The 144179-nt window shown below is 38.7% G+C and overlaps 4 protein-coding genes and 1 pseudogene across 12 annotated transcripts; 4 read left to right on the forward strand and 1 right to left on the reverse strand.

Annotated features, from left to right (window-relative positions):
* Positions 1-338: 338 nt before the first annotated feature.
* Positions 339-107062, forward strand: BHLHB9 (basic helix-loop-helix family member b9). Of its 9 annotated transcripts, XM_049107295.1 has the most exons (6): positions 91497-91652; positions 91730-91887; positions 94723-94878; positions 103017-103117; positions 103519-103593; positions 104340-107062. In XM_049107295.1, exon 6 carries the CDS (start codon positions 104629-104631, stop codon positions 106279-106281), a length of 1653 nt encoding a protein of 550 aa, XP_048963252.1. In that variant the 5' UTR covers positions 91497-91652; positions 91730-91887; positions 94723-94878; positions 103017-103117; positions 103519-103593; positions 104340-104628; the 3' UTR covers positions 106282-107062. The 9 variants fall into 9 exon arrangements, with proteins under 9 accessions (XP_048963253.1, XP_048963254.1, XP_048963255.1 ...); XM_049107296.1 differs by lacking the exons at positions 91497-91652; positions 91730-91887; positions 94723-94878 and adding exons at positions 339-518; positions 596-753; XM_049107297.1 differs by lacking the exons at positions 91497-91652; positions 94723-94878 and adding an exon at positions 339-518.
* LOC112649393 (translationally-controlled tumor protein-like) lies at positions 54455-56089 on the forward strand (annotated as a pseudogene).
* LOC112649390 (uncharacterized) lies at positions 82944-86338 on the forward strand. The gene is made up of 5 exons (XM_035712108.2): positions 82944-83054; positions 84307-84489; positions 84760-84846; positions 85406-85473; positions 86201-86338. Exons 1-5 carry the CDS (start codon positions 82944-82946, stop codon positions 86328-86330), a joined length of 579 nt encoding a protein of 192 aa, XP_035568001.2. The 3' UTR covers positions 86331-86338.
* GPRASP2 (G protein-coupled receptor associated sorting protein 2) lies at positions 86516-89445 on the forward strand. Its single transcript, XM_049107294.1, has one exon. It carries the CDS (start codon positions 86524-86526, stop codon positions 89098-89100), a length of 2577 nt encoding a protein of 858 aa, XP_048963251.1. The 5' UTR covers positions 86516-86523; the 3' UTR covers positions 89101-89445.
* On the reverse strand, positions 102089-104419 carry LOC112649126 (histone H2B type 2-K1-like). The gene is made up of 3 exons (XM_025431152.2): positions 104389-104419; positions 103899-103978; positions 102089-102433 (listed from the first exon to the last, which is right to left on the reverse strand). Exons 1-3 carry the CDS (start codon positions 104417-104419, stop codon positions 102089-102091), a joined length of 456 nt encoding a protein of 151 aa, XP_025286937.1.
* Positions 107063-144179: the final 37117 nt, after the last annotated feature.

Genomic DNA, 144179 nt, shown 5'->3' on the forward strand with positions numbered 1-144179 from the left:
TGGTAGTGGACATTGGAGTTTGAATGTTTTGCTTATCAATACTTTTCAAGACATTCTGCGTGTGTGTGTGTGTGTGTGTGTGTGTGTGTGTGTGTGTGCCTGTGTGTGTGTGTTAATGTGTCGCCCGAGTATCATACAGAATAATAAAAATCCTTTCGTCTCCAATCTCCTCACCGAGTATTCCTCACCATCCCTGTGCTCCTAACAGAGCAAGGCCCAGGTCTAGCATTAGGGCTGGCAGCTCTGGCTCCAAATCCAGTCTGCCTTCAGCTCTCTATCTTCACCAGGGACCGGAGCTTCAGATTCTTCGAGCAAGCATCTCAACCTCAGGGTCAGAAGAGTCCGCCATTCGTGCTGCAGGGCTGTGGCAGACAAGCTGACTGACCGCGCGGTCACGTGAGGCTGGTGGTGGGTCACGTGACCACGCTCTCACTTGGGCAAGCACAGGGGTGTGCAGCGCGGACAAGGCAGGAAGGACATACACTTGACGAGTGACAGACTACAATTTGAGAGGAGCGGTAGGATGTTGTGGTGGGTGGGTGGGTGTCCCTGGGTGTCCCTCCATGCTGCACTAACTTGGAAACGAATTTCTCAGGCGACCAGAATTACAGCGTTTGTTGGTAGAGGGCACAGCCCGTCAGCCTATTGCCAGCGTCTTAGCCGGGTTCAGTCTTTCGCCCAGGAGCTCAAGAGGCAGGAAGTCATCTTGTGCGAGGCGGACGTGGAGAGAAGCAGCGGTTGCTGTTGGAGGAGGTGGGTGCGAGGCCGGGGAAATGGCATCCGTGGCAGGTGGTGGCTGAGACTATTAGGTGTGGGGGCCGGAAGTGCCTGGGACCCTCCTGCTCTCTGCTGTCTCCTGCCCTCTGAACACCCCTCCCCCACACCTAGCCTCCCTGCCCAGCTCTGTGTGACTCTTTCTATTGTGGGTGAGGGAGGTGGACACACGGAGGGAGGTGGCTACAGAGGAGCCCAGAGAGAGGAAATGGTGAAGTGACAATTTCTGAACCCTAGTGGCATTTTCTCTGAAAAAGCAGGGATGGGAACTGATGGAATCTGTGGCCTACATTACCACTCTCATCCTCTCACTTATTTGGCACGCACTGTTTGCTGTATATCTTTCAAGTGCTGGGGATGGCCAAGCTCAATGTTGGGGGTGAGTTAGGGTTGAGGGATGAGAGGGAAACAAGACTAACTTTTACTTCAAGGCTCCAGCTGCCTGGAGATGCAAGAGAGGAATTAACCTCAATCCAGTTGCTGTAGGGGAAGTGAGAGATAACACACTTAAAAGGTAGGAACCTAGATGCTTTGGTCCCTTCACATAGGATTTCTCAATTGGTAGAACAACAAGCTTTTCAACTCCAAAGAGGAACCCTGGATCTCATCCCAGGCAGCAGCATTCTGTGCATCTTCCCTAGATAAGAGGTTCTGAAAGGACCTAGTCCCATTATACTCCAGACAGTTTCCTCCCATATAAGGATACATGGGTCACGGTTCTATCTGTTCCCTCTCATTTCAGTCCTGAGCTTTAAGGGAAGGTTTTCTTTGGAACCATCTACAGAAACCGATTTATGGATGGTCTCACAACTTAACTTCTGCAGACCTTAGGTCTTTTCCTTGTTTTTTTGTTTTCTGGCCAAAGCTTTAGACTTGGTGATTTATAGCTATCCTTTGTGGCACTGCCTTATATGTGATGATCCCTTTTGGTCAGAGCCCAGCACTGTGAAACAGCCACAGGATACCAAAGTGTTTTTCAGGAAAATATAGTTAGGAAAAATAAATTTTACTAATCCCATTAATCTATTTATTTGCACATTTTACAGACTTGAAACCAATTGGTACATAGATACCTTTCTCATTTTTTACAGCTGAATAACACTCCCTTGTGTCAGTACCATAATTTGTTTAATCACTCTATATGTGGACATTTGTTCCAATATTTTTCTATTGTAATTAATGATAGAAGGCTAACCTTATGCAAATGCATTTTCATATGGCTAGAGGTCTGTCTTCAGGGTAGATTCCTAGAAGTGGGGATGTAGATCAAATGACCAGCAATGTATAAGAGTGCCTGTTTTGCTACAACCTTGTCAAGCAACTTCTTAGTATCCCCTTGATATTCGTAGAATATCTAGTGATGTTACCTCTTTCATTCCTAATGTTAGTAGTTGGGTCTTCCCTTTTGTTTTCTTTGTGGCTAATAAATTATAGTTAATATAGTACCAGAATATATTACCACCAAGGGCCAACTTTCACAAGCCAATATTTCAAAGGCTAGTAAATTCAGGTCTGTTATGTTAACTCTACACATTTGGTGAATGATGTTAGAATAATTACCTAGTCATTTGAGAAAACAAAGTTAAACCCCAATACACATGAGCAAGTTCCAGGAAAATTAAGTATCTTAAATATTCTTAAATGCATGGAAAGAAAAAGAGAAACACTCATTTATCTAGAATGAATTTGGGCTTGTGTTAAGTAGAGGGAAATAGAGATGGATCCTTTTCACATAATATGAGTATCATTTATTAAATAATTTGCCCCTACCCCAATAATTTCTAATGTCTTCTTTGTAGTGTGTAGAATTGGTTTCATACATGTTTCTGAGGTAAATGTTCTCTGGTGTTAGAATATACAGGATTGCTTATTGCAGTTTATAATAAGCATAGTGGATTATCTGAAATGTTATATCCACAGTTCACATCTGAAATGTTATATCCACAGTTCAGACTCTTCAGTTAATTTTATCATTTTATCTTATCTTTAACATAATAGAATTATATTGCTTGGGGTTGAGAAGTACCAAAATTCTCATATAACTCTTTGAAACTCTTGGAATTTCAAACAGAAAGTATTGGCCAAAGCAAAGAATATGTTTCTGTGTTGCCAAAGCTCGTTGTCTTTCATGAAGACTTTCATGATGGTCCTCATTACCTAGATGACTTTTTTAAGGAATCCACAATATCTGGACCTCAACCATACCAGCTCAGAAGCCGAATTTCCTTGTACAAGAAATTAGCATCCATTTATAGAGGATGAGCTCATAATTAACAAAATCACAAGGCTTATATAGAATCCAGAGTATCAGTTTACTAATTTGTACAGGGAAATAGCAACATCAAAGGAAAGGAAATAATATTATCCATTGGATTCTCTCGCTGTATGTACACCTATAGGAAATTAAAATAAAAATCAGGTCAATTAAATTGAATGTAAAAGTAAATACTTTTCATATAAATTTAAGTGTGTAAAAGTTTGTTATAAAGTTGAAAGATTACTTTTAATTTAAATTTTTCAAAAATTTTCCACCTTTATTGAGATATAATTGACAAAAATCATTGTACAAGTTTAAGGTGTACAATGTGATTATTCAATATACATATATGTTGTGAAATGATTCTTCTTTGTTCTTCTATCAAATGGGTTAGGTAACATCACTTCCTATAGTTATCTTTGTGTGTGTATGTGTTTGTGTATATGCAGTAAGAATATTTAAGATCTATGAACTTAGCAAATTTCAGTTTATAATATGGTATGGTTAACTACAGCCATCAGGCTGTACATTAGATACCTGGGACTAACTCATCATATAACTGCCAAGTTTCTACCCTCTGAACTATATCTCCCCATTTTCCCCACCTACCTGGCAACCACCTATTTTCTGTTTCTATGAGTTTGACTTAATAGATTCCACATATAAGTGAGAACATATAGTATTTGTCTTTCTCTGACATATTTCACTGAGCATAATGCCCTGAAGGTCCATCCATGTTGTCTCAAATGGCAGGATTTCCTTCTTTCTCATGGCTGAATAATATCCCATTTTATATGTATTACATTTTCTTTATTCATTTATCTGTCAGTGCATAATTAGGTAGTTTCCATGTCTTGGCTATTGTGAACAATACAACAAAGGAACATGGGGGTGCAAATATCTTTTTGAGATAGCGATCTCATTTCCTTAGAATATTTTACCAGAAGTTGGGTTGTTGGGTCGTATGGCAGTTCTATTTTTAATTTTTTGAAAAGCCTCCAACACAATTTTCCGTAGTGGCTATTGCAATTTACATTCCTACCAGCAGTGCAGAAGAGTTCCCTTTTCTTCACATTCTTCTCAACACTTGTTACCTTTTGCTTTTTGATAATAGCCATTCTAACAGGTGTGAGAGATCTCATTGTAGTTTTGATTTGCATTTCCCTGATGATTAGTGATGTTGAGCATCTTTTCAAGGACTTATTAGCCATTTGTTTGTTTATCTTCTGAGGGAAACAGTCTATTCAGGTCCTTTGCCCATTTTAAAATCAGATGATGATGAGGATGATGACTATTCGGTTTTATGATTTCCTTATATATTTTTTATATATAATTCCATTGGAATTTGATAGGGATTACATTTTTTAAAGATTCTATTTACTTATTAGAGATACAGAGAGAGAGAGAGAGAGAGAAAGAGAGACAGGCACAGACACAGGCAGAGGGAGAAGCAGGCTCCATGCAGGGAGCCTGATGTGGGACTCAATCCCGGGTCTCCAAGATTTACACCCTGGGCCGAAGGCGGCGCTATACCGCTGAGCCACTCAGGTTGCCTAATAGGGATTGCATTTAATCTACAGATCACTTTGGGTAGTATTGACATTTTAACATACTAATTATTCTGATCAATGAACACAGAACATTTTTCTATTTGTTTCTTCAATTTCTCTTGTCAATATCTTCCAGTTTTCAATGTACAGATCTTTCACCTCCTTAAATTTATCCCTAAATATTTTATTGTTATTGATGCTATTGTAATTTGGGATTGTTTTCTGTATTTATTTTCAGATACTTTGTTGGTAGTGTATAGAAACACACTGATTTTTCAGTGTTGATTGTATATCCTGAAACTTTACTGAATTTGTTCCAGCAGTTTTTGGTTGAGTCTTCAGGATATTTTTATTTTTATTTTTTCTAAGGAGGTTCCATGGTGGGGCCTGAACTCAAAACCCTGAGATCAATACCTGAGCTGTGATCAAGAGTTGGATGTTTAACTAACTGGGCCACCCAGGCATCCCAGTATTTTTTAAATATAACGTTACTTTATGTGCAAGCACAGATAATTGTACTTATTCTTTTATAATTTAGATGCATTTTCTTTCTTTTTTAATTGACACATAGTATTAACATTTAGTTTCAGGTATACAACATAATGATTCAACATCTCTATACGTTATGCTATTCTCATAAGTACAGCTACCATTTGTCAACATACAATCCTAATACAATACCATTGACCGTATTACCCATCCTGTACATTTTATTCTTCTGACTTATTCATTCCATAACTGGAAACCTGTACCTTGCATTCCCCTTTGCCCATTTTTCCCCTCTGGCAACCATCAGTTTGTATTTATGGGTTTGTTTCTGCGTTTTGTTTGTTAATTCATACATTTTTAGGTTCCATATATAAGCGAAGTCATATGGTATTAGTCTTTCTCTAACTTATATACTTAGCAAAATACCCTGTAGGTCCATCAATGTTGTTGCCAATGTCAAGATCTCATTTTTTATGGCTGAGCAGTATTCCATAGTATGTGTATCTGTATGTGTATGTGTATATATATTAATATATATACACATATATATAATATATAATTAATATATTAATATATATATTACATTTTCTTTATCCATTCATCTATTGATGGATACTTGGGTTGCTTCCATATCTTGGCTATTGTAAATAATGCTGCAATAAACATAGGGGTGCATATGTCTTTTCAAGTTAGTGTTTTTATTTTCTTTGGGGGAAATGCCCAGTAGTGGAATACTAGATCGTATGGTAATTCTATTTTTATTTTATTTTTTTTAAGATTTATTTATTTATTTATTTATTTATTTATTTATTCATGAGAGACACAGAGAAAGAGACAGAGACACAGGCAGAGGGAGAAGCAGGCTTCTTGCAAGGAGCCTGATGCAGGATTTGATCCCAGGACCCTGGGATCACGCCCTGAGCCGAAGGCAGATGCTCAACTCCTGAGCCACCCAGGCGTCCCAGCAATTCTATTTTTAATTTCTTGAGGAACTGTTTTCCACAGTGGTTGCACCAATTTATATCCCACCAACTACGAACAAGAGTTCCTTTTTCTTCACATCCTCACCAGCATTTGTTATTTCTTACCTTTTTGAGTCTCATCATTTTGGCAGGTGTAAAGTGATAGCTCATTGTAGTTTTGATTTGCTTTTCTCTCATGATTAGTGATGATAAGCATCTTTTCATGTGTCTGTTTGGCATATGCATGTCTTCTTTGGAAAAATTTGTATTCAAGTCCTCTGCTCATATTTTAGTTGGTATTTTGGTGTTAAAAATTTTTTAAATTTGGATTTGTTAAGGCTTGTTTGTTGTGTAAGTTCTTTATATATTTTGGATATTAACACCTTATTGGTTATAACATTTGCAAATATCTTCTCCCATTCAGTAGGTTGTGTTTTTGTTTTGTTAATGATTTCCTTCACTGTGCAAAAGCTTTTTATTTTGGTAGTCCCAATAGTTTATTTTTACTTTTTTTTTCCTTGTTTGAGGAGGCATTCTTGAAAAATGCTGGTAAAGTCAATATCAAAGAAATTACTGCCTCTGTTTTCTTTTAGGAGTTTTATGTTTTCAATCTCACATTTAGGTATTTATTTTGAGTTTATTTTTGTAAATGGTATAAGAAAGCCCAGTTTCTTTCTCTCTCTCTCTCTCTTTTTTTTTTTTTTTTGCATGTACCTTCTCAGTTTTCCTCGTTTATTAAGGAGTCTTGCCTTTTTTTTTGTTGTTATCGATTAATTGACCATATAAACATTAGTTTATTTCTGGGCTATTGTGTTCCATTGATTTGTGTGTCTATTTTTGTACCAGTACCGTACTATTTTGATTACTACAGGTTTGTAGTATATCTTGAAATCTGTGATTGTAATACCTCCAGTTTTGTTCCTCATTCTTAAGATTGCTTTGGCTCTTTGGAGCCTTAAGTAGTTCCATACAAATTTTAGTATTATTTGTTCTAGTTCTGTGAAAATGCAATTGGTATTTTGATAGGGATTGCATTGCATCTGTACATTGCTTTGGTAATATAGATATTTAAAGAATATTAATTCTTCCAATCCATGAGCATGAAATAGTTTTCCATTTGTTTGTGTCATCTTTAATTTCTTTCATCAGTATTTTATTGTTTACAGCATACAGCTCTTTCATCTTCCTGGTTATGCTTATTCCTAGGGGTTTTTTTTGGTGCAATTGTAGACAGAATTATTTTCTTAATTTCTCTTTCTGCTACTTTGTTATTAGTGTCTTAAAATGCTTTAGAATTTTCTATGTATAGTATCGTCATCTGCAAATAGTGACAGTTTTACTTCTTCACCAATTTAGAGACCTTTTATTTATTTTTCTTCTCTGCTCGCTGTGGCTAGTATTTTCAGTACTATGTTGAATTATAGTGGTGAGGGTGCACATCCTTGTCTTGTTACCTGGTATTAGAGGAAAAGGCTTCAGTTTTTCACTACTAAGTATGATGTTAGCTGTGGATCTGGAATATGTGGCCTTTATTATGTTGAGGTATGTTCCTTCCCTCTAAAATGAAGGTTTTTTATCATGAATGGATTTGAATTTTGTGAAATGCTTGTTCTGCATCCATTGGGATGATCATATGATTTTAATCCTTTTTAAATATGATGTATCACATTGATTTCTAAATTTTGACCGAACCTTGCATCCCCAGAATAAATCGCACTTGGTTGTGGTGAATGAGCCTTTTTTTTTTTTTTTTTTTTTAGAGAGAGCATGAACAGGGTACAGGTGTGGTAGGGAGAGAGAGAGAGAATTCCAAGCATGATCCATGCCCAGCAAAAAGCCTGATGTGGGGCCCGATCTCAAAACCCTGAGTTCATGACCTGAGCCAAAATCAAGAATAGGATGCTTAACTAACTGAGCCACTCAGGTGCCCCAGTGAATGATCCTTTTAGTATAATGGTAAATGTAGTTTCCTAATATTTTATTGAAGATTTTTTATGAATGGCTTTTATTTCTTTTTCTTGCCTATTTTCTCTGGTTGGGACTTGCAGTGTTTTGTTTTGTTTTGTTTTGTTTTTTTGAATAAGACTAGTGAAAGTGGGCACCTTTGTCTTGTTCCTGATTCTAGAGGAAAAGCTTTCAGTTTTTCACAATTTTGTATGATGTTAGCTATGTATGAGCTATTTATATATGGCCTTTACCCAGTTTCTTGAGAGTTTATCATGAAAAGCTGTTGAATTTTTTCAAATCATTTTTTTCTTCATCTACTGAGAAATTATATGGTTTTATCCTTCATTCTGTTAAGGTGGTGTATCTCATTATTGATTTGCATATGGTGAACCATCTTTTCACCTCAGGGTTAAGTCCCACTTGATCATGGTGTATGATTTTTTAAATATACTGTTGAATTCAATTTGCTAGTATTTTGTTAAGAATATTTGCATGTATATTCAACAGGGATATTGACCTGTAATTTTATTTTCTTGTAGTGTCCTTCTCTGGCTTTGGTATGAAAGTGTTGCTAGCCTCATAAAATGAGCTTGGGAGTGTTCCCTTCCCCAAGTTTTTGAGGGGTGGCATTAATTCTTCCTTAAACATTTGGTAAATTCACCAGTGAATTCATCTGGTACTGGGCTCTCCTTTGTTGAGAGGTGTTTGATTACTAATTCAGTCTCCTTAGGCATTGTTGGCCTGTTCAGATGTTCTATTTCTTCATGATTCGATCTTGATAAGTTGTACGTTTGTAGGAATTATGCATTTCTCTAAGTCATCGAATTTGTTGGCTTATATTATTCATAGTAATCTATTACAGTCCTTTATATTTCCATGGTATAACTTATAATGTCTCTTTTTTTTTTTTACTTATGCTGTTATGTATTGAGTCCTTTCTCTTTTTTTTCTTGGTTAGTCTAGCCAAAGGTTTGTCAGTTTTGTTCATCCTTCAAAAGAACCCAATTCTTAGTTTTGTTGATATTTTCTGTTGTTTTCCTTTTCTTCATTTCATATAGTGCTTTTGTTTTTTAAAGATTTTATTTATTCATGAGAGACACAGAGAGAGAGAGGCAGAGACATAGGCAGAGGGAGAAGTAGGCTCTGTGTGGGGAGCCTGATGTGAGTCTTGATCCCAGGACCCCGGGACGACCTGAGCCAAAGGCAGATGCTCAACCACTGAACAGCCAAGGTGCCCCTGTTCATTTCATATGTTTTTGCTTAATTTTTTATTATTTACTTCTTTCAGCTAATTTTGGCCTTAGTTTGTTCTTATTTTAGTTCTGTGAGATAGGTTATTTGAGATCTTTTTTTCTTAAAATAGGCATTTATAGCTATAAACACTACTCTTAGAAATACTTTTGTTGCATCCCATAAGTTTTCATATGTTGTGCTTCTGTTTTTATTGATGTCAAAGTTTTTTAAATTTCTTTTTTTATTTCTTCTTTGAATCTTGGTTATTTGGGAGTGTGTTTAATGTCCACGTTTGTGAATTTTCCAATTATCCTTTTGTTATTGATTTCTAGTTTCATGCCATTGTTGTAGAAAAATATTATTGATATAATTTCAACCATTTGGATTTGTTAAGGCTTGTTTTGTAATCTAACATATGATATATTCTGGAGAATGTTCCATGTCCACTTGTAAAGAATATGTACTTTACTGCTATTGAATAGAATGTTCTGTATCTGTCTGTTATACACATTTTGCTTTACAGTGCTGCTCAGATCTGCTTTTTGCTTATTGACTTTCTGTTTGGATGATGATATATCCATAATTAAGAGTGGGGTAATAATGTCATCTATTATTATTGTGTTGCTTCTCTTTTGAGTTCTGTTAGCATTTACTTTATATATTTAGATGTTCCAAGATTAGATGCACATTTACAGCCGTCACATCTTCTTTTTTAATTGACTACTCTATCATCATATAATAATTATGTTTGTCTCTTGTGTCCACTTTTAATTTAAAGCTTATTTTTGTCTTGTACAGGTATCATCTGCTGTACCAAAGTTGGAGTTATGTCATTTCACTTGTACAAAAGATCTACATTAGTAAAGTAATAAATTTTTTTACAAAAGTGAAATTCCTCCTCAGATTTCTATTAGTGAAAACAGGTTATAATGTTCTTTCATAAAAGCAAAATGGCTAGCACAAAATAGACACATAGATCAGTGGAACAGACTAGAAAACACAGAAATAAACCTATAATTATATACTCAATCTTTGACAAAGGAGGAAAGAAAACACGATAGGAAAACAACAGTCTCTTTAAATGAAGAGACTGGGAAAAAGGAATGAATGAAAGGAATGAAATTGGACCACTTTCTTACATTATAAACAAAAATAAACCCATGGATGAAAAACCTAAATGTGAGACAGGAAACCAGTACAATTCTGGAATAGAGCTCAGGCAATAATTTCTCTGACATTGGCTGTAGCAACATTTTTCTAGCTATGTTTCCTGAGGCAAGGGAAATAAAAGTAAAAATAAATTATTGGGACTACATCAAAATAAAAAGCCTCTGTACAGTGAAGGAACCAATCAATAAAACTAAAAGAACAACCTACTGAATAAGAGAAGATATTGGCAAATAACATATTCAGTAGAGTTAGTATCCAAAATATATAATGAATTTATACAACTTAATACCTTAAAAAACAAAAAATCCAATTTAAAAAAGAGGCAGAAAACATGAACAGACATTTTTGCAAAGAAGATATCCAGATGCCCAACAGACACATGAAAAAATGCTCAACATCACTCATCATCAGAGAAATGCAAATCAAAACTACAGTGAGATAACACCTTAAACCAGTTAGAATGGCTATAATTAAAAACATAAGAAACAACAGGTTTTGGCAAGGATGTGGAGAAAAAAGAAACCCTGTTGCACTGTTGGTGGGTATGCACACTGGTGCAGCCACTGTGGAAAACAGTATGGAAGTTACCGAAAAAGTTAAAAAAAGAACTTCCCTCTAATCCAGTAATTGCACTACTGGGTAATTATCCCAAACATAGAGAAACACTAATTCAAAGTGATAAATGCACCCCTATTTTTATTTTATTTGAAGATTTTATTTATTCCAGAGAGAGAGAGAGCAGGGGAGGAGCAGAGGGAGAAGGACAAGCAGACTCCAACCTGAGCATGAAGCCAGATGTGGGGCTCCATCTCAGGACCCTGAGATCATGACCTGAGCTGAAACCAAGAGTCAGACACTTAACCAACTGAACCATGCAATCACCCCACACCCCTGTGTTTTATAGCAGCATTATTTACAATAGCCAAAGTATGGAAGTAGCCCAATTCATCAGTATATATATACATCATTCCATTGTGTGTGTGTGTGTGTGTGTGTGTGTGTGTGTGTGTGTGTGTGTGCCAAACCTTAGAGCCACCCAGGCGTCCCAGGTGATGGGGATTAAAGAGTACTTATGATGATGGCATTGAGTAATGTATAGAATTGTTGAATCATCATATTGTATACCTGAAACAATATAGCACTGTATGTTAACTACAGGAATTAAAATAGAAAATTATAACAAAGCAAAGTGGGGGGTGCCTGGAGGGCAGTTTGTTAGGCATCTGCCTTTGGCTCAGGTCATGATCCTGGGGTCTGGGATTGAGCCTCACATTAGGCTCCCTGCTTATCAGGGAGTCTGCTTCTCTTTCTCCCTCTGCCCCCCCTCCAACTTGTGCTTTTTCTTTCTTTCAAATAAATAGTCTTTTAAAAAAAGCAAAGTAGCATAATAATGCAAACTTTTAGAAAACAGGAGATTCTCTTTGCTTTATGCCATTTCAGCTTACAAAAGGTTTCATAGGAACTCTACTTTCATACCCAGGGGAAACCTATACATATATAGCACCCCTGTTCTTTTTGTTTACCATTTGATTGGAATATCTTTCCATCTACTTCAATGTATGTATGTTCTCAAAGCTAAAATGAGTTGCTCATAGGTGGCATATCATTGCATCCTATTGTTTTAATCCATTCATCCACTGTATGTCTTTTGATTGAAAAATTCAATCTATTTATGTTTTTAATATTTATTTATTCATGAGAGACACATGGAGAGAGGCAAAGACATAGGAAGAGGGAGAAGCAGGCTCCCTGCTAGGAGCCCGAGGCGGGACTTGATCCCAGACTGGGGATCACGCCCTGAGCCAAAGGCAGACACTCTACCGCTGAGCCAGCCAGGCGTCCCCAATCCATTTATGTTTAAAATAATATTGCTAAGAACTGATATTTGCCATTTTGTTAATTGTTTTTCTGTCTTGTTTAGCTCATGTTGTCTTATATGTAAATTTGACTTTGACTTTTAATTAGAGTCAAAAGTGTTTTACACACCACTATCACATTAGAGAATCTGACTTTGACTCCATATCTGCCTTTAACAATGGATTTTACTCATTCATATATTTTATATTATTTTTTTATTTATTTTTATTTTGCTTATTTTTTTGAGTAAGCTAGATGCCTATAAGGGGCTTGAACTGATGACCCCAAGATCAAGAGTTGCATGCTCTACCAAGTGAGCCAGCCAGACACTCCACTTTTTATATTGTTGATGTCTTGTCTTTTCTGCTTGATGAAACCCCTTTAGCATTTCTTGTAAGGCTGATCTAGTGCTAACAAATCCCCTCATACTTTATTTGTTTGGGGAAGTTTTTATCTCTCCTTCGTAACTGAAGGACAGATTTGCTGGGTATAGTATCTTGTTTGAATTTTTTCACCTCCAACATTTTGAATATTTCTTCCTATTTTGTCTTGGCCTGCAAGGTTTTTGTGGCAAAATCCAAATAGCTTTATGGATCTATTGTATGCAATGAATTGCTTTTCTCTTCCTGCTTTCAAAATTCTTTGTCTTTAACTTTTAATTATAAGTTTAATTATAATGTGTCTTGGTGTACCCCTTTTCATGTTCATCCTAGTTAACTTGAGGCCTCATGAATCTGGATGTCCATTTCTCTCCCCAAGTTTGGGAAGTTTTCAGGCATTTTTTAAAATAAACTTTATGTCCCTTTCTCTTTCTTCTCCCATAATCCCAGGTATATTGTTTCATTTTAAGGTGTTCCTTATGTCCTATATGCTTATTTCACTCTTTTTCATTCTTTTTTATTTTTGCTCCTCTGACTGGATAATTTCAAATGGCAAGTCTTAGAGTTCATTAATTCTTATACTCCGTCAAGTCTATTGTTGAAACTCTGTATTGAATCTTCAATTCAAGGGATCCCTGGGTGGCGCAGCGGTTTGGCGCCTGCCTTTGGCCCAGGGCATGATCCTGGAGACCGGGGATCGAGTCCCACGTCGGGCTCCCTGCATGGAGCCTGCTTCTCCCTCTGCATGTGTCTCTGCCTCTCTCTCTCTCTCTTTCTCTGTGACTATCATGAATAAATAAATAAAATCTTTAAAAAAATAAAAAATAAAAAATAAATGAATCTTCAATTCAGTCATTGTATTCTTCAGCTATAGGATTTCTGTTTGATTTTTTAATGGTTCTATTTCTTTGTTGAATTTCTAATTTTTTCGTATATTGTTTTCCTAATATTGTTTAGTTGTCCATTTGTGTTTTCCTGTAGTTCACTGAACTTCTTTAAGAGAATTATTCTGAATTGTCAGTTACTAGATCTCCATTTCTTTGGGGTCAGTTATTGGTGCTGTCATGTTTACCTCATTCTTCGTGATTCTTTCATCCTTGTGTAATTGAGGAAACAGTCTCCTCTTCTAGCCTTTACAGATTCAATTTAGCAGGGGAATATGTTTGTCAGTCCAGTTTGGGGTTCTGGCTATATCATGTGTAGTGTTCATGAGCAGACAGGGCTTGCTATCATGGTCTCTAGTTAGACACGTTCATTTCCCATGCTCTGAAGTTGGTGGAGTGCTGCCCAGTGGCTGTGCTCCGTGGTCAGTTGATCCTGCTTACTAGGCTCCATGTTCACACAGAGCTGCTGTTGGAGCTCCCTGGTTTGGCAGGCCTGGTGGCTAGGTTCCATGGTCAGGTGGGCCCAGATCCTGGGCTTTAGGCTTCATGATTATAGCAGGTTTCAGGTTGTGTTCTACAGTCAGGAAGAGCTGCAGGCTCTTTCTTGCAATTGGCTAGAGCCATTGGGTAGGCTTTCCAATTGGGCAGGCTGCTGGCTATATTCTGCTGTTGGGTTAGATTGCTGCCCAGAACCCCTAGTCTGTTGTGGCCACTAGCTGTACTCTATAGTTGAATGAAACTGTAGGATACACCTTGAGGTTGGGTGAGGTTTCTTTCTGTTCTCCCTAGTCAAGTGGGGCCACAGTCTGTATTTTGTGATTGGGCAGAATTAGTGGTTAGACGACTTATTTGGGTGAGACAGCAGGCTGTGTTGACCAACTGGGTAGTGCTGTAGGTTGAACATCATGGCTGAGTAGGGTTGCTACCTAGGCATCATGGGTGAAGCTGCAAGCTGTGTTTCACAGTTAGGTGGTGCTGCTTAGATAGGCTGTCTGCAGAGGTACTGCTATAGGCTGAGCAATGAGGCTGCCCAGGGTGGTTATTCAGGCTCCCTGATCAGGGTGGGGAGGCAGAGGCTATTTTCTACAGTTGAGCAGAGTTACTTGCTTGGATTCTTGCCCAAGCAGGGCTGAAGAAAGTGGACCACAGTTGCCCAGGACATCTGGCCAGTCTTTCTGACTGGGCAGAGCTGGAGGCTATACCTAACAATTTACCAAGGAAATTGCCTTGGCTTTCAGCTTAGGTGAGGCTGTAGACTGTGTTCCATGGTTGTATGGAATCATAGTTTGGGCTCTTTCGTCAAGAGGGTCCAGATGCTATGCTATGTTATTTGTTTGTTTAATCTGCATGCATTTTACTTGCAGTTAGACAAGGATGTTGGCTTAGCTTCTTGTGTATTTGGGATCATGGGCTGTGCTCTGAGGTTGCCTGGAATTGCTGTTTGTTCTCCTAGCTCAGGAGAGGCTGGAGGCTATACTCCACATTTGGACAGGGCTGCTGACCTGTTTCCCTGCCTGAATGTGCCATAAGATGGGCTCTACAGTTGCCTGTGGTCTTTAGCCAGGCTTCCTAGTTGTTCATCTATTCTGTTTCTTAAATTCCACATATGGGAACACCTGGGTGGCTCAGCAGCTTAGTGTCTGCTTTCGACCCAGGGCATGATCCTGGAGTCTCAGGATCAAGTCCCACATGAGGATCCCTTCATGGAGCCTGCTTCTCCCTCTGCCTATGTCTCTGCCCCCATCTCTCTCTCTCATGAATAAATAAGTAAAATCTTTTTTAAAAAATTCCACATATGAGTGAAATCATATGGTATTTGTCTTTCACAAATACCAGTGACTTATTTCACTTGGCATAATACATTCTAGTTCCTTCCATGTCATTGCAAATGGCAAGATTTCATTCTTTTTATGGCTAAGTAATATTCCATTGTGTATATGCACATCTTTATCAATTCATCTGTTGATGGACACCTGGGCTCTCCATATTTTGGCTACTGTGGACATTGCTGCTTTAAACATCAGGGTGCATTTGCCCCTTTGAATCACTGTTTGTATCCTTTGGGTCAATACTTAGTAGTGCAATTGCTGGGTCATAGGGTAGTTCCGTTTTTAACTTTTTGAGAAAACGCCATACTGTTTTCTAGAATGACGACACCAGTTTACATTCCCATGAACAGTATTAAGAGCATTCTCCTTTACCCACATCCTTGCCAACAACTGTTGTTCCTGTTTTGTTCATTTTAGCCATTCTGACTGTTATAAGGTGCTATCTCGTTGTTTGGATTTGTATTTCTCTGATGATATGTGATGTTGAGCACCTTTTCATGTGTCTGTTAGCCATTTGTATGTCTTCTTTGGAAAAATGTCTATTCATGTCTTCTACCCAATGTTTAACTGGATTATTTGTTTTTTGAGTATTGAGATTTATAAATTCTTTATATATTTTAGACTAACACTTGATTAGATATGTGATTTGCAAATATCTTCTCCCATTCCAAAGGTTGCCTTTTAGTTTTGCTGATTGTTTCCTTCTCTGTGCAGAAGCTTCTTATCCTGAAGTCCCAATAGTTTGTTTTTGCTTTTGTTTCCCTTGCCTTAGGACACTAATAATAATAATAAGCAGTTGCTATGTCCAGTGTTAAAGAGGTTGCTGTCTGTGTTTTCTGCTAGGATTTTTATGGTTTCCTTCCTCACATTTAGGTCTTTCATCTATTTCAGATTTATTTTTGTGTATGGTATAAGAAAGTGGTCCAGTCACATTATTTGCATGTTGCTATCCAGTTTTCCCAACACCATTTGTTGAAGAGATTCTTTTTTTCCATTGGATATTGTCCCTGCTTTGTTGAAGATTAGTTGACATTAAGTAACATTAGTTGACATAGGTAACATTTTGAATGACAGAATAGCATAAAGTATCCTAGACATATTGTGACAATGTCTTAATTATTTAAAGAAAATAAACTCAAGTTTCCATCCAAAGCACACACCTAGAAAAATCAGGCAGGTTAACTTTTTAAAAACACTTTCCCCTTTGTTAAAAAAGGAAACCATGATCTGTATACAAAAAGTTATATACCATGACCAATGGGATTTTTCTCAGATATTTAAGACTGGTTTAGTATTAAAAAATCAGTTAATGTAGTCCATCATATCAACAGGCTAAAAAAGAAACACCACATGATCATACCAATAGATAAAAAACATCAGGTAAAAAATAATAATACTCATTTTTGATAAAAGAAAAAACTTTCAAACTAAGAAGAAAGAACTTCTCAACTTGATAAAGAAAATCTACAAAAAGCCCACAGCTAGCATCATACATAGTGGCAAGAAACTGGAACCTTTCCCACAAAGATCAGGAACAAGGCAAAGATGTCTCCTCTCACTATTACTTTTCAGCACTGTATTAGAAATCCTTGTAATACAGTGATACAGGATAAGAAAGTAAATGGGATATGAATTTAGAACAAAAAGTAATAATAAAATGGTCTTTGTTCGGAAGTGACATCATTACCTATGTAGAAAATCTGAAAAGGTTCACACACACACACACACACACACACACACACACACACACACCTCTGGAATTGATTATAGCAAAGTTGCAGGATACAAAGTTAATTTAAAAAGCCCATTGCTTTCTATTTCCCTGATGGCCAGTGATACAGAGCATTTTCCCATGTGCTTGTTGGGCATGTCTATGTCTTCCTCTGTGAGATTTCTGTTCATGTCTTTTTGCCCATTTCAAGATTGGATTCTTGAGTTTAATAAGTTCTTTATAGATCTTGGAAACTAGCGCTTTATCTGATATGTCATTTGCAAATATCTTCTCCCATTCTGTAGGTTGTCTTTTAGTTTTGTTGACTGTTTCTTTTGCTGTGCAAAAGCTTCTTATCTTGATAAGTCCCAGTAGGTCATTTTTGCTTTTGTTTCTCTTGCCTTCATGGATGTATCTTGCAAGAAGTTACTGTGGCCAAGTTCAAAAAGGGTGTTGCCTGTGTTATCCTCTAGGATTTTGATGGAGGAATCTTGTGTCACATTAAGATCTTTCATCCATTTTGAGTTTATCTTTGTGTATGGTGTAAGAGAATGGTCCAGTTTATTTCTTCTGCATGTGGATGTCCAATTTTCCCAGCACCATTTATTGAAGAGACTGTCTTTTTTCCAGTGGATAGTCTTTCCTCCTTTGTCGAATATTAGTTGACCATAAAGTTGAGGGTCCACTTCTGGATTCTCTATTCTGTTCCATTGATCTATGTGCCTGTTTTTGTTCCAGAACCACACTGTCTTAATGACCACAGCTTTGTAGTACGACCTGAAATCTGCCACAATGAGATACCACCTCACACCAGTGAGAATGGGGAAAATTAATAAGGCAGGAAACAACAAATGTTGGAGAGGATGTGGAGAAAGGGGAACCCTCTTGCACTGTTGGTGGGAATGTGAACTGGTGAAGCCACTCTGGAAAACTGTGTGGAGGTTCCTCAAAGAGTTAAAAATAGATCTGCCCTACGACCCAGCAATTGCCCTGCTGGGGATTTACCCCAAAGATACAGATGCAATGAAACGCCGGGACACCTGCACCCCGATGTTTCTAGCAGCAATGTCCACAATAGCCAAACTGTGGAAGGAGCCTCGGTGTCCATCGAAAGATGAATGAATAAAGAAGATGTGGTCTACATATACAATGGAATATTACTCAGCCATTAGAAATGACAAATACCCACCATTTGCTTCGACGTGGATGGAACTGGAGGGTATTATGCTGAGTGAAATAAGTCAATCGGAGAAGGACAAACATTATATGGTCTCATTCTTTGGGGGAATATAAAAAATAGTGAAAGGGAATAAAGGGGAAAGGAGAAAAAAATAAGTGGGAAATATCAGAAAAGGAGACAGAACATGAGAGACTCCTAACTCTGGGAAACGATCTAGGGGTGGTGGAAGGAGAGGTGGGCAGGGGGTGGGGGTGATGGGTGATGGGCACTGATGGGCACTGAGGGGGCACTTGATGGGATGAGTACTGGGTGTCCAGTTTGGGGTTCTGGCTAAAAAGACAGATGTCTCCAAACCATTTCTATTACATATGTATACCTGCGAGGTTTTTATATTGCTCCATGATATACCCAATCACTTTCATGTTAAAAAGGGAATTGAGGGGGGCACTTGATGGGATGAGCACTGGGTGTTATGCTATATGTTGGCAAATTGAACTCCAATAGAAAAATAAAGAAAAAAGGGAATGAAGCTCACAGAATTACTTTCTCAAATGGAAAAGAAAATCCTAGGTGGGTGAGCTAAAGTTATCCATCTTGTAGAAAAACAGAATTATTTCATTTTCTCAATTTGCAATAAATCCATATCCAAGTGTATATTCTGTGTAAGGCACTGAGAGGTAAGGTTTCATAGAAGGAAAGTCTCTGTCACTACTTATTCTCCACTAGGCCCTGCTTTGGCTCCTAATCTGCCTTCTTGCCTCCACTCCTTAAGCCTACTTTCCATTCTCATTTACAACTGATATGTTAAAACTGAAAACTGACCCCTGTTACCCTTGATGGCTGGCTCTCCATGGGGTATAGGATAAAAGCCAAGATACTCCCTGTGACCTCAGGCCTGGTACAGTTTTCCCTGCTCATCTCTCAGCCCCATCCCACTGGCTTAAATTGAGTTGTTATCTTATTGTTGAATTTTTAGATTTGTATATTTTGGATATCAGTCCTTTATCAGATGTCTTTTGAAAATATTTTCAACCAGTTTTTGGCTCATCTCATTCTCTTGACAGTATCTTTCAGAGAGCAGATTTTTTAAGTTTAACAAAGTCCAGCTTATCAATTATTTCTTTCATAGACTGCCTGTTGTATCTGAAAAGTCATCACCAAACCTATGGTCATCTAGATTTTCTCTTATGTCAGCTTCTAGGAGTTTTATAGTTCTGCATTTTGCATTTAGCTCTGTGATGCATTTTGAGTTTTTTTGTGAAGGATATAATGTCTGTACCTAAATTCAGTTTTTTGCAGATGGATGCCAGTTATTTCAGCACCATTTATTGAGGAGACTAACGTCTCTATTTTATTGCCTTTATTCCTTAGTCAAAGCTCAGTTCGCTATTTTTTTTAGGAGGGAGAGGGGAGGGTCAGAGAGAGAATCACAAATGGCTCCATGACCAGTGTGGAACCTAATGTGGGGCTCGATCTCAGAACACTGAGATCATGTCCTGAGCTGACATCAAGAGTTGGATGCCCAACCGACTAAGCCACCTTGGTGCCCCAAATATCAGTTCACTATTTTTATATGGATCTATTTCTAGGCTCTCTATCTTGTTCCATTGACCTATTCGTCATTCTTTCACCAAGATCACACTATCTGGGTTACTGTAGCTTTAAATAAGTCTTAAGATCAAATAGTGAAAATCCTCCTTCATTGTTCTCCTTCAAAATGGTGTTGGGTGTTCTATGTCTTTTTCCTTTCTATATAAACTTTAGAATCAGTGTTTACAACTTACCTTGTTGAGGGATCCCTGGGTGGCGCAGTGGTTTGGCGCCTGCCTTTGGCCCAGGGCATGATCCTGGAGACCCGGGATCGAATCCCACATCGGGCTCCCGGTGCATGGAGCCTGCTTCTCCCTCTGCCTGTGTCTCTGCCTCTCTCTCTCTGTGACTATCATAAATAAATAAAAATTAAAAAAAAAAAAAATTAAAAAAAAAAGTAAAAAAGAATGTTTTAAAAAAAAAAAAAAAAAAAAAAAAAAAAAAAAACTTACCTTGTTGGGATTTTGATTGGGATTGCATTGAATCTACAGATAAAATTTGGAAGAACTAACGTTTTGACAATATTAAGTTTTCCTATCCATGAAGATGGAACATCATTTATTTAGCTCTTCTTTGAATTCTTCCAACAGTTTTATAATTTTCCTCATATGGACCTTATACATAATTGTTAGATTTTACACAAGTATTTCACTTTAGGGGGGAAAGTATAAATGGTATTGTGTTTTGTATTTCAAATTCCACTTGCTCATCATTGGTATACAAGAAGCAATGGGCTTTTATTTTTTTTTTATTTTTTATTGGTGTTCAATTTGCCAACATATAGCATAACACCCAGTGCTCATCCCATCAAGTGTCCCCCTCAATTCCCTTTTTAACATGAAAGTGATTGGGTATATCATGGAGCAATATAAAAACCTCGCAGGTATACATATGTAATAGAAATGGTTTGGAGGGATCCCTGGGTGGCGCAGCGGTTTGGTGCCTGCCTTTGGCCCAGGGCGCGATCCTGGAGACCCGGGATCGAATCCCATGTCAGGCTCCCGGTGTATGGAGCCTGCTTCTCCCTCTGCCTGTGTCTCTGCCTCTCTCTCTCTGTGTGTGTGACTATCATAAATAAATGAAAAAAAAAAGAATTGGTTTGGAGACATAAAATTTTTTCTTAATAAAAAAAAATGGGCCAAGGACCTTAGGAGTCACCTCACCAAAAATATATTTACACAGCAAATAAGCAAAAGATACAAATGCTCAACATTATATATCCTAAGGGAAATGCAATTTAAAACAACTATGAAAAAAAGATAAATAAAACAACTGTGAGATTCCACTGCCTACCTTCTAGAAATGGCCACAATTAAGAACACTGACAAAACCAAATGCTGGCAACGATATGAAGCAACAGGAACTCTCATTCATTATTAGGGGGGATGCATAATGGTACAGGCACTTTGAAAGGCAGTTTGGCAGTTTCTTACAAAAATAAACAAAATACTCTTACTTTTTTTGCTACAATATTTTTTAGTTTTCAGAATACATACACATCTTGCACTCCTTAAATTAATTTCTAAAGGTTTTATTGTTTTAGTTGCTATTATAAATGAAAATACTGTCTTAATTTATTTTTCAGATTGTTCATTGTAGGTGTGTAGAAACAAGACTGTTCTTTTTGTGTTAATCTTATGCACTCTAACTTGACTGAAATGGTTTATTGCTTCTAGTAGCTTTCTTGTAGGTACTTTGGACTTAAGAGTAGAATAATTCATCAGCAAATTGAGATATTTTACTTCTTCCTTTCCAATCTGTATGCTTATTCCTTTTTCTTGCTTAATTGCTCTAAGTAGAAGATCCAGTACAACAGTAAATTTAAGTGGTGAAAGTGAACAATCGTTTATTTTTGTTGTTTTGTTTTTGATCTTAGGGGGAAAACTATCAGTTTTATTCTTAAGTATGATATTAGCTGTGGGTTGTTTGTAAATGCCTTTATCATGTTGAGGAAGTTCTCTTCAGTTCTTGGTTTACTGAGTGTATATATCATGGCAGTGTATTGGATTTTCTCAAATTATTTTTTTCTTTTTTTTTTTCTTTTTAAATTTTTATTTATTTATGATAGTCACACAGAGAGAGAGAGAGAGAGGCAGAGACACAGGCAGAGGGAGAAGCAGGCTCCATGCACCGGGAGCCCGACGTGGGACTCGATCCCGGGTCTCCAGGATCGCGCCCTGGGCCAAAGGCAGGCGATAAACCGCTGCACCACCCAGGGATCCCAAATTATTTTTTTTTTCTATTCATAAGATCATGTGATATTTTTCCTTAATTCTCTTACTGTGATGCATTCCATTTATTCATTTTATTTTTAAGGTATAATTGGCATATAAAATGTACATATTGAATGTCCACAACTTGACAATTTTGAGATTATTTATACAGCTATGAAACCATAACCAGTATCTATGCCATAAATATGTCTATCATCTCCCAAAGTTTCTTCCAGCCCTTTTTATTTGTTATTATTATTGCCTGTGATAAGAATACTTGAAGTAATATCTACCCTCTTAGCAAAATTTTAAGTATATAATATTGTATTGTTCACTATAGGAACTATGCTGTTCAGTAGATCTCTAGAGCTTATTCATCTTGTATAGCTGAAACTTTGTACCCTGTGATTACTACCTCTCCATTTCCCCCTCCACTTAGCTTCTGGAAACCACCATTCCACACTCTGCTTCTAAGAGTTTGACTGTTTTAGATTTCTCATATAAGTGGCATCATATAGTATTTATCCTTCTGTATCTGGCTAATTTCACTTAGTTCCAGGTTCATACTGTTACAAACAACAGGATTTCTTTTTTAAAGGCCAAATAATATTCTATTGTATGTATATAAAACATTTTCTTTATACATTCTTTCACCAGTGGACATCTAGGTTGGTTCCATGACTTGGCTACTATGAATGAAACTGCAATAATAATGGCAGTACAGTATTTCTTTGAGACCCTGATTTCAATTCTTTTGGACATGTACCTAGATTGTTGGATCTTATAACAGATCTGTTTCTAATTTTTTTGAGGAACCTCCACACTTTTCCTTACTGGGGGTGCATCAATTTATGTTACCATCAACAGTGTCCACTGGCTCCCTTTTCTCCACATCTTTGCCAACATTGATCTTTTGTTTTTAATAATAGCTATCCTAGCAGGTGCAAGGTGATATCTCTTTATAATTTTGGTTTTCATTTACACAGTGATTAGTGATGTAGCGCACCTTTCATGTACCTGTTGGCCATTTCTATGTCTCCTTGGATAAAAGTCTATTCAAATCCTTCACCCAATTTTTAATCGGATTATTTGTGGGGTATGTATGTATGTATTTATTTATTTATTTATTTATTTATTTATTTATTTATTTTACTCTTGTGTTGTAGGAGTTCCTTAATTTGGCTCTTAACCACTATCAGATGTATCATTTGTAAATATATTCTTCCATTCTATAGGCTGCTTTTACAATTGTTTGATTTTTCTTTCTTAGCTGTACAGTAGCTTTCTGGTTTGATATAATCCCACTTATTTTTGTTTCCCTCTTTCTTATGTATTTTTGGTTTTGGTGCCTATGCTCTTGGATTCATATCCAAGAAATCATTGCTAAGGCTATTGCCAAGAAGCGTCTTCTGTTTTCTTCTAGGGATTCTATTTTATTTTATTTTTATTTTAATATTCAGCCCAAAATGAGGTATTATTTTTATTTTTTAATTTTTTTATTTTTTATTTATTTATTTTTTTTTTTTTATTGGTGTTCAATTTACTAACATACAGAATAACCCCCAGTGCCCGTCACCCATTCTTCTAGGGATTTTAGTTTCAAGTCCTATGTTTAAGTCTAATGCATTTTGAATTGATTTTAATGTTTGGTGTGAGATAAGTGTCCAATTTAATTTTATTGCATGTGGATATCCAGCTTTCCCAGAACCATTTATTGAAGAGACTGTCCTTTCCCCACTGTGCAAATACAACGATAATCATGGTGAAGATCAATTGACCATAAATGTGTGTGTTTATTCTAGGCTGTCTTTTCTGTTCCATTGGTCTACATGTCTGTATTTATGCCAGCATCATGCTGTTTTGATTACTGTCGCTTTGTAATATATTTTGAAGTCAAGAAGTATACCTCTATTTCCTGCTTGCTCAAAATTACTTTGTTGTGATGAGCACTGTGAATCACTAAATTCTACTCCTGAAACTGATATTACACTTTATGTTAACTAACTGGAATTTAAATTAAAACTTTTTTTAAAAAAGAAAGAAAATTGCTGTGGCTGTTTGGAGTCCTTTGTAGTTCCATATACATTTTAAGATTGTTCTCTTTATTTTTGTAAAAATAATGCCATTGTTTTTCTTAATGGAAATTGCATTGAATTCTTTGAATATTCTGGACATTTTAACAATATTAATTGCCCAATCCATGAACATGGAATGTCTTTCCACTTATTTGTGTCTGTGTTAAGTATTTTATAGTTTTCCATGTACAATTATTTCACTTCCTTGGGCATGTTTATTCCTTGGGCATGTTTTAATTTTTGATGCTATTGTAAATGAGATTGGTTTCTTAATTTCCTTCTCATATAGTTCATCTTTAGTGTAGAGAAATGTAATCAATTTTATGAGAAATGTATATTGATTTTGTATCCTGCAATATTGCTGGATTTATTAGTTTTAAAGGGTTTTTTTTTCTTCTTTCGTACTTTATTTTGCATATTTAACATTAAAAAAAATTTCTATTGGAGTTCAATTTGCCAACATATAGCATAACACCCAGTGCTCATCCAACCAAGTGCCCCCCTCAGTGTCCATCACCCAGTTACCCCAACCCCCCACCTACCTCCCTTTCCACTACCCCTTGTTCATTTCCCAGAGTTAGGTTTCTCTCATGTTTTGTCACCCTCACTGATATTTTCACTCATTTTCTGTCTTTTCCCTTTATTCCCTTTCACTAGTTTTTATATTCCCTAAATGAATGAGATCATATAATGTTTGTCCTTCTCCGATTGACTTATTTCACTCAACATATAATACCCTCCACTTCCGTCCATGTCAAAGCAAATGGTGGGTATTTGTCATTTCTAATGGCTGAGTAATATTCTATTGTATAGATATACCACATCTTCTTTATTCATTCATCTTTCAATGGACACCGAGGCTCCTTCCACAGTTTGGCTATTGTGGACATTGCTGCTATAAACATCAGGGTGCAGGTGTTTCAGTGTTTCACTGCATCTGTATCTTTGGAGTAAATCCCCAGGAGTGCAATTGCTGAGTTGTAGGGCAGATCTATTTTTAACTCTTTGAGGAATCTCCACACAGTTTTCCAGAGTGGCTGCACCAGTTCACATTCCCACCAACAGTGCAAGAGGGTTCCTTCCCCTTTCTCCACATCCTCTCCAACATTTGTTGTTTCCTGCCTTGTTAATTTTCCTCATTCTCACTGGTGTGAGGTGGTATCTCATTGTGGTTTTGATTTGTATTTCCCTGATGGCCAGTGATGCGGAGCATTTTCTCATGTGCTTGTTGGCCATGTCTAGGTCTTCCTCTGTGAAATTTCTGTTCATGTCTTTTGCCCATTTCATGATTGGATTATTCCTTTGCTGTTGAGTTTAATAAGTTCTTTGTAAATCTTGGATACTACCCTTTATCTGATAGGTCATTTGCAAATATCTTCTCTCATTCTGTAAGTTGTCTTTTAGTTTTGTTGATGGTTTCTTTTGCTGTGCAGAAGCTTTTTATCTTGATGAAGTCCCAATAATTCATTTTTGCTTTTGTTTCTCTTGCCTTCATGGATGTATCTTGCAAGAAGTTGCTGTGGCCAAATTCAAATAGGGTGTTGCCTGGGTTCTCCTCTAGGATTTTGATGGAATCTTGTCTCACCTTTAGATCTTTCATCCATTTTGAGTTGATCTTTCTGTATGGTGTAAGAGAATGGTCTAGTTTCATTCTTCTGTATGTGGATGTCCAATTTTTCCCAGCAAAGTTTTTTTTTTTTTGAGGTGATCGGGTTTTTTACATGTATGAGCATATTATCCGAAAAGAAAGATAATTTTATGTCTTTTTTTCCAAATTGAATAACTTTTATTTCTGTTTCTTCTGTAATTGCCCTGGCTAGGACATCCAGTATTATTCTGAATAGGAGTAGTGAGAGTGGGCACTCTCATCTTGTTTCTGATCTTAGAGGAAAAAACTTTCAATGTTAGACTATTAGGTATGATGTCAGCTGTGGGCTTATTGTGTATTCCCTTTATTGTGATGTAGTAAGCTCCTTCTACAGCTAAGTAATTTTTTTTTCTATCATGATACTAAATTTTCTCAAATGTTTTTTGCCTCTACTAAGATTATCATGTGATTTTTACCTTCATTCTGTTAATTTAGTATATAATATTAATTAATTTGTGAATACACTAAACATTCTTGCATCTTTGAGATAAATCTCATTTGGTCAGGGTATATGATCCATTTAACGTGCTGTTGAGGGGTGTCTGGGTGGCTCAATGGTGGAGCATCTGCCTTGGGCTCAAGTTGTGATCCTGGGGTCCTTGGATTGAGTCCTGCATCAGGCTCCTTGCAGGGAGCCTGCTTCTCCCTCTGCCTATGTCTCTGCCTCTCTCTGTGTCTTAAATAAATAAATAAACATACAAATAAACAAATAAATAAAATATTTTTAAAAATACTGTGCTGTTGAATTGCTTGCTAATATTTTGTAAGAATTTTTGCATCCATGTTCATCAGGAATATTAGCCTGTAGTTTTCATATCTTACAGTGTCTGTGTGGTTTTGGTATCATGGTGATTCTGGATTCTGGCCTCACAAAATAAATTGAGAAGTGTTCTCCTTTCTTATATTTTGTAACCACTTAAGAAAAAATTATGTTAATTATTCTTTAAATGTTTGGTAGAATTCACCTCTGAAACCATCTTCTGTTGGGTATTTAATTTTTGGAAGTTTTTTTGATTAGTGATTCAGTCTCTTTAATTTCGTTCTGTTGATGCTTCTTGATTCAATCTTGGTAGTTGTATGTTTCTAGTAATTTACCTGTTTATTCTATGTTGTCCCATTTGTTGGGATGTAATTATTCAAAACAGTCCCTTATGATCTTTTTTATTTCCATGGCATTGGTTTTCATGTCTCCTCTTATATTTATGATTGTACTTATTTGAGTATTATCTTTTTACTAAGTAAGAGTTTGTTGATTATGTTTTTTTTTTCAAAAATCCAACTTTATTTTTGTCAATTTTTCCTGATGTCCTGTTCTTTATTTTTCTTTTTCTGCTCTAATTTTTTATTTCCTTTCTTCAACTAACTTTGGGATTAATTTATTCTTTTTCTAGTTTCCAGAAGTTTATTGTTAGCTTGTTTGAGATCCTTCCTTTTATTCACTGAGGCCTGTATCACCATAAACTTTTCCTCTTTGTATCATATACATTTGTTTCTTTGTTGTTGCTGCATCCCATAACTTTTGGTATGTTGCATTTCAGTTTGCACTTGCCTCAAAATATTTTCTCAGTTTTCTTTTGGTTTCTTCTTTAACCCAATGGTTGTTCAACAGTGTGTTGTTTAATTTACATGTATTTTGTAATATTTTTTTACTAATTTTCCTTTTGTTTTTGATGCCTACTTTCATTCCAGTGTGGTTAGAAAAGAATCTCAGAATGATTTCATTCTTCTTAAGCTATTTAACACTTTTTCATTGACTTCACTTGTGATTTTTTTCTGGATTACATTGCATATATAATTGAGAATGTGTATTCTGCTGCTCTTAGGTGGAATGTTCTGTATATGTCTGTAACGCTCATAGAATCCATAATGTTCTTGACATCATCTGTTTCCTTACAAACTATCACTCTGGATGATCTAACCATTATGGTAAGTGTGGTGTCAAAGTCTCCTAAAATTGTGTTGCTGTTTCTCCCTTCAGATCTGTAAATGGTTGCTTTATGTATTTATGGTGTTCTGATTTTGTGTGCATATAATATATATATATATTTCTTATATATATATTTCTTATATATATGTATCTCACTATTCTATTTTCCCTATTGATTCATCCTTTTATCATTATTTAATGATCTTTGACTCTTGTGACTTTTTTTACTTAAATTCTATTCTGTCAACCTCTTTTGGTTGCCATTTGCAGATAATATTTATTTAATCCTTTACTTTCAATCTATGTGTGCTCTTAAATCTAAAGTGTGAACCTTCTAGAAAGTATGTAGTGTGGTCTTGTTTATCCATTCAGAAGCTCTCCATCTTATGATTGGTGAGCATACTCCATTTATATTTAAGCCAATTATTATTTTTTTACTTTTTATTATAATTTCAGTATACTTAACATACAATGTTCTCTTAGTTTCAGGTGTATAATATAGTGATTCAACAATTCTGTATAATACTCAGTGCCCATCATTATAAGTATATTCTTTAATCCCCATCACCTATTCACTCATCCCCCCACCTACCTACCCTCCAGTTTGTTCCGCCAGTTTGTTCGCTATACTTAAGAGTTTCTTTCTTGACAAATACCATATTATTGCTTTGTCTATCTCTTTTTTCCTTGCTTGTTTGTTTCTTAAATTCCACATATATAAGTTAAATCATATAGTATTTTCTTTCTCTGACTTATTTTGCTTAGGATTTTACACTCTAGTTCATCCATGTTGTTACAAATGGGGACATTTCATTCTTTTTTATGGCTGAGTAATATTACATTGTATATTTGTGCCACATCTTCTTTATCCACTCATCTGTTGATGAACATCCATGCTGCTTCTATAATTTGGTTATTGTAAATAATGCTGCAATAAACATAGAGCTGCATATATCACCTTGAATGAGTGTTTCTGTATTTTGGAGATAATTACTTTGTACAGTGATTAATGGATCATAGGGTAGTTCTATTTTTAACTTTTTGAGGAACCTCCATCCTGTTTTCCAGAGTGGCTGTGCCAGTTTGCATTCCCACAAACAATGCACAGGGGTTCCTTTTTCTTCACATCTTTGCCAAAACTGGTTGTTTCTTCTGTTTTTTTTTTTTTTATTTTAGCCATTATGAATGGTGTGAAGTAATATCCCATTGTTTTGATTTGCATCTCCCTGATGATCAGTGATGTTCAGCATCCTTTCATGTGACTGGTGGCTATCTGGATATCTTCTTTGGAGAAATGTCTATTCATGTTTTCTGCCCATTTTTAATCAGTTTATTATGGAGGGGGTGTTCAGTTGTATAAGTATGTACATGTATTTTGGCTGTAAAAGCCATATATCTTTTGCAAATATTTTCTCCCATTCAGTAGGGTGCCTTTTAGTTTTGTTTCCTTTGCTGTGCTGAAGCTTTTTATTTTGATGTAGTCCTAATAGTTTCTTTTTGCTTCTGTTTCCCCTACCTCAAGAGACCTATCTAGAAAAAAGTTGTTACGGGCAATGTCAGAGATAAGCACAAATCAAAAACAGTAGTAGAAATGAAAAGAATAAAGAGAAAGAAATCCAAATATATTAGTAAAGAAAGCCAGCAAACTGAGAAAGCAGAAAAGGATGAGAAGAAAAACTAAAGACAACCACAAAACAAGTAATAAAATGCCAATATATATATATATACACACTATATATATATATATATATATATATATATACACACTATATATATATATATATATATATATATATATATATATCGATCAATAATTATTCTGAATGGAAATGGACTAAATGCTTCATGCTGCCCATGGGTGTTGAAGTCTTCAGGGAGCAAAACAGCATGACATAACGGAATCCAGAGCCACTTACACTGAGGCCAACCTCCTGGCAAGGGAGGCACGTTTGTAATAGGGTAAGTGCACCTTAGAATTGGTGCAACAGTTCCCTCCCCCAGAAGACTAACATGAATGACTGACTGGCTTGAACCAAGTTTACAGATCGTAGAGGGCTGCAAAGCATCAGCTCTTGGGGTAAACAGTATATAGCATTTGTTGTTCTTTTTTTTTCTTTAGTCTCTCAGTATTATTTTTTCAGGTATTTTCTTAGTTTTTCAATTCTTTCTTTTTTGACTTTAATTTTTATGTATACATTTTTTTACATTTTGTTTCCTTTCATTGTATTTTATTTTTTATATATAGAGATAGATATATTTAAATTTTGTTTTTTTGGGATACCTGGATGGCTCAGCAGTTGAGCATCTGCCTTCGGTTCAGGGTGTAATCCTGTTCCGAGGATCGAGTCCCGCCTCTGGCTTCCTACAAGGAGGCTGCTTCTCCCTCTGCCAATAAAATCTTTAAAAACTTTCTTATTTTGGGATCTAATTTATTTTTATTAAGATTTTATTTATTGGAGAGAGAGAATGGGCAGGGAGGAGGGGCAGATGGGAGAGGGAAAGAGAGAGAAGCAGACTCCCTGGTGAGCAGGTAGCCCAACTTGGAACTCTGTCCCAGGACCCAGAGACCATGACCTGAGCTGAAGGCAGACACTTAACTGACTGAGCCACCCAGCTACCCTGAGATCTAATTTCTTTTAAGAATCAGAACAAGGATTCTGATCTAGTTTTTGTTTTGTATTGTTTCTTGTTTTTCTTACTTTGTTTCATTTTTGTCTTGTTTTGTTCTGGGTTTTTTTTTTCTGTTGTTGATGTTGCTATTGTGTTTTTCCTTTTTATTTGTTCTGTTATTTTCTGGACAAAATCACCCCAAAGGAAGAAAGGGGGTAGTACTCACTGCCAGGGATTTAATTAATATGGATATAAGTTAGATGTCTGAACTAGAATTTAAAAAAATTATAAAGAAACTAGCGTGGCTTGAAAAGAGCATAGAAGACACTAGAGAAGCTCTTACTGTACCAATAAAAGAATGAAAATCTAATCAGGCTGAAATAAAAAATACTATTACCAAGATGTAGCCCCAAACGAAGGCTTTAAACACGAGGATGAATGAAGCTAAAGAGTGAATCAGTGATACAGAAGATAAAATTATGGAAAATAAGGAAGCTAAAAAGAAGAGAGATAGAAAACTATTGGATCAAAAAGGGAGACTTAGAGAAATCAGTGATTCATAAAGCAAAATTATGTCCAGATAATAGGGGTCCCAGAAGATGAGGAGTAGAAGAGAGGGGCAGAAGATTTACTTAAATAAGTTATACCTGAGAACTTCCTAATCTGGGGAAGGAAACAGGTATTCAAGTCTAGGAGGCACAGAGAACCTCCTGCAAAATCAATAAAAATTGGTCAATACCTCAACACATAACAGGGAAGCTTGCAAATTTCAAAGATAAAGTCCTGAAAGCAGCTTGGGACAAGAGGTCCTTAAACTACGAGGGTAGTAAAAACATAGGCTGGCAAGAGACCTGTCCACAGAGATCTGGCAGGCCAGAAAGAACTAGCATGATATATTCAAAATGCTGAGAGGGAAAAATATGCAGCTCTCCACCATGTAGGGATAGAGGGAACATACGTCAATATCATAAAAGACATATATGAAAGACCCACAGCGAATACCCTCAATGGGGAAAAACTTAGAGCTGAGGAACACGACAGGGATGCCCATTCTCACTATTGTTCAACATAGTCCTTGAAGTCCTAGCTTCAGCAATCAGACAACAAAAAGAAAACTGACAAAGAAGAAATCAAACTTTCTTCACAGAAGAAAGAGGGATGCCTGGGTGGCTCAATGGTTGAGCACCTGCCTTTGGCCCAGGGCGTGATCCTGGAGTCCCAGGATTGAGTCCCACATAGGGTTCCCTTCGTGGAGCCTGCTTCTCTCTCTGCTTATCTCTCTGCCTTCCTCTCTACCTCCCTCTCTCTCTGTGTGTGTTTCTCATGAATAAACAAATAAAGTCTTTAAAAAAAAAAGAAGACCCAAAGCCTCCACCAAAAAAACTGCTAGAGCTGATAGAGGAATTCAGGATAGGAAGTCACAGGATATAAAATCAATGCACAGAGGTCGGTTGTATTTCTATACACCAACAAGGCAGAAGAAAGAAATCAAGGAATTGATCACATCTACAATTGCACCAAAAACCATAAGACACCTAGGAATAAACCTAACCAAAGGATCTGTACTCTGGAAACTACAGAACACTTATGAACAAATCTGAGGAAGACACAAAGAAATGGGAAAACATTCCATGCTCATAGATTGAAAGAACAAATATTGTGAAAATGTCTATGCTACCCAAAGCAGTCTACACATTCAGTGCAATCTCTGTCAAAATACCATCAACTTTTTTCACATAGCCAGAACAAATAATCCTAAAATTTGTATGGAACCAGAAAATACCCCAAATAGGCAAAGGAAAACCAAAGTGGTGGCATCACAATTCTGGACATCAAGCTGTATTCCAAAGCTGTAAAAATCAAGACAGTGTGGTATTGGCACAAAAACAGACACAAAGATCAATAGAACAGAATAGAGAACCCAGAAATGGACCTTCAACTCTATGTTCAACTGATCTTTGACAAAGCAGGAAAGAATATCCAATGGAAAAAGACAATCTCTTCAACAAATGGTGTTGGGAAAATAGACAGCCACATACAGAAGAATGAAACTGAACCACTTTCTTATACATAAACTGAAAATAGATGAAAGACCTAAATGTGAGACAAGAATCCATCAAAATCCTAGAGGAGAACACAGGCAGCAACCTTGGTGACCTCAGCCACAGCAACTTCTTGCTGAAGATGTTTCCAAAGGCAAGGAAACAAAAGGAAAAATAAACTATTGGGACTTAATCAAGATAGAAAACCTTTGCATAACAAAGGAAACAGTCAACAAAACTAAAAGTCAACCTACAGAATGGGAGAACATATTTGCAAATGTCTTATCAGACAAAGAGCTAGTATCCAAAATCTATAAAGAACTTATCAAACTCAACATGCAAAAAGCAAAGAATCCAGTCAAGAAATGGATAGAAGACATGAACAGACATTTCTCCAAAGAGAAATGGCCAGTAGACACATGAAAAAATGCTCAACACAACAATGAGATACTACTCCACACTGGTCAGAATGGCTAAAATTAACAGGTCAAGAAACAAAAGATGTTGGTGAGGATGTGGAGAAAGGGGAACCCCTTTGCACTATTGGTGGGAATGCAAACTGGTGTAGCCACTCTGGAAAACAGTATGGAGGTTCCTCAAAAAGTTAAAAATAGAGTTACCCTATAACCCAACAGTTGTACTACTAGGTATTGACCCAAAGAATACATACACAGTGATTCAAAGGGGCACACACACCCCAATGTTTATAGCAGCAATGCCCACAATAGCCAAACCATAGAAAGAGCCAAGATGTCCATTTACAGATGAATAGATAAATAATATGTGTGTGTGTGTGTGTGTGTGTCCACAATGAAATACTACTCAGCCATCCAAAAGAATGAAATCTTGCCATTTGCAACGATGTGGGTGGAGGTTATGATGCTAAGCAAAATGAGTCAGTCAGAGAAAGTCAAATACCATATGATTTCACTCAGATGTGGAATTTAAGAAACAAAACAGATGAACACAGGGGAAGGGAAGGAAAAATAAAATAAGATGAAAACAGAGAGGGAGGCAAATCATAAGAGACACTTAAGTCTTGGAAACTAATTGAGGTTGCTGGAGGGCAAGTCATAGGTTGGAAGGGGCAACTGGTTGATAGGAATTGGGGAGGGCACTTGAAGTAATGGGTGCTGGGTGTTGTATGCAACTGATGAATTACTAAATTCTACCCCTGCAACTAATAATACACTGTATGTTAACTAAATTGTATTTAAATAAATATTTTTTAAAAAGTGAACATGTTACAATTCCATATTTCAAGTTATGTCACATACCTCTGGTAATCAAAGCAGTATGGTATTACAGTAGAAATCACACACAGATCAATGGAGCAGAATAGAGAGCCTATAAAGTAAACATACATTTATATTGTCAATTAATCTTTGACCAAGGAGGCAAGAATATGCAATCAGAAAAAGACAGTCACTTCATCAAATGGTGTTGGGAAAACTGGACAACTATATGCAAAAGAATGAACTGGAGCACTTTCTTACAGCATATGCAAAAATAAACTCAAAATAGATTAAGGTCCTAAATGTGAGAACTGAAGTCATAAAAAAATTCTAGAGGAGAGCACAGATAGTAATTTCTCCAGTGCTGTCCATAGCAACATTTTTCCATGTGTGTCTCCTGTGGCCAGAAAAACAAAAGCAAAAGTCAACTATTGGGAATACATCAAAATAAAAATCTTCTGCATGGCAAAGGAAACAGTCAACAAAACTAGACAACCTACTGAATGGGAGAATATATTTGGAAATGATATCTCCAATAAGTGCTTAGCATCCCATATATATAAAAATTTACACAACTCAACACCAAATAAAACCAAATAGTCCAATTAAAAATTGGCAGAAGACCTGAATAGACATTTCTCCAAAGAAGACATACAGATAGCTAACAGTCACATGAAAAGGTGCTCATCATAACTCATCATCAGGAAAATCCAAATCAAAACCACAGTGAGACATCCCCTGAGAACTGTCAAAATGGCTAAAATAAAAAACACAAGAAATAACCAGTGTTTGGCAATCCTGTAGATATAACAGCCCCTTCATACATGGTTGGTGGGGATGCAAACTTGGTGTAGCCAGTGTAGAAAACAGCATGGAGGTTCCTCAATAAATAGAAATAAACTTACCTTATGATCTAGTAATTCCAATCTGATATTTACCCAAAGAATACAAAAACACTAATTTGAAAAGATATGTGCACCATTATGTTTATTGCAGCATTATTTACAATAGCCAAAGTATGGAAGCAACCCATGAGTTTATTCATAGATAAACTGATAAAGAAGAAATGGTATCTATACATTGGATTATTACTCAGCCATAGAAAAGAATTAAATCTTGACATTTGCAGCAACATGGATGGGCCCTTGAGAGTATGATGCTAAGCAAAATAAGCCAGTCAAAGAAAGGCAAATGCCATATGATTTCACTCATATGTGGAATTTAAGACACAAAATAAATGTCCTAAGAAAGAGAAATTCCAAAAAAAACAGTTTTAACTATAGACAACAAACTGATAGTCACAGGATATTAGGTTGGTGGGGGGGATAGGTGAGATATGTGAATGAGGTTAAGAGTATGTTCATCTTGATAAGCACTGAGTAATATATAGAATTTTTGATCACTATATTATACAACTGAAACTAGTACAACACTTTGCTACTTATAATGGTATGAAAATTAAAATAAATAAAGTGACTCTCTTGTAGACAGCATATAGTTGGATCATGGCTTCATTTTTAAATCCATTTTTCCATTCTCTGCCTTTTGATTGAAGAGTTTAATCCATTTATATTGAAAGTAATTATTAATGATGAATGACTTCTACTAATTTGCTATTTTTTTCTATATGTCATATCTTTTTTGTTCTTTACTTCCTCCATTATTCCTTTCTTTTACACTTGATTTTTTTCCTAGGGTAGCATTTTGATTCTACTCTCATTTTCTATATTTTTTAGTTATTTTCTTATTGTTGACTTGAGGATTGCAGCTAATATCCTAAATTTATAAAAATCTAGTTTGAATTAATACCTTCTTACTTTCAATAATATAGAAACTTTCTATTCCTGTGACTTTAATCCCCCATCTTATTGTTACAAATTCTTTGTATACGTGTGTGCCCATTAACACAATTTTATAATTATTGTTTTATGTATTAATATTTTAAATCAAAACAAGAATTATAAGCCAATAATATGGTAATACTGGCTTTTTCATGTTTGCCTATGTACTTAACCTTTACCCTTATTCCTTATTTCTTTACCCTTATTCCTTATTCCTTTAGCATTTCCTGTAGGGCAAATCTACTAAAAGCAGAAGATTTTTGTTTTTATTTATCTGTGAATTTATTTGGGAATATATTAATGCCTTTTTAATCTTTGAGGTATATTTTTGCCACATATATAATTCTTGTTTGACAGTTTGGTCTTTCAGCAATTTAAATATGCCATCCAAATGCCTTCTGGCTTTTTCATGTTTCTCATGAGAAATTGACTTTTTCCCACTGAGATTCCCTCATATGTCATAGGTTGCTACTCTCCTGATACTTCCAAGATTCTCCTTGGCTTTAGTTTTTGACAGTTTGATTACAATATGGATAGTGTGGATATCTTTAGTTTTTCATACTTGGAATTCATTGAGCTACTTTTAAATGTATAGATTTATGTCATATATCAAAATTTGGGAATTTTTTAACCATTATTTCTTCAAACATCATTACTGCTTCTTTTTCTCTTTTCCTCCTGTGACTCTCATTTGTATGTTGGTGTGCTTGATGTTTCTCCAGAGGGATCTTAGGTTGTGTTCATTTTTCTCCAGTCTTTTTACTTTCTGTTCCTCCACTGAATACTATCAACTGAACTATTTTTATTTTTAAGTTTGCTGACTTTTTTCTTCTAACTTCTCAAATCTGCTCTTGAACCCTTCTAATGAATTTTTCATTCCAAGTACTGTTTTATATCTACAGAAATTTTGTTTCTTTTTTATAGTTTCTATCTCTTTACTGATATTTCTATTTCTTGAGACATTGTTCTCCAGGTTTTGATTGCCTTTTTTTCATGCTTTCCTTTAACTTTTTCCACATATTTAGGATATTTACTTTAAAGTCTTTGTTTATTAAGTCCAATATTTGGGCTTACTCAGGGACTGTAAGTGACTACTTATTTATTTATTTATTATTTCCTTACTTATTTGTCACTACTTCAGTTTTTTTCTTCTGAATGAGCCACCCGGGCTGCCCATAGGCTTTTTAATCTGTATATTGCTTGTCCCACATGGTTGCAGCCGTATGTTTATGTATAAATGATTTCAACAAGTGCTGCCTGATAAACCACTTCTTTAAGAAAATTCCAAGGCAGGCAAAAAAAAAAAAGTCAAGTCCTCAGACGTCTCTGGAAATCTTCAGAGAGGTGAAATTAAAAAACACGTTTCTTGGATAATAAGATCTGTGTTGCCCCTCTGGATCAAGCAAGGTAAACCAGGAACACAGGCAGCCATCCTCATGGCTACCTATGAGCTAGGTAGTGTAGGATGGTAGGTGGTAAGTTAAAAGGCTACAACATTTAATTCCTCATTAAATGTTCCCTTGGTTATTATAAGATTTTTTTGTATATAATTTTATTGGAGTTCGATATGCCAACATATAGCATAACACCCAGTGTATTGTAAGATTTTTTTTTTACCACAGTTTTCTAAAACATTTGATTTTGATAGTTTTTGCCACCTTAATTTCTTCCTTTGGTTAAAAATAGGGTTTTGGAATTTCTTACTCTACCATTTTCAATGACATCACAACTATGAGAATTTTTAATCAAGCCAATTCACACACAATTTAGAAGTTTCATGTCACTCTATTTGGGTGAAATGAATATCATGTAGACAATTTTGAGTTTCCAACAAAGTTGTGAACCTAGGTACATTGCTCAAATATATAAATCCCTGAAGGACATCTACCTTTTCCTTAGGTCTTAAAGAATTACAATAGATGTATTTTCAAGGAAAAGTTATACTTCACAGTTAAAAATCACATGAGAAAAGACACATGAGAAAACTCTCAAGACCTAGTGCTCTAAGAATCAAAATTCTCAGGAATTTCATATTTTGTAATTTTCAATCATGGAGAATTAAATATATCTAATAGGTTTCTAGAAAAAAGAAATGAAATTATTAAGTGCCAACAAAAATTCTAAATAAATTAGAAAAATAAATACAAATTGAAATTCTGCAAAGGACAATGTATACTAATTGAAATTGATATTTTATAGCATATTCACATGAGAAAATACATTAAGTGGAATTGATTACAATTTTTTGCAGTTAGAAATAAGAGACAATATTTCATATAGAAGGGAAACAAGGAATTATAGAGGCAACATTTAAAGAAATAATGAATGAGAGTATTTCAGAATTGATGAAAAACAGAAGCCACATCTTCAAAAACCCCAGTGAATCTAAAGCCCCTTAAGGAAAAGATATACACATCTAAACCCATCATAGTAAAATTGTACACATCATACTCATATACACGAAATTAAGATGACCTTAATAAAAGCTAAAGAATATAAATTGCCTTCAAACGAGAACATCAATGGAAACCAGAACACAATGGAATTAAACCCTCACTGTAAAAGAGACAACTCTGTCAATGTAGAATGCAACCCCCAAAAATGAGAGGGGAAAAAAAAGTTACAGAAATATAGCTTTTGGATCTTATTTTTATGGTATAGGAAATATAGGGCATAAAACAAGTTAAACAATATCATGCATATTCAGTCAAATTAGGAATGTAGGACATTATTCAAAAGAATAATCACAATTTCTTCAAAAAGCTAGTGTCATAGGAAAAAAGTGAAGAGAATAAACTATTATAGATTAAATGAGATTCAGGAAATAATGACAACTAATGCAGAGCATGATTCTTGATTGGAACCTGTTTTGTAAAACTGCTATAAAACCACATTTTGGAACAATTGGGAAATTATTAATGTAGAGTAAATCAGATACAGGGAATTATAGCTAATCCTACTGCTAGGGAAACTGGTAGTTTAGTTATATAGGAGAATGTTCTTATAAAGATGCATCGTAAATTATTTAGGCTTACATGTTATAACTTATTTTTAAAAGTTTAGGTCAAAAAATGTATAAAAGAAAAAGATAAATATGTATGTATTGAATCCAGGTAGGTATATTAGCCTGCCTAATTCCAACAACACAGAAGCATATGTCCCTTGTGTTCTCTTTCTTTTTCCATCCCTACAGAAAATAGTACAGGTCTTGATTTTTAGGTTAACAATGTATCTAGGCTATCTTTGCATGCTTTTTCTTTTAATATATAATGCTTGTCTTTCCATTTATTTTTTTTTTATTTTTTTTGTCTTTCCATTTAAAGTACAAATTTAATCTCTTTCTCTTTTTAAAGATTTCCTACTCTTCCATTTGTTCCTGAGTGAAGACCATTGTGCTCCTGTCCCATTTTTACTACTACAAACTAGCTACAGAAATCAACTTTCTCTATACAATTTGCACTTGAGAAGGGAGTATGTATATCTACATGAAAAGTCCTAGACCTAAAACTTTTTAAAAAGATCTTATTTATTTATTAATGAGAGACACACAGAGAGTGGCAGAGATACAGGCAGAGAGAGAAGCAGGCTCCATGCAGGGAGCCCGATGTGGGACTCGATCCCAGGACTCCAGGATCACGCCCTGTGGAGAAGGCAAGGGCTCAACCGCTGAGCACCCAGGCGTCCCTAGACCTAAAACTTTTACCAAAAAAACTTGAACATTGTATATTTTACTATTTATTTCAAAAAAATCTTGCAAATATTGTAATGTATATTTCTGCCAACAGTGTATTGCAGTGTCTAGTTTCCTACACCTTTGCAAACACTGTCTATTCTTTATATTTTGTTTATAGTTTTACAGGAAAAAGATAATTGTTTCAATTATAAGTAATTTTAAGGGTCACATAGCATTCTATCCTATGACTGTGACATCACTGAACCAGTTCATGTAGTTGACGATTTAGGATGATTTTCACTTTTCCCTCTTACAAAATATACATCAATGAATACTGTGATAGGCTGAAAATTGCCTCTCAAAAGATACCAATGTTTTAACTCCTGGAACCTGTGAATGTTACCATACGTGGCAAAAAAGGTTCTTCAGAAATTATCCTGCATTGGTAGAGGGCTCTAAATGTAATAATAAATATCTTTTTAAGAGAGCTGCAGAAGGATATTCACACAGAAGAGAAGACACACGTGGAAGAGAAGGCAATGTGACCACAGAGGCAGAGGTTGGGGTAATGAAGCCACAAGTCAAGGAATGCTAGCAGCCACTAGATGCTGGAACAGGAAAGAAAGGGATTGTTCCTGAGAACTTCTGGAGGGAGCATGTCACTACCAACATCTTGATTTTGGCCTACTAATACTGGTTTTGCATTTCTGCTCCCCAAAACCATGAGAATAAATTTTGGTTATCAGCCACCCAATCTATGGCAATTTTTTACATTACCAATAGGAAGTGAACACTAACATTCTTTTAGTTATTTCATTTATTAAAGTATATGTTTCATGTGTATCATTTGACTCATTCAGCCAAACAATAAGTTTCCCCTTGTCTCCGCTCCCCCGCAATTTATGATTATAATAACAGGACCTACAGGACTGTATGTATATGTGTGTATGCACCGAGTGTATGTGTAAGTGCACATGCATACTGCACATCTGGTGATGTCTATCGAATTTTTTTCCCCTTGGAACTTTATTATTGTCCTACCCCTATCGTTTCTAAATTCCATCCATCTCATAACAGATGAGTTAGGCTGGTGATTAAAAGGATGACAATTTTAATTAATTTTTTGGAAACATCCCTTACTATTGCATTAGGATGCACTTTTATAAGTAGAAATGCTGACTCAAATAGAATGACCAAATTTAATTCAATTTCACAGGTGGCACTCAGAAAATTGTACCAATTTACAGTGCACAAATTAGAATTAAATATAAAATCATCAAGAAATGAGAAATAGGGATCCCTGGGTGGCGCAGTGGTTTGGCGCCTGCCTTTGGCCCAGGGCGCGATCCTGGAGGCCCGGGATCGGGTCCCACGTCGGGCTCCCGGTGCGTGGAGCCTGCTTCTCCCTCTGCCTGTGTCTCTGCCTCTCTCTCTCTCTTTCTGTGACTATCATAAATGGATGAAAATTAAAAAAAAATTATAAAAAAAAAAAGAAATGAGAAATGTAATCATACTGACATTTCACAAAGAATAAGCTCTAATTGCTGTCAAGGACCATCCTTCAAGCTTTAGCCATAGTTGACTTACAAGTGATCAGTAATAGACAAGAATTCATGCATAAGTGCCTCCCAAAGTAGTTTTGTAGTCATTCATGACAAGATCACAAAGCTTGGATTTAGCCAACTTTGATATTTATCTCAGGACCAGGAGAGGGAAGGCACAAATCTAAAGGAATATGTGAGAATATGTAAAGCAAAATGATTAAAGAATATGAAGATTTGTAACAAGAAATAAAGTTTGACCAACTAAAATATTAAAAGAATCTTTAAATTCATATGTAAAAAAATACTGGTTTTCATCTATGACATTGGTGAGGCTTTTCATCTTAAATGTTGGATACATAAAATTAGAAGAATTGAGTAAATAAGCATACCAATAATTTGCTGTAAGGACTGTACTATGGTATGATTTTAACACAGAAATAATTTTATAATATCAGTAAATAGAGGAGGTCCATATTTTTGGGTCCAGCACTTTCACTTGTAGAAATACATAATTAGGAAATAAAGTAGACAAGTGAGATAAAAATGTGTGTATGATGATGATGATCATGGCTTAAAACAGTAGTCTCTGTTTCATATAGAAAAAAAAAGTGACAGTTTAGCACTAATAAATGCTACTGGCAGCATCTAAACCACAAATAATGGTGAGCTATGAGAGATTCTAAAGGGAATGCAGATGCCAATGAGAAGAGACAGTGCGTCCACTTAAAAAGACTTACTCAAATATTAGATGTCAACTGATTCACTCATCTCTGGATAATTTTATAAATATCACAAGAATTGCCTCATATTCTCCAGACCTAGAAGGCATTAGACCAGGAAGGGAAAGGGCTAGGTTCTCCTGTGGGCTCCTATGTTTGGAATCTGAAAGAAAAGGCAAAAGCAGTTAACAGGAAAAAGTATTCAGTGTGTGGCCATCTAGCCAGCTGAGGGCAAGACTTCCATGCATGAAATGCTGCTATTTGAGGGACAAAGGCCAGTAATCCTCATCTTCTGTCAAGTAGTAACTGATTAGCACCATGCTAGGCACTAGGGTAAAAGTAATAAAATGAACAGACACAATTTTAGAGGGATCATGAAATCTGGAAGGAACCATGCAGTCCACTAGTGTCTTATATTGTTTCATTCCTCCTCTAGTATAGCACTACCTCAATCAGACCTTACATTCAAAATACAAAATTGAATTTAAACTGTGTAAGTACTTATCATGAAACTACAATAATTAGATAATTTGGTGATGAGGTAAAAATAGAACTATAGAACAGATTAGAAATCAGAAACTGACCAAAATGGTGACTTTATATATAATAAAGATGGCAATGACAGGTCTCCATGTAAAAGATGGGATATTCTAAAATTATATTTGGGGAGTAGTATCAGGGAAGATGGTAGAGTAGAAAGTGCCATGAAACCATCTCTTCACTTAGGAAATTTTACTGGTAAAAACTGTCTGAAGTGACTAGATTGAAATTATGGGTTCTATATGAACTTTTGCAGTGTTTAGGGGAAAGTTTAGCTAATAAACTATGAATAATAGTGAATTTCACCCTTCAGTGTGGTAGCAGCTACTAAATCTCCAATCTCCAGGCCCATGGCAGGCAGCTGTGGAACACCAACCTGCATTTGAAACATGATTTTCTGGAGCCAGGGTGGACAGTAAATACATTGTCTTCTAAGAATTGGGGTTTGTATTCTGATTTTTGATTGTTTAAGATCACTGGCACAGAGGCTGGTCATTGTTTCACACCTACCAGCCAAGGTGGCTTCTTAGGTAAACAGAGGAGATGCACCCAGGGTGTTTGTGGGAAGGGGCATTCAAAAACAACCGCATACCCAAAAAAACAACAACAACAACAAAAAAACACATATAAAGGATAATTTAGAAAGCCACTGTGCATGCACAAGAAAAGACAGTCTCAGAAAAGCCCTGAGAAGTTAAACTTCCACCTCAGGCTGATTTCCAGCAAAGAGGCTCCCTACAACAATAACATAAAAAACAGAATCCTGGATATGGAAAAGGGAATCTGATTTCCAAAGTTATCACATTATAAGATTCAAATGCTCAGTTTTCAAAGGCATACAAAGAAACACAAGAGTGTGGCTTCTTCAAAGGAACAAAATAAACTTACAGGAAACTTACCTAAAGAAGCACAGGTATCACACATAACAAAGACTTTAAAACAATTGTCTTATAGATGCTCAAAAATCTAACAGAAGACATGGACAAAGAAAGGAATAATCAATGAGCAAAGTGAGGATATCAATGAAGAGAAATAATAAAAAGGAACGAGGAAGAAATTTTGGAATTGAAAGTTAACTGAAACGAAAATATACTTGAGAGGCTCAAAGGCATATTTGAGCAAGCAGTAAAAAGAATCAGTTAATCTGAAGTAAGGGCAATGGAAATTATTGAGTCTGATAAATAGGAAGAAAAAATGAAGGAAAGTGAACAGAGCCTAAGACATCTGTGGAACACCATCAAGCTGACCAATAAACCAACATATACAATTCTAGGAACTCCAGAAGAAGAGATAGAAAGAAGCAGAGATGTGTGTTTTGAGTATTGAGTTTTATAACTTCTTTATATATTTTGGATACTGTTTATCAGATATGTCATTTGCAAATATCTTCTCCCATTCAGAAGGTAAACTTAGTTTTATTGTTTCCTTCACTGCTAAGTGAAATAAGTCAGTCAGAGAAAGATAACTACCATATGATTTTAATCAGTTGTGGAATATTAGAAACAAAACAGATGAATATGGGAGAGAGGCAAACCAGAAAACAGACTCTTAACTATAGAGAACAAACTGAGGGTTACTAGAGGGTGGTGGGGGGAATGGGTTGAATGGATGATGGATATCAAGGAGGGTACTTGTGATGAGCATTGGGTGCCGTATGTAAGTGATGATTTACTAAATTCTACACCTGAAACTAATGTTACACTGTATGTTAACTGACTGGAACTTAAATAAAAACTTGAAAGAAAAAACAAGAAGCAGAAATTATCCAAAAAAAAGTAATGGCTTTAAACTTTACAGATTTGATTAAAGACACATGTGCAAATCTAAGAGGTTCAATGAACTCCATGTTGGAAAAACAAACTAAGACACATTATAATCACACTACTGAAGGACAAAAACAAAGAGAACCTTGAAAGCAGCAAAAGAAAAGTGACTTGTCACATACAAGGGATCATCCTTAAGATTATTAGCACCAGATACCTTGGAGACAAAAATGTAGTGAGTTTATATATTCAAAATGCTGAAGGAAAAATTTATACCAAGAATTCTTTATCAGGTAAATACTATTTTTTTAAATGGAGAGTAATTAAAACATTCTCAGATAAACAGAAGTTGAAGGAGTTCATTTCCACTAGATATATCCTCCAAGATATGCTGAAGGGAGCAGATTAAAATGAAAGGGACACTAGACAATAACTTGAAGCTATATGAAGAAATATAGACCTACAGTAAAGATAAATATAGGGCAATTATAAAAGCTAGTATCATTTTAGTTGGGATTGTAACTCCACATTTTAAAATACTATTTAAAACACAAGTAAGAAAAAAAATAAAATAAAATAAAAACACAAGTAAGAAAAAGCAATCATTAAGCTATACTTTTGGGTCCACAATGTATAAAGATGTAATCTGTGATAACAATAACAGAAAAAAAGGGTAATGGAGCTGTAGAGAGGAAAGTTTTGTAGGCTACTGGAGTTCAGTTGGGATGAATTCAAATTAGATTACTATGCCTATAGAATGTTAAATGTATTCCTCCTGGTAACCACAAAAAAAAATCTATAAAATATATCCAAAAGAAAATTAGAAGGCAATTAAATATTTTATTACAAAAATCAATTAAATACCCAAAAAAGGTCGTAATGGAGGAAATGAAGGGTGTAAAAGTTATAAGACTTATAATAATATAATGGCAGAAGTAAGCCTGTTCTTATCAATAATTACTTTAAATGTAAATGAATTAAACACTCCAATCAAAATATATTTTCAGAAGAGATTAAAAGAACATGATTCATCTACATGTTCTCCATAAAAGACTCACTTTACCTCCAAAGACAGATTGAAAATGAAAAAATTGAAAAAGATATTCCATACAAATAGTAACCAATAGAATGCTTTGTTGGCTATACTGATACCAGAAACAATAGACATAGATTTTAGAAGATTATAAAAGTCAGAGGCATTCTGTATTAATAAAGGATCAATACATGAAGAAGATATAACAAATATAAATATTTACATACCTAATAGACACTTAATGAAGCAAAAATTGACAGAATTGTAGGGGAGAAATAGTTCTACAGTAATAGTTAAAGCCTTCAATACATCATTTTCCATAATATGTGGATAAAGTAGGCAGAAGATAAGTAAGGAAATAAAAAATTTGAACAACATAATAAACCAACTAGATCTATTCAACATTTACAGAACATCTATTCAACAAAAGCAGAATACCCATTATTCTCAAGTGCACATAGGACATTCTTCAAGACTCTGTTAGGCCATAAAACAAGTCTTGATCTATTTAAAAAGAAAAATATACAAAATACCTTCTTCAACGACATGGCATTAACTCAGAAATCAATAAGAGAAGGAAAACTGGAAAATTAACAAATTGTGAAAACTAAACAAGATCAAACAATAAATATGTCAAAAATTAAATTACAAGGAAAATTAGAAAATACTTAAAGATGAATGAAAACAAAAACACAACATCCTAAGATAGATGCAGCAAAACAAGTGCTAAGAGAAATTTATAGCTGCTAATGCATACATTAAAAAATATAGAAGTCTATGGACAGCAACATGCAAAAAATAAAACTGGACCACTTCCTTACACCATACACAAAAATAAATTCAAAGTGGATTAAAGACCTAAATTGGAGACCTGAAACCATAAAAATCCTAGGGGAGAACACAAGCAGTAACCTCTTTGACATCTGTCGGAGCAACTTCTTTCTGGTTATGTCTCCAGAGGCAAAAGAAACAAAAGCAAAAATACACTATTGGGACTTCATCAAAATAAAAAGCTGCACAGGAAAGAAAACAGTCAACAAAACTAAAAGGCAACCTCCTGAATAGGATAAAATATTTGGAATTGACATATCTTATAAAGGGTATCAAAAATATATAAAGAACTTATACAACTCAACACCCCCAAAATTAATAACCCAATGAAAAAATAGAAGACATGAATACACATTTTTCCGAAGAAGACATCCAGATGGCTAAGAGACACATGCAAATATGCTTAACACCACTCATCATCAGGGAAATACTAATCAAACCTACAATGAGATATCACCTCACACCTGTCAGAATGGCTAACATCAACAATACAAGAAACAACAGGTGTTGGTGAGGCTGGGAGCCTTCCTGCACTCCTCGTGGGAGTGCATACTGGTGCTGTCACTCCGGAAAAGGGTATGTAGGTTCCCCAGAAAGTTAAAAACAGAACAAACCTAAGATTGAACAATTGCCCTACTAGGTATTTGCCCCAAAAATATAAAAATACTAATTCAAAGGGATACATGCATCCCGATGTTTATAACAGCATTTTCTACAATAGCTACATTATGAAAGAGCCCAAATGTCCTTTGACTGATGCATGGATAAAGAAACGATACACACACTCACTCACACACACACACACACACACACACACACACACACACACTGGAATATCATTCAGCCATAAAAAGATTGAAATCTTGCCATTTGCAAGGACGTGGATGGAGCTAGAGTGTATTATGCTAAGTGAAATAAGTCAGAGAAAGACAAATACCATATAATTCTGCTCATATGTGGGATTTAGGAAACAAATGAAATGAGCAAAGGGGGAAAATATCCAAACCGAAGAAACACTCGTAGCTATAGAGAACAAACTTATGGTTACCAGAGGGGCAGTGGGTAGGTGAATGGGTTAAATGGGTGATGGGGATTCAAGAGAGCACTTGTGATGAATACCCAGTGTTGTATGTAAGTGTTGAATCACTATGCTGTATACCTGAAACTAATATTACACTGTATGCTAACTGGAATTAAAATAAAAACTTTTTAAAAAGAAGTAAAATCTGTTTGCAGATGACTTGATCTTTTTTTTTTTTTTTTTTTTTTATTTTTATTTTTTTTTTTTTTATTGGTGTTCAATTTACTAACATACAGAATAACACCCAGTGCCCGTCACCCATTCACTCCCACCCCCCGCCCTCCTCCCCTTCTACCACCCCTAGTTCGTTTCCCAGAGTTAGCAGTCTTTATGTTCTGTCTCCCTTTCTGATATTTCCCACACATTTCTTCTCCCTTCCCTTATTTTCCCTTTCACTATTATTTATATTCCCCAAATGAATGAGAACATATAATGTTTGTCCTTCTCCGACTGACTTACTTCACTCAGCATAATACCCTCCAGTTCCATCCACGTTGAAGCAAATGGTGGGTATTTGTCATTTCTAATAGCTGAGTAATATTCCATTGTATACATAAACCACATCTTCTTTATCCATTCATCTTTCGTTGGACACCGAGGCTCCTTCCACAGTTTGGCTATCGTGGCCATTGCTGTTAGAAACATCGGGGTGCAGGTGTCCCGGCGTTTCATTGCATTTGTATCTTTGGGGTAAATCCCCAACAGTGCAATTGCTGGGTCGTAGGGCAGGTCTATTTTTAACTGTTTGAGGAACCTCCACACAGTTTTCCAGAGTGGCTGCACCAGTTCACATTCCCACCAACAGTGTAAGAGGGTTCCCTTTTCTCCACATCCTCTCCAACATTTGTTGTTTCCTGCCTTGTTAATTTTTCCCATTCTCACTGGTGTGAGGTGGTATCTCATTGTGGTTTTGATTTGTATTTCCCTGATGGCAAGTGATGCAGAGCATTTTCTCATGTGCATGTTGGCCATGTCTATGTCTTCTTCTGTGAGATTTCTGTTCATCTCTTTTGCCCATTTCATGATTGGATTGTTTGTTTCTTTGGTGTTGAGTTTAAGAAGTTCTTTATAGATCTTGGAAACTAGCCCTTTATCTGATATGTCATTTGCAAATATCTTCTCCCATTCTGTAGGTTGTCTTTGAGTTTTGTTGACTGTATCCTTTGCTGTGCAAAAGCTTCTTATCTTGATGAAGTCCCAATAGTTCATTTTTGCTTTTGTTTCTTTTGCCTTCGTGGATGTATCTTGCAAGAAGTTACTATGGCCGAGTTCAAAAAGGGTGTTGCCTGTGTTCTTCTCTAGGATTTTGATGGAATCTTGTCTCACATTTAGATCTTTCATCCATTTTGAGTTTATCTTTGTGTATGGTGAAAGAGAGTGGTCTAGTTTCATTCTTCTGCATGTGGATGTCCAATTTTCCCAGCACCATTTATTGAAGAGACTGTCTTTCTTCCAATGGATAGTCTTTCCTCCTTTATCGAATATTAGTTGCCCATAAAGTTCAGGGTCCACTTCTGGATTCTCTGTTCTGTTCCACTGATCTATGTGTCTGTTTTTGTGCCAGTACCACACTGTCTTGATGACCACAGCTTTGTAGTACAACCTGAAATCTGGCATTGTGATGCCCCCAGCTATGGTTTTCTTTTTTAAAATTCCCCTGGCTATTCGGGGTCTTTTCTGATTCCACACAAATCTTAAAATAATTTGTTCTAACTCTCTGAAGAAAGTCCATGGTATTTTGATAGGGATTGCATTAAACGTGTATATTGCCCTGGGTAACATTGACATTTTCACAATATTAATTCTGCCAATCCATGAGCATGGAATATTTTTCCATCTCTTTGTGTCTTCCTCAATTTCTTTCAGAAGTGTTCTATAGTTTTGAGGGTATAGATCCTTTACATCTTTGGTGAGGTTTATTCCTAGGTATCTTATGCTTTTGGGTGCAATTGTAAATGGGATTGACTCCTTAATTTCTCTTTCTTCAGTCTCATTGTTAGTGTATAGAAATGCCACTGACTTCTGGGCATTGATTTTGTATCCTGCCACGCTACCGAATTGCTGTATGAGTTCTAGCAATCTTGGGGTGGAGACTTTTGGGTTTTCTATGTAGAGTATCATGTCATCGGCGAAGAGGGAGAGTTTGACTTCTTCTTTGCCAATTTGAATGCCTTTAATGTCTTTTTGTTGTCTGATTGCTGAGGCTAGGACTTCCAGTACTATGTTGAATAGCAGTGGTGAGAGTGGACATCCCTGTCTTGTTCCTGATCTTAGGGGAAAGGCTCCCAGTGCTTCCCCATTGAGAATGATATTTGCTGTGGGCTTTTCATAGATGGCTTTTAAGATGTCGAGGAATGTTCCCTCTATCCCTACACTCTGAAGAGTTTTGATCAGGAATGGATGCTGTATTTTGTCGAATGCTTTCTCTGCATCCAATGAGAGGATCATATGGTTCTTGGTTTTTCTCTTGCTGATATGATGAATCACATTGATTGTTTTACGGGTGTTGAACCAGCCTTGTGTCCCAGGGATAAATCCTACTTGGTCATGGTGAATAATTTTCTTAATGTACTGTTGGATCCTATTGGCCAGTATCTTGTTGAGAATTTTTGCATCCATGTTCATCAGGGATATTGGTCTGTAATTCTCCTTTTTGGCGGGGTCTTTGTCTGGCTTTGGAATTAAGGTGATGCTGGCTTCATAGAACGAATTTGGAAGTACTCCATCTCTTTCTATCTTTCCAAACAGCTTTAGGAGAATAGGTATGATTTCTTCTTTAAATGTTTGATAAAATTCTCCTGGGAAGCCATCTGGCCCTGGACTCTTGTGTCTTGGGAGGTTTTTGATGACTGCTTCAATTTCCTCCCTGGTTATTGGCCTGTTCAGGTTTTCTATTTCTTCCTGTTCCAGTTTTGGTAGTTTGTGGCTTTCCAGGAATGCGTCCATTTCTTCTAGATTGCCTAATTTATTGGCGTATAGCTGTTCATAATAGGTTTTTAAAATCGTTTGTATTTCCTTGGTGTTGGTAGTGATCTCTCCTTTCTCATTCATGATTTTATTAATTTGAGTCTTCTCTCTCTTCTTTTTAATAAGGCTGGCTAATGGTTTATCTATCTTATTAATTCTTTCAAAGAACCAACTCCTGGTTCTGTTGATCTGTTCCACAGTTCTTCTGGTCTCGATTTCGTTGAGTTCTGCTCGAATCTTTATTAGCTCCCTTCTTCTCTTGGGTGTAGGATCTATTTGCTGTTTTTTCTCTAGCTCCTTTATGTGTAAGGTTAGCTTTTGTATTTGAGTTCTTTCCAGTTTTTGAATGGATGCTTGTATTGCGATGTATTTCCCCCTTAGGACTGCTTTTGCTGCATCCCAAAGATTTTGAACGGTTGTATCTTCATTCTCATTAGTTTCCATGAATCTTTTTAATTCTTCCTTAATTTCCTGGTTGACCCTTTTATCTTTTAGCAGGATGGTCCTTAACCTCCATGTGTTTGAGGTCCTTCCAAACTTCTTGTTGTGATTTAGTTCTAATTTCAAGGCATTATGGTCCGAGAATATGCAGGGGACAATCCCAATCTTTTGGTATCGGTTCAGACCCGATTTGTGACCCAATATGTGGTCTATTCTGGAGAAAGTTCCATGTGCGCTTGAGAAGAATGTGTATTCAGTTGAGTTTGGATGTAAAGTTCTGTAGATATCTGTGAAATCCATCTGGTCCAGTGTATCATTTAAAGCTCTCGTTTCTTTGGAGATGTTTTGCTTAGAAGACCTATCGAGTATAGAAAGAGCTAGATTGAAGTCACCAAGTATAAGTGTATTATTATCTAAGTATTTCTTCACTTTGGTTAATAATTGATTTATATATTTGGCAGCTCCCACATTTGGAGCATATATATTGAGGATTGTTAAGTCCTCTTGTTGAATAGATCCTTTAAGTATGATATAGTGTCCCTCTTCATCTCTCACTACAGTCTTTGGGGTAAATTTTAGTTTATCTGATATAAGGATGGCTACCCCTGCTTTCTTTTGAGGACCATTCGAATGGTAAATGGTTCTCCAACCTTTTATTTTCAGGCTGTAGGTGTCCTTCTGTCTAAAATGAGTCTCTTGTAGACAGCAAATAGATGGGTCCTGCTTTTTTATCCAGTCTGAAACCCTGCGCCTTTTGATGGGGTCATTAAGCCCGTTCACATTCAGAGTTACTATTGAGAGATATGAGTTTAGTGTCATCATGATATCTATTCAGTCTTTGTTTTTGTGGACTGTTCCACTGAACTTCTTCTTAAAGGGGAATTTTAAGAGGCCCCCTTAAAATTTCTTGCAGAGCTGGTTTGGAGGTCACATATTCTTTTAGTTGCTGCCTGTCTTGGAAGCTCTTTATCTCTCCTTCCATTTTGAATGAGAGCCTTGCTGGATAAAGTATTCTTGGTTGCATGTTCTTTTCATTTAGGACCCTGAATATATCCTGCCAGCCCTTTCTGGCCTGCCAGGTCTCTGTGGAGAGGTCTGCTGTTACCCTAATACTCCTCCCCATAAAAGTCAGGGATTTCTTGTCTCTTGCTGCTTTAAGGATCTTCTCTTTATCTTTGGAATTTGCAAGCTTCACAATTAAATGTCGAGGTGTTGAACGGTTTTTATTGATTTTAGGGGGGGATCTCTCTATTTCCTGGATCTGAATGCCTGTTTCCCTTCCCAGATTAGGAAAGTTTTCAGCTAGAATTTGTTCAAATACATATTCTGGCCCTCTGTCCCTTTCGGCGCCCTCGGGAACCCCAATTAAACGTAGGTTTTTCTTCCTCAGGCTGTCGTTTATTTCCCTTAATCTATCTTCATGGTCTTTTAACTGTTTGTCTCTTTTTTCCTCAGTTTCCCTCTTTGCTGTCAACTTGTCTTCTAGGTCACTCACTCGTTCTTCCACCTCGTTAACCCTCGTCGTTAGGACTTCTAGTTTGGATTGCATCTCATTCAATTGGTTTTTAATTTCTGCCTGATTAGCTCTAAATTCTGCAGTCATGAAGTCTCTTGAGTCCTTTATACTTTTTTCTAGAGCCACCAGTAGCTGTATAATAGTGCTTCTGAATTGGCTTTCTGACATTGAATTGTAATCCAGATTTTGTAACTCTGTGGGAGAGAGGACTGTTTCTGATTCTTTCTTTTGAGGTGAGGTTTTCCTTCTAGTCATTTTGCTCAGTGCAGAGTGGCCAAAAGCAAGTTGTATTGGGAAAAAGAGAAAAAGAGAGGAGAGAAAGAAGGAAAGAAAAGAGAAAGAGAAAAAAAAAGGGAAGAAAAAGAAAAAAAAAAACGAAAAAAAAAAAAAAGAAGAAAAAGAGAAAGAAAAAGAAAGGAGAAAAAAAGGGGGTGGGGGAAGGAAACAAATCAAAAAGCAAAACAAAACAAAAACAAAAACAAACAAACAAAAAAAGAACCACCGGGGAGTATCTTCTGATTCTGTGTTCTTTAAGTCCCTTGGCTTCTCCTGGAAGTTGTCAGTCTAGCTGGTGTTCTGGGGGAGGGGCCTGTTGTGATTTTCAGGTGTTAGCAGTTGGGGGAGCTGCTGTGCCCCTGCCTGGTGCAGGGCTCGGTGGGGGTTGTTTACCCCGTGAGGCCGCAGGAGGAACAGCCCCAGTGGCGGGGCAGCTCTGGAAACCTGGATTCAGCTCCGGCAGGAACTCCGTCTGCAGGGCCTGGAGGCTCCGGGGTGGGGCCGCTGATGTGCTCAGCTGGGGCAGGAGCGTCCTTGCTGTCCTGGGCCCTCCCGGCCTCTGCCTGTCCCGGGGGAGGCGGGATCCTGGGCTGTGTCCCGGCGCCCTGTGCTCCGGAGCCTGCGCTGGTGGATTCGCGCTCCCGGGCCGCGCAGCCCCCTCCGCGGAGCCGCCGCCCAAGCCCCTCCGAGCTGCTCCTGGAACCGCGCAGCCCCCTCCGCACGGAGCCTCTTCCTCTGCCCGAGCCCCTCCGAGCTGCTCCCGGGGCCGCGCAGCCCCCTCCGCGGAGCCGCCGCCCGAGCCCCTTCAGCTGCTCCGGGTCCCGCCGGGTCCCGCCGTGCGCGCTGCAGCCCTTAGGGAGCTCGGCGCACTCTCCTGGGCGCGCAGGTGTCTGTTACTGTCCCAGGGAACCCGAGGGCATCCCCGCCCTCCTGGGTCCTGCTCCAACTCCCCGCGAGCCCCTTTCCGCCCGGGAAGGTCGGTGCAGCTCCTGCTCCTCCGGGACGGGGCTCTCCTGTCCTGGGGACACTCGCCCTGGCCTCAGCCCGGCTCCTCGCGGGGCCCCTCCCCCTCGGAGGCCTTTGTTCCTTTATTTCTTTTTCCCCGTCTTCCTACCTTGATAGAAGCGCGAACTCTCCTCACTGTTGCATTCCAGCTGGTCTCTCTTTAAATCTCAGGCCGAATTCATAGATTTTCAGGATAATTTGAAGGTTTTCTAGGTAGTTTGGTGGAGACAGGTGATTTGGAGACCCTGCTCTTCCGCCATCTTGCTCCTCCCCCCGACTTGATCTTATATGTAGAAAATGCTAATGATTTTGCACACAAACAAACACACACTGAGATAACTAAAGAATGAAATCAGCAAAGTTGAAGGATGCAAAATCAAACATTATATGTTCTCATTCATTTGGGGAATATAAATAATAGTGAAAGGGAATATAAGGGAAGGGAGAAGAAATGTGTGGGAAATATCAGAAAGAGAGACAGAACATAAAGACTCCTAACTCTGGGAAATGAACTAGGGGTGGTGGAAGGGGAGGAGGGCGGGGGGTGGGGGTGAATGTGTGACGGGCACTGAGGGGGGCACTTGACGGGATGAGCCCTGGGTGTTATTTTGTATGTTGGTAAATTGAACACCAATAAAAAATAAATTTATTATAAAAAATATGAATTGTTTTTCTGTATATGAATTGTGAACAATTCAAAAAAGAAATTAAGAAAATAATATTATAGTATAACACCCAGTGCTCATCCCATCACTGGTGTTATACTATATGTTGTCACATCCAACTTCAATAAAAACATAAGGGACACCTGGGTGGCTCAGTGATTGAGCATCTGCCTTTGGCTCAGGTCATGATCCTGGGATCGAGTCCTGCATTGGGCTCTCTGTGGGGAGCCTGCTTCTCCTTCTGCCTATGTCTCTGCCTCTCCCTCTGTGTCTCTCATGAATGAATGAATAAAATCTTTAAAAAAAATAAATGGAAAATTTTTTAAATAAAAAGGGTAGAATATGACAAATACCCACCATTTCCTTCAACATGGATGGAACTGGAGGGTATTGTGCTGAGTGAAATGAGTCAATCGGAGAAGGACAAACATTATATCTTCTCATTCATTTAGGGAATATAAATAATAGTGAAAGGGAATAGAAGGGAAGGGAGAAGAAATGGGTAGGAAATATCAGAAAGGGAGACAGAAAGACTCCTAACTCTGGGAAACGAACTAGGGGTGGTGGAAGGGGAGGAGGGCGGGGGGTGGGGGTGAATCGGTGATGGGCACTGAGGGGGGCACTTGACGGGATGAGCACTGGGTGTTATTCTGTATGTTGGCAAATTGAACACCAATAAAAAAATAAATTTATTATTTAAAAAATCAAATATTTGAAGATACAAAAAAGGGTAGATTATTTTGTATGTAAGTTATATCTCAATAAAGGTAATTTACAAAGAAAAAATGATGTTATTTGCAATAGCATCAAAATAATACAATACTTAGAAATAAACCTAACTATGGAGGTGAAAGATTTGTACACAGAAAACAAGAAAATATTACTGAAAGAAGTTTTATTTTTTATTTTCTAAAGATTTTATTTATTCATGAGAGACACAGAGAGAGAGGCAGAGACATAGGCAGAGGGAGAAGCCGATGCAGGACTCAATCCCGGGATCCCAGGATCACTCCCTGAGCCAAAGGCAGATGGTCAACCACTGAGCCACCCAGGTGTCCCAAGAAGTTTTAAAAGACAGAAGTAAATGGGAAGACATCCCATGTTTATGGATTTGAAGATTTAATATTATTAAGATGTCCATACTACCCAAAGTGCTCTACTGATTCAACACAATCCCTATCATATTTTTTTCAGAAATAGAGAAAACATTCTAAAATTCATAGGTATGGAAATCTCAAGGGAACTCAAATAGCCAAAACAATTTTGAAAAAGAACAAATTTGGAGGACACACTTCCTGATTTCAAAACATTGCAAAGCTATAATAATGAAAACAATGTACTGCCATGAAAACAGACAAATATATGAATGGAATAGAATAAAGATCCTAGTAATATGTCTTTCCATATATGGTTAAATTATATTTAACAAAGGTGATAAGACCATTTAATGGGGAAAGGACAGTCTTATCAACAAATGGTGATGGGAGCTTTTCTGCCTGCTTCCCCTCCCCGCAAGTGTCACCCAGGCTGCACTACAGGCTCAAAACTCCCAGCTCCTACTAAGCTAGTGCTGCCATCCTCTCTCCAGCTTCCATTATAATCATCTACCCAGACATCTTCAGCCATGATGAGATATTCTCCAACATCTACAAGATCCAGGAGATCATGGATGACCTGTGCCTAGAGATAGAGGAGAAGATAATCAGTAAAACAGAAGGTGACACTGATGACTTGCTGCTCATGGGTGGAAACGCCTCTGCTGAAGGCCCTGAGGGCAAAGATATGAAAATCACAGAAGTCACTGATGCTGATCATGACTGATTGTAATGAACCATCACTTACAGGAAACCTGCTTCACAAAAGAAGCATACAAGAAGTACGTCAAAGATTACATGAAATCAATCAAAGGCAAAATTGAAAAACAGATTAGAGAGAGTAAAACCTTTCATGACAGAAGCTGCAGAACAAATCAAGCATGCCTTTGCTAATTTCAAAAACTACCATTTCTTTACTGGTGAAAATGTGAATCCAGATGGCATGGCTGCTTTGCTAGACTACGATAAGGATGGTGTGACCCCATATATGATTCTCTTTAAGGATGGTTTAGACATGGAAAAATGTTAAGGAATTTGACTATTACTTTGGATGTATCACCTGTTGTCATAACTGGCTGTTGCTCTTAATCCACACAACACCAGGACTTAGAGAAATGGGACTGGTGTCATCTTAAGCTCTTCATTTATTTTGACCTTGATGTATTTGGAGTGGAAGCATTGTTTTTAAGGAAAAAAACACAGGTCATGCAGGTTGTCTAAAAATAAAATGCCTTTGGGATCCCTGGGTGGCTCAGCGGTTTAGCACCTGCCTTTGGCCCAGGGCATGATCCTGGAGTCCCGGGATCAAGTCCCACGTCGGGCTCCCAGCATGGAGCCTGCTTCTCCCTCTGCCTCTCTCTCTCTCTCTCTCTCTCTCATAAATAAAATATTTTTAAAAAATAAAAAAATATAAATAAAATGCATTTAAATTCATTTGAGAAAGTGTCTCATAGTTTAATACATATTTAAATCCATCCTGTGTATTGTCCTGGAGAAGCTAGAGTCTGTTTGTAGACTACTACTAGAAATCATAAGACTCCCTGCAGGTAATTTCTTTAGAAATCTCTACTCTGGGAGAGAGTAGAACAAGAACCAAAAGTCTTTTTTTTTTAAAAGATTTATTTATTTATTTATTTATTTATTTATTCATGATAGACATAGAGTGAGAGAGAGAGAGAGAGAGAGAGAGAGGCAGAGACACAGGCAGAGGGAGAAGCAGGCTCCTTGCAAGGAGCCCGATGTGGGACTCGGTCCTGGGTCTCCAGGATCACGCCCTGGGCCAAAGGCAGGCGCTAAACCGCTGAGCCACCCAGGCTGCCCGAACCAAAAGTCTTAATTCTGAGTTCAAGTAAAGGGAAAGACCATGCTCGTAGCTGTGCCAACATTTGAAGTGGGTTCCTTACACATTCCATTACCTACAAATGGAAGTAGTTAACTCTGGAAGAAATTATCAAAAGAATAAAAAGACTAATACAGTTGGAAGCAAAACCAATAACACACAAAAGGTGTTGGGAAAACTGGATATCTATATCCAAAAGAAATTGGGGCCCTTGTACCATATACAATTAACTCAAAATGGATTAAAGACCTAAATGTAAGAACCTGAATTATAAAATTCTTATAGAAAACAAAAGAGGAAATCTTCATAAAATGGACTTGGCAATGACTTCTTGAATATAACACCACAAACACAAGCAACAAAAGCTAAAGCAGACAAATGAGACATTGTTCCAACACAAAAACTCTTGTGAATCAAAAAGTACAATCAACAGAATGAAAGGTAACCTATGGAAGGGGAGAAAACAATTGCAAATTATATATCTAATAATGGATAGATATTTAGAATTTATAAAGAACAACTCAACAAAAAATAAAATAACTTGATTAAAAATGGGTAATGAGCTTGAATATACATTTCTCCAAAGATGATATACAAATGGCCAACAAAGATGCAAAGATGCTCAACATCAATCATCAGAAATGCAAATCAAAACCACTATGTGATACTGCCTTACACCCATTAGTATGGCTACTATACACAAAAACACAAGTTTTAGCAAGGATGTGGAAAAGTTGGTGGGATTGTGAATAGTGCAACCACCATGGAAAACAGTATGGTGGGTCCTCAAAAAGTTTTAAATAGAGTGACCATACTATCTAACCATTCTACTTCTGGGTATGTATCTGAAATAATTCAGGTTTTAAGAGCTATCTCCATGCCCATGATCATAGCAGCGCTACTTACAATAACCAAGAGGTTGCAGCAATTTAAGTGTCCAATGAGGGATGAGTGGATAAACAAAATGTGTATATGTGTACAATGGAATTTTATTCAACATTAAGAAGGAGAGAAATCTGTCGTATTATTCAACATGAATGTGATCTTGACGACATTATGCTAAGTAAAATTAGCCAATTCCATAAAGACAAGTAGTGTATGATTCTGTTTATATAATGTATCTAAAGTAGTTGAGTCATAGCTACAGAAAGTAGAATGGTGGTTTCCATGGGCTGGGGAGAGGGATAAAGGGGAATTGTTTAATTGGTATAGAATTTCAGATTTGCAAGATGAAAAATTTCTGGAGATATTTTCACAATAATGTGAATATACTTAACCTACTGACCTGTACACTTAAAAATAGTTAAGATGCTAAATTTTATGTTATGTATTTTTAGCATAGTAGAAAAAGTTTCAAAAGACTTAGAACAAATAGTGAATCACTAAATCAAAAACCTCTCGAGAAAAGTCCTGGACTAGACACCTTCACTAGTGAATTCTATTAGGTATTCAATGAAGAATTAATGCAATCCTTTTTAAATTCTTCCAAAAAATTAGAGAAACACTTTCTAAAACTCTTTCTGTGAGGCCAGAATTACCATAATATCAAAATTAGATATATTACAAGAAAAAATTAATGTACATTTTATAAATACAACACTAATATCTTTAACACAAAAGCATATCAAACCCAAAAGCATATTAAAAATATTATTCAGTATAACCAAATGGGAACTCAAGGGTGTTTCAACATAAAAAAATAAATCAATGTAATACATCCCGTTCATAGAAATAAAGGAAGAAAACATTATTAATTCAGTTGAAAAAAAAAAGACATTTAACAAAACCCAATACCCTTTCATAATAAAAACTCAGAAACCTAGAAATGGAAAATTCATCACCATGATAACAGGTATTTGTGAAAATTCCACAGCTAACATGATACTCAGTGGTGGAGCACCTGGGTGGCTCAGCCAGTTAGGTGTTTGCCTTTAGCTCAGGTCATGATCTCAGGGTCCCAAGATCAAGTCCTGTGCTGGGCTTCCTACTCAGTGGGGAGTCTGCTTTTCCCTCCTCCACTCATTCATATTCTCTCTCTCTCCCTCTTCCTCTCCTTCTCTCTCTCTCAAATAAATAAATAATATCTTTTAAAAGAGAGAGAGAAAGACTTAAGTTTCCTCTATGAACAAGAACAAGACAAGATTGCCAACCTTTACTGCTGTTATTCACCATTGTACTAGAAGTTCTAGCAGAGTTATTCTATGAGAAAAAGAAATAAAAGACAAAAATTGGAAAGGAAAAGGTAAAATTATCTCTGTTTACTGCTGGTATGATATTTTATACATAGAATCCAAATAATCCACAAGAAAGCTATTAAAGCTAATAATCCAATTAACAATGTTGCCAGGTAAAAGAACACTAATAAATCAGTTCTGTTGCTGTATAGCAGCAATGAACTATCTGAAAGGAAATTAAGAAAGCAATTAGGGATCCCTGGGTGGTGCAGCGGTTTAGCGCCTGCCTTTGGCCCAGGGCGCGATCATGGAGACCCGGTATCGAATCCCACGTCCGGCTCCCGGTGCATGGAGCCTGCTTCTCCCTCTGCCTGTGTCTCTGCCTCTCTCTCTCTCTCTCTCTCTCTCTCTCTCTGTGTGTGTGTGTGTGTGTGACTATCATAAATAAATAAAAATTTAAAAAAAGAAAGCAATTAGTCTTGCAATCGCATCTAAAATAATTAAGTATTTTACAATATATCTAACCACAGAGGTGAAAGATTTGTATGCTGAAAGCTATAAAATATTTTTTAAAGAAATTTTAGAAGGCTTAAATAAATGGAAAGATATTGTGTGTTCATGGTTACAAAGATTTAGCATTGTTAAGATGTCAGTGCTATCCAAAGTGATTTACAGATTAATTTTTTAAAGATTTTATTTATTTGTTTGTTTGTTTGTTTGTTTGTTTGAGACACAGAGAGAGAGTCAGAGACACAGGCAGAGGAAGAAGCAGGCTCCCTATGGGGAGCCCAATGCAGGACTCAATCCCAGGACCCCAGGACCATGACTTGAGCTGAAGGCAGACACTCAACCACTGAGCCACCCAGGCACCCCAGTGACTAAAGATTCAATGCAATAAAAATTCCAACAGCTTTTTTCACAGAAATGGAAAACCTGATGTTCAAATTTACACAGAATTGGAAGGTGCTCTTAATAACCATTACAGTCATGAGAAAGAAAAATAAAGTTGGAGGACTCACACTTCCCAAATTCAAAACTTAGTACAGAGCTACAACTAAAACAGTATGGTACTTGCATAAAGATACATAGACCAATGGAATAAAGTAGAAAGAGCCCAGAAGTAAACAAAAAATCAGTAGTCAATTAGTTTTCAACCAAGATTCCAAGACCCTTTAATGGAGAAAAGACCTTCTTCTCAATAAATGATTCAGGGAAATTGAATATCCACATGCAAAAGAAGGAAGTTGGACCCTTATCTTATACCGTATACAAAAAAATAATTCAAGATGAATTCATAACCTAAATTTAGGAGATAAAACTCTCAGAAGAAAACATTTGAGGAAAACTTCATGACATTGAATTTGATAGTGATTTCACAGATATGACACCAAACTGCATAGGCAAAGCAACAAAAATAGATAAATTGGACTTCATCAAAATTAACAACTTTTTGTACCTCAGAAGATAATTCCAAGAGAGTGAACAGATAACCTACTGAATGGGAGAAAATATTTGGAAATGATATATCTGAAAAGTGATTAATATCCAGAATATGTAAAGAACTCCTAAAACTAAATAACAAAATAGCAGACAACCTAATTAAGAATGAGCAAATGATATAAATATACATTTCACCTAAGAAGATACACAAATGGTTAATAGCACGTAAAAAGCATTAGTCATTAGTAAAATGTGAATCAAAACCACAATGACATACCATTTTATTTTATTTTATTTTATTTTATTATTTCCAATTTTTATTTAAATGCTAGTTAGTTAACATAGTGTAATATTGGTTCAGGAGTAGAATTTATTTTTTAAGATTTTATTTATTTATTCATGAGAGACACAGAGAAGGAGGCAGAGACATAGGCAGAGGTAGAAGCAGGCTCCTTGTGGGGAACCTGATGCAGGACTCGATCCCAGGACCTCTGGACCACCACCTCACCAAAAGTAACCAACGTAACCAACTGAGCTACCCAGGTGCCCCCAGGAGTAGAATTGAGTGATTCATCACTTACGTATAGCACCCAGTGCTCATCACAAGTGTCCTCCTTAATACCCATGACCCATTTAGCCTATCCCCATCCACCTCCCCTCCAGCAACCCTCAGTTTGTTTCCTAGAGTTAAGAGTCTCTTATGGTTTGCCTCCTTCCCTCTTTTTTCTTCCTTCCCCTATGTTAATCTGTTTGTTTCTTAAATTCCACATATGAGTGAAATATATGGTATTTGTCTATCTGACTGATTTATTTCACTTAGCGTAATACACTCTAGGTCCATCCTCGCTGTTGCAAATGGCAAGATATTCTTTTTATGGCTGAGTATCACATCTTTGTCCATTTATCAGTTGATGAACATTTAGGCTCTTTCTGCATTTTGGCTATTGTTGATAATGCTGCTACATACCACTTTGTACCTACTAGAATAACAATTTTTTAAGGAAAGGAAAATAGTGGTGGTATTTTGATAGGGATTGCATTAAATATGTAGATTCCTTTGAGTAATATAAGCATTTTAACAATATTTGTTCTTCCAATCCATGAGTATGGAATATAACAAAGGTTGGCAAGGATGTGGAGAAACTAGAACCCTTGTGCATTGCTAGTAGGAATGTAAAATAGTGCAGCTGGTGTGGAAAACAGATTGGCAGCTTCTTACATTGTTAAACATAGAACTACCATATGACCCATGAATTTCACACCAAGCTATATACCCAAAGTAATTGAAAGCAATGACTTAAATAGATATGTCTACACCAGTGTTCTTGCACTATTATTTACAATAGCCAAAAGGTGGAAACACCCTAGGTGTCCATTGGTGGATGAATGCGTACACAAAATTTGATAAATACATACAATGGAATTTTATTTAGCAATAAGTAGGAATAAAATTTGGATATATACTATACCATAGATAGACCTTGAAAAATTATGCTTATTAATAAGGCAGGCACAGAAAGGCAAATACATGATTCCACTTGTGTTAGGTACCTAGAATGGCCAAATTTATGGAGACATGAAGTAGAATAGTAGTTAGGAGGAGGAGGAGTTTAGGGAAGGGGGAAGTGGGGGACTGTTATTTATTGGTTATAGTGTTTTTGTTATGAATCATGAGAATGCTTTGGTATAAATAGTAGTGATAATTATACAACATTGTAAATGTATTTAATGCAATTGAATTATACACTTAACAATCATTAAAGTGATAAATATTATGTATGTATACTTTACCAGAATAAATTAATGGCATTTGGTCAAGTGTGACCTATTTGGAAAAAAAAAAAACAAAATGTATTCCACCAAAATAAACTGTAATTGATTCAAATTAAACACAAATATTGAAACATAAAAGTACTAAAAGAATATATTAGAGATTTTTTTACCTATATTCTTGTTGAGAGAAAATGCCATTGCAGGTTACATAGAAATCAATGGGTACATTAAAAAAGATTGATAAAGTTAACTGATAATGTTAACATGACTCGTAATACCATAAACATTTGCTGTTAGATTAATCTTATATATAAAAAGTCCTTTAAAAATCCACTAAAATCTATGAAAACCAATTAACAAGTTCAGCAAGTTTGCGTGATAAAATATAAATATACAAAAATTACTTGTTTTTCAACAAATGATGCTGGGACAACTGAATAGGCACATGTAAAATAATTAATTTGGATCCTTATCTCACACCATATATAAAAAATTTGAAATTGATCAAAACTTAAGTGTAAGACCTAAAATTATAAGACTCTTAGAGGAAAAAAATAGGTATAATGCTATGTGACCTTGGATTAGGCAATAGTTTCTCAAATATGATACCAAAAACACAACAACAAATGGAAGAATAGGCAAACTGGACATCATCAAAATGAAAACCTTTTGTTCATCAAAAGACATAATCAAGTAAATGAAAAGTAAATGAATGAAAAGTGAATGTAATGAAAAGTATATTAAACTTCATCAAGATAAGAAGCTTTTGCACAGCAAAGGATACAGTCAACAAAACTCAAAGACAACCTACAGAATGGGAGAAGATATTTGCAAATGACATATCAGATAAAGGGCTAGTTTCCAAGATCTATAAAGAACTTATTAAACTCAACACCAAAGAAACAAACAATCCAATCATGAAATGGGCAAAAGACATGAAGAGAAATCTCACAGATGAAGACATAGACATGGCCAACATGCATATGAGAAAATGCTCCGCATCACTTGCCATCAGGGAAATACAAATCAAAACCACAATGAGATACCACCTCACACCAGTGAGAATGGGGCAAATTAACAAGGCAGGAAACAACAAATGTTGGAGAGGATGCGGAGAAAAGGGAACCCTCTTATACTGTTGGTGGGAATGTGAAATGGTGCAGCCACTCTGGAAAACTGTGTGGAGGTTCCTCAAACAGTTAAAAATAGACCTGCCCTACGACCCAGCAATTGCACTGTTGAGGATTTACCCCAAAGATACAAATGCAATGAAACGCCGGGACACCTGCACCCCGATGTTTATAGCAGCAATGGCCACGATAGCCAAACTGTGGAAGGAGCCTCGGTGTCCAACGAAAGATGAATGGATAAAGAAGATGTGGTTTATGTATACAATGGAATATTCCTCAGCCATTAGAAATGACAAATACCCACCATTTGCTTCAACGTGGATGGAACTGGAGGGTATTATGCTGAGTGAAGTAATCAATCGGAGAAGGACAAACATTATATGTTCTCATTCATTTGGGGAATATAAATAATAGTGAAAGGGAATATAAGGGAAGGGAGAAGAAATGTGTGGGAAATATCAGAAAGGGAGACAGAACGTAAAGACTGCTAACTCTGGGAAACGAACTAGGGGTGGTAGAAGGGGAGGAGGGCGGGGGGTTGGAGTGAATGGGTGACGGGCACTGGGGGTTATTCTGTATGTTAGTAAATTGAACACCAATAAAAAATAAATTTTAAAAAAAGTATATTAAAAGTTATTGAATTTTACACTTTAAATTGGTGAATTAAATGGTGTAATGATTGTATCTAAATAAAGCTGTTGTAAAATACTATAATCAAGTGAAAAGACAACATATAATGGAAATACTAGTTAAAATATAGATGCAATTTATAGACTAGTTTCAGATTTTGCAGAGAAATAGTACAAATCAATGGAGTGAATAACCCAATGGAAAACTGAGTAAGCAAATAGTAAATAGTTCAGTTCATAGAAAATGAACTGAATTTTCAGTACTCAATGACAAAATTTGAGATCTTTTTTAATTATTAGTGTTGCTCACCAAGATTTTCTGCCTTTTAATTTTCCAGACACTTAGGTTTGTACTTCCCCACTCATTTTAATTACAGCTATGTCCACATACCTTACTTTAATCAATAAAATGGAATAGAAAGATTTTTGTCAATTCTGGGGGAAACTCTTGGGGAGGGAACTTTTAATAGACACTATGATTTCTCATGATCTGTCTTCCTATTCCATGGTATCCAGTAATGTTCCATATAGTCACTATTTCATCAGTCTGTTTTTAAATTTTTATTTAAATTCCAGTTAGTTAACATACAGCGTAGTATTAATTTCAGGTATACAACATAGTGATTCAACACTGCCATACAACACATCAGTACTCACCGCAAGTACTCCTTAATCTTTATCATCTATATAACCCATCCCTCCACCCACCTTCCCTCTGGTAACCATCAGTTTGTTCTCTGTAGTTAAGAATCTGTTTCTTCATTTGCCTCTTTTTCCCCTATGATCATATGTTTTTCTTAAATTCCACATATGAGTGAAATCAAATGGTATTTGCCTTTTTCTGACTTATTTTGCTTAGCATAAAACTCTCTAGCTCCATCCACATTGTTGCAAATGGCAAAATTTCATTCTTTTTGATGGCTGAGTATATATACTGAATATATATATCACAGTATGTATGCCACATCTTATTTATCCATTCATCAGTCGATGGACACTTGAACTCTTTCCATAACTTGACTATTGTTGATAATGCTGCTATAAACATCGGGGTGCATGTATCTCTTTGAATTAGTATTTTTATGTTCTTTGGGTAAATACCTAGTAGTGCAATTGCTGGATCTTAGGGTAGTTCTATTTTTAGCTTTCTGAGGAACCGTTATACTGTTTTCCAGGTGTTGGTGAGGATGTGGTGAAAGAGGAACCCCATCATTTTAATCTTAGTAAGCAGAGCCCCCAGCCAACTTGTGTTGGATATGTAGTGAGAACAAGAAATATATTTTTGCTGTTTTAACTTACTAAAATTTAGGAGTTGTTACTGCTACATAATGCATCATGTTCTGACTGATATGCTCATGCACAATAATAGAAATACAAATCAAAATAATAGTATTCTGGTTTTTACCCATAATATTGACAAAAATAAAAGTTTGTAATAGCCAATTCTGACAAGATGTTTCTGAAACACACACTTCCTTTTATTGTTGGCATAGCATTCTATCTCCTGAGCTTGTCATAATTAACAAATTTCTGATAATAATGTATTTAAGTTATATCTATTTTTCCCTATTATAAACAATTCTGTGATAAACTTCCCTGTGGCAAATTTCTATCACCAAATGGAACATTTCACTTAGGTATTTTTATTTGTTTCAGTCCAATCCAATTCAGTCCAGTTATAGTTTTTGCCCTCTTTCACCTAGCATGATCAACCGGGTAAATTCCAGAATACTTAATACAGACCTTGAAAACCTGTGGATTGTGTAGGTGTCTGTGTTTGCTGGTGCCTAGATAACTTTTTTCACTTTTTCTGTTTCCATCAACACTTTTAGTGCACTCCCTCTGTGATGTTTTCTTCTCTCCATTCATTCCATATTTGAAGGGATAAGAGAAGATAGCTGTACTTGATTTGTACATTCTTAGCTATTTCCTTACAGAATATTCCTAGGAGTAGAACTTCTAGTTCAATTTCTGTTAAATAACTCTTAGTTATAAAAGAAAAATTACAATCATCTTCTGTCACTTCCTTTATGGGAGCACAGTAACACTTATCCAGTGGTTAATTTGAGTATTTGAACAAAGAAGAAGAATAAAGGGGCCCCTAGAGACTTAAGAAAAAATAACTGTCAGAGAATCCAGGTAGCTCAGTGGTTGAGCATCTGCCTTTGACTCAGAGCATGATCCCAGGGTCCTGGGATTGAGTTCTGCCTCAGGCTCCTCACAGGGAGCCTGCTTCTCCCTCTGCCTATGTCTCTGCCTCTCTCTGTGTGTCTCTCATGAGTAAATAAATAAAATCTTTAAAAAAAAAAGAAAAAATAACTGTCAGTAAATCTTCAAATAACATAAATATAAAAGTATTCTATCCAAAATTTTTGTTTCAGCTGTAATATATAAAGAGCTTGGAAGCATCACCGCTAAACTTACAACAAGAAAAGCTGAACAAACTAAAACACCAAGTTCATAGGACAAACCACCACCATCTTAATATGTGGAGAAACAGACAAATTCAGAATCACAGTTGAGATTTGTTTACCAGAAGTAGAATCCACTGGAGCCATAAACTGGTAGGAACACTTAAATGGCAATTTTGATAAATTGCTAAAAGCCGAGTATGGACCAGCAACAGAGTGAGGGATTCTGTAATGGGCTTTTGTGGATTTGACCTTCAGGAAAACAATTCAGTTCTCATGGTGAAGAGCCAAGAAATATCCGCTCATAGATATAGCGGGAGAAGAGGAAGAGTAACAATTCTGGAATATACTCTCAACATTCTCCATTACAGTTACCTACTCTGAACGGGAAGAGTCTAGAAGAGTATTACACAACCTGGGGAAGACCATTTTTTTTTTCATTTCTAGCCCCATCTAACTTTCCTGTCTTGCTGAGAGGAAAAAAAGGTAAAGAATGCTTGTGAAGCCACAGACCAGATGAAAACACAACTCTTGCCCACTCTAGACTCCCTATCTCACCTAAAAGTGGAAAAAAATCTGAGAAGCACTTGAGAAGGTCACAATTAGGGACAAAGGCTCACTACAACACTGAGACTTAATAATAGAACTATAGAATGTTTCCTATTTTTCCTACACATTTCAATAAGGCTCAAGTGTAATAAAAGCAGATTAAGCTGAAGGAAGTTACATCTTAGACCTTATTTAAGAAAAAGTCTCTACCTTCATCCTCAGGTCCACCGTACTAACATCATGGAATTCTGGAGTGAGAAAGAAATTCAAAGGGTCACCTGCCTTACAGCTCCAGGAAGCAAGATACATACATCATTTTTATTTTTATTTTTATTTTTTTATTGGAGTTCAATTTGCCAACATAGAGCATAACACCCAGTGCTCATCCCATCAAGTGCCCCCCTCAGTGCCGGTGACCCAGTCACCCCCACCTCCCGCCCACCTCCCTTTCCACCACCCCTTGTTCGTTTCCCAGAGTTAGGAGTCTCTCATGTTCTGTCTCCCTCTCTGATATTTCCCACTCATTTTTTCTCCTTTCCCCTTTATTCCCTTTCACTATTTTTTATATTCCCCAAATGAATGAGACCATATAATGTTTGTCCTTCTCCGATTGACTTATTTCATTCAGCATAATACCCTCCACTTCCATCCACGTGGAAGCAAATGGTGGGTATTTGTCATTTCTAATGGATGAGTAATATTCTATTGTATACATATACCACATCTTCTTTATCCGTTCATCTTTCAGTGGACACCGAGGCTCCTTCCACAGTTTGGCTATTGTGGACATTGCTGCTATAAACATTGGGGTGCAGGTGTCCCGGCGTTTCACTGCATCTGTATCTTTGGGGTAAATCCCCAGCAGTGCAATTGCTGGGTCGTAGGGCAGATCTATTTTTAACTCTTTGAGGAACCTCCACACAGTTTTCCAGAGTGGCTGTACCAGTTCACATTCCCACCAACAGTGCAGAAGGTTCCCCTTTCTCCACATCCTCTCCAACATTTGTTGTTTCCTGCCTTGTTAATTTTCCCCATTCTCACTGGTGTGAGGTGGTATCTCATACAGCAATTTGGGAATGTGGCAGGATACAAAAAGAAATAAAAGGCATTCAAATTGGCAAAGAAGAAGTCAAACTCTCCTTCTTCACAGATGACATGATACTAAACCTAGACAACCCAAAAGCCTCCACCCCAAGATTGCTAGAACTCATACAGCAATTTGGTAGCATGGCAGGATACAAAATCAATGCCCAGAAATCAGTGGCATTTCTATACACTAACAATGAGACTGAAGAAAGAGAAATTAAGGAGTCAATCCCATTTACAATTGCACCCAAAAGCAGAAGATACCTAGGAATAAACCTAACGAAAGAGGTAAAGGATCTATACCCTAAAAAGTATAGAACACTTCTGAAAGAAGTTGAGGAAGACACAAAGAGATGGAAAAATATTCCATGCTCATGGATTGAAAGGGGTTAATATTGTGACAATGTCAATGCTACCCAGGGCAATTTACACATTTAATGCAATCCCTATCAAAATACCATGGACTTTATTCAGAGAGTTGGAACAAATCATCTTAAGATTTGTGTGGAATCAGAAAAGACCCCGAATAGCCAGGGGAATATTAAAAAAGAAAACCATCGCTGGGGGCATCACAATGCCAGATTTCAGGATGTACTACAAAGCTGTGATCATCAAGACATTGTAGTCCTGGCAAAAAACCAGACACATAGATCAATGGAACAGAATAGAGAATCCAGAAGTGGACCCTCAGCTTTATGGTCAACTAATATTCGACAAAGCAGGAAAGACTATCCACTGGAAAAAAGACAGTCTCTTCAATATATGGTGCTGGGAACATTGGACATCCACATGCAGAATAATGAAACTGGGCCACTCTCTTACACCATACATAAAGATAAACTCAAAATGGATGAAAGATCTAAATGTGAGACAAGATTCCATCAAAATCCTAGAGGAAAAAACAGGCAACATCCTTTTTGAGCTTGGCCACAGTAACTTCTTGCAAGATACATCCACGAAGGCAAGAGAAACAAAAGCAAAAATGAATTATTGGGACTTCATCAAGATAAGAAGCTTTTGCACAGCAAAAGAAACAGTCAACAAAACTAAAAGACAACCTACAAAATGGGAGAATATATTTGCAAATGACCTATCAGATAAAGGGCTAGTATCCAAGATCTATAAAGAACTTATTAAACTCAACAGCAAAGAAACAATCCAATCATGAAATGGGCAAAAGACATGAACAGAAATCTCACAGAGGAAGACATAGACATGCCCAACAAGCACATGAGAAAATACTCTGCATCACTGGCCATCAGGGAAATAGAAATCGAAACCATACATCATTTTTAAATGTTTTTCTGCTTTTCCTATCACGTATCCAAAGTTGAATATGATATGCTCTCTCACAATAATAATTTAATATTTTCCGCTCACACTCTCATCAGGCAGTATTCAGCTTAGAATAACCCTCCCACTTACAACTACTTGTTCTCCCCTCGGTTTTATTTTACTCCTATAAAAATATTTTTGAATATTTTTTCTTTTTAAATCTCTATTCATAGGTCCTTCACATCATTTTAATCAAAATATTTCAAGGTTTTCTATAACAACATTTCCCAGTTTCATTAGATGATGGTAGAAATGGAACACCAATTAACATCCTGCTGACCTGTTGTTCAATGGAATAAAATTTTGGAAACATAGTTCATTGATGTTTGAACATTCTTGTTTAAATAAGATAAAAGGGGTGTCAGTTGGTAGAGCATGTGACTCTTGATCTTGGGATCATGAGTTCAAGCCCCAAATTGGGCATAGAGCTTACTTTACTTTAAAAAAATTGTTTTAAGTATTAAGATAAAAGCTAAATGTGAAATCTTTGTAAGTACATCATTTATATCATGTATAGTATAAAGAAGCCTTCCCAGCCTCAGCAAGGTCATATTTCTGTAAAAAAAAAATTCTCTAAGGAAACACAAATGGGGAGATAAGAAAACAAGGACATTAGAAGAAAATTTAGCCTCTGACATATACAGCTACAGGACACAGTATACACAGTCTAATCTCTCTACCCAAATTTTTTATTTATTTTTATTTATAAATTTATTTTTATTGGTGTTCAATTTGCCAACATATAGAAAAACACCCAGTGCTCATCCCATCAAGTGCACACCTCAGTGCCCGTCACCCAGTCACCCCCACCCCCTGCCCACCTCCGCTTCCACCACCCCTAGTTCGTTTCCCAGAATTAGGAGTCTCTCATGTTCTGTCTCCCTTTCTGATATTTCCCACTCATTTTTCTCCTTTCCCCTTTATTCCCTTTCATTATTTTTTATATTCCCCAAATGAATGAGACCATATAATGTTTGTCCTTCTCTGATTGACTTATTTCACTCAGCATAATACCCTCCAGTTCCAATCTCTCTACCCATATAAACATAAAACCTCACACTAAAGGCCTATTAACATCAGTTTCCTTAACCCATATTGTTTGTCTTTTAACCAGTTTCAAGGGATATCAAAAGCCAAAAACACACACTGTATCAAGAGATGGAGCAAGCATCAGAACCAGATTTAGATATGGTAAAAACTTTAGAATTATCATACCAGGAATTTTTTAAATATTTTATTTATTTATTCATGAGAGAGACACAGAGAGAGGCAAAGACATAAGTAGGCTCCCTGAGGGGAGCTTGATATGGGGCTCGATCCCAGGACCCCAGGATCATGATCTGAGCCAAAGGCAGACGCTCAACCACTGAGCCACCCAGGTGCCCCTCATACCAGGAATTTAAAACAACTATGGTTATCAAGCTAAGTGCTCTTATTGGAAAAGTGGGTAACATTAAAAAACAGATGGGTGGGGCAGCCTGGATGGCTGAGTGGTTTAGCACCAACTTCAGCCCAGGAGATCTGGGATCGAGTCCCATGTCAGTCTCCCGGCATGGAGCCTGCTTCTCCCTCTGCCTGTGTCTCTGCCTCTCTCTCCCTCACTCTCTCTCTCTCTCTCCCTCTCTCCCTCTCCCTCTTCCTCTCTCTCATGAATAAATAAATAAAAATATTTTTTAAAAAAAAAGATGGGTAATATAAGCACAGGGATAGAAACCCTAAGAAAAGCTCAGAAGTTAATGCTAGAAATCAGAAAGTGTAAAAGAAATGAAAAATGTCTTTGATGAGTTCTTCAATAGACTGTACATGGCGGAGAATAGAATCAGTGTGCTTCAGGAAATGTCAATAGAAACTTCCAAAAGAGAATCAAAGAGCTAAAGGAGTGAAAAAGAATGAACAGAATATCCATGAACTGGAGGACAATTACAAAATATGTAATACAGAGAGTAGAAATACCAGAAAAAGAGAAGAAGGAGAAAGGGAAAGAGGAACTATTTGAAGTAATATGGTTGAGAATTTTCCAAAAATTTTTATTTTTTACATAAATTTATTTTTATTGGTGTTCAATTTACCAACATACCACCCCTAGTTCGTTTCCCAGAGTTAGGAGTCTTTATGTTCTGTCTCCCTTTCTGATATTTCCCACACATTTCTGCTCCCTTCCCTTATATTCCCTTTCACTATTGTTTATATTCCCCAAATGAATGAGAACATACACTGTTTGTCCTTCTCCGATTGACTTACTTCACTCAGCATAATACCCTCCAGTTCCATCCACGTTGAAGCAAATGCTGGGTATTTGTCGTTTCTAATGGCTGAGTAATATTCCATTGTATACATAAACCACATCTTCTTTATCCATTCATCTTTCGATGGACACCGAGGCTCCTTCCACAGCTTGGCTATGGTGGACATTGCTGCTATAAACATCGGGGTGCAGGTGTCCCAGCGTTTCATTGCATCAGAATCTTTGGGGTAAATCCCCAACAGTGCAATTGCTGGGTCGTAGGGCAGGTTTATTTTTAACTCTTTGAGGAACCTCTACACACTTTTCCAGAGTGGCTGCACCATTTCACATTCCCACCAACAGTGTAAGAGGGTTCCCTTTTCTCCGCATCCTCTCCAACATTTGTGGTTTCCTGCCTTGTTAATTTTCCCCATACTCACTGGTGAGAGGTGGTATCTCATTGTGGTTTTGATTTGTATTTCCCTGATCGCAAGTGATGAGGAGCATTTTCTCATATGCATGTTGGCCATGTCTATGTCTTCCTCTGTGAGATTTCTCTTCATGTCTTTTGCCCACTTCATAGAGAAATTCTCCTTTTTGATGGGGTCTTTGTCTGGTTTTGGAATTAAGGTGATGTTGGCCTCATAGAACGAATTTGGAAGTACTCCATCTTTCCAAACAGCTTTAGTAGAATAGGTTGGTTTCTTCTTTAAACGTTTGATAGAATTCCCCTGGGAAGCCATCTGGCCCTGGACTTCTGTGTCTTGGGAGGTTTTTAAAGACTGCTTCAATTTCCTCCCTGGTTATTGGCCTGGCCAGGTTTTCTATTTCTTCCTGTTCCAGTTTTGGTAGTTTGTGGCTTTCCAGAAATGCGTCCATTTCTTCTAGATTGCCTAATTTATTGGCGTATAGCTGTTCATAATATGCTTTTAAAATCGTTTGTATTTCCTTGGTGTTGGAGGTGATCTCTCCTTTCTCATTCATGATTTTATTAATTTGAATCTTCTCTCTCTTCTTTTTAATAAGGCTGGCTAATGGTTTATCTATCTTATTAATTCTTTCAAAGAACCATCTGGTTTGTTGATCTGTTTGTTGATCTGTTCCACAGTTCTTCTGGTCTCCATTTCGTTGAGTTCTGCTCGAATCTTTATTAACTCTCGTCTTCTCCTGGGTGTAGGATCCATCTGCTGTTTTTTCTCTAGCTCCTTTATGTGTAAGGTTAGCTTTTGCATTTGAGATCTTTTTTTTTTTTTTTTTTTTTTTTTTTTAATTTATTTTTTTATTGGTGTTCAATTTACTAACATACAGAATAACCCCCAGTGCCCGTCACCCATTCACTCCCACCCCCTGCCCTCCTCCCCTTCCACCACCCCTAGTTCGTTTACCAGAGTTAGCAGTCTTTACGTTCTGTCTCCCTTTCTGATATTTCCCACACATTTCTACCCCTTCCCTTATATTCCCTTTCACTATTATTTATATTCCCCAAATGAATGAGAACATATAATGTTTGTCCTTCTCCGACTGACTTACTTCACTCAGCATAATACCCTCCAGTTCCATCCACATTGAAGCAAATGGTGGGTATTTGTCATTTCTAATAGCTGAGTAATATTCCATTGTATACATAAACCACATCTTCTTTATCCATTCATCTTTCGTTGGACACCGAGGCTCCTTCCACAGTTTTGCTATTGTGGCCATTGCTGCTATAAACATCGGGGTGCAGGTGTCCCGGCATTTCATTGCATTTGTATCTTTGGGGTAAATCCCCAACAGTGCAATTGCTGGGTCGTAGGGAAGGTATATTTTTAACTGTTTGAGGAACCTCCACACAGTTTTCCAGAGTGGCTGCACCAGTTCACATTCCCACCAACAGTGTATGAGGGTTCCCTTTTCTCCGCATCCTCTCCAACATTTGTTGTTTCCTGCCTTGTTCTCACTGGTGTGAGATGGTATCTCATTGTGGTTTTGATTTGTATTTCCCTGATGGCAAGTGATGCAGAGCATTTTCTCATATGCATGTTGGCCATGTCTATGTCTTCCTCTGTGAGATTTCTGTTCATGTCTTTTGCCCATTTCATGATTGGATTGTTTGTTTCTTTGCTGTTGAGTTGGATAAGTTCTTTATAGATCTTGGAAACTAGCCCTTTATCTGATAGGTCATTTGCAAATATCTTCTCCCATTCTGTAGGTTGTCTTTGAGTTTTGTTGACTGTATCCTTTGCTGTGCAAAAGCTTCTTATCTTGATGAAGTCCCAATAGTTCATTTTTGCTTTTGTTTCTTTTGCCTTCGTGGATGTATCTTGCAAGAAGTTACTATGGCCGAGTTCAAAAAGGGTGTTGCCTGTGTTCTTCTCTAGGATTTTGATGGAATCTTGTCTCACATTTAGATCTTTCATCCATTTTGAGTTTATCTTTGTGTATGGTGAAAGAGAGTTGTCTAGTTTCATTCTTCTGCATGTGGATGTCCAATTTTCCCAGCACCATTTATTTCTTTCCAGTTTTTGAATGGATGCTTGTATTGCGATGTATTTCCCCCTTAGGACTGCTTTTGCTGCATCCCAAAGATTTTGAACGGTTGTATCTTCATTCTCATTAGTTTCCATGAATCTTTTTAATTCTTCCTTAATTTCCTGGTTGACCCTTTCATCTCTTAGCAGGATGGTCCTTAACCTCCACGTGTTTGAGGTCCTTCCAAACTTCTTGTTGTGATTTAGTTCTAATTTCAAGGCATTATGGTCTGAGACTATGCAGGGGACGATCCCAATCTTTTGGTATCTGTTGAGACCCGATTTGTGACCCAGTATGTGGTCTATTCTGGAGAAAGTTCCATGTGCGCTTGAGAAGAATGTGTATTCAGTTGCGTTTGGATGTAAAGTTCTGTATATATCTGTGAAATCCATCTGGTCCAGTGTATCATTTAAAGCTCTCGTTTCTTTGGAGATGTTGTGCTTAGAAGACCTATCGAGTATAGAAAGAGCTAGATTGAAGTCACCAAGTATAACTGTATTATTATCTAAGTATTTCTTCACTTTGGTTATTAATTGATTTAAATATTTGGCAGCTCCCACATTCGGGGCATATATATTGAGGATTGTTAAGTCCTCTTGTTGGATAGATCCTTTAAGTATGATATAGTGTCCCTCTTCATCTCTCACTACAGTCTTCGGGGTAAATTTTAGTTCATCTGATATAAGGATGGCTACCCCTGCTTTCTTTTGAGGACCATTTGAATGGTAAATGGTTCTCCAACCTTTTATTTTCAGGCTGTAGGTGTCCTTCTGTCTAAAACGAGTCTCTTGTAGACAGCAAATAGATGGGTCCTGCTTTTTTATCCAGTCTGAAACCCTGCGCCTTTTGATGGGGTCATTAAGCCCGTTCACATACAGAGTTACTATTGACAGATATGAGTTTAGTATCATCATGATATCTATTCAGTCCTTATTTTTGTGGATTGTTCCACTGAACTTCTTCTTAAAGGGGAATTTTAAGAGTCCCCCTTAAAATTTCTTGCAGAGCTGGTTTGGAGGTCACATATTCTTTCAGTTCCTGCCTGTCTTGGAAGCTCTTTATCTCTCCTTCCATTTTGAATGAGAGCCTTGCTGAATAAAGTTTTCTTGGTTGCATGTTCTTCTCATTTAGGACCCTGAATATATCCTGGCAGCCCTTTCTGGCCTGCCAGGTCTCTGTGGAGAGGTCTGCTGTTACTCTAATACTCCTCCCCATAAAAGTCAGGGATTTCTTGTCTTTTGCTGCTTTAAGGATCTTCTCTTTATCTTTGGAATTTGCAGGCTTCACTATTAAATGTCGAGGTGTTGAACGGTTTTCATTGATTTTAGGGGGGATCTCTCTATTTCCTGGATCTGAATGCCTGTTTCCCTTCCCAGATTAGGAAAGTTTTCAGCTAGGATTCGTTCAAATACATATTCTGGCCCTCTGGCCCTTTCTGCGCCCTCGGGAACCCCAATTAAACGTAGGTTTTTCTTCCTCAGGCTGTCGTTTATTTCCCTTAATCTGCCTTCATGGTCTTTTAATTGTCTCTTTTTTCCTCAGTTTCCCTCTTTGCCATCAACTTGTCTTCTATGTCACTCACTCGTTCTTCCACCTCGTTAACCCTCGTCGTTGGGACTTCTAGTTTGGAATGCATCTCATTCAATTGATTTTTTAATTTCTGCCTGATTAGATCTAAATTCTGCCATCATGAAGTCTCCTGAGTCCTTTATGCTTTTTTCTAGAGCCACCAGTAGCTTTATAATAGTGCTTCTGAATTGGCTTCCTGACATTGAATTGTAATCCAAATTTTGTAACTCTGTGGGAGAGAGGACTGTTTCTGATTCTTTCTTTTGAGGTGAGGTTTTCCTTCTAGTCATTTTGCTCAGTGCAGAGTGGCCAAAAACAAGTTGTATTGGGATAAGGAGAAAAAGAGAGGAGAGAAAGAAGGAAAGAAAAGAGAAAAAGAAAAAAGAAGAAAAGAAAAAAAGAAGAAAAAGAGAAAGAAAAAGAAAGAAAGGTAAAAAAAAAAGGATGGGGGAAGCAAACAGTAATCAAAAAGAAAAAAAAACACGGGGGAGTATTTTCGTTTTCTGTATACCTTAAGTCCCTTGACTTTCACTGGAACTTGTCTTTCTAGCTGGTCTTCCGGGGGAGGGGCCTGTTGTGCTGATTTTCAGGTGTTAGCACTTGGGGGAGCTGCTCTGCCCCCTGCCTGGTGCAGGGCTCAGTGGGGGTTGTTTACCCCGTGAGACCCCAGGAGGAACAACCCCAGTGGCTGCGGCAGCTCTGGAAACCTGGATTCAGCTCCCACAGTAACTACGGAGCTCTCAGCCTACAGGGGCCTGGAGGCTCCGGGGGCGGGGCTGCTGATCTGCTCAGCTCGGGGCAGGAGTGTCTTTGTCGTCCTGTGCCCTCCCAGCCTCTGCCTGTCCCGGGGGGAGGCCGGATCCTGGACTGTGTCCCCGGTGCCCAGTGCTCCCGGGCCTGCGCTGTTGGATTCGCGCTCTGGCTGCGCAGCCGCCTCTCCGCGGAGCCGCCGCCCGAGGCCCTCCGAGCTGCTCTCAGGGCCACTCAGCCCCCTCTGCATGGAGCCACTTCCTCTGCCAGAGCCGCCTTGACTCCGAGCTGCTCCCAGGCCCCGCCATGCGCTGCAGCCCTTTAGGGAGCTCGGCGCACTCTCCCCGGGCGCAGTTGCTCTGTTAGTGTCCCAGGAAGCCTGAGGGCATCCCCGCCCTCCTAGGGTCCTGCTCTAACTCCCTGCGGGCGCCTTTCAGCCCGGGACGGTTGGTGCAGCTCCTGCTTCTCCGAGATGGGGCTCTCCTGTCCTGGGGACACTTGCCCCGGCCTTCGCCTGGCTCCTCGCAGGGCCCCTCCCCCTTGGATGCCTTTTGTTTCTTTTTTTCCCCCCGTCTTCTTACCTTGATAGAAGCACGAACTCTTCTCACTGTAGCATTCCAGCTGTTCTCTCTTTAAATCTCAGGCCAAATTCGTAGATTTTCAGGATGATTTGAAGTTTATCTAGGTAATTTGGTGGGGACAGGTGACTTGGGGACCCTACTCTTCCGCCATCTTGCCCCTCCTCCCCCGAATTTTCCAAAATTAATGGCACAGTCCAAACCACAGATCTAGGAAGTTTAGAAAACATAAATTAGGATAAAAACTAGAAAATATATACCTGTGCATATCATATTCAAATGGAGGAATATCTGGGGTGCCTGGGTGGCTCAGGCAGTTTAGCATTTGACTCTTGATTTCAGCTCAGGTAATGATCAGAGGGTCATCAGATCAAGCTCTGCATCAGATTCTGTCTTGGGCATGGAGCCTGTTTAAGATTCTCTCCCTCTCCCTCTGCCCCTACCCCCACCTCCCCGCTAGGGCTATCTCTAAAAAAAATGGTGGGATATCAAAGACAAAGAGAAAATATTAAAAAATGAAAAACAAAACAGAGACACAACCACATTACGTATAGAGATGAACAGGGTAAGAATTACATCAGATTTCTCTCCAGAAACCTTGCAAGCTTAAGAAGATGAAGCGAAATATTTAAAGTGTTGGAGGAAAATATCCACCAACCTAGAATTATGTATCTGGAAGCCTATTCTTCCAACATGATGGAAAAATAAAGACATTCTCAGACAAATGAGGAGAGAGAGAGAGAGAGAGAGAGAGAGAGAGAGAGAATTTGTCTCCAGTAGATGTTAATCAAAATTCTTCAGTGAGAAGGACAATTATATAGGTCAGAAACTCAGATCTCTCTATATATTTTTAAATAGTATTAGAAAAGGAATAAATTAAGATAAAATGAAATATTCTTTTTATTCTTAATTGACTTAACAGATAACAGATTGTTCAAAATAGTATCAAAAGTATGTGTGGTGATTACAGCTTATAGACAAGTAAAATGAATGACAGCAATGTTATAAGGGATGACAGAGAGGAATTGGAAATACTCTGTTATAAAGTTCATGCACTACTTGTGAAGCTGTACAGTGTTAACTGAAAGTGAATTTGGATATATTGTAAATGTATATTGCAAACTCTAGGGCAACCACTAAAACAAAATAAAAACAAATATTGTTGATATGCTAAGAGAAGAGAGATGATATCATATAAAATAGAGAAGACAGAAAAAGAGAAAAGAAATGAAGACTAAAGGCAACATAGGAAACAGGAATAAACATGTATTTAATTTAATATCTATTAATCCAACTATATCAATGATCACTTGATCACTTTAGATGTCAACGGTCTAAATACACCAACTGAAAGAGACTGTCAGGGTAAGTTAAAAAAATAAAATACTGTTACATGTAGCCTAAAAGAAACACACTTTAAATATAAAGACATGGGTAAATTAAAAATAAAGGGATGGAAAAAGAAATACTATGCTAATATTAAACAAATGAAAGCTGGGGTAGCTCTATTAATTTCAGACAAAGCAGAATTCAGAGCATGAAACCTTACCAGGATAAGGGGGGTGGATAATACATAAGGATAAGAAGCTCAATTGTCAAAGAAGACATAACAATATTTACTGTATATGCATCTAACAACAGAGTGCAGAAATATGTGAGGCAAAACTGATAGAATTGTGAGGAAAAAATAAACAAATCCACTATTATAGGTAGAGACTTCAATACCCCTCTATCAGAAATTGACAGATTTCAGTAGGTATAAAATCAGTAAAAACCAACTTGAGCTTAACAGCACCATCAATCAAAAGGATCTAATTAACATTTATAAAATACTTCATCTGAAGCAGCAGAATACACATTCTTCTCAAGCTCACCTGGAACATTCAGCAAGATAGATCATATCCTGGACATAAAACACACCTTCACATTTTTAAAAGGGGTGCCCATGTGGATCACTCAGTTAAGTGCTTGCCTTGGCCTCAGGTCATGATCCCAGGGTCCTGGGATCAAGCCCAGTGGCAGGCTCCCTGCTCAGTGGGGAGTCTGTTTCTTCTCTCTCTGCCTCTCTCCTCTCAACTCATGTTCTCTCTCTCACTCTCTCTCAAATGAATAAATAAGATACTTCTTAAAAATGTTTAAAGAACATACATCATTTAAACTATGGTCTCAGGGCAGCCCCGGTGGCGCAGCAGTTTAGCGCCGCCTGCAGCCCAGGGTGTGATCCTGGAGACCTGGGATCGAGTCCCACATTGGGCTCCTTGCGTGGAGCCTGCTTCTCCCTCTGTCTGTGTCTCTGCCTATCTCTCTCTCTGTGTGTGTTTCTCATGAATAAATAAATAAATAAATAAATAAATAAATAAATAAATAAATAAATCTTTAATAAAAAACAAACTATGGTCTCAGATCACAGTGGAATTAGACTAGAAATAAATTACAGAAAAATAACTATAAAACCCTAAAATACCGGGAGATTAACCAGCACACTTCTGAATAACACTCAGGTCAGAGAACTCCTAAGGGAAACTAAAATATTTCGAAAAAACATTATGAAAATACAATTTATCAAATCTGTGAGATGCAAGACAGTGCTTACAGAGAAATTTTATAGCAATGACCGAATATATTAAAAAATAAAAAAGATCTAAAAATCAATAATTGAAGCTTCCACCTTAGGCAACTAAAGAATGAAAAGCAAATTAAAGCCAAATTAATCAGAAGGAAAAAAGATAATAAAAATTAGAGCAGAAAAATCAACAAAATGTAAACAGGAAATCAATAGAGAAACTCAATAAAACCAAAACCTGGTTCTTTAAAAGATTATTAACATTTATAAGTCACTAGGTAGTTTAAGGGGAAAGAGAAAAACACAAATTGTGGATACTAGAAATATTTCTATGGACATTAAAAGGATAATAAAGGAATAGTATGAACAACTTTGTCCAAAACATTAATAACACAGAATTGCAACAATTCCTTAAAAGACAATCTACCAAAACTAAAACAAATATAAATAGTATAAATAGATAATCTGCATTAACCTATAACTATTAAAGAAGTTGAATCAATGCTTAACCTTCCAAAAGAGAAAGCACCAGGCTCAGGGTCACTGGTGAATCCTACAAAACATTTAAATAACTAATTATACCAATTTTATCTAATCTCTCAAAGAAAATAGAAGCTGAGGGAATAATTCCCCCCAAAATTCGGAGACTGGCATTATCCTAATACTAAAACCAGGCAAATACATTACAAAAAGAGAAAACTACAGACTAATACTAAAACCAGGCAAATATATTACAAAAAGAGAAAACTACAGAGCAATATATTTCATGCAGACAGATGTAAAAATCCTCACAAAATATTAGCCAATAAGCCCCAACAATGTATAAAAAGAATATACACTACAACCTAGTAGAATGTATTCCAAGTATGCAAAACTGTTCAACGTGCAAATCAATTAATATAATCAATCACATCAAATATTAAAGAAGAAAAATGATATGATCATGTCAATAGAGCAGAAAAAGCATTTGGCAAAATTCAACACCCATTCATGATAAAAACTCAGAAAACTAGGAATAGAAAAAAATTCTCTAAACTTAATAAGGAGTCTCTACAGAAATTTACAGCTAACATAAGGGTAAGATGCTAAGATCAGGTACAAAGAAAGGATATCCCCACTCACTATTCTTGTTTAATATAAAACTGGAAGTCCTAGCTAATGCAATAGGAGAAAAAAAGGAGATAAAGGTAGACTGACAGGGAAGGAAGAATTAAAACTGTAGTTGTTCACAGATGACACGATTGTCTATAGAATATCTCAATCCACAAAAAAGCCCTGGAACTAATGAGCAATTAGCAATTTTGCAGGATACACGGTTAATACGCAAATTTCTATTTTTTCTTATATACCAGCAAAGAAAAATTGGAATTTGTAATTAAAAACACAATACCATTTATATTAGTACCAACATTAAATATTTAGGTAAAAATCTGCAAAAATATGTATAAAATCTCTATGAGGAAAACTGCAAAACACCCATGAAAGAAATCAAAGATCTAAATAAGTAGAAAGATATTCCATGAGGATGAATAGGACAGCTCAAGATTTTCAAGATGTCAGGTCTTCCCATCTTAATCTATAGATTAAATGCAATACCACTCAAAATGCTACAAGTTATTTTGTGGATATCAGCAAACTGATTCTAACGGGAAAAAAAAAAGAGCCAAAATAAGCTAAGTGAAAAACAAGAACAAAAAAAAAAAGATCTGTGTCCATGATGATTGAGATAGACAAGGAATAGATCATGCCTGGTCCCCAGGCAAGGTGTATGCCACTGTGAAAGTTCACACGCATGTTTGTGGGAAGTAGGGGGTAGGGCTGGGGGCAGAGATGTAGTTATGATTAATCAGCACAGCTGCTTCTATATCTCAGGCTTAACAATTGGGGATTATTTGAATCTGAGATTTAGATTTCAGGGGTGTCAGGGTGACACAGGTACTAGTGCAGTCAGTGATAGTGGAACCATGGCTGTTGCAATCTGTTAGACTGTAATCCATTGTAGGATGAACTAAATATTGCTTAACAGGTAGACATAGGTCAGTATCCCTTAATCTTTTAATCATTTTTCTTTCTGACTTTAAAGGTGAAATTTAATCTATTTGAGTTGGTATCCTCACCTGTTACATGAAGGTTCTAATAGTATATTTTGGTAATATCCCACTATTGTTATAAGTTAATACACTTGAAGATTTTAAAATAGGGCCTTTCTCAGTTCAAGAAATGTTAATGAATAATAGTGCCTGTTCTCTAAATAAATTCACAATAAATTGTTCAACAAGTATTTTAAAGTCTTACAACAAAATCTCTCAGCTATTGATAGATCCATCCCTCTGTCAGAAAGATTTTGGAATCAAGATTCTACCACATCCATAATTATCAGAGGAGCTTGTGCCAGGATGATTTTGACTATATCTGTAAACGTTTAGGATGAGACTGAAACCATAAGTAAAGGTAGCGTCCACAAGAACAGGGATTTCTTTCACGATTGTTTCTACTCTGATTCCAGTGCCTAAGATAAAAGTATTCATTTGTATTTCTTGAATTAATGAAAGGCACCAGAGACTTTAAGAAAGTGAAAGAACAGTTCAGGGAGGTAAAGACCTTCACACACACCCACAGATCCCAGCAGAGCTCAGACTCCCTTCTTCAAGCCTGGCATTCAACCAAGAGGGTATGCTATGGAACAAAGAAAAAAATGATCCACAATTCAACTAAAGCCATTTAAACAGCACAGTAAAAAGAAGCCCTCCTCTGATAATTGATATCCACTGTCAGTCCAGATACTGTATAGAATCATCTCCAGATATTTTTATCACCTAAATATTGCACAGTTATAATAAATGCTTAAAAACAAAACTTGAAATGAAAATATCTGAAAATTCCTGGAATGAAATTAAAATATCTGAAAATTCCTGGAAAGAATATGGTTCCCTTTTCATCCTCAAAAACATCAGTGATTTTCAGCAAATGGGGACTTTCTTCAAGATAAACCTCAAAGGCCACTGCAAAAATCTCTTCTTTAGAAAATAGAGACGGGGGTTGCTGGAGAGGGTGGTTATAGGGGTAAGAGATGAGCCCCCAAGGTGATCTTCCCAGGGGTTCAAGGCTAAGTAAAGTAAGTCAAGGGGAATGGACTTTATCAACATGGTGAGTAAATTCAGTTCCTACTGCTGTTGTCAACACATTACTACATTCTTGGCAGCTTAAAATAACACAAAAGTATTATCTTACAGTCCTGGATGTTGGGAAAACAACAAGGATCTCACTGGTCTGAAATGAAGGCGATGGCCAGGATTCATTTCTCTGAAATGCTTTTGCCTTTTCTAGCATCAGGAAGCTACCTGCATTCCTTGGGCCTTGGTTTTGTTTCATCTTCAAAGCCAGCAATGCTTTCTCTTTCTACTTCACTGTGACACTGACCCTTCTGCCTACTTCTTCCACATCTGAAGTACCTTTGTAATTACACTGGCCAGGAAGAGACCCAGCATATTTTTATTTTAAATTCAGCTGATTAGTAATCTTAATTTCGCCAACAATCTTACTTCTCCTTTGCCCTGTGACATCACATATTTACAGGTTCTGGAAAATAGGATATGGACGTCATTGAGGGACCTTTATTCAGCCTATCACAGTGAAAGTGCCATTTAATTGGGTTTAAAATGGGCACCAGCAGGTTTGTGCTCAACCACAGTGGAGCCTAAACATGTTGCTCTGTTTGTGCCATGGAGCACAGAAAGGAAGGGCTCAAGACGACAGGAAGGATGTAAAGGTAAAGAAATGAGAGGATTCAAGAACCACCAGGCTTCTGTCTTGGGGCAGTAGGTACAGGATGACGCCTTCCTCCAAAGTGTGGCTGGGGAAACTAGACAGGTGTGTATGGCAAGTGGCTGAGATCCAAGCTGGTTCTAATCCCTGCCACATTTCCACACTGCCGAAGATCGTGAGAGCTTGGATGGGACTGCAAGAGACTTGATAGCCCAGTTGAAGAGGAGCCAGGACCAGCCCGGCACCGGGCCACGGGGGCAACAGACAGGAAAGATCGTATGACCCAGTGCGGGTCCTGATAGGGAAAAAAACGGCCCTCCTTCTTGGGCAACTAACTGTGAGGACCGCGAAATGGCAAAGCATGTTACCGTTTTTTTTTTTTTTTTAATAAATTAATTTTTTATTGGTGTTCAATTTACCAACATACAGAATAACACCCAGTGCTCATCCCGTCCATGTTACCGGTTTGAATGAGGCGGGGAAAACAGCAGTGTGGCAGAAAGAATGGGCGCAGAGCAGTGGTTGGTTTGCTCAGGTTACAGGTGTGTAGATCGCCTTCCATTAGAAAAGGCGCAGTGGTGAGGCCTCCATGGGAACCCCCGCCCACCTTCCTCCCTTCCGTGGCCCCGCGAAGCAATGAAGGAAAGGGCCACCCCAGGACCTCCGGGGCAGTCTGGGCTTAGGTCGTCTCTCCCCTTGCAGCCTGCTGTCCTGACAGCCCCTCGCCCACCAGCCTCGAGTGAGGGTGGCGGACGGAATGGGGGAGGGGGGCAGGCAGACGGTGAGCAGTCTGGGGGCTCTCCCACACCGAGGGGCGGTTGATATCCATCCGCTGCTGCCTGCAGCGCACTTTCTCCGCCCTTCCCCCCCCCCGTCCCCCTCACCCCCGGTCTCTCGATGCTAGCCCCCACCGCTAACGGTCCCCCGGTCCCACATATCGCGGTGCCAGCAGTGAGGGGGTGGTCGCCGCCGAGGTCTGTCTGCAGAGGCGGGCTGCTGTGAGCTCGCCCCTTAGGCTGGGGCTCCTCCCGGCCCCGCCCCCTCTGGGTCGGAACTAGGGTGGGCCGGGGAGGGGGCGTCGAGCCCATTCGTGCCGTATCCCTCCGCCCCCCTTCCCGACACCCTCGCCGCGAGCGTTTCGTGCCGCATCCTGCGCAGCCCCTGCCCAGTTTGGTGCGGCAGCGCGGGGGGGGGTGGGGGGGGGCGGGACGCCTCTTTGCAATTGTGGCCGCACGCAAGGCGGTGGGAATCCGGGTGAGGAGCTCTGAGAGGAGGGGGAGCCCAACGACCGGCACCTTGAGCCTGTGAAGGCAAGTGGGGCTGTCGTGGGGTGGGGGAGGCGGGGAGGCCCCCACTGTCGCCCGCTTCCAGCCCTCCCGGACCCCAGACCCTGGCAGCCTGGCAAAGAGGAGGCGACCCGGTCGTAGCTGGTGCCTGAGAGAGGTGCGCAGCGCCACGGGACCCCTGGCGAGGAGAGGCGACGACCCGCGCGGGCCGGGCCCAGGGCACGGGGCTGGCCGGAGAGGCTGGCTCCCTCGGATCCTGTGGAGACGAACTGCGCCCTCCACTCCGCAGCCACCTTTCCAGGGACCCGCGACCCGCCCTCGACGGTGCCTGTGCCGGGGGAGAGCTCTGGGGGGAGGCTGCCGAGGAAGAAATGGCGGAGCGGGTGCTGGGGTGGGGGGCGCCCAGGGAAGCCGCCGGGGCGGGAGAGGGGGGCGGCGTCCGAGCGCTGTGCCCCGCTGGCGGGAGCGGGTGGCGGGTGGAGTTGGCCACTCCGGGCCCTGATTCTGGAAAGGGCCCTATTGGGCCCGCGCCGCGGGTGCCGTCCCTTACCACAGGCGGCTGATTGATGCCAAAGTCTTCTCTCTGCGCGGTAGGTCTGGCGGTTTCGTCCCGCAGGGTGCATCTGTAAAGGAGAGGCTTCAGAAAAAGGAGGAGCAGGACAATGGCCTGGATTTCTGGAGGTGTGTGTGGAGCTGGGGGCGGGGGGCGGCGGTGGGCAGCAGCCACAGTGTGGAGACCCGAATCGGGGTGGGGTGACTGCGACCAGAACAGGTCAGGCATCCAGGAATACCTTGTAAAATTCTTCTTTGTATTAGCTTTCTAAGCACTTCCCTTGTCTTCCTTCCTCACCTCCACCCAAAATTTGTGGCAGGAAAAGATGGACTAGGAGGTGAGGGTGAGACAGAAGAAGTAATTGCAAGTGCCACTGCACAACCTTTTTCTAGAATATGCGGGCACCCTTCCCCCAATTTATGCTGCGCAAGGCAGTGGGATGTGGTACACCTAGTGGTGAATCCTTAGAATTGGAGAAAGGAGCTATGTGAAGAGTGTGACGTCAAGCGATGTCCTTGTCTGCAACTCTGAAATGGAGAGCTTATGTAAAACTAGAATATTCTACCAAGAGGACTCTGTTGAAAAACCAATATTGGATTCCCATCCTTGGTATTTGTGGGTTCATCCAGAGCTCACTTGCTACCATGGTTTCCTGAGTGTCATGCTTTTTCATCTGTTTGTCCCTAGGCCTGCTTTAAAGCTGCTCACTTCTGCAAGGAAGGGAAGGAGGAAGAGACTGGCTCAAATCTCTGGAGGTTGGTGTGAAGGACAGCAATACAGGGGATAGTTTCAGAACAAGATCACAGCAGGTGTCTTTGATCCACTTGTATGTGTTTGATCCATGTCTACTCTGCCAGATTTGCACATTGCCACATCTCTTGTCCATTTCCTGCACGAGGTATTAGGAATTTTGGGGTAGGTGTGGATTAGGTTGTGACTGGAGGAGAAGACCTGAAAACAGAGACCAGTAGACAGGAAAAATTAGACAAATTAGAACTTTAAACAGAGATATGTTTACATTAGGCATCAGTGTGTCGGTTAACTAAGCAGTCAGAGTTCATTTTCTCCTGCATGTTTACATTTCTATAGGACAGCCTTCTCTCTGCTATAGGGCTTAATACCACTGAAAGAAAGTAAGGAGGAAGAAATTGCACCATATCCCTGCAGGTGGTATGAGAGTGGGTACAAATTTGGGTGGGGAAGTGGAGATAACACTGGTCTAAGAGTGATTAGGGTCTAGCCTACAGGCTCCTCAGCCTCTCCTGTTGGCAACCCCCTTTCCTACTAACCTCACACCTGTTTCATAGCAGGCAAAATAATGTGGCCACTCTGGGGGTTAATGTGTGGGGTGAAGTGAGGGTGACAGAAATACTTTCAACTGTTTTACTAAGCACTCAAGGTCCAGTCTCTCTGTGTGAATCGCTGCATGGAGTGATACAATTGGAAGATAGTCAAAGCCCCATGTCATTTTTCTTTACCTAGATACACCTCCAGTGGCAGCTCTAGTGGTGCTGGAATTGCTGCTGACCACCACCCTCAACAGGTCTGCACCTACCCAGGAACATCCACCATCCCCCAGCTTGGTTGTGCCTCTTCTGCATTTTGTCTGTGATATTGACTGAGGCTAGGCTTCGGAAGGAAGTTGATTGACTGCTGGACTGGTGATTGATTCTAACATTTGTTTCCAACTGTACTACGTGAATCACTGAAAGAACAGTGTGAAGATATAAAACTGTGAGAGGTCTGTGGTAGAGGCTGAGACTAGGATAGAGTTACTTAACTGGGCCTCCTCTGTAACTTACACCATGACTGGGGCTGAGATTGAACCTTCTGCTCAGGCGAAGCCTGAAAAGAAGGCTGGAGAAGAGGTTGGGGGTGGGGCTGAAAGAGAGAATGAAGTCCCATTGGTGGTCAGACCCAAGGTTAGGACCCAGGCACAGGTAATGTCTGGGGCAAGGCCCAAAACCGAGTCGAAGTCAATGCCTGGGGCAAGGCCCAAAACTGAATCGCAGGCAGTGGCTGGGGCAAGACCCAAAACTGAATCACAGGGAATGTCTGGGGCAAGGCCCAAAAATGAGTCCCAGGCAATGGCTGGGGCAAGACCCAAAACTGAGTCCCAGGCAATGGCTGGGGCAAGGCCCAAAGCTGAAGCCAAGGCAGTAGGGGGAGCACGTCCTAAGACTGAGGCCAAGGCAATCCCTGGGGCAAGGCCCAAAGATGAAACCCAAGCTTGGGCCCAGACTGAGTTTGGGGCAGAGGCAATGTCACAGACAGAGAGCTTGGCCCAGACCAATGCTGTAGCGTGGCCACTTGTCAGTACTGATTCTGGGTCAGTTGCTAAACCTTTGGCCCTGTCTGTGGATAGGGAACTGGTCAATGTGGACACTGAGACATTTCCTGGCTCCCAGGTTCAGACAGGAATCCAACCCTGGTTTGGAACAGGGGAGGAAGCTAATATGGGGTCTTGGTGCTATCCCAGGCCCCGGGCCAGAGAGGAAACCTCTAATGAGTCTGGATTCTGGTCAGCAGATGAGACCTCTACAATGTCTTCTTACTGGGCCGGAGAAGAGGCCAGTATCAGATCATGGCCCAGGGAAGAGGCCAATACCAGGTCCAGGCACAGGGCTAAACATCAGCCTAACCCTAGATCCAAGCCCAGATCCAAGCAAGATCCCTATATTGATTCTTGGTCTGGGTCTGAAGAGGAGTCTGGCAACCCATTTTGCTTGTGGGCTGGAGAAAATACCAATAACTTATTCAGGCCCAGAGTCAAGGATGAGGCAAATATGAGGTCCAAGCTCAGGACAAAGAGAGAGGACTTTTTTGAATCTGAGTCTGAAGATGAGTACTATAAGGAGTCTTGGTTTTTGCCTGGAGAAGAGGCAAATAGTAGATTTAGGACCAGAGACAAGGAAGAGCCTAATGCTATCTTGAAGCCCAGGGCCCAGAAAGATGTTAATAACAGTGGCAGGGTCAAACAAGAGCCCAGGTGTGAAGAGGAAGTAATTATTGGGTCCTGGTTCTGGGCAGAGAAAGAGGCTGGTATGGAAGCTGGGGCTTCTGCCATCTGTGAATCCAGACCAGGGGTGGAGGAGGGGGCCATTGGTGGATCCTTGTTCTGGACTGAGGAAAAGTCCAGTTTGGGAGCTGTGGCCAGAGAAGAGGCCAGGCCAGAGTCTGAAGAAGAGGCCATATTTGGATCCTGGTTCTGGGATAGGGATGAGGCCTGCTTTGACCTAAATCCCAGTCCTGTATACAAGGCTAATTCCAGATTCAGACATTCAGCTGAGGAGGAACTTAAGACATCATCCAGGCCCCAAACTTGGGAAGAGGTCACTGTTGAATTCAAACCTGGTCCTTGTCATGGAGTTGGCTTCCCATCTCCAAGCTCCTTTAGAATTCCTGAAGAAGCAGCATCTGTATTCTCTGAAATGTTTGAGGGAAAGCCCAAGCATGCAGAATTTACCTCAGAAGGGGAAGAGCAGGAATCTCTGCTTCAGCCTGATCAGACTGAACCTGAGTTCCCATTTCAGTATGATCCATCCTACAGGTCAGTCAGAGAAATTCGGGAGCATCTTAAGGCCAGGGAGAGTGCAGAGCCTGAGAGTTGGTCCTGCAGCTGCATACAATGTGAGCTTAAAATTGGTACTGGAGAGTTTGAAGAACTCCTCCTATTAATGGACAAAATCCGGGATCCTTTTATTCATGAAATATCTAAAATTGCAATGGGTATGAGAAGTGCTTCTCAATTTACTCGAGATTTTATTCGGGATTCAGGTGTTGTCTCACTTATTGAAACCTTGCTTAATTATCCTTCGTCCCGAGTTAGGACAAGTTTCCTGGAAAATATGATTCACATGGCTCCACCTTACCCAAATCTAAACATGATTGAGACATTCATATGTCAAGTGTGTGAGGAAACCCTTGCTCATAATGTGGGTTCCCCTGAGCAGCTGCTTGGATTACGGATGCTTAGACACCTCACTATAACTACTGACTATCACACACTGGTTGCCAATTATATGTCTGGGTTTCTCTCCTTATTAACCACAGGCAATGCAAGAACGAAGTTTCACATTCTGAAAATGCTATTGAATTTGTCTGAAAATCCTATTGTGGCAAAAAAACTATTCAGTGCCAAAGCTCTATCGATATTTGTGGGTCTCTTTAACATAGAAGAGACAAATGATAATATTCAAATTGTCATTAAGATGTTTCAGAATATCAGTAATATCATAAAAAATGGGACTATGTCCTTAATTGATGAGGATTTCAATCTTGAGCCGCTTATTTCTGCATTCCATGAATTTGAGAAGTTAGCTAAGGAACTACAAGTCCAAATAGACAATCAAAATGATCCTGAGGTGGGACAACAAAGCTAATATGAATAACCACCTGCCTTTGATCAGCCTTATGTTCCCAAAGAGCCCTGAGTAGTGCTTTGGTTTTCAGAGTCTGGTTTATGTTGTAACTTTATATTTTAATGCTGATGTTAACTTTGTTCAATTCTTAATTTGAGCTGGATCATTTTGTGGATGCCAAATGAATATTAGAGCTGAAAACATATTTGTTATTTGTCTTGCTGTCCAGATTGCAATATTTTTCAGTATTAAGCTTCCAATGAACTGAGTCACCTGTGCAAGCTACCCTGCTATTTGTTGTTTAAACATATGGTTCTCTATTCAAGTCTGTGTTTTCAATAAAGGTCTATGTGAAAATTGGAAGAAGTGACCCTTAAGTTTGAAATCCAGGTACAGATACATTATGCACACTTACAAATATAAATAGTAGTATGACAAACACCCTCATTGAAAAAATCCCATTCCTGGAGTTTAAGAATGAGATTTCTGCAGGCTGTGGTATTTGAGAAATGCTTCAGTGAAGAAGGACCCACTTAAACTCGTCACTAAAGTGTAGGATAAGGTCATTCTTAGAAGTAAGCTGTGGTGACGTGAAGAAAAGGTGTAATTGGAAGGCCTGTCCCAGTAGCAAGGATGCACCCTATCTATCTGGAAGAGGTAAGGCAAGTTTAGTGAGGGATGCAGCTGAAATGAGGCCAGCTCAAAGAGCTAAGTCAGGCAAATCTGCACATTTTACAACTAGTACCAACTCACACTCTTTCACCCAAAGAATGAAAGATGAGAGAGTACAATAACACAAATTAAATGGAGTCAGGAATAAGATTTCCTTTGTGATGATCCTAGTCCAAGGAAAGTAGTAAGGAAACACCATGGTTTTAAAAATGATCTATTTATTGTCCTGAAGTGACACTGATGCTTTTATGTCCAGTGAAACAGAAGAATGTGATATCTATGGAAAATTAGATTCCATTTTAAAATCTTGTATGTAAGTAGACAATTTCTATGTAGTTTCAATAAGTCTAGAAATTTCATACACTCTATACTCTAGAATAAAATACACCATATTAAAAATATTTTCAGAGACAAGCACTGGGAATATGCAAAAATTACTAAAACAGGGTTTTTTAAATTTTAATATGCATATATCTAGTGCCTCAAGTTATTACATATTGGAAAGGAGACAGTTACATAAAAGGTTGTGCTATAAGGGTTAAAGGAATGTTTAGGGATAAAAACATTTAGAAAAGTTGGAATGTTTTAGAGTGGCAATTACATTCCAGAAATAGTGGTGATGATTGCATGGCATCGTGAATATGCTTAATGCCACTGAATTGTACATTTTAAAATGGTTAAAATGATTTTTAGGTTATGTGTATTTTCACAATAATAAATAGATTATACCACACCTTCAGGCAAGAATTCCAGAAGTTAATAATAGGGTTGGTTTAGAGAGAGAATCCAGACTTCTCGAAAACATATTTTTAGACATGGTGAAAATGGTATTTGTTTTGTCTAAGTATGCTAATTTTTGAAAAGGTAAAATTATAACTTGTAATTTAGAAATGATTAAGCGAATGATTTTTTTTCAACACAAGGAAATGCTAAGAATATGAAAAATGGTTGAGGGGAATATGTATACATACAGAATATAATATAAACAAAACGTATATTAAATTTCATACATAGAAAATAAATGTTAGGATAAAATTGCTGAGTTGAATACAGAGCTAGTTAATATTTTAAGGAAAATCCATTGTAGCCATTGATGTTATCTGTCCACCGAATATAAATCATTTCCGTAACAAACAAATTGTCTACAAGTTAAAATCAGCTTCTCCGTTTTGAAAACTTTAATAGAAAGCGAAGCCCAGCACTGCACTGGAATAATAGCCAGTAACCTGTGCTGTCTTTAGCCAAGTTTTGTATAATTTTTCTGAACATGCAAAGTGGTTTTGTTTTCCTACCCGATTCTGGTATGCAAGGTCTACCGAGGTAGGGCAAAGTGGCAGTTTTGCCCACCTTCACAAACCACAAGCATTAACAGGGGTCTTCCTGGTAGTGGACATTGGAGTTTGAATGTTTTGCTTATCAATACTTTTCAAGACATTCTGCGTGTGTGTGTGTGTGTGTGTGTGTGTGTGTGTGTGTGTGTGCCTGTGTGTGTGTGTTAATGTGTCGCCCGAGTATCATACAGAATAATAAAAATCCTTTCGTCTCCAATCTCCTCACCGAGTATTCCTCACCATCCCTGTGCTCCTAACAGAGCAAGGCCCAGGTCTAGCATTAGGGCTGGCAGCTCTGGCTCCAAATCCAGTCTGCCTTCAGCTCTCTATCTTCACCAGGGACCGGAGCTTCAGATTCTTCGAGCAAGCATCTCAACCTCAGGGTCAGAAGAGTCCGCCATTCGTGCTGCAGGGCTGTGGCAGACAAGCTGACTGACCGCGCGGTCACGTGAGGCTGGTGGTGGGTCACGTGACCACGCTCTCACTTGGGCAAGCACAGGGGTGTGCAGCGCGGACAAGGCAGGAAGGACATACACTTGACGAGTGACAGACTACAATTTGAGAGGAGCGGTAGGATGTTGTGGTGGGTGGGTGGGTGTCCCTGGGTGTCCCTCCATGCTGCACTAACTTGGAAACGAATTTCTCAGGCGACCAGAATTACAGCGTTTGTTGGTAGAGGGCACAGCCCGTCAGCCTATTGCCAGCGTCTTAGCCGGGTTCAGTCTTTCGCCCAGGAGCTCAAGAGGCAGGAAGTCATCTTGTGCGAGGCGGACGTGGAGAGAAGCAGCGGTTGCTGTTGGAGGAGGTGGGTGCGAGGCCGGGGAAATGGCATCCGTGGCAGGTGGTGGCTGAGACTATTAGGTGTGGGGGCCGGAAGTGCCTGGGACCCTCCTGCTCTCTGCTGTCTCCTGCCCTCTGAACACCCCTCCCCCACACCTAGCCTCCCTGCCCAGCTCTGTGTGACTCTTTCTATTGTGGGTGAGGGAGGTGGACACACGGAGGGAGGTGGCTACAGAGGAGCCCAGAGAGAGGAAATGGTGAAGTGACAATTTCTGAACTCAGGCGCTGGATCTGGAAAGTGGTTGTGAGAATGGTGTTGGGGCCTAGGGCAAGCTGCCCCAAAATGTGCCATTTGGGCATGCGGATTATTTAGAGCTGAAAATAATTGAGGCCCAAAAGATTGAGGAGGAAACTTTGACCTTCCCCACCAACTACCTAAAAAGAATTTAGGTTGAGAACCTGCTCCAGGAAGAGAGCTACCACCATAGATAACTACAGTATGATATCAACTAGGGGTGGTTGACAGGGAGGAATTTAGTAAAGTATGTGTTAAAATTCCTTTCTATGCCCCATTGTTTCTGCATGGCCCCACTAACATTTGTTTACCAAAGTTTAATTCTTTCCTGTTTTGAATTGCGTTCCTTCCCTTTGAAGTCCCAAATCCCTACCCTTTCTCTTAGTTAGGTATGACAAACTTGCCTCATTTTTTTGACTGTCTTTGGAATCTCATGTTTATGTGGGTTCCCTCTATGTGTGAAGTTAAATTTTATTTTCTCCTGTTAATCTGTATCATCAATTGGATTCTTACTCCAGCTAGACAAATCTTGAAAGGTACAGAAAAAAAATTTCCTCAATAATGGGAACTGTGAGCTACGCTTCTTTCCTCTCGCCTGTTGGCACTCACTCTCTACTGCCTATCTTTCTTCCAGACATTGAGGATGGCTGAGACCAGATCAAGATTGGGGGAAGGTGCAGGATAAAGAGGCAGGGTTACATCTGCCTTATACTTCAAGGTTCCAGGTTCTAAAAGATGCAGGAATATAATGAACCACAATCTGATCAGCTCTAGGGAAGGGAAAGGGGAACAGACTCAGGAGGAAGGAACCTAGATGCTTCAGGCCCTTTACATGGAATTTCTTATTGGGGTACCACCAAGTTCCTTAACTCCCAAGATGATCCTTGGATCTTAGCCCCAGGCAGCAGCTCCTTCCCATCGAGGAGCACAGAAGTTGCTATTTGATCTGAGGCTCCCTACCCCTGCTGTCCTGAGCCTCAGAGGCAGTTTTTTCTGGGAACCACTGACAGAAACCATTTTATGGATGGTCTCTATGTTTCCCTTTGTAGACACTTCGTTCTCTTCCTTGTGATTTGTTCTTTGCTCATTTCTTTTTTTTTTTTTCTTTGCTCATTTCTTAGGGCCTTTTCTTTTGGTCTCATCCTGGGTACCTGCCCTTGGTAAATCCTTGACATTTTGGTTCCCTTGATGCATCCACTGGCTACAGATGCAGTTTAAGAAGGCATTGCCAGGAAGTAATGAGTTTTCCCAAGCCCTGTTATATCCTTATTTTATATTCAGTGTAGAGTTGAAACCATGCTAAGTTAATACTTCAGGCCATCCTGTTTACATTCAAAAGCTAGGATTGAGCAGTGGGCATGTGGGGTAAAATTACAGAGATCAAGGCCTGGCACTACCTCCTCCTCTCTTCCTTCTTGCCTGCTTGGTAATAACAAATATTCTCTTCCCCCCTCTTTCCAGAACTCTGATAATATAAGCGTTGGGTCCATTGTTCAGATTATAGTCTTTCTCCTCAAGCTCTGTTTTCCCGTCTGTGTGTTTTTAGAATTTGACAAAAGAGAATACCTCAAACATAGTGTGCTATAAGAAAGAATATATTTAACCTTTATCCCTGGTTCCTGGCACAGAGATTCAAGAAACCTACATATTTCTTGAATGATGGGAGTGTATTTGTTATGATAACGTGACTTTTGGTGGGCCCCTAGATAGGATCAGGATGCGGGCTGGTCACCAGTAGGACCAACCCTGTGACTAGAGTTGGAACTTTAAGTAAGCTGGAATTCTCAGAGAGAGGAGGAGGGCTGGATTTTAGGTTCAGTCATGTGGCCTGTGATTTAATGGATCCTATCTGTATAACAAAACTCCAATGAACACTTAGGGCTCCATGGGGCTTCCTGATTGGTAAAAACACTAATACCCAGGGAGGTTGATGTGGCATGACTCCATAGGAACAGGGCTTGGAAGCTGTGTGTCTGAGACCCTTCCAGACCTTGTTCTATATGTATCTTTTATAATAAAACTGTAATTCCAGTATAGAACTTTTAGTGAGTTCTGTGAGTTCTGGTAAATTATCAAACCTGAAGGGGTCATGAGAGACCCTAAATTTATAACTGATCACTCAGAAGTATGAGAGGCCCCCATGACTTGTAATTGATCTGAAATGGGGCAGTATTGTTGAGGATTGAGGACTGCACCCTTAAACCTGTGGAGTCTGATGCTAACTCCAGGTAGTTGGTGTCAAAGAATTGATGTCAGAACAATGGTGTCACATGTCCCTATTTTTAGCAGCCATCCCTAGATTAATATCTGTCTCTGATCCTATGTATCATATATAAACAAGTTAAAATGAAGGAGGCAGAGGCCACCAGTATATTATGGTTGAAAAAAAGTAGCATGTGTTTTTTGTGGCAAGCTGCACAATTCAAATGATTTTTAAACTTCTCTATACACATGATGGGATGAGCACTGGGTGTTATACTATATCTTGGAAAATTGAATTTAAATTTAAAAAATGAGAAAAAGAAATAAAGTTCTCTATAATTTCTATATATTTTTTAAAATTAGAGCTCCCTCAACCAAGTATTCCTGTTGGGAGTGCTGTTATTTGGGGAACTTCACATTGTGGCCTGGCTGGATACCTCTAAGTCCCATGTGCAACTTGAAGCAGATACTTAGCCAATTAATACCTGTGGATTTTTTCAGTCTTGGCCAAAGGGTGGGGTAAGTGTGATATGTGTGTTTATGTGTGTGTGTGTCCCCAAGTATGAAGATGATTATCTCTGTTCTGATCACTCCTTGTGTATGACTTTTAGGGGAGAGGATCATCCATCAGTTTTTTCCTGGGGTGTAATTGAAGTAAAAACCTCATCATTCATATGGCCCTTTTGTTTCTGCCCCTTTTCTGGATTAATATTATGGGCTATCTCAAGTAATACCACTTTAATATCATTAAAATGTCACTTGACTTGAAATGTTGCTGCCTGGGGATAAAATTAGAGCAGATTTGTCATCACTCCAGTCATGAAAGAAAGGTATCTTTTTATAGTACAGCTGGACTGTTATCACTTACTGGCACTCTACTCTGCCCCTAGTTTTAAAAGAGCAACCTTCAATGGAATATCATCTATAAAATACTATCAGGTTCTCTATGGAGAGTGTCAAGGCCCTGCACCCTTCCATACAATTCTACCTTTCTATCTCCATCTCCCAACACATTCTTCCAAGTCAGGGCCAGGACTAGAATTAGATAATGACACAGTTTAAAGAGGCAGTCACTCTCAGATGCTTCACACTAGTCTAAGTCCTTCTCCACTTTGCCTGCACTCAACCCACATTGGACTATCTGCTTTTGGCCAACCCAACTATACTTTGTGCTTTACTCCTTCTGTGACTTTCCCCACACTACTCCATCAATCTTTAATGCTCTTGTAACCATTTCTGTGCCTGTGGGAACATAATCATCCTTTTAGGCTCAGTCTCAAATGTTAGGGTTTGAAGTCTTTCTGATACCCTCACCCTTACTCTTTGCATGATGGTAGGAAGTAATCCCTCCATCCTTTATACTTATATAGTATTTTATTTGGCCCTGTTTTAGCATTTGTTACTTTATATCATATATTGGAGTCTTTTTTAATTTTTTTTATTTATGATAGTCATACAGAGAGAGAGAGAAAGACAGAGACATAGGCAGAGGGAGAAGCAGGCTCCATGCACCGGGAGCCTGATGTGGGATTCGATCCCGGGTCTCCAGGATCGCGCCCTGGGCCAAAGGCAGGCGCCAAACCGCTGTGCCACCCAGGGATCCTATTGGAGTCTTTTTTATGAGTAAGATAGAACTATTGTTGAAGGACAGGTAGATAGAAGAAGAAATTTGAAATCTAGAAGTATGAATCAAACCCGTCTGACCACAATGCTTGAGCCTTTTACTACTTATAATAGTAATTATAATTAGTAATTATTGTTAGTGTTAAGGTTTATCAGGTGCTTTGTAAGAGCCAGATACTCTTCTAAGGGTTCTAAATGTATTAACTTATTTCATCTTCAAAACAAACTTATGGAGTAGGTGCTATTGTTGCTTCCATTCTACAAATGAGGAAGCTGAGGCACGGACTGGTTAAACTACTTACCCAAGCTCACTGAATTGGTTAACACAGTTGCTGAGATTCAAACCATGGTAGGTGGAATCTAGAGCTGGTATGCGTTAGCATTATACTATATCTATATTCCTCTAGTGCTAATTATCAGTAAAAGCTGCCATCATCACCATCCCTATCTTCATCATCAGATTTTGTTTCTTAAAGCCTGTGGCAAAATACTTTATTCATTGTAAAGAAACTTAAGTTTGAGTGTTATTAGACTTCTTGTCCCTTATCTCCTTCTTCCTGTGTATCAACCTACTCCAGCTTTTCCTTCCTTCTCAATTTAATGGTCCCTCATGGTCCATCATTTTTACTACTCACCTATCTCATCCTCTAGTGCCTGGCAAAGTCTCAATTGATAAATCCTAAATATTCACCTCTTCTTATACCCATGTTGCTTAGTGCAGTGCACCTGGGGAGAGTTAACCAAATTTTTCCAACTGTTGACACTATGAGTTTGTCCTTCTTGACCTCACTACAGTGCCCTGGATTGAAAGCAGACAATCTCTAATGTCTACATTATGGATATTTCACAAGAGTGCATTTCACACAATGACTCTCTGATCTGAAACTAACTGAGCTCAGGTACTTAATGTACTTCTGAGCTCCTTAGATAAGGAAAGGCTTGGGTTTTCTGCCGGAAGCTTTCCTTTTCAATATAGAACAGAAGCCCATCACAGTTGTCAGACCTCTAGCGATCATTAGGCAAGGTGTTTGGAATCTACAGTTTTCCTTTCACGTGGAAACACGAGTTTCTGACACAGGTTTTAAGATGTAGGTGCTCACTGGCAGGCAAAAGTCAGGAACTATTGCTCATTGAAAAGTGGTTTTGTGCCTGAGCATACATATCATTTAGGATTTTTCTATTTTCATATAACAAGGAACTCAACTAAAACAAACTTAATAAGGAAATTATCATCCACAGATTGGAAGTATTGAGGCAGAGCAGCCTTGATGGTTGTTTGATTCAGCTATGGACTCCACTTTTTTTCCATCTCTTTCTTCTGCTATTCACAATATCAACTGTTCTAAAGCTAGAACCTTGGTAGCTGCAACACTTGCAGGTGTCGAGCAACTTCCTGAGAAAGAAAAGGAGACAAGCCTTCCTGATGGCCTTTTCTTATGAGTGAGGGCACTTTCCTCAGAAGTCCTTCTGCAGGGATCTCTGGGTGGCGCAGCGGTTTGGTGCCTGCCTTTGGCCCAGGGCGCGATCCTGGAGACCCGGGATCGAATCCCACATCAGGCTCCCGGTGCATGGAGCCTGCTTCCCCCTCTGCCTATGTCTCTGCCTCTCTCTCTCTGTGACTATCATAAATAAATAAAAATTAAAAAAAAATAAAAAAAATTAAAAAAGAAGTCCTTCTGCAATCTTCCCCTAATGCCTGATTGAGTAGAGTTATATCACCACCCCTCCCTGAACTAGGGAGTACGACGGGGATGGATTACCCCTCGAGCAAGCCGACTCACCCCTGGAAGTGGGATCAGCCCCCCTTTGCTACATGACTACAAGGAGCGGGGAGGCAAACATGGCATTCTTCTAGTAAGGGGCTATGGTAAGCAATACAGTATACAAAATACTGAGGTTACAGTGACAAAGAGCACAGTAGCAATATCTCATCAGTTACGACCACTAAAAGCCACCATAGAGTTCTCACCTATTCTTTAAAAATATTTTATTTATTTATTCATGACAGAGAAAGAGACATAGGCAGAGGGAGAAGCAGGATCCTAGGGAGCCTGATGTGGGACTCAATCCCAGGACTTCGGGATCACGACCTGAGCCAAAGACAGATAGATGCTCAACCACTGAGCCACCCAGGCACCCCAAGTTCTCATCTATTCATTTTGAGTTTCCACAGCCTATCTCATAATATGACCGGATCACAATTTTAAAAGGAACTAGAAAGACCTGATACATGCAGGTGTTTCACACTATCAGATACTTCCTAATTTAGTGTGCACGAGAATCCTGTGAAGTAGTTATAAACAGCCTTTTATATAGACATTAAGTACTTTTTCCAACATGACACAAATAGTGAATGGTAAAGTCTCTCTTCAGTTTTTGCCTGGCTCTAAAGTCTGGCCAAGTTCCAGAGTAGAGCCTAGAAGACAAAGATCTTACGCTACCATCCAGGCGCATTTTAAAAAGTGCTTTTGGAACTCAGAAACTGGCCATTCTAGTCTAAGGAAGCACTTAGTAGTATAGTGCAGTGCCTCTTGGTGGTGGTAGTGGTGGTGATAAAGATGACTTTTTTCCTCCCAGGGTTAAGTCACAGTTGCTCAGACCTCACCACCAAGAACTTTGATTTTGGAAGTCTAACTCTAATCTGCATTGGATCCAGGTTATGAACTTAGGGGCTGAGATGCCAGGTTCAGGGAACCATATAAATATTTTATACCTGGGAAGGGAAAGAGCCAGTATTTACGAAACAGCTCAGTTTTCAAGGGCAACTTTATTCCAAGATCGAATATACAGCTAAAAGGAAGAGGACAAATGCTGTGTTCACTGGTCTTTAGCTACCCCATTAAAATCTATAGGCCAGACTTCCAGGTTCAGTTAGGACATGTAAAGAACTTGGAAATCATTGCTCCTGTACTTCTAAACAGGAAATAAAAAGCTGAACAAACTGAGAATCAATGACTTATCTTAGGCCCATAAAATAACTGAGGTTACAGGGCAAATAATCACCCCAAATTCTGGAGAAAAGACAAATCTGGAGAGGCACAGCCTATCTCTCCTTACATAGAACAGAAAATGTTAGAAATATAAACATGTGAGAACACTTAAATGGTAATTTTGACAAATTGCTAGAGACTGGATGTGGAATAGTTTGAGAGTGAGAAACCCCATAGGGACTTATAGGCTTAGAGATTTAGTGGGCTTTACCCTCTAGGAATTCCAGCAAGTTCTCACAAGTGAACATCCCAGAAAGATCCCCATGGCTGTGGGAGGGGAAAATACACTCTTGTGAATATACCATGAACCATCTCTGTGATAAAGGCCTACTAGTGAAAAAGTCTTTCCCTGAGCCTTATCTCGGCTGAGGAAAAGGCATTCTTCCTATCCAGCCCACTTTAGCCTTCCATTCTTACATAAGGAAGAGAAAGAAGCTAAGAAACACTTGTGAAGGTAATAGCCTAGGGACACAGGCCCACAAAACACTGATTTTTAATCATAAGATTATAGAACACTTGCTTTCCTCCACACATTATCACATTGCTAACAAGCCTCCAATGTCATAACAGTAGAGTATAGCTAAAGGAGTTGCAAGAAGTAGACTCTGCAAGGAGTAATTAGGAAAGCCCAAAGTTTGGAGGGGAGATAAAAATAAGGACACGAGGAATTTGAAGACCATAGCACTTAGAACTACAGCAAACATTACCCACAGCCCAACTACTAATCAGCAAAACTTAAAACTTCTTGCTAAACGTCTGTTCACCTCAAATCCTATCACCCAATGCAACATATTCAGTTTTTTTTAAGTTTTTATTTATTTATTCATGAGAGACACACAGAGGCAGAGACACAGGCAGAGGGAGAAGCAGGCTCCATGCAAGGAGCCCAATGCGGGACTCCATCCCGGGTCTCCAGGATCACGCCCTGGGCTGAAGGCAGCGCTAAACCGCTGAGCCACCCGGTCTGCCCCATATTCAGTTTTCAACACAAAATTATAAGGCATGCTAAAAAGAAAGAAAAAAGCCCGTTTTGAGGATACAAAGCTAGCCATCAGAACCAGACTCAGATATAATTCAGATTTTGGAAGTACGTGATAGGGAATTTAAAATAAGAATGCTTAATATATTAACAGCTGTAATGGATAAACTAGACAAGTGTGTATGGCAAGTGGCTGAGATCCAAGCTGGTTCTAATCCCTGCCACATTTCCACACTGCCGAAGATCGTGAGAGCTTGGATGGGACTGCAAGAGACTTGATAGCCCAGTTGAAGAGGAGCCAGGACCAGCCCGGCACCGGGCCACGGGGGCAACAGACAGGAAAGATCGTATGACCCAGTGCGGGTCCTGATAGGGAAAAAAACGGCCCTCCTTCTTGGGCAACTAACTGTGAGGACCGCGAAATGGCAAAGCATGTTACCGTTTTTTTTTTTTTTTTAATAAATTAATTTTTTATTGGTGTTCAATTTACCAACATACAGAATAACACCCAGTGCTCATCCCGTCCATGTTACCGGTTTGAATGAGGCGGGGAAAACAGCAGTGTGGCAGAAAGAATGGGCGCAGAGCAGTGGTTGGTTTGCTCAGGTTACAGGTGTGTAGATCGCCTTCCATTAGAAAAGGCGCAGTGGTGAGGCCTCCATGGGAACCCCCGCCCACCTTCCTCCCTTCCGTGGCCCCGCGAAGCAATGAAGGAAAGGGCCACCCCAGGACCTCCGGGGCAGTCTGGGCTTAGGTCGTCTCTCCCCTTGCAGCCTGCTGTCCTGACAGCCCCTCGCCCACCAGCCTCGAGTGAGGGTGGCGGACGGAATGGGGGAGGGGGGCAGGCAGACGGTGAGCAGTCTGGGGGCTCTCCCACACCGAGGGGCGGTTGATATCCATCCGCTGCTGCCTGCAGCGCACTTTCTCCGCCCTTCCCCCCCCCCGTCCCCCTCACCCCCGGTCTCTCGATGCTAGCCCCCACCGCTAACGGTCCCCCGGTCCCACATATCGCGGTGCCAGCAGTGAGGGGGTGGTCGCCGCCGAGGTCTGTCTGCAGAGGCGGGCTGCTGTGAGCTCGCCCCTTAGGCTGGGGCTCCTCCCGGCCCCGCCCCCTCTGGGTCGGAACTAGGGTGGGCCGGGGAGGGGGCGTCGAGCCCATTCGTGCCGTATCCCTCCGCCCCCCTTCCCGACACCCTCGCCGCGAGCGTTTCGTGCCGCATCCTGCGCAGCCCCTGCCCAGTTTGGTGCGGCAGCGCGGGGGGGGGTGGGGGGGGGCGGGACGCCTCTTTGCAATTGTGGCCGCACGCAAGGCGGTGGGAATCCGGGTGAGGAGCTCTGAGAGGAGGGGGAGCCCAACGACCGGCACCTTGAGCCTGTGAAGGCAAGTGGGGCTGTCGTGGGGTGGGGGAGGCGGGGAGGCCCCCACTGTCGCCCGCTTCCAGCCCTCCCGGACCCCAGACCCTGGCAGCCTGGCAAAGAGGAGGCGACCCGGTCGTAGCTGGTGCCTGAGAGAGGTGCGCAGCGCCACGGGACCCCTGGCGAGGAGAGGCGACGACCCGCGCGGGCCGGGCCCAGGGCACGGGGCTGGCCGGAGAGGCTGGCTCCCTCGGATCCTGTGGAGACGAACTGCGCCCTCCACTCCGCAGCCACCTTTCCAGGGACCCGCGACCCGCCCTCGACGGTGCCTGTGCCGGGGGAGAGCTCTGGGGGGAGGCTGCCGAGGAAGAAATGGCGGAGCGGGTGCTGGGGTGGGGGGCGCCCAGGGAAGCCGCCGGGGCGGGAGAGGGGGGCGGCGTCCGAGCGCTGTGCCCCGCTGGCGGGAGCGGGTGGCGGGTGGAGTTGGCCACTCCGGGCCCTGATTCTGGAAAGGGCCCTATTGGGCCCGCGCCGCGGGTGCCGTCCCTTACCACAGGCGGCTGATTGATGCCAAAGTCTTCTCTTTGCGCGGTAGGTCTGGCGCATTAAGAAAAGGGCAGTTGAGTGGGTACATTATGAAGACATCAAAATGAAATGTTTATCCACCTCATAATACAGTATATGCCTTCCATACTTCTATTTTGCACCCTTAACTGGGTGCAAAACCCTTTTTGTTTGTTTTTTGGGAGCATCTTACTCTTTATTAATGGAAGGCCCTGGGTCACTTGGAGCTGGTGTACTTGGTGACGGCCTTGGTGCCATCAGATACAGCATGCTTGGCCAGCTCTCCGGGCAGCAGCAGATGCACCGCTGTCTGGACCTCCCGGGATGTCAGTGTGGTCCGGCCCGAGTATTGGGCCAGCCGGGCAGCCTCGCCAGCCAGCCGTTCAAACACATCGTTCACAAATGAGTTCATGATGCTCATGGCCTTGGAAGAGATGCCGATGTCCGGGTGCACCTGCTTTAGCACCTTGTAGATATACATCGAGTAGGTTTCCTTGCGCCGGCTACGCTTTTTGGACTTCTTATCGCCAGAACCATGGCCCCTGCGGCCCCCGGACTGCGGCTGCAAGGAAATGACAGGAAGAGGAGTAGATCACCTTTTACTGGAAGGGTCCCTGTAAGGAAATAGTATGGTATTAATTCACCTTTCTCTTCCAGGATCCTTTTTTTATTTTCCAACATTCCATCCCACTTTAATATGTTGAGGTGTGGGAATGGGTCAGAATAGAGGGGAATGTTTTCTGATGGGTCAATTTAGAACCTATGACATTTATGCTTCTTTTTTTTTATTTTTTTATTTATTTTTTAAAAATTTTTTTTTAATTTTTTTTTTAATTTTTATTTATTTATTTATGATAGTCACAGAGAGAGAGAGAGAGAGGCAGAGACACAGGCAGAGGGAGAAGCAGGCTCCACGCACCGGGAGCCCGATGCGGGACTCGATTCCGGGTCTCCAGGATCGCTCCCTGGGCCAAAGGCAGGCGCCAAACCGCTGCGCCACCCAGGGATCCCTATACTTACTTCTTGATTCTTCAACAGGTGGTGTTAGGACCTGAATTCTGGGAATCTATTAACCTGGTATTTTCCTGCTGTTGTCAATATATTCTCTTGGTGTTTTGCATTCATGCTCCTCCTCCTTTTTTTAGGATGTGACTCTTCTCCAGCTAAAGACCTGTTGTTTGGTGGGAAGGATAGAAGTCCCTGAGGATCCCTGCTGTGTGGGCTGGCTGGCATAGGTTGCAATGAGGTAGGGTCTATGTATGCATGGGGAAAAGTAAGGGGCAGGGGTATGCAAAGATGGTATTGAAATAATAGTCACTATTACCTTCACTGATGGCTCTCTAAATACAATTGCCTACAATACACTATCCACTCTTGCATCTCATTTTGTTCAGGGAACGAGATGTGGTCTCTGCTGGGAAAATGACAGAACTAAAAATTGGGAGGAAGTATAATGAGACAAGCTGCTGGTCTTAGGGGAATGGATGCAGAATCATTTGGTAGGAGCAGACAGGGAGACTTTTAACTTGGCCTCAAGTAAACAGATATACGTGTTAGAACACTTGTCATGGGTGTTGGGCTAGCTCAGTCTCTTCTATTTTTTTCTCTTTTGCCTTTTTATCTATTCTTAAGTTTGTTTCTTTATAGGTTCCTGTAGAAATTTGTAGATAGTTGTCCACTTTGAATTAAGCAAGAGAACGAAACTATTCATTTGGATCCAAGGTGAGTGTAAGCATGAGTACTCCTATTGATTGGGGAGGGAAATAGGCTTTTGGCAAGTAGGTAAGACCAGATCATATCTTGAAGCCATTTGTCTTCCAACTTTCCAGACACTTCTATCTTCACATTTGTTTATAGGAAATGGGAATAAGTTAAGCCAGGATTTTGCCTATATGGTAACTGATACCCAGGAAATGGCATGGCAAGCCATGAGGAGGACCAAGGAGGCTAGAAACATTATATAACCAAAGTTTTAGGTTTGGAAAGGCATATATTAGGTTTAGAATCCAGAGTATATGTCTATTTACCAAATACTCAAAATTCCAGCCCTCCTGTATACCTCCTGTCCATAGGTCAGCCTGTACATCAGCTATAGGGCTTATTGTTCCTGGAAGTAAGAAAGGGGGAGAAAATTGCACTAGATGAGTATGGGTTTGTGTGAAGCCTATCTGGGGATAGACCTGTAGAGTATAGTGGTATATACCAAAGCGGCTGGATGTTAGGCTCTTTCACTTTCAGGAAGCTTTTCCATTATCACTGCTCCAGTGTGATATAGAGAAAACAGTGTGTTAGTGCCTGGGCAGTACATTGTTGGGCATTAGGGGGAGTGTGGAAGGGATAAAATGAGGTAGCAGAGTTTTCTACTATTCTACCACACAATTCATCTTTATTTTCTCATGCCTTATGTGGCTATCTGCATAGAGAATCACAGTTGGAAGTGACTTAAAGCTCATTTTCTTCCACCTCAGGTTCATCTCCAGTGGTGGCTGTAGTGGCCTTGGAGTGGCAGATCATCACCTTCAACAGGTCTGCACTCAGGAACCATCATCTTCACTCAGGCTGAATGCCTCTGTCTTCTCTCTGTATCATTCACAGAGGCTGTGTGTTGGAAAAGGGGACTGTGTGACTGCTGAGCTGATGACTAACTCTTGCTACAAAGTTTATGTCTGACCCAGTCAGAGTGTTGAGACATTGACCTGCAACACAAGAACCAAGGCCAAGATTATACAGGGCTATCTGTATAACTGGTCTTCAACCATGACTGGGGCTAAGAATGAGGGTAGAAACAAAGCCAAAACTCAAAAACGGGCCAGTTTACAAGCTGAAGCAAAGAGGGAGGCTACTGGCGTAGTCAGACCTGTAGCCAAGACCCAGGACAAAGCAATAGCCAAGCCAGGGTCTCAAGCTGATGCAGCGGCAGCCATGAAGGCAAAGTCTAGGAACAAGATTGTTACTGAGAGAAGGGAAAGAGCCCTGGCAGATTTCAGTCCCAAAGCTAGAGATGAGGCCACTAAAGTATCTGGGATTTGTTCTGTGGCTGAGGCTAATGCTGAGACCAAGTCCACATGTAAAGATAAGGCTGGTATTGGGACCTGGTTTTGGACTGGGGAAGAGGCTAATGTTGGTTCCTGGTTTTGGGATGGAGAAGAGGCTAGTAATCGTTCGAGTGCTAAGGATGAAGGTAAAGCTGGTATTGGTTCCCCGTCCTGTGCTGAAAAGTTAGAGTCTGTGGCTGAGGCTAGCTGCAAAGCTAAGCAAGGGACTGAGGAGGAGGAGGAAGAAAACGTTATTGGAAACTGGTTTTGGGATGGAGATGAAACTAGTTTTGACCCTAATCCTAGACCTGTGAGCAGGATAGTTAGGCCCCAGCCTGTGGATGAAATTAATGAAAAAAATAGGCCTAAGGACTGGTCTGAGGTAACTATCTGGCCTAAAGCCCCTGCTGTAACTCCAGCAGTGTTAGGATTTAGATCCCAAGTCCCATTTGAGACAAAGCCTCCTTCATATATTGTCCTGGCCTCAGCTGAGGAAAATGCCCATTCTTTGCCTGTGGCAACAACATGCCCTTCTAGGAGCACTACTTCGTGCTCACAGCCTGTCCCAGAGTACCCATTTGGTTCTGACCCTTGCATCCAGACCATAGAGGAGATTAGACGCCAAATCAGGATCAGGGAAATGAATGGGATTAAGCCATTTGCTTGCCCTTGCAAAATGGAATGCTACATGGATTCTGAGGAATTTGAAAAACTTGTTACCTTACTTAAGTCAACTACTGATCCTCTCATTCATAAAATAGCTCAAATTGCAATGGGGATCATTAATGTTCACCCCTTTGCCCAAGAGTTTATTAATGAGGTGGGTGTCGTGACGCTTATTGAAAGCTTGCTCAGTTTTCCTTCCTCTGAAATCAGAAAAAAGGCCATAATTACTCTGAATCCCCCTTCTGGGGATGAGAGACAACGCAAGATTGAATTACATGTTAAGCATATGTGTAAGGAAACCATGTCTTTTCCCTTGAACTCACCGGGACAGCAATCTGGATTAAGGATACTAGGGCAACTGACTACTGATTTTGACCATCACCACATTGTTGCCAATTACTTTTCAGAGCTTTTCCACTTGCTATCCTTGGGTAATCGTAAAACCAGAAATCTTGTTTTAAAAGTACTTTTGAATATGTCTGAAAATCCAGCTGCAGCCAGAGACATGATCAATGCAAAGGCCTTAGCAGCTTTAAAACTCATCTTTAACCAGAAAGAGGCAAAAGCCAATCTCGTTAGTGCTGTGGCCATATTTATTAACATAAAGGAGCATATCAGAAAGGGTTCAATTGTAGTTGTCGATCACATGAGTTATAATACGCTGATGGCCATTTTCCGTGAAGTTAAAGTAATTATTGAAACAATGTAAAATGAGCCAGAAATAAGATAATAAGAAATAATAATAATATTAGTCTTTGAACAATCTCCAAAGTCTAATTGGCTCTTCCTAAAGAGCCTTGCATAATGTTTTGATTATTATAGTATGTACATTATAAATTACATCTTTAACATGATGTTACCTGCCACAGTCTCTAGGTTTGAGCCAGACCATTTTTGAGATACCAATGAATATTGCATTGTAACCTGAAAACATCTGTTGATTTTTATCTTGTTTTTTTTTTATCTTGTGTAGATGGGTAACTTTAACATTTTACTTAAGATAGTGAACCAGTTCATCTTAAGTAGGCTAACTTGTTCATTAATATTTGCTTAAATCCATTTGTGGCTTCAAGTGGCAAAACTGAAAAAAATACTGAATATGTAATCTCGTTGCAGAAATAAAGCATATGTACACAAAAAGATAACTAACAGCACTCACATACATCCATACACCTACACATTCATTGCTGAATGTGCACTCAACTTGTAAAGAAGGCAGGAGTTGCTATAGGCTGTTTGATATAAGAGGAATTACTATTTTTCACTTATTCTACCTTCATCAGATAACTCATGGTAGAAATTACAACTGCTGATGCAAGCTGAAGAGAATGTCTCAGTGTGTGAAAATATTAGGTTATATGCTTTGAGGTTTTTCAATAGTTAAACTAAAACAAGATCATACTGTAAGTACTGTTTGTAACTTGCTTTCCCCCCCCCAACTGTATATTGTGAGCATCTTTCCATGTCAATAAATGTGCTTCTGTAACATATTTTTGAATCATTTAATGTTTCTTTGCTATTAATGATTAGCACATAGTGCCCCAGTGTTTCATTGCATATCCCTCTTAATAATATGTACATATTTTTTCTTTTGGGAAAACAAGAGTCTGGTATTCTGCAACCTGCCTCATCTTTACAATTATCTTTCTAACTTGGTATTATGCAGATCTGCCACAAGATTTTTACTTAATAGCTTCATTAAGGTACAATCAACATATATTGATCCATACATATTTAAAATATACAATCTTAGGGCTCTTGGGTGGCTCATTTGGTTAAATGACTGACTTTTGATTTCAGCTCAGGTTATGATCTCAGGGTCATGAGATCAAGCCCAGCATTGGACTCCACACTGAGTGTGGAGCCTGCTTAAGATTCTCTCCTCCCTTTGCCCCACCCCTCTGTGTTCTCTCTAAATAAAATATGTATAATTTAATACAGTTTCACACATAGGTGAAACTATCACCACGGTCGAGATATTGAACATCAACCCCCCCCAGAATTTCTTCATGCCCCTTTTAATCCCTCCCACCCTTCCCCATGTCTCCCCACCGCCAGGCAACCACTGATTTGTTTTTTGATAATATAGAATTGTTTTCATTTTTTGTAATTTTATAATTTTATACAAATGGAACAATACAGAATGTATGGGGGGAGTGGTCAGAAGTGTATGGCTTCTTTTACTCGGCATAATTATTTGAGACCCATCCATGTTGTTACGTGTATTAATAGTTCATTGCTTTGTATTTCCGAGTAGTCCACTATATGGTTATATCACAGCTTATCCGTTTACCAGTTGATGGAGATTTTGGGTTTCCAGATTTTGGGCTATTACAAATAAAGCTGCTATGGGCATTTGTATACAACTCTTCCTCTGGGTATGTGCTTTTCTTTTCTTTTGGGTAAATACCTAGGAATGGAATGGCTAGACCATATGGTAGGTATACATTTAACTTACATTTCCAGAGTGGTTGTACTATTTTACATTCATGCAACAGTGTTAGAGTTCTGATTTCTCCACATGCTTTTTAACACTTAATATGGTCAGTCTTTTAATTTTAGCCATATGTTATTGTAGTTCTTTTTTTAAATTTTAGTGCAGTTGACATTCAATAGTATATTAGTTTTAGGTGTATAACATAGTGATTCAACATTTATATGTTACAAAATGATCACCATGATAAGTCTAGCTACCATCTGTCACCATATAAAATTGTTAAATATTTACTAAATTCTCTATACTGTACATTCTGTCCTTGTGTCTTTATAACTGGATGTTTGTACGTTCTAATCCCCTTCTCCTATTTTGTCCATTCCCTTCCTACTCCCGCCCCTCTGGCAACCACCAGATTATTCTCTGTATCTATGAGTCTGTTTCTGTTTTGTTCATTTATTTCTTAGGTTCCACGTATAAGTGAAACCATATAGTATTTGACTTTCTCTGTCTAATTTTACTTAAAATATTTTTAGGTCCATCCATGTTGTCAAGAATGGCAAGATTTCATACTGTTGTATGACTGAATAAATAATCCATTGTATATATGTCACATCTTTATTCATTATCTATCAATGGACACAGGTTGCTTTCATATCATGGCTATTGTAAATAATGCTGCAGTGAACATAGAAATGCATGTATCTTTTTGAATTAGTGTCATTTTCCTCAGATAAATACCCAGAAGTGGAATTGCTGGATTGAATGATAGTTCTATTTTCATTTTTTTGAGAACCCTCCATACTGTTCCATAGTAGCCACCATTTTGCATTCCCACAAACAGTGCAAGAAGTTTCTCTTTTCTCCACATCCTTACCAATATGGTTTATTTCTCTTTGATACTAGCCATTCTGACAGGTGTAAACTGATGCTGTGGTTTTGATTTGCATTTCCCCAGTGATCAGTAATGTTGAGCAACTTATGTTGGCCATCTGTACATCTTTGGAGAAATGTCTGTTCAGGTCCTCTGCCTATCTTTTAATTGGATTGTGTTTTGTTTTTTAAATATTGAATTGTATGAGTTTTCTTTATATACTTGGGTTATTAGCCCCTTATCAGTCTTATCATTTACAGATATCTTTTCCCATTCAGTAGATTGTCTTTTCATTCTTTTGATGGTTTCCTTTGCTGTGCAAAAGCTTTGTTTGATGTAGTTCCATTAGCTTATTTTTGTTTTCCTTGAGAAAATAGATCCAAAAAAATATTGCTCAGACTGATACCCAAGATGTACTGACTCTGTTTTCATTCTCATTTGCAGTTAGAATTTGCATTTCTCTAATAATGATGTTGAACATCTTTTCATATGCATATTTGCCATCCATATATCTTGAGTGAAGTTTATGTAAATGTTTTGCTCTTTTTTAACTGGGTGGTTCATTTTTATTGTTGATTTGTAAGCATTGGTTTTACATTTACTGGATACAAGTTTATTACCGGATATATGTTTTACAAATAGTTTATCCTAGTCTATGCATTGCTTTTTTACTCTTAAAAAGGACTTTTGAAGAATAGAGGTTTTAAATTTTGATGAACAGTTCTTTTACCAGTTGTATTTTGCTGTTGCATATGAGAAACAATCCCCTAACCAAGGTCACAAAGATTTTATATGCTAAAAGTTTTATAGTTTTAGGTTTCACATTTAGGTCTGATCCATTTTGAGATTTTATGTATTGCCTAAGTCATAAGTTAAAGTTCATTTTTTGGCATAGTGATGACATCCAATTGTTGCAGTATCACTTGCTTAAGAGACTTCTTTCAATCTCTTAAGTTCTCTTTGTTGCATCTTTGTCAAAAAATCAGTTGTCCCCATACGTATGGATCTGTTTCTGGACTCTATTCCGTTGCATTGATCTACTTGTGTATCTTGATTGCAGTACCATGCTGTCTTGATTACTGTAGCTTTATAATGTCTTGAAATCAGGCAGCATGAGCTCTTTAACTCTGTTGTTTTTCAAAGTTATTTTGATTATTTTTACTTTTGCTTTTCCATATAAATTTTAGAATCTGCTTATCCATTTCTACAAAAACTCTAGCTGGGATTTTGATTTATTAGTTTTAAATTAATAGACTAAGGAGAACTAACGTCTTAATAATATTGAATCTTCTGACCCATGAACAAAATAGATCTACTTATTTAGGTCTCCTTTAATTTCTCTTGGCAGCATTTTGTAGTTATGCAACATACTTTTTAGCATATTCTTTCATATTCATATTTTTTCCTGTGAAAATTGATGTATCTCTGTTTATATCATCATGCCTGTTTGAATATTTCTGTATGATAAATTATTTGAAGTGGAACTTCTTTGTCAAAGATCATGAATGGCAATGCTCTCCAGCCAAAAACCACCAGGAATATGCCTGTAATTGAACAAGTTTGGTTACAAAGAGAAAGAACATGTACCATGGCAAATCATCTGGTACTCCAATAAGAGGGTTTTAGAAATGACTTCTAGGATTCAGACTTAGGTGATTCAGGGGACAGTTTAAGGGAGTGAGGCTTCACTGTAGATTGAAAGTTGTCAGGAAGCTTGAGTAATCGAAGCATGATTTGGTATCTAAAATTTTACTCTACAAACGGGGAAGACAAGGCTGGGGCTAAAATTGTGATAGGTAAAGAAGCAGAAATCACTCATATCAGCCAGAATGAGGGGATATTTAGTTATTTTTGTGATTTGAACAATGTCTCCAAGTGTTCATACATGATTACACAGTGGTCATGTTTTTCTCTTGATACATCACAGTAATAGAGTGACCTTATCTGATATTAATGTCCTGTGAAGTTGTTTATTTTCAACAAGAGAACACCAAGGCTTGGCTGTGAGTGCCAGGCCAGCTCCTAGATGTCAGGGACTGCTTTTCTTACAGATATTTACAAATTTTGATATATGCTGGCCAGAGATGCCTGGGTGGCTCAGTGGTTGAGCGTGACTTCAGCTCAGGGCATGATCCCGGAGTCCCGGGATTGAGTCCCACATCAGGCTCCTTGCATGATGCTTGCTTCTCCTCCCTCTGCCTATGTCTCTGCCTCTCTCTCTCTCTCTCTCTCATGAATAAATCAATAAATAAATCTCTAAAGAAAAAGATATATGTTGGCCAACTGATTTCTAAAATATATCCCCTCAACCCATGAAGCATGAATGTCTATTTCTTCATATACTTGCTAACACTCATCAATATTATTAGTCTTTGTTGGGATCCCTGGGTGGCGCAGCGGTTTGGCGCCTGCCTTTGGCCCAGGGCGCGATCCTGGAGACCCGGGATCGAATCCCACGTCGGGCTCCCGGTGCATGGAGCCTGCTTCTTCCTCTGCCTGTGTCTCTGCCTCATTCTCTCTCTCTCTGTGACTGTCACAAATAAATAAAAAAAAAACAGTTTATTAGTCTTTGTTACTCTGAGAGGCAAAAAAAAAATCTTTTTTATAACATTTTAAAGTTTACATAATATTCCATAATTCCATAACATTCATAATATAAGTCTATATTATTTTGGATTAAATCTAGAGATATGAGGATGGGCCCCATCACTTAATAGGAAGGGAGCAGAATATATACATGTATGTATCACTTTCCCTATTTTACATATGCCCCCTCATTGCTATTCTTCCCATGTGATCTTCAGACTCAGGCCCTCACAAGTACCACCACCACTTGACACCCAGAAAAGTTGTATCACCTTACACTTTGTGAACTAAATTTAAAAGAGAAGAGTGAAGAGTTTAGATATGCTGACATTGTGTTAAAGAATTTTATCCTGAATTGTATTATGGACACACACTAATATAACACTGTATGTTAATTATACCTCAATAAAAAGTATTTTAAAATATGTCAGGAATGGACAAAATGCCCAGTATGTCAGCAATGGTTGGGGGTAAGAGTGATGCAGGAAGCAATAATGTGTTTCCAGATGCTTTCCTTTGAATCAAGAAGATGCTATCCCCTCCTCCTTGATGATGAAATGTCATTTTAATATAAAAATGGAAGATGAATGGAAGATGAATTGGAGAGTATGGTCAACTGGGCCCACACTATATTCTGTAGCTTTCTTTTTTATACTTATTTAAAGTCAATTAGTTAACGTATCGTGTATTATTAGTTTCAGATGTAGAGTTCAGCAATTCATCACTTGAATATAACACCCAGTGCTCATCACACCATGTGGCCTCCTTAATGCCCATCACCTGGTTACCCTACACCCCTGCACCTCCCCTCCAGCAATCCTCAGCTTGTTTCCTATAGTTAAGAGTCTCTTATGGTTTGTATCCCTCTCTGATTTCATCTTATTTTATTTTCTACTCTCTACCCTGTGATCCTGTTTTGTTTCTTAAATTCTACATATGAGTGAAACCATATGATAATTGTCTTTCTCTGATTGCCTTATTTTGCTGAGCATAATATCCTCTAGTTCCAACCACATCGATATAAATGGTAAGGTTTCATCCTTTTGATGGCTGAGTAATATTCCATTGTATATGTATACCACATCCTTATCTATTCATCTGTTGATGGACATCTGGGCTCTTTCCATAGTTTGGCTATTGTGGACATTGCTACTATTAACATCGGGGTGCATGTGCCCCTTCAGATCACAACGTTTGTATCCTTTGGATAAATACCTAGTAGTGCAGTTGCTGGGTAATAGGGTAGCTCTATTTTCAACTTCTTGAGGAACCTCTGTATTGTTTTCCAGAATGGCTGCACCAGCTTAAGTTCCCACCAACAGTATAAGAGGGTTTCCCTTTCTCCACATCCTTGCCAACATTTGTTGTTTCCTTTCTTGTTAATTTTAGCCATTCTAACTGGTTTAAAGCTGTATCTCATTGTGGTTTTGATTTGTACTTCCCTGATAAACAAGGGATTTGAAACATTTTTTCATGTGTCTGTTGGCCATGTCTTCTTTTTTTAAAATTTATTCATGAGAAACAGAGAGACAGAGAGGTAGAGACACAGGCAGAGGGAGAAGCAGGCTCCATGCAGGGAGCCTGATGACTGGATCCTGGGTCTCCAGGATCATGCCCTGGGCCCAAGGCGGCTCTAAACCGCTGAGCCACCCAGGCTGCCCTATCTTCTTTGGAGAAATGTCTGTTCATGTCTTCTGCCCATTTCTTGACTGGATTATTTGTTTTTTTGTGTGTTGAGTTTGATGAGTTTATTATATATTTTGGATACTAGCCATATATCTGACAAGACATTTGCAAATACCTTCTATTCTGTAGGTTGCCTTTTTGGTTTTGTCACTGTTACCTTTGCTGTGCAAAAGATTTTTATCTTGATGAAGTCCCAATAGTTCATTTTTGTCCTTTTTCCTTTGCCTTTGAGGAGATGTATCTAGCTAGAACTTGCTGAGGCTGAGGTCACCAAGGTTGCTGCCTGTGTTCTCCTCTAGGATTTTAATGGATTCCTGTCTCACATTAGGTCTTTCATCTATTTTTAGTCTGTTTTTGTGTATGGTGTAAGAAAGTGGTCCAGTTTCTTTTTTTAAAAAAAGATTTTATTTATTTATTCATGACAGACACACACACACAGAGAGAGAGAGAGAGAGAGAGAGAGAGAGAGAGAGAGAGAGAGAGGCAGAGACACAGGCAGAGGGAGAAGCAGGCTCCATGCAGGGAGCCCAGCGTGGGACACGATCCTGGGTCCCCAGGATCACACCCCGGGCTGAAGGCAGTGCTAAACTGCTGGGTCACCGGGGCTGCCCAATTTCATTCTTCTGCATGTGTCTGTCCAATTTTCCCAACACCATTTGTTGAAGAGATTGTCTTTTTTCCATTGGATATTCTTTACTGCTTTGTTGAAGATGAGTTGACCAGAGTCGAGGGTCCATTTCTGGGTTCTCTATTCTGTTTCCTTTATCTATGTGTCTTTTTGTGCCAGTACCATACTGCCTTAATGATTACAGCTTTGTAATAGAGCTTGAAGTCCAGCATTGTGATGTCCCCAGCTTTGGTTTTCTTTTTCAACATTCCTCTAACTATTCAGGGTCTTCTGTTTCCATACAAATTTTAGAATTGATTGTTTCAGCTCTGTGAAAAAAGTTGATGGTGTTTTGATAGGGATTGCATTGAATGTGTAGATTGCATTGGGTAGCATAGACATTTTAACAATATTTGTTCTTCCAAGCCATGAGCATGGCATGTTTTTCCATTTCTTTTTGTCTTCCTTAGTTTCTTTCATAAGTGTTCTGTAGTTTTTAGAGCATAGATCCTTTATCTCTTTGGTTAGGTTTATTCCTAGGTATCTTACGGGTTTTGGTACAATTGTAAATTATATGACTTTCATGTACAGCTATACTATTGCTGTTTAAGAATATGAAGCATTAATCTTTTATAAGAACCATCTTGATCCTATACAATGAAAATATGATATGAGATTGATTGCACTCCTTAAAAAACATGAAAATGTAAGTGCACATGAACTATATTTTGCAATGGCCTCCATGGAAAGCCATGCACTTATGCTGTAATCAGAAAAAATCAGAATTGTCTTCAGAACTGGTTTCTATGTCACATAAAGTATAAGGACCATTATTTTATACCCATGGCTATATATTGAATATTTCTTTTCTCTAGATCAGTGCTTCCTAAACTTTATCATGTCAGAAAATGATAATATTTGTACTGGGAGAAACAAAACCATCTGCTTTCCATTAAAGACATCAGTACCAGTGACTCTAACTGCCCCATTCCCTACTGCAACCACTTCGAGCACTCAGGGAAGCAATATCTCTGACACACCTGTAACACATTTCCAGCATTCCAGGTGGGACGTTTTACCCCAGAACAGTGATTTTCAATCTGTTTACTCCAGTTCTAGGATTACCTGAAAATGTTTCAGAAGGCACTGCGGAGATTCAGGGGCAGGGTGAGTGAGTTGGGTCTGTAAGTACAGTCCATATGTATGGGGCTTCAGTTTGAGGTTATGAGTAAGAGTGTGTTTAGGAAAAGGTTTCTGCAGTTAAAAATTGTTATGACCACTTCTATAGATATCCATCTGGCTTTTAAAGGAATCTGACATCTGATGGCTGAATTGCCTTTCTGCATATTCATAACACTGACAGTGTTAGTGTCTACTAAGTTTTTTCAGTAAAAGATCTATTCATGTTAAGCAAAAGATTCCCCAGTGTTCAGGCTTTATATAATTTATCAAAGGCTCTATATAAATATACAGTCTGAGAACTTACATAAATTCCACTTTTGAATAAGTATGTCACACACATGGCAGGATAAGTAATAGTTTTGATTTTAAGAACTCTTTTTTTTTTTTATTTTTTTATTGGTGTTCAATTTACTAACACCCAGTGCCCGTCACCCATTCACTCCCACCCCCCGCCCTCCTCCCCTTCTACCACCCCTAGTTCGTTTCCCAGAGTTAGCAGTCTTTACGTTCTGTCTCCCTTTCTGATATTTCCCACACATTTCTTCCCCCTTCCCTTCTTTTCCCTTTCACTATTATTTATATTCCCCAAATGAATGAGAACATATAATGTTTGTCCTTCTCCGACTGACTTACTTCACTCAGCATAATACCCTCCAGTTCCATCCACGTTGAAGCAAATGGTGGGTATTTGTCATTTCTAATAGCTGAGTAATATTCCATTGTATACATAAACCACATCTTCTTTATCCATTCATCTTTCGTTGGACACCGAGGCTCCTTCCACAGTTTGGCTATCGTGGCCATTGCTGCTAGAAACATCGGGGTGCAGGTGTCCCGGCGTTTCATTGCATTTGTATCTTTGGGGTAAATCCCCAACAGTGCAATTGCTGGGTCGTAGGGCAGGTATATTTTTAACTGTTTGAGGAACCTCCACACAGTTTTCCAGAGTGGCTGCACCAGTTCACATTCCCACCAACAGTGTAAGAGGGTTCCCTTTTCTCCGCATCCTCTCCAACATTTGTTGTTTCCTGCCTTGTTAATTTTCCCCATTCTCACTGGTGTGAGGTGGTATCTCATTGTAGTTTTGATTTGTATTTCCCTGATGGCAAGTGATGCAGAGGATAAGTCTCAAATTCATTATTTTGTACAATTTTAATGCCAGTACTCTCAATTCTCTTGCCTTATTTTCTTTCTGCCAAAACCAGAGCCCTGGACTGGATACACATTCATTTGTGCAGGTATTCCTCTCAGAAAGTTTCTAGAAGTAGAATTTCTAGGTGTGAATAAAACATTTTCATTGCTGTTGAAGGTATAGAATCGTTATTCTCAACCCTGGTTGCATTGTAATCACCTAGAGAGCTTTTAGAAAATACTAATGCTCAAGTTCCTGCTCCCAGAGATGATGATTTAATTGGTCTGGAGAGAAACGTGGAGTTTGATAATTTTTAAAAAGCTACCCACGTGATTCTAATGTATAGGCAAATTTGAAAATTACTGTTGCAGAGAATCAGGCAATTTCATATACTATTGTAGGTAAAGAGGGATAATTTGGCATAGTTCCTTTTAGTGGTCATTTGGCAATATCTATTAAAATATAAATGTTCATAATTTTGAATGAAAAAAATTATGTTTTACCTTTATTTAACCAGCACAGAAACAATTGGTTGTTAAATGTCTTATGTCTTTTTATTAAGTTGTACCTGCCTAGACAGTTGTGATTATCACGTGATTGGAACAAAAAGTAACCAATGAAGACATCTCTTCTTTTCCCTGAAGCTGACATTCTTTACACTCAATAATATAGTTTCAGTATGAAGAGGAACAATTAATACTTGCCATAATACCCCCACTACCATCTTCAATTCTACAGTGAAAAAAAACTTAGCACTTAGTCAACTGAGGGTTCTTTTATTACATGAGTAAAGGAATTGATGAATGAAATACGAGGCCCTAGATATTGAAAAAACAATTCCTTATATTTAAAATGTAAGTCAAGGGGGTGTCTGGGTGTTTCTGTCGGTTAAGCATTGGACTCTTGATTTTGGCTCAGGTCATCCCAGGGTCGTGAGATGGAGCCCTGCACCAGGCTCCATCCTCAGCTTCGAATCTACTTGAGATTCTTTCCCTTCGCCTGTCCCTCTGCTCTTTCTCTTTCTCTCTCTCTCCCAAATAAATAAATAAGTCTTTAAAAAATAAAATGTAAGTTAAGAACTAAACATTAATCCTTCAGAAATGCAAAAATCTCTTGAATGGAAAGTATAGTCTTTGATGTATTTTAAACCACGGAAGAAACAATGCATTGAATTTGTGTAGGTCCCTTCTTCAGTTATTCACACACCACGTTACTGATCAGGCAAACTTTATGATTCAAATGAAACAACTCAAACTGATTCTGAACTACTTCATGAATGTTTTGTATGTATAGGCACAATAGAGGTTCTGTTTGCTTTTTTATTAAATATTGGGATCTTAATAAATATATTATTTTAAATAATACCTTTATCATTTGACTTTATATGGTATATAAAATGCTGTGAGGAATAAAATCTAACTTTATTTTCTTTTGAATATTTAATAAAGATAATTTAAAAATTCTTTACACAGTGATTTGAAAATGCCAGTTTCATCATAATAAGCACTTATAAATAAATAATTTGATCTCTTTCTGGGCTTTCTATTCTATTTTACTAAATTATACATACTTGTATTAACTTTAATGGTTTTACCCTTGTAATTAGTTTAGAATAAAACAGAGCAAGTGTCTCTTCATTATGCTTTTTCTGGATGACCATCAGGGCTAGGTGGTATTACTAGTGTTTCTGATGGAAGTAAGGAAGGGTGGAGTGACTCATGCAATATCATAAGGTGAGAATGTGGTTAATATAGCCCTGGGATCCAGATTTTCTTCCTCTCATGGTGTTTTGTTCAGCAGAATCATTATTTTGCTTTGTTCTTTTGTAGAGTTATTTCTCTGTGTAACTTGAAGGATAGAACCAACATCAGGTTATCTCACTTCTCTGCTGCTGAACAAGAGGGTTTTTGTACAGGAAGCAGGAATGTACACACACTTTTTACATGGGTGATATTTTCATTCTTGTCCCAGTTATATCACCTTAATCATTCTACAACATAAAAATGGTTCTGAAGTTTATATATAATGTAAATGTATGCTTATTTTCCTCCCTGACTCTAAAATCTTTGATATATTTCTTGTTATCCTTATTTGCTAGATGGAGAAACCAAGGCTTAACAAAGCTAAGAAAACTTTCAGAGGTTATATTGCTAATTGAGTGACAGAGCCAGAAATCCCATATAGTTTTGTATGATTTCAATGACTGTGCTCTAAACACTTGCTCAATTCTCCTTTATACACAGCATTTTTTCTGTGGTCCAGGTACTGACCAGTTTAAACCTTGACTGATATGGTGCCTACGCTGAATCATTAGCATATATACCCAAACAAAAACCTAGGAGAATGACAATACTGGTAATGTGTTTATCTTCTGCACAATAGAACTCAATCTGGCAGACAAGTACCCGTGGATATAGCAATGAGCACAAAAACCATGGTGGAGGGGAGGGCAGATTTGATTATCTTCCAGGAGCCAGGCACTACGCTATGCTAGACACTCTATGTATGGCATCTCATTTCACCATTTTCATCTGTACTCCATAAATGAAACTATTAAAAAGTCATTTGCATAAGGTTATGTAGCTATTAAGTAGCAACCTAACTGCTACATCATTATTTTCATAACCCTGAAACATTTTGTGTTACATTCATCATGTTATCTTTCACTGCTTTTCTGTCACTGGTGGGTGCTCAGTAAATATCTACCAGCTAATGAGTCACAAAAATGATGAAATACATTTTGTTGTGCAAAGAATGAGCTAGAAATTAGATGCTATTGAAAAACGAAATAGAAAGGAGCCAGGAAGATGACGGAGTAAGAGGATCCTAACCTTACCCCATCCCATGCTTACAACCAGATATCACTCACATCCCAGTAAATAAACTGCAGAGCAAGCAAAGACTGGCAGAACAAACTCCACAACCAAATGTGGAGAAGCCACATCAAAGGGTTTAGGAAGGGCAGAAACTGGCGAAGAGCTGCCTTCAGGAGGGAGGGAGCTGCGGACATGGAGAGAAGAAAGCACCAGGAAGCCACGGAGAAAACAATCCCCATAATATCTGACCTTGAAAACCAGAGGAGCTGAATTCTGGGAGTTTGTATAACCCGCATTATTTGGAGCCTGGAGCTTTAAAAGTCGGCTAACTCAGCACTGAGCCAGTGATAGCTGGATCCCCACCCTTAAAGAGTTAGCACAAGGCCTGGGGCAAATGGGAGGGAGATCAGTTTATAAGGGTTTCAGAGCATGTTGGGGGACTTCTCCAGGAACAAAGGAGCTGGTAGACACCATTTTCCTACCCCCTACCAAGTTCAAACACAGAGCCACCTGCAGGAGGCAGCACTGGACAGACATTTGCTACCCATCCTACTAAAAGTGTGTCCTGCCCACGAGTTCTCCTGAGGACTCACCCACTCCAAGCCTGCTGGCCTTGATCCTGGGCTCAATGCAATTTTTTTTTTAACGCTGAGTGCCCTGCATAGCTGCTGCCCTCCACCCCCGCAAACACACCAAGCCCCGAGCAGCCTTCATGATTTTGGGGATCCTGCGTAGGACTCGTGGCTCAAGCATAAATTTTGCTAATGCACTGTGAGCTGTGCTCTACCCAGCTGGGGCACCCCTGGTCAAGACCACTATGGCTAATGCACACCATGCCCGTGGCTGCCACAGCACTTCAAGGATTCAGCCTAAGACTAGCAGCTCACTGCAAATTTTGCTAAAACCATCACCCTGCTCTCTAGCCCTCCTGTGGTCATGCCATCAGAGCCAGTCTACAAGGGCCTAACAACACAGAGAGCAAGCACAGCCCACAACAGGCAGGGAATCAATGCAGAAGTCTGGACTGAAAGGAAAAGTGACTCGGGATGCCTGGGTGGCTCAGCGTTTAAGCCTCTGCCTTGGGCTCAGGGCTTAATCCCGGGATCCAGTCCCACATGGGGCTCCCTGCAGGGAGCTTGCTTCCCCCTCTGCCTGTCTCTCTCTCTCTCTCTCCCTCCCTCCGACTCTCATGAATAAATAAATAAAAACTTTCTTAAAAGAAAAGTGACTCATACACAATCGAATGACACAACACAAATAGGAGTCTACTTTGAAGTGCTAGGTTCTGGTGAGTAGGGAACACTGCACTGCAAGGACCTACAGGGTTTCTTTTTCATAAACCCACTACTTTCAAAAACAGAAGATAGCTGTGTTTCCTGACACACAGAAACAGACACAGAGAGGTGGACAAAATGAGGAAACAGAGAAATATGTCCCAAATGAAAGAACACAACAAAATCACAGCAAGAGATCTAAATGAAACAGAAATAAGTAGTAGGCCTGATAGAGAATTTAAAATAATGATTATAAAAATACTTATTGGACTTCAGAAAAGGGTGAAAGACATCAGAGATAAAAAATAACACATCTGAGATGAAGAATTCAATAAATGAAATTAAAAATACAATACATGGAATACATAGTAGGCTACAGGTAGCAGAGAAACATACCAGTGACCTGGAGGATAGATAAATAGAAAGTAATCAAGCTGAAGAGGTGAGAGACAAACAAATATTGCATAATGAGAACAGCTTTAGAGAACTCAGTGACTCAATCAAGCATAATAACATTCTCATCATAGGGGTCCCAGAAGGAGAAGGGGAGGCAGAGTATGTATTTGAAGAAATAAAGGCTGAAAATTTCCCAAATCTGGGGAGGGAAACAGATATCCAGACTCAAGTACAGAGAATCTCCAACAAATTTAATCATTTAACCCAAGGAGCTGAGTGCCCTGCTCCTTGAGCAGAAATAAATGATATAGAAACTACAAAAAGAATATAATAGATCAATGAAACCAGGAGATAGTTCCTTAAAAAGATCAACAAAATTGTTAATCCCTAGCCAGACTCATCAAAAGAGACAGAGAGAGAGAGAGGACTCAAATAAGTAAAATGACAAATGAAAGAGGAGAAATGACAATCAATGCCACAGAAATATAAACCATTGTAAGAGAATATTATGAAAAACTATATGCCAACAAGTTAGACAACATAAATGAAATGGATAAATTCCTAGAAACACATAACCTACCAAAACCAAACCAGGAAGAAATAGAAAATTTGAACGGACTAATTACCAGCAATGATTGAGTCAGTAGTCTAAAACCTCCTAACAAACAAATGTCCAGGACTAGAGAGCTTCACAGGTGAATTCTACCAAACATTTGAAGAAGAGTTAATACCTATTCTTCACAAACTATTCCAAACACTAGAAGGAAAACTTTTCATTCTATGTGGCCAGTATCATCCTGATGCCAAAAGAAGATAAGTATATGACAATAAAAGATAACTATAGTCCAATGTCTATGATGAAATACATGCAAAAATCTTCAACAATATACTAGCAAACAAAATCCAACAATACATCAAAAAATCATTCACCACTATCAGGTGAGATTTATTCCTGAGATTACAAGGTGGTTCAATGTTTGCAAATCAATCAATATGATACATCACATCAATAAGATAAAGGATAAAAACCATACGATCATGTCAATAAATGCAAAAAAAAGCATTTGACAATGTACAATATCCATTCATAATAAATGCCCTCAAAAAAGTAGGTTTAAAGGGAACATACCTCAACAGAATAAAGGCCATACATGAAAAACCCACAGTGAACATCATACTCAATGGGGAGAAACTGAGAGCTTTCCTCCTAAGGTCAGGAACAAGACAAGGATATTCATTCTCATCATTTTTATTCAACATAGTACTGGAAGTCTTAGTCACAACAATCAGACAAGAAAAAGGAATAAAAGTCACCTAAATTTGTAATGAAGAAGTAAAACTTTCACTATTTGCAGATGCCTTATATAGAAAACCTGAAAGACACCACCAAAAAAACTACTAGAACTGATGAATGAATTCAGTAAACTCATAGGATAGCAAAATCAATGTGCAGGAATCTGTTGCATTTCTATACACTGATAATGATGCAGCAGAAGGAGAAATTAAGAAAACAATCCCATTTACAATTGTACCCAAAATAATAAAATACCTAGGAATAAATGTAACCAAAGACATGAAAGACCTGTACTCTGAAAACTATAAAACATTGATGAAAGATATTGCAGATGATGCAAAGAAATGGAAAGACATTCCATGCTCATTGATTGGAAGAACAAATATTTTTAAAATGTCTATATTACCCAAAGCAATCTACACATTTAATGCAGTCCATGTAAAAATACCAACAGCATTTTCACGGAACTACAACAAACAATTCTAAAATTTATATGGAACCACAAAAGATCCCCTATTGACAAAGCAATTTTGAAAACTAAAACCAAAGCTGGAAGTATCACAATTTGACTTCAACTTATGCTAACTACAAAACTGTAGTAATTCAAACCGTATGGTACTGGCACAAAAATACACACATAGATTAATAAAACAGAAAGAAAACCCAGAAATGGGTTCATATGTTCAATTAATCTTTGACAAAGCAAGAAAGAATATCCACTGGGAAAAAGACCATCTCTATAACAAATGGTGCTGGGAAACTGGTCAGATACATGCAAAAGAATGAAACTGGTCCACTTTCTTATACCATACACAAAAATTAACTCAAAATTTATTAAAGACTTAAAATCATAAACATTCTACAAGAGAGCAAAAATGATAATTTCTTTGACATGGGCCATAACTAACATCTTTCTAGATAGGTCTCTTGACGCAAGGGAAACAAAAGCCTAATTGACTATTGGGACTACTTCAAAATTAAAAGCTTCTACACAGCAAAGGAAACAATGAACAAAACAAAAAGGCAACCTACTAAATGGGAGAAGATATTTGCAAATGACATATCCAATTAGGGTTTAGTATCCAAAATATATAAAGAACTTAATACACAAAAACCAGATAATATAATTTAAAAATGGGCAGAAGACATGAACAAACATTTTTCCAAAGAAGACATCCAGATGGCCAACTGACACATGAAAAGATGCTTAACATCATCCATCATCAGGAAAACACAAATCAAAATTACAATGAGATGTCACCTCACACATGTCAGAATGGCTAAGATTAATGACACAGGAAACAGGTGTTGGCAGGATGTAGAAAAAGGGGAACATTCTTACACTGTTGGTATGAATACAAACTGCTACAGCCACTGTAAAAAACAGAATGGAGGTTCCTCCAAAACTTCAAAATAGAATGGCTTAGGATCCAGTAATCACACTACTGGATATCTGCCCCCAAAACAATAAAAGCACTAATTTGTAGGGACATATACACCCCTGTGCTTATAGCAGCATTATTTACAATAGCCACATTATGGAATCAGTCCATGGATAGATAAATGGATAAAGAAGATATTATATAGATATATAAGACATATAGATACACACACACACACACACACGATGGAGTATTATTCAGCCATTAAAAGGACTGAAATCTTGCCATTTGCAACAACATGGGTGGAGCCAGAAAGTATAATGCTAAGTATAAGTCAGTCAGAGAAAGACAAATACCATATGATTTCACATATGTGTTGAATTTAAGAAACAAAACAAATGAGCAAAGGGGAAAAGAGAGAGAATGCAAGAAACGGACTCTTTTAACTATAGAGAACAAACTGATGGGGCAGCCCCAGTGGTGCAGCGGTTTAGCGCCGCCTGCATCCTGGGGTGTGATCCTGGAGACTCGGGATGGAGTCCCACGTCAGGGTTCCTGCATGGAGCCTGCTTCTCCCTCTGCCTGTGTCTCTGCCTCTAAATAAATAAATAAATAAATCTTTTTTTTAAAAAAAGAGAACAAACTGATGGATATCAGAAGGGAGTTCAGTGGGACATTGGTAAAGTAGATGATGGGGATTAGTAAGTGCACTTGTGATGAGCTCTGGGTGATGTATGGAAATGTTGAATCACTATATTGTACACCTAAAACTAATATAACATTGTATGTTAACTATACTGGAATTAATAATAATGGCAATAAAAATAAAGTACTTATAACTTAAAAAATAAATAAAAAGCAAAATAGGCTCAGATTCTTTTCTTCTTTTTCTGCAAGTCTTCAAAATAGGCAAAAATTCCCAATGTGGATATTTTTGCCAATTATATTCATATTAGCTTTCCCTTCTAACTTCCAAACATCTCAAGAGCAATGACTTAAAAATAACTTCAGGCAAAGAAAAAGGCTAAAAAACCAAATTACCTCTGAGAGAATAAGAAGAATGGTCAGAACATATTTTCCCTCTCAAAAACTGGTGATAAAGTAGAAAACTCAAAGAAATGCCACATGCACTGGGTAATGGTGATTTTCCCCAATTACCTAGAAGAAAGGGGACTATTATTTGAGGTGAACTTTATATTCTACTTGCATTAATGAAGCTCAATAAATAATAATACTAGTGATAAAATCTAATGGTGACCTTGCATTCAACAAAGCTCATTCCTTTCTTTCTATCAATATATCAGAGTAAAAGTTGAATACAGTTTTCCTTTTGTTTTGTTAAACTTTTTCATCCACACTTAAAATAATTCTTTGGCCTTAACAGAGTTTGTTCCTCCTTCCTGCCCTGCTGAGAACCAAAGAGTGGTTGTGTAGCTAGGATCTTGTGGGTCTCCACAATACTCCAGGAAAACTAGGCAGGCTCACAATTTCATCCTAGTTTGGGCCTGTAGAAGGGAATTGACTCACCCAATGTCCTGTCATTGGCAATGCCGCTGGCTCTAGGACTCAGGAAACTTCTCAGCATCTTTCCCTGCAGATTTATCATTGTGTCTCTTGTAATATTTGTCTTTCTGGGACTCAGAATACCAGACACCAAGCTTATGTGCATTCAATAATCACAGGGGCACAGGCATTGGGACTCAGATCTTCTGACCCTCACTCAGATAGATCTGATCTTTTGTAGTTGCCCTCCCTGCAAACCCATGTGACAGATCTTAAGTAGGATCTTGTTTTTTCTAAGGCTTAGAGGACATCACAGATACCCAACTCGTGGAATGTTTGAGGTTCACATAGAGAAGCAATTCTCAAACTTTTGATCTGAGGAGACCCTTCGCTTTTAAAAACTATTAAGGGGATCCCCGGGTGGCGCAGCGGTTTAGCGCCTGCCTTTGGCCCAGGGCGTGATCCTGGAGACCCGGGATCGAATCCCACGTCGGGCTCCCGGTGCATGGAGCCTGCTTCTCCCTCTGCCTGTGTCTCTGCCTCTCTCTCTCTCTCTCACTGTGTGCCTATCATAAATAAAAAATAAATTAAAAAAAAAAACTATTAAGGACCCTTGGGGTACCTGGGTGGTGCAGTTGGTTAAGTGTCCAACTTTGGTTTCGGTTCAGGTGGTGATCTCAGGGTCATGAGATTGAGCCCCGTGTCAGGCTCTGTGCTCAGCACAGAGTTGGCTTGAGATTCTTTCTACCTTTCCCTCTGCCCCTCGCACTCATGTGCGCTCTCTCTCTAAAAATGAATAAATAGATCTTTAAAAAATTATTGCAGGGCAGCCTGGGTGGCTCAGCGGTTTAGTGCTGCCTTTGGCCCGTGCCCTGGTCCAGGAGACCTGGGATCCAGTCCCACATCGGGCTCCCTGCATGGAGCCTGCTTCTCCCTCTGCCTGTGTCTCTGCCTCTCTCTCTCTCTCTCTCTCTCTCTGTGTCTCATGAATAAATAAATAAAATCTTTAAAAAAAATTATCGCAGACCCAGACCCCAAAGAGTTTATATGTGGGTTATATTGATTGATATTAACCATATTATTAGACAAAACTGAAACAAAATTTAAATGTTTAAAATAACCTTGGGAATTATATGCAAATAAAACTCACCATTTAAGGGGGCGGGGCAAGATGGCGGAAGAGTAGGGTCCCTAAGACACCTGTCCCCACCAAATTACCTAGATAACCTTCAAATCATCCTGAAAATCTACGAATTCGGCCTGAGATTTAAAGAGAGAACAGCTGGAACGCTACAGTGAGAAGAGTTCGCGCATCCATCAAGGTAGGAAGACGGGGAAAAAGAAATAAAGAAACAAAAGGCATCCAAGGGGGAGGGGCCCCGCGAGGAGCCGGGCTAAGGCCGGGGCGAGTGTCCCCAGGACAGGAGAGCCCCGTCCCAGAGAAGCAGGAGCTGCACCAACCTTCCCGGGCGGAAAGGGGCTCGCAGGGAGTTGGAGCAGGACCCAGGAGGAGCGGGGATGCCCTCAGGCTCCCTGGGACACTAACAGACACCTGCGCCCAGGGGAGAATGCGCCGAGCTCCCTAAGGGCTGCAGCGCGCCCACGGCTGGACCCCGGAGCACCTCGGGGGCGGCTCAGGCGGCGGCTCCGTGCGGAGGGGGTCTCCAGGTTCAGGCCCTGGGCTGAAGGCGGCACTAAACCGCTGAGCCACCTGGGTTGCCCAAAACAAGATCTTTAAATGATACACTGGACCAGATGGATTTCACAGATATTTACAGAACTTTACATCCAAATGCAACTGAATACACATTCTTCTCAAGTGCACATGGAACTTTATCCAGAATAGAACACATACTGGGTCACAAATCAGGTCTTAACTGATACCAAAAGATTGGTATCATCCCCTGAATATTTTCAGACCATAATGCTTTGAAACTAGAACTAAATCACAAGAAGAAGTTTGGAAGGATTTCAAACACGTGGAGATTAAGGACCACCCTGCTAAAAGATGAAAGGGTCAACCAGGAAATAAGGGAAGAATTAAAATGATTCATAGAAACTAATGAGAATGAAGATACAACCATTCAAAATCTTTGGGATGCAGCAAAAGCAGTCCTGAGAGGGAAGTACATCACAATAGAAACATCCCTCAAAAAATTGGAAAAAACTCAAATACACAAGCTAACCATGCACCTAAAGGAACTGGAGAAAGAGCAGCAAATAAAACCTACACCCAGCAGAAGAAGAAAGTTAATAAAGTTTCGAACAGAACTCAATGAAATAGAGACCAGAAGAACTGTAGAACAGATCAACAAAACCAGGAGATGGTTCTTTGAAAGAATTAATAAGATAGATAAAGCATTAGCCAGCTTTATTAAAAACAAAATGAGAAGACTCAAATTAATAAAATCATGAATGAGAAAGGAGAGATCACTACCAACACCAAGGAAATACAAACGATTTTAAAAACATATTATGAACAGCTATACGCCAATAAATTAGGCAATCTAGAGGAAATGAACGCATTTCTGGAAAACCACAAACTACCAATACTGGAACTGGAAGAAATAGAAAGCCTGAACAGGCCAATAACCAGGGAGGAAATTGAAGCAGTCATCAAAAACCTCCTAAGACACAAAAGTCCAGGGCCAGATGGCTTCCCTGGGGAATTCTATCAAACATTTAAAGAAGAAACCATACCTATTCTATTAAAGCTGTTTGGAAAGATAGAAAGAGATGGAGTACTTCCAAACTCGTTGTATGAGGCCAGCATCACCTTAATTCTGAAACCAGACAAAGACCCCACCAAAAAGGAGAATTATAGACCAATATCCCTGATGAACATGGATGCAAAAATTCTCAACAAGATACTAGCCAATAGGATCCAAGAGTACATTAAGAAAATTATTCACCATGACCAAGTAGAATTTATTCCTGGTACACAAATGATTATGATAAAGGAGTCAAAGCACAAAGCTACAAAAAGCCGTCAAATCATAAAAGAAGACAGCAAGATACCAAGCAAGTAACAATAGACCTACAGAACAATCAGTAAAGGGCAGCCCGTTTAGCAGTTTAGCGCTGCCCTCAGCCCAGGGTGTGACCCTGGAGACCCAGGATTGAGTCCCACGTTAGGCTACCTACATGGAGCCCGCTTCTCTCTCTCTATCTCTCCCTCTCTCTCTCTCTCTGTCTCTCTTGTCTCTCATAAATAAATAAAATCTTTTTTTTAAAGAACAACCAGAAAACAATTATTTGCAAATGACATGATTTTTAAATGCAGAAAATTTTAAAGACCCCACCAAAAAAATTGTTAGATTTAATAAATGAATTCGGTAAAGTTGCAGGATACAAAATCAACAAGCGAAAATCAGTATTGTTACCAGAGAACTGCTTCCAAACTCAGGTTTGCCTGCTTGTAGCTCAAAAATCAATTACTGGAGAGACAAGTCATGGTGGGAAAGGAAAGATTGCTTTATTCAGGAAGTCAGCAACCTTGGAAGATGGTGGCTTAATGTCTAACAGACCATCTTCCCCGCCCAGGTGAAGCTGGAGAGTTTTAAAAGGAAAGGCATGGAAAAAGGGAAGGGAGCTACCTACAGGAGAAGCAGGTGCTCAGGCAGTTGCCTGACCCCGAACACACTTGATGGCATCAATGGCAGTTTTTTTTTTTTTAATGTAGTCAGGCCTTATCTTCCGGGAAAGTTTGGTCCTTCACTCCTCAAGGTGAGTTGTTTGCAAATCTCAAAGAAAATAGGTTAGTTCTGCTGTAAATCAAGGGACTTAGGTCAGCAAGCAAGATGGACATAAGCTTGAAGCAAGTGAACCTTTAAGACCAGTTGGAGTGCTGCTATAGTATTTCTGTATACTAATGACAAATTGTCTGAAAAAGACATGGAAACAATCTAAGTGTTCATTGATATGAATGGATAAAGAAAATGTGATGTGTGTGTGGGGGGGAGGGGTAATGTAATTGTATTCGATCCATAAAAAAGAAGGAAATCCTACCATTTGTGACAACGTGGATGGACCTTGAGGGCATTATGCTAAGTGAATTAAGTCAGACAAAGGCAAATACTATATAATCTTACTTACATGTAGAATCTTAAAACACCAAACTAATAGAAACAGAGGTCATATTTGTGATTGCCAGTTGTGGAGAGTGGAAGGTGGGGGAATTGGGTGAAGGTGGTCAAAAGGTACAAACTTCCAATTATAAGATAAATTAGTTCTGGGGGTATAATGTTCAACATGATGACTTAAGTTAACATTCTATATTGCATATTTGAAAGTTGCTAAGACTGTAGATCTTAGAAGTTCTCATCACAAAAAAAAGTAACTGTGAGGTGATGGTTGGTAAACATTTTGCAATGTACACATATATCAAATCATTATGCTATACACCTTAAACTTATATATGTTATATGTCAATTCTATCTCAATAAGACCAGGAGAAAAAGAATCATATATACTGTAGTTTCATAATCCACTTTCCGAAAACAATAATTATTTCTTGGGTTCTTGTATTTCTTTATGAAATAACAATTTCTTATATTCTTCTCTGCAAAAATAATATATGTTCTTTTTTTTAAAAAATATTTATTTATGAGAGAGAGAGACAGAGACAGAGACACAGGCAGAGGGAGACGCAGGCTCCATGCAGGGAGACCGACGTGGGACTCGATTTCAGGTCTCCAGGATCAGGCCCTGGGCTAAAGGCGGCGGTAAACCGCTGAGCTATCCGGGCTACCCAATATATTTTCTTTAAAGCAGTGTTTCTGGGAATAAATAAAATAAAATAAATAAAATCTTTAAAAAAAAATAAAGCAGTGTTTCTGGAAAACTTGTTTCACATACGGATCATCTGTGGATTTTGTTAAAATGCAGATCCTGATTAAATAAGCCCCCAAATGGTCACAATTTATGGAGCACAATTTAAAACCAGCTTTCGTTACTTAACGTAAAAAAAGTTTCTGTTTTGCAAGACAAGTAAGTTCTAGAGATCTGTTGTGCAGAATTGTGCCTTTCGTAAACAGTACTGTGTTGTACCCTTTATTTATTTTTTTATAAAGTTGTTCTTTTTTAAAAATTTTTATTTATTTATGATAGTCACACACACAGAGAGAGAGAGAGAGGCAGAGACATAGGCAGAGGGAGAAGCAGGCTCCATGCACCGAGAGCCCGACGTGGGACTCGATCCGAGGTCTCCAGAATCGCACCCTGGGCCAAAGGCAGCGCTAAACCGCTGCGCCACCCAGGGATCCCCTGTGTTATATCCTGTAAAATTTGTTAAGGAGGTAGATCTCATGTTAAGTGTCCTTACCATAATAAAAATCAGCTTTATTGAGTTATGAAATTGTATATTTAAAAATATGTACAGTTTATTGTAAGTAAATTACAACTCAATAAAGTGGAATTGTTTTCTTCTTCAAATTTATTTATTCATTCATGAGACAGAGAGAGAGGCAGAGACACAGACAGAGGGAGAAGCAGGCTCCATGCAGGGAGCCTGACGTGGGACTCGATCCCAGGTCTCCAGGATCAGGCCCTGGGCTGAAGGCAGCGTTAAACTGATGAGCCACCCGAGCTGCCCCTGGAATTGTTTTCTTAATTTCCTTCTTCAATTGTGAATTTTTAATATATAGAAATGAAATTTATTTTTGCATGGTGTATTTGTATCCCACAACTTCGCTTAATTCATTTATTAATGCTAACAGTTTTTTTTTTTTTTAAGAATCTTTAGGGTTTTCTATGAACAGAGATAATTTTACTTTTTCTTTTTACCATTTGGATGCATTTTATTTACATTCCTTTCTTAATTGCACTAGCTAAAATTTCCAGCACTATGAAGTGACAAAATTGGGAATCTTTATCCTATTTCAGGTGTTACCAGAAAAGCTTATTGTTTTCACTAAGGAGTATGCTTTTAATGGGGCTTTCTATGCATGGCCATTATTATGTTAGGTAGATGTTGTCTAGTCCTAGTTTGTTGGATATTTTATCATGTAAAGGTGTTGAATTTTGTCAAATGCTTTTTTCTACGTCAATTGAGATGATCAAGTGGGTTTTAGTCCCTTCCATTGTGTTCATGTGGTGTACTCCATTGATTGATTTTCAGCGTGTTAAATCATTGGTGCGGTAAGGAATAAATCCCATTGGTTATGGTATATAATCTCTTTAGTGTGCTGATGAAATCAGTTTGCTAGTATTTAGTTGAAGATTTTTGCATTGATATTTATAAGATTGCTCTGTAGTTTCTTTTTTGTAATGCCTTTGGCTTTGGTATCAGGGTAATGCTGGCCTCACTGAATAAGTTAGAAAGTATTCTCTCTTCAATTTTAGAGGAAGAATTTCAAAAGGATTGGTGTTAGTCTTTAAACGTTTAGTAGAATTCACCTATGAAGAAATCTGGTCTTGGGCTTTTCTTTATTGGAAAGGTTTTTGTTGTTGTTTTTTGTGTTTTTTCCCTGATTCAGTCTGCTTACTATTTGCAGATTTCTTCAGACATTTTATTTCTTCATATTTAGTTTAAATAGGCTATATGTTTCTAAGAATTTGTCCATTTCATTTAGGTTATCCAATTTGTTTACATACAATTGATTAAAGTACTCTGTTTTCCTTTTTCTTTTTTTAAAAGATTATATTTATTTGAGAGAGAGCACGAGAGAGACTGCATGAGCAGGGGGAACAGGCAAAGGGAGAGGGAGAAGGAGACTCCCTGCTGAGCAGTGAGCCAGATGCAGAACTCCATCCCAGGACCCTGGGATGGTGACCTGAGCTGAAGGCAGAGGCTTAACTCACTGAGCCATGCAGGCATGCTATCCATTTTATTTCTGTGAATTGGTAGTAACATCCACATTTTTGTTTCTGATACTGTTGAGTCTTCTTTTTTTATTAGTCAGTCTATAAATCAATAGATTTTTTTGGATTATACAGACTACATAGATTATAAATCAATAGATTTATCCATTTTGTTGGTTGTTTTAAAGAAATTAACTCTTGATATCAATCATCTTGATATCTATTATTTTTCTATTCTCTATTTTATTTACCTTAGCTCTAATCTTTATTGCTTCCTTCCTTCTACTAACTTTGAATTTAATTTGTTCTTCTGTTTTCTAGTTCTTTGAAGTATAAAGTTAGGTTGTTGATTTCATATCTTTTCTCCTTTTTAAATGTAGAACCATAAGTATCTCTCTTAACACTGTTTTTACTGTGTCCCATAAGTATTACGTTGTGTTTTCATTTTCGTCTCAAGATGTTTTCTATTTTCCCTTTGTGACTTCTTTGACTCACTAGTTTTTAAGAGTGTGTTATTTCCACATATTTATACATTTTCTTATTTTCTTTCTGTTACTTATTTTTAGTTTTATTCCATTGTGGTTGGAGAACATATTTTGTATAAAATCTGCCTTTTCAAATCTATTGAAACCTGTTTTGTGACCTAACATATGGTCTATCCTGAAGAATATTCCATCTGTACTTAAAAAATTGTATTGTGTTTTTGTTTGGTGGATGTTCTGTATATGTATATTGGTCTAATTTGTTTGTGGTGTTGTTGGGGCCCTCTATTTTCTTATTGATATTCTTTCTGTTCTATCCATTATTGAAAGTGAAATGCTAAAGTCTTCTACTGTTGTTTTAGAGCTATCTATAACTCTTTTCCATTTTTGTCAATGTTTGCTTCATATATTTTTATCCTTTGATGTTTAATGCATCTATTTTTAAAGTCATTACATCTTTTTGACCTAGTGACACTTTTGTCATTTTATAACATCTTTTTTTGCCTCTCATCACTTTTTTTATTAAAGTCTATTTTATTTGATATTGGAATAGCCACTCTTGCTCTCCTTTGGTTACTCTTTGCCTAGATATCTTTCCCCATTCTTTCACGTTCAACTTATGAATGTCCTTAGATCTAAAATAAGTCTCTCGTAGACAGCATAAAGTTGGATACTGTTTTTTAATCCACTCTGACTATCTATGTATTTGATTTGGGTGTTTAATCCATTTATATTTAAAGTAATTACTGACAGGGAAGTATTTGCTTTAGGATTTTGTTGTTTTCTGTATTTTTTATAGCTTTTTTGATTCCTCATTTCTTCCATTACTGTCCTCATTTGTATTTAGTTAATTTTTGTTGTTGTTATATATTTTCATTATCTTCCCTTTTCCTTTTGTATATATTCTATAGATATTTTCTATGTGGCTACGATGGGGAATACATATAGCATCCTGAAATTATAACATAGTAATATAAATTGGAAGTAACTTAATTTCAATCACATATAAAAACTCTACTTTTACAGGTCAGCCCCCCAACTTTATGTTATTAATGTCACAAATTACATTTTTATATATTGTGTGCCCATTAAAATATATTCATAATGAATTTTTGTGCATTCATCTTTTAAATCCCATCAAAATAAAGGATGGAGTTACACACCAAAATTGCAATCATAATTGTTTTTATCTTTGCCTATGTACTTACCTTTACTGGAGATCTTTATATTTTCATATGGCTTCAAATAACTTCTACCATCTTTTCTTTCCAACTTGAAGGAATCTCTTTAGCGTTTCTTTTTTTATATAAATTTATTTTTTATTGGTGTTTAATTTGCCAACATATAGAATAATACCCAGTGCTCATCCCATCAAGTGCCCCCCTCAGTGCCCGTCACCCAGTTACCCCCATCCCCTGCCCACCTCCCCTTCCACCATCCCTAGTTTGTTTCCCAGAGTTAGGAGTCTCTCATGTTGTGTCTCCCTTTCTGATATTTCCCACTCATTTTTCTCCTTTACCCTTTATTCCCTTTCACTATTTTTTATATTCCCCAAATGAATAAGACCATACAATGTTTGTCCTTCTCCGATTGACTTATTTCACTCAGCATAATACCCTCCAGATCCATCCACGTCGAAGCAAATGGATGGTGGGTATTTGTCGTTTCTAATGGCAGAGTAATATTCCATTGTATACATAAACCACATCTTCTTTATCCATTCATCTTTCGATGGACACTGAAGCTCCTTCCGCAGTTTGGCTTTTGTGGACATTGCTGCTATAAACATCGGGGTGCAGGTGTGCCGGCATTTCATTGTATCTGTATCTTTGGGGTAAATGCCCAGCAGTGCAATTGCTGGGTCGTAGGGCAGGTCTATTTTTAACTCTTTGAGGAACCTCCACACAGTTTTCCAGAGTGGCTGCACCAGTTCGCATTCCCACCAACAGTGCAAGAGGGTCCCCCTTTCTCGACATCCTCTCCAACATTTGTTGTTTCCTGCCTTGTTAATTTTCCTCATTGTCACTGGTGTGAGGTGGTATCTCATTGTGGTTTTGATTTGTATTTCCCTGATGGCCAGTGATGCGGAGCATTTTCTCATGTGCATGTTGGCCATGTCTATGTCTTCCTCTGAGATTTCTGTTCATGTCTTTTGCCCATTTCATGATTGGATTGTTTGTCTCTTTGCTGTTGAGTTTAATAAGTTCTTTATAGATCTTGGAAACTAGCCCTTTATCTGATAGGTCATTTGCAAATATCTTCTCCCATTCTGTAGGTTGTCTTTTAGTTTTGTGGACTGTTTCTTCTGCTGTGCAAAAGCTTCTTATCTTGATGAAGTCCCAATAGTTCATTTTTGCTTTTGTTTCTCTTGCCATCATGGATGTATCTTGCAAGAAGTTGCTGTGGCCAAATTCAAAAAGGGAGTTGCCTGTGTTCTCCTCTAGGATTTTGATGGAATCTTGTCTCACATTTAGATCTTTCATCCTTTTTGAGTCTATCTTTGTGTATGGTGAAAGAGAGTGGTCTAGTTTCATTCTTCTGCATGTGGATGTCCAATTTTCCCAGCACCATTTATTGAAGAGACTGTCTTTTTTCCAGTGGATAGTCTTTCCTCTTTAGCATTTCTTGCAAGAAGATTTAGTGGTAATAAACTCCCTCAGGTTTTGTTTGTCTGGAAATGCCCTCATTTAAAAGAAAAACAGTTAAACATAGAATTCTCAGTTGACAGTGTTCTATTTTTCCTTTTTTAATTTATTTATTTTATTGTAAACACTTAACATGACACCTTTTTAACAAATTTTAAGTGTACAATACAGCATTGATGACTATTTGTACAATGTTATGCAGAAGATCTCTAGGATTTATTTATCTTGCTTAACTGAAACTTTATGCCCATTGATTAGTAACTCTCCATTTCCCCAACCCCCCCAAACCCTGGCAAATTCCATGCCACCCTTTGATTCTATCAGTGTGACTATTTTAGATACCTCATATAAGTAGAATTATGCAATGCCTGTCTTTCTATGTCTGGCTTATTTCACTTGGTATAATGCCTTCCAGGTTTATCCATGTTGGTTGCATATTGCAAAATTTCCTTCATATTTTTGAAGGCTGAGTGATAATCCATTGTATGCATATGCTCCCATTTTCTTTATCCATGTATCTATCAATGGACATTTACACTGTTTCCACATTTTGGCTATTGTAAATATTGTTGCAATGAACATGACAGCGTAGATATCTTTTTGAGATCCTGATTTCAATTCTTTTGGATAAATACCTAGAAATAGTATTGTTGGATGAGGTAATAATTCTATTTTCAAGTTTTTGAGGAACCTCCATACTGCTTTTGTTGAGCAGATAACCATGCACTGGTTATCAATCCCAAGGTTGTAGGGCATCTTGCACTGGTTACAAATCCCAAAGGAGAACTATAAATACTTCCGCTATTGCATCATTGGTATCAGAATTTCCAAGAAGAACACAACACAGTTAAATACTGGATAGAACAATGCTTTACTCACATGGAGGAGAGCAAAAAGAGCATCAGTAGTGTGCATCAGTCCCCCATGTCCAGCAGGCCTCTTCTAGAGGCCAGTGCAGGGCAATCTGCCTACATACATCTCTTCTGTGACGATGTAAAAATACCTGTCACCTCCCCATGGAGAAGAGATATAACAGTGGGGTTAGCCAGATGCCTATACACTAAGCAAAGACAAAAGAGAATTCATTGAGCACAAAACAGGGAAAGGTAGTCCCACAGAAGATGATAAGCTAGGTGCAGGCTGTGGGAGCACACTATTTCTTAGTAAGGAAGTGTTCCAAGGCATATTCTTATGCAACTGAGTGGGGGTCAAAAGACTGCATGCATGAGACTGCCTTTCCCAACAATTTCCAATAGTGGCTGCACCATTTTGCACTCACACAATAGTGTTCAAGAGTTCTCATTTCTCCACATTATTACCAATATTTGCTGTCTTTACTTTTTTGATAATACACATCTGACAGGGGTGAGGCAATATCTCATTGAAGTTTTGATTTGCCTTTCCTTGATGATCAGTAATACTGAGCAATTTTTCATGTATTTCTGGCCATTCATCTTTTTTTGATTAATGTTTATTCAAGTCCTTAGTCTATTTTTAATAATGTTATTAGTTTTTCTGCCTATGGAGTGTAAGAGTTACTTATATATTCTGTATACCAATCCCTTATCAAATATATGGTTTGCATATATTCTCTCCCATTTCATAGGTTGTCTTTCCACTCTTTGTTTCCTTTGCTATGCAGAAGATTTTTAGTTTGATACAATAAAAATTGTTAATTTTTTGTTTTTACCTGTGTTTTTCATGTCTTACACAAGAAATCATCACCAAGACCAATATATTGAAGTATTTCTCTTATGCACTTTATAGTTTGGGGTCTTATGTTTAAGTCTTTAATCCATTTTTAGTTAATTTTTGTGTATGATATAAGATAAAGATCCAATTTTACTCTTTTGCATGCAGATCTCCAGCTTATGAAGAACCAGTTTTTTAAGAGACTATCTTATCCCTATTGTGTATTCTTTGTACCATTGTCAGAGATCAGTAGACTTTGTAGGTGTACATTTATTTCTAGACTTTATTATGTCCCATTGCATGATCAATGACAGCATGATCTTATATATAGAAAACCCCAAAAATGATAAAAAAAAACCTGTTAGAACTAATAAATGAATTCAGTAAAGTTGCAGAATACAAAATCAACATAAAATATCAGTTGTGTTCCTATAGACTAACAACTATCTGAAAGGAAAATTAGATAAGCAATTTTATTTACAATAGCACCAGGAAGAATAATCTATTTAGGAATAAACTTACGTAAGGAGGTGAAAGACCTGTATACTGAAAACTATAAAACATTTATGATAGAAATTACAGCAGTAATGAATAAATGCAAAGACATCTCATATTCATAAATTGGAATTGTTATAATATTGTTATAATGTCCATACTACCCAAATCTATCTACAGTTTCAATGCAATCCCTATCAAAATCCTAATGATATACTTTACATGAAAAGAAAAAAAAACAATTCTACAATTCATATGGAACCATGAAAGAGCACAAATAGCCAAGTCAATCTTGCAAAAGAAGAACTAAGGGGGAGGTATCACACTTACTTACTTAAAATATATTAGAAAGATACAGTAGTTTTTTTTTTCTTTCAATAATTTAAATATATCCTCCAACTGCTTTCTCATCTGTAGTTTCTGCTGAGAATCTACTGGTAATTTCATTGAGGATCCATTGTACCTATTGAGCCACTCTTCTTTTGGTGCTTTCAAGACTCTCTTTGGCTTTGGCCTTCAAAGTTTGAATGTAATGCATTTGATGTGGGTCTCTTTGGAGTTCACTCAGGTTTTTGGATTTGTGCATCTTTATTTTCCCTCATTTGGGAAGTTTTCAGCCATTATTTCTTTGAAAAAATTATCTCTGCTACTTTCTCTTCTTCTGCAACTCCTATAATGTGCATATTGGTCTGCTGGATGGTTTCTCGTAAGTCTCTCAGGCTCTGTTTACTTTTATTTTTTCCTTTTGTTCCTCAGACTCAATAGTTTCAAATGACCTGTCAAGTTCACTCATTCTTTTGTCTGCTCAAGTGTTTTGTCCAATTCCCATAGTGAGTTTTTCAATTCACTTACTATAAAATAAAACATATATATTTTATTACTCCAGAGTTTCCATTTGGATCCTTCTTGTATTTATCTTTATTTTCTTATTTTGTTCATATGCTGTTTTCCTGTGTTCCATTAGCTCTTTGTGCATTTTTTAAAGCTCATTGAGAATATTTAGCACAGTTATTTTAATCTTTTTCTTTTGTAACTTAATGACTGCTTCCTCCCAGATGATTTATGTCACTATATTTTCTTCCATTAAGTGGGCTGTGTTTTCCTACTTCTTTGTATGCCTTGTGTTTTGTGTTGAATATTGGTCCCTTGAATGAATATCTACCACTCCCAGTCTTTGCAGACTGTCTCCATGCTGTGTAATACCTTCACTAATTAGCAAGTCATACTCTTTTTTCCTTCTTCTTATTTTAGTTAATGTTTAATTATGGCTTATGACTTACCTTGATGAATATTCCACATGTGCTTGAGAAAAATGTGTATTTTGCTATTGTTGACTAGAGTAATCTGTAAATGTCTGTTACATTCATTTGGTCTATAGTATTATTGTTCAAGTTCCCTGTTTTTGTAACAGGTCATATTCTGAGTCTTGAATTCAGCCTGAAGTGAAAGCCTAAATACTTCTCAGTTTTCTCTGGTTATGCATTTTGTCTGGGCCTGTGCATGTACTTTCTTTTATTTTTTGAAGTATAGTTGATACACATGTTACATTAGCTTTAGGTGTACAGCTTTGTGATTCAACTTCTCAGTATGTTATGCTATGCTCATCACAAGTTTAACTACCATGAGTCACCATACAATGCTATTACAATATCATTGACTATAGTCCCTATAATATGCATGTGCTTTTTGAAATTCCCCCATATATATGACTGCTCTCAAATGTCTTAATTTCCAAAGTTTCATCCCAGCCTTTTATTGGGGGACTTAGATATTTTACTTATTTCTCTACTGTAATATCTTTCCCCAGATATCTGCATGTCTATAGTCCTGCAGGTTTCATCAGCAGTATCTGCTGCTTCCCATAGCTTTTTCCAACTTGAGATCTGAGCTACGCCACAGATCTGAGCTCGGAACTGAGGTAAAGTAGAGACAAGTCCCTTGGGCAGCCCCCAGACAGGTTAGGATGTTGCAAATAAGATTTGCTCTGTTCTTTCTGATTGGGATTTGGGCCTGTATTCTGAGTTTGCTCTGTTGTTTCCGGAAAGAAGTGGAGCAAGGATGAGCAAAAATGCCTTATAATTTCGTATAATTTGAATGTAGTTTTTTCTTGGGTAGACATTCACTTGATTGTTGTAGACCTGTTTTCCAGAACTCCTATAAAGTAATTATAGCCATTCTCTAGTTGTTATTTTAAACATTTCCATAAGTAATAAAGGACCTGAGATTCCTAATCTGTCATCTTGTTAATGTGGTTCCAAGTTGTCTATAGTTTATTCCTTTTTATTGCCAAGTAATATTTCATTATATGGCTGTACCACAGTTTGTTAGCCATTCACCCGATAATAGATATTTGGATTATTTCTAGATTTGAACTATCACAACTAAAACTGTCATGATCATTCATAGAAAAATGTTTTTATGTTTATATGCCTTTATTTCCTTTGCATAAATACCTTTAAGTGGAATGATTATATTATATGAAAGGTATATGTTTTTAACTTTTAAGGAAACCTTTTTCCATTTTTATATATTTTTAACTGAAGTTTGATTTGCCAACATATAGTATGACACCCAGTGCTCACCCCATCAAGTACCCCTTTCAGTGCCTGTCACCCAGTCACCCCATCCCTCTGCCCACCTCCCCTTACACTTCCCCTTGTTCATTTCCCAGAGTTAGGAGTCTCATGTTTTGTCATCCTCTAAGTTTTCCCACTCATTTTTCCTTTAATCTGTTTTTCCACAGTAGTTGTATCATTTTACATGCCAACAAGCAATGTAGGAGAATTTTAGTTTCTTAATCTCCTCATCAACACTTGGTGTGGTCAGTCTTTTCTTTTTTTTTTTTTTTTTTTTATAATGATATTTTTTTTTATTGGTGTTCAATTTACTAACATACAGAATAACACCCAATGCCCATCACCCATTCACTCCCACCCCCCGCCCTCCTCCCCTTCTACCACCCCTAGTTCGTTTCCCAGAGTTAGCAGTCTTTACGTTCTGTCTCCCTTTCTGATATTTCCCACACATTTCTTCTCCCTTCCCTTATTTTCCCTTTCACTATTATTTATATTCCCCAAATGAATGAGAACATATAATGTTTGTCCTTCTCCGACTGACTTACTTCACTCAGCATAATACCCTCCAGTTCCATCCACGTTGAATTTTAGCTATTCAAATAAGTGTGCACTAGTGTTTCATTGTGGCTTTAATTTTCATTTCTTTAATGAACAATAATGTTGAGCATTATTTCCTGTGCTTTTTGGTTACCTGTATATCTTCTTGGTAATATGTCTAGTCAAATATTTAGCCTATTTCCAGAGAAGGAAGGTATTTTCTTTTTTTTTAGATTTTTTATTTATTTATGATAGTCACACACACAGAGAGAGAGGCAGAGACATAGGCAGAGGGAGAAGCAGGCTTCATGCACTGGGAGCCCGACGTGGGATTCGATCCTGGGTCTCCAGGATCGCGCCCTGGGCCAAAGGCAGGCGCCAAACCGCTGCGCCACCCAGGGATCCCAGGAAGGTATTTTCTTATTGACTTTTAAGAGTTCTTTCTTAAATACTCTGAATACAAGTCCTGTATTATGTATATGTATTATAGAGTTTTATGCCAGTTTATAGCATGTCTTTTTATTATGTTACCAATGGCTTTCACAAAGAAAATTTTTTTAGGTTTGATGAGGTCTAATTTATCAATTTGTTTTTCCTTTTTAAAAAAGATTATATTTATTTGAGAGAGAGAGAGAGAGAAAGCATGAGCAAGGAGAGGGGCAGAGGGAGAAGCAGACTCCCTGCTGAGCAGGGAGCCTAATGCAGGGCTCCATCCCAGGACCCTGGGATCATGACCTGAGCCAAAGACAGACACTTAACCAACTTAGCCACCCAGACACCTCTCAATTTGTTTTTCTATAGATTGTTCTTTTGGTGTCACGTCTAAGAAATATCTGTCTAACCTAAGGCCACAAAGATACTCTGTGTTTCTTTTAGAAGTTTAAGATTTTTAGATTTTACATTTAAATTTGATCCACTTTGAGTTAATTTTTGTGTACCATGTGAAGTAAAAATTCAATCTTTTTTCTTTTAAAAATTTGCATGTCCAAGTTTTCTAGCATCATTTGTTGAAAACACTATCACTTCTGCAATAAATCATATTTTCCCATGTCAAAAATCAATTGTCCTTATATGTGTGGCTCATACCTATTATTTTTCTTAAGAGAGATTGGGAGGTTGGCATTTTTGCCTCCTGTATAATTTTTGTACTCATAAATATTCACGAGTCTGGTTCTGGGATGCATTAAATTGCTTGAGAACAGGTTTATCCTTTTAGGTCTTGTTTTAAGTTATGTTAAGTGGAACCCGATCTTTATTTAGTCTAGGACTAATTATTACCTGCTACTGATGTAAATCCTTCTGATAATTCTATCCAATGCTTCATGAGTTTTGAGGTTTTGACTGGTGGATTGGGACTATTTGTGGCCCTGTGTGAGTGCCAAGCACTCCGATACTTTCAGGTTGTTCTTCCTTAAACTTGAGAATTTTCTTCACACACAAGAGGTTATCAGTGCTCTGATGAATTCCCATGGGGGTCCTTCTATAGCTCTCTAGATTTCTCTCTCTGTGTATCCCTCCTGTCTGTCAAATGAACTCTAGATTCCTTGATCTCCCTACACTCTTGGCTCCATCTCCACAATTCAGGAAGTATGCTTAGCTCTGTCTGCATTACCCCTCTCTACATGTGGACCACATTTTGAATAGCAAGGGAATGAAGTGAATTTAAAAAATACAGATCAATGTCAGAAATTCTGCTTAGGATGTTTAAAAAATGGAAGAAATAAGGGTGGGGCCTCTGCCATGACTCACAATGGACATGGGAACTTCTTTGAAGTCAATCTAGAAGAGAAAACACTGCCTGGTTTGGTATTCACCTCTACCACCACAAACCTACTGACAAAAAAGAGACTTAACCCAGCCTTCAGCTCAATGTAGGCACATATATATGCATATATATTACATGTTCATAAATAATTCTGCAACTTATTTTTTTTACTTCACAATTTGTCTTTGATAGCTTTCTGTTTCAGTATTTTTAAACCTTCTTTTTTGTAGTGTTTTAGTATTCCATTGTATGGATGTTTTATGGTCTGTTTAACAAGTTCTCAGGTGATAGACATTTATTTCCCATTCTTCTGCTATTAAATTCAAGTTCAGTTAACATCTGTGATGGTTAATTTTTTAAAGATTTTATTTATTTATTCATGTGAGGCACAGAGAGAGAGAGAGGCAGAGACATAGGCAGAGGTAGAAGCAGGCTCCCTGCAAGGAAACTGATATGGGACTCGATCCCAGAACCCGGGATCATGCCATGAGCTGAAGGCAGACGCTCAACCACTGAGCCACCCATGTGCCCCTGTAATGGTTAATTTTATGAGTCAACTCAACTGAGCTAAGGGATGCCCAGATAACTGGTTAAATGTTACTTCTAGGTTCATTTGTGAAGGTGTTTCTGGAAAAGATTAGCATTTGAATCCAAAGACTGAGAAGATATCAGTCCTCACCAATGTGAGAGGGCATCACCTTTGAGGGTCCATGTAGAACAAAAAGATGAAGGAAGAGTAAATTCCTTCACTTATTCAGTTGCTACATCCACCTTCTCCTGCCCTTGGACATTAGAGCTCCTGCTTCTTGGGCCCTTGGACTCCAGGATTTCAACTGCCCTGTTCTCAGGCCTTCAGCCTCCAACTAACAGTTCCACCATGGACTCCACTCCAGCTTAGGCATGGCAGATTGTGGAACTTCTCAGGGTCTATAACTGAAGTAAGTCAATTTCTATAATAAACCTTATATATACTTTATTGGTTCTGCTTCTAGGGAGAATTCTATTTAATACAAAATTGAACTACATGTCTCTTTGAATACATAGAAATAGTTTTATATTACAATTTCTTAGAAGTGTAACTGCATTTGCAAATAGATACATCATTCAATTTTAATAAGTTTTGCTAATTTGATCTCCAAAATGATTGCATGTATTTGTATTCCCACCAACAGTTTGTGAAAGTATTTGCTTTTCTATACCTTTAGCAACACTGGATATCATCAATCTTTTAAAAAAAAAAATTGCGGTATTAGCTCAAGCTCTGGAGCCGCAGGTAGACTGCCCAGGGTGTGTGAAAGCTCGCATGTAGTCTTGGAATCACCTGCCATCTGCTCACACCTTCCTTTTACACAGGAAGGAACTCGACTAAACCATGAAACAGCACTCCAGGGCTCAAGACATTCTATATAATCTGTCCCCGTGTCCCAGCAAGAAAGTAGAATTAGAACTACAATGTGGGGTGGAGGGGCAAGATGGCGGAAGAGTAGGGTCCCCAAGTCACCTGTCCCCACCAAATTACCTAGATAAACTTCAAATCATCCTGAAAATCTACGAATTTGGCCTGAGATTTAAAGAGAGAACAGCTGGAATGCTACAGTGAGAAGAGTTCATGCTTCTATCAAGGTGGGAAGACAGGGAAAAAAGAAATAAACAAAAGGCATCCAAGGGGGAGGGGCCCCGTGAGGAGCTGGGCTAAGGCCGGGGCGAGTGTCCCCAGGACAGGAGAGCTCCATCCTGGAGAAGCAGGAGCTTCACCAATCTTCCCGGGTGGAAAGGCGCTAGCAGGGAGTTAGAGCAGGACCCCAGGAGGGCGGGGAAGCCCTCAGGCTCCCTGGGACACTAACAGACACCTGCGCCCCGGGGAGAGTGCGCGGAGCTCCCTAAAGGGCTGCAGCCCACACGGCTGGACCCGGGAGCAGCTCGGAGGGGCTCGGGCGGTGGCTCCGCGGAGGGGGCTGCGCTGCCGGGAGCGCGAATCCAACAGCACAGGCCCGGCCTCCACCCCCCCCCTCCCGGACAGGTAGAGGCCAGGAGGGCCCAGGACAGCAAGGACGCTCCTGCTGAGCAGATCAGCGGCCCCGCCCCCGGAGCATCCAGGCCCCTGCAGGCTGAGAGCTCCGTAGTTACTGTGGGAGCTGAATCAAGGTTTCCAGAGCTGCCACAGACACTGGGGTTGTTCCTCCAGGGGCCTCACGGGGTAAACAACCCCCACTGAGCCCAGCACCAGGCAGGGGGCAGAGCAGCTCCCCCAAGTGCTAACACCTGAAAATCAGCACAACAGGCCCCTCCCCCAGAAGACCAGCTAGATGGAAAGTTCCAGGAGAAGTCAAGGGACTTAAAGTATACACAATCAGAAGATACTCCCCCGTGGTTTTTTTTTTTTTTTTGCTTTTGATTTCTGTTTGCTTCCCCCACCCTTTTTCCCTTTCTTTCTTTTTCTTTCTCTTT

Source organism: Canis lupus, chromosome X (assembly GCF_003254725.2).
Source record: "Canis lupus dingo isolate Sandy chromosome X, ASM325472v2, whole genome shotgun sequence".
Lineage (NCBI taxonomy): Eukaryota > Metazoa > Chordata > Mammalia > Carnivora > Canidae > Canis > Canis lupus.

Excerpts from the sequence above, each read along its gene's own strand:
- LOC112649390 (XM_035712108.2), top strand. The coding sequence starts at position 82,944 with ATGACGCCTTCCTCCAAAGTGTGGCTGGGGAAACTAGACAGGTGTGTA. Across the intron at positions 83,055-84,306 it reads TTTCCACACTGCCGAAGATC|CTGGTGCCTGAGAGAGGTGC; the intron begins GTGAGAGCTTGG and ends ACCCGGTCGTAG. Across the intron at positions 85,474-86,200 it reads ACTGGCTCAAATCTCTGGAG|ATACACCTCCAGTGGCAGCT; the intron begins GTTGGTGTGAAG and ends TTCTTTACCTAG.
- GPRASP2 (XM_049107294.1), top strand. The coding sequence starts at position 86,524 with ATGACTGGGGCTGAGATTGAACCTTCTGCTCAGGCGAAGCCTGAAAAG.
- LOC112649126 (XM_025431152.2), bottom strand. The coding sequence starts at position 104,419 with ATGATGGTTCCTGAGTGCAGACCTGTTGAAG. Across the intron at positions 103,979-104,388 it reads TGAGTGCAGACCTGTTGAAG|GAACAATAAGCCCTATAGCT; the intron begins GTGATGATCTGC and ends TCTTACTTCCAG. Across the intron at positions 102,434-103,898 it reads GCTGGAATTTTGAGTATTTG|CCGCAGTCCGGGGGCCGCAG; the intron begins GTAAATAGACAT and ends ATTTCCTTGCAG.
- BHLHB9 (XM_049107296.1), top strand. The coding sequence starts at position 104,629 with ATGACTGGGGCTAAGAATGAGGGTAGAAACAAAGCCAAAACTCAAAAA.